Genomic DNA, 123,544 nt, shown 5'->3' on the forward strand with positions numbered 1-123,544 from the left:
AAGATCTTTCTCTCTATATCTCCTTCTCTGCGCAAATCTGCCTTTCTAGCAAAAATAAGTAAATCTTTTAAAATAATAATTTAAAAAAATAAATAAATAAATGGAATTTTTAAAAAGAGATACATTTTCACAATACTTTCATTTGCCTTTTAAGTAATTTCGTTGTCTGCTTATTTTTTTAAAAGGAAAGCTTGTCAGTTATTGGAGAAAGCTAGATTGATTGATTGATTGATGACCTTTTATAGGACATTTGAAGAAAAAGCATGTGGAGGACTATAGTTCAGCGCATTGCAAACCCCTTAGCAGGGAAAAGCCATCTTCTTGCAGAGGAGTCAGATAGCCAAAGGCAACAAGGGAAGAACAACCCTTGCAAACGCAGTACCAAGTTCAGCTCCTGCCACTTCCTTCGGACAGACCTGGGCGATTCAGAAGGATCCTGCCCGCAACTTCCTGGGGGACAGGAAACACAGAATTCATTCTGCTGTGGGCCCTAAGACCAGTGGAAGCAAGGCCTCCCGCAGGACACAAGGAGCCTGGTTCTCTGTCTTCTATCCAACCGTCCGTGTGTCGCCCTCTCGGTCTCCCTCTCCTCACCCTGTATCCTATCCATCTCTGAGTCTTGCAGTGTTTGCCTCTTAAACATTTCTCCTCCATCCCAGATTTCCTTGGCTATCCTGGTGCTCACCCATTGCTGCCTAAAAGTCCAACATCCCCCTAACTTGTCTCCAGCCTCCTGCTATGTCCTTCTCACATCCACCCCTCCTCCCTACTGGATTTCTGTCCTCACACTCCTGTCCCTTGGGACCACAGTGTCCCCTCAACTGCAACAGTTTTGCTTTCCATGGTTTCAGTTATCTGAGGTCAACTATGGCTCAGAAATATTACATGGAATGTTCCAGAAATAGATAATTCATTAAGCTTTTTAAAGACTTATTTATTTTTATTGGAAAGGCAGATATACAGAGAGAAGGAGGTGCAGAGAGAAAAATCTTCCATCCGTTGGCTCACTCCCCAAATGACTGCGACTGCCAGTGCTAAGCCAATCTGAAGCCACAAGCCAGTAACTTTTTCTGAGTTTCCTCTGCGGGTGCAGGGTCCAAGACTTTGGGCCATCCTCTTCTGCTTTCCCAGAACACAAGCAGGGAGCTGGACAGGAAGTGGAGAATCGCCCATATGAGATCCCAATGCATGCAAAGCAAGGATTTAGACACTAGGCCATTGCTTTGGGCCCAAGTTTTAAATCTTTTTTTTTTTTTTAAGATTTATTTATATTTGCAAAGTCAGATATACAGAGAGGAGGAGAGACAGAGAGGAAGATCTTTCGTCAGATGATTTACTCCCCAAGTGGCCGCAATAGCCGGAGCTGAGCCAATCTGAAGCCAGAAGCTTCTTCCAGGTCCCCCAGGCAGGTGCAGGGTCCCAAGACTTTGGGCCATCCTCGACTGCTTTCTCAGGCCACAAGCAGGGATCTGGATGGGAAGTGGAGCAGCCTGGATTAGAACCGGCACCCATATGGGATCCCGATGCTTCAAGGTGAGGACTAGGGCACTGCACCAGACTCCCAAGTTTTAAATCTTGTTCTATTCTGCTTAGCATAATGACATCTCTCAGCACCCCACTCCAACCTATCCAGGAAAGGACCCATCCTTTTGTCCACTGTTTCCACAGAGATTTGCACAAAGAAGGAGATATATAAAAGATCTTCTGCCTAATGATCAGTCACTTAGTGATCACCACACTTTTCCCACTGACTCTCACAGTATTTGTATTATGTAGGGTCATTCATAATCTACCATTACATTAGCAAACCTATAACATCATCTCACCTCACTGCATCTCATAAGTATCGCATCATTTCACAGCAGCGCAAGAGCACTTAGTAAGATAGCTTGGGGCAGGAGTTGTGGTGTAGCAAGTAAAGTAGCTGCTGCAATGCCGTCATCTTATACAGGTGCCAGTATGAATCCCAGCTTACTCCACTTCTGATCTAGCTCCTTGCTTATGTGCCTAGGAAAGCAGTGGTCAATGGCTCAAGTCCTTGGGCCTCTGTACCATTGTGGGAGACCCAAAAGAAGCTCTTGGCTCATTGTTTTGGACCAACCCAAATCTAACTATTACAACCATATGAGGAGTAAACCAACAAATGAAAAAATTCTGAGTATGTGTGTAAAATACTGCCTATCAAATACATAAATCTTTAAAACAAACAAGGCAGTTTGAATAACACATCTTGAGAGGGAGAGGCCACATTCTCATAATTTTTATTATGGTATATTCCTATGATTTTCTTTTTCATTTTAAAAGGTTTTTTTTAAGATTTGTTTTATTTTTATTGCAAAGTCATCTATACAGAGAGTAGGAGAGACAGACAGGAAGATCTTCCTTCTGCTGATTCACTCCCCAAGCAGTCACAACAGCCAGAACTAAACCAATCTGAAGCTAGGAGCCAGAGGCTTTCTCCGGTCTCCCACATGGGTGCAGGGTTCCCATCCTCTGCTGTTTTCCCAGGCCACAAGGAGGGAGCTGGATGGAAATCGGGGTTGCCGGGATTGGAACCAGTACCCATATGTGATTCCGGCGAATGCAAAGCAAGGACTTTAGCCATTAGGCTACTGCACCAGGCCCTGCTGTGTTACTCGTAGCATGCCTGAGTTTTAAATTTAACTTTGTCATAGATTGGATACATAGAGAAAGACAGAGAAGATTTGGGGTTTGCTAGCTTCTTCAGTTTCAGGCATCACTGGGCTCTTGGTATTAACCCCGCATGGACAATGGGGAGCAACTGTTTTCCATCGCTTTAAGCTCTTCTATGGACCCTGTCCCCTTAGATAAGGCCCAAGCTTTCAAACGAGACACACAGAGCATCAGACATCTCTCCCTCTGCCTGCCATCCCATCACCAGCTGTCCTCAAGCCCCGCCTCATCCACTGTTTTTGCCCTTCCCATCCTCTGTTCATGTTACCTGGTCTGCCCCCAGTGCCCACCCACACGCACTCTCACCACCATTTGCTAGATCTTTAAGACACAGCTCAGCACCAACCCTGGAAGCCTCCTCTGATGTGGTTAGCCTGGGTTTATTTCCAAGGGCATCCTAATAATTTCCCGCCCACACCTCTCCCTGAAGATGTTACATACCTTTAGGTGTAAGGCTCTCTCTCTCCCTCCTCCCTCCTACACCCTTAGGCTCTACAGGGCCAAGCGTTCCTCTTCCTGTTTCCCAAGTGGCTTTAAAAAGTGCCAAGAACTCAGCAAGGGTGGAATGTTTCTGTGTTTAGATAATGAATGAATGATATTCTATAATAAATTTCACTACCTGTCTTCAATCAATGCAACATGTGAAGACCTTCAGCCAAGCTTTCATGGAATCCAATTTTTATCAAAGCAGATGGTAAAAAGATCAAATCATTTCTCAAATTACTATCAACAGTGGAGTCCAGTTGAAAATGCTATGTCCCTGAAGGGATTTCATTTCTCAGGCTGCAGCCCGAATGGGAAGAAGGTGAACATTCCGTCCTTTTAAACTGCTGTCTGCTTCCTGAAATGAATGTCCTGTGGCTTAAAAGAAATCATGGGCTTGTTTTCTTTTTATTTCTATTGAATCATCTGAGAGAAGCAATAAATGTTTTGTGGTTCATGGGTCATGCTGCTAGGCAACAACTTGAAAACTCAATTCCACATACACTGAAAACGCACAAGTGCCAGGCATCAGGGATAAAGCAGTGAGAATACCTGCACCAGAGTTAGCCTTCGGAATGAAAAGGATGACTGTGTCAAGCAAAAATGGATAAACCAAGGCCTGGCGTGGTAGCCTAGCAGCTAGGGTCTCACCTTGAACAGGCCGGGATCCCATACGGGCACTACTTCTGGTCCCAATGGCCCTGTTTTCCCATCCAGCTCCATGCTTGTAGCCTGGGAAAGTGGTCGAGGACAGCCCAAAGCCTTGGGACCCTGCACCCATGTGGGAGACCCGGAAGAAGCTCCTGGCTCCTGGCTTCAGATCAGCTCAGCTCCAGCCATTGCAGCTGCTTGGCGAGTGAATCAACGGACGGAGGATCTTCTTCTCTGTCTCTCCTCCTCTCTATATATCTGACTTTGCAATAAAAATAAATAAATGTTTTTTTAAAAAAAATAGATAAACCACCCAGGAAATGCGGGTGGGGTGTGGGAGGGAGAAGAAAACAGTGGTTTTCAGTTTCCCAATAAGAACATGGTTGTTATTAATGAGCACTCATAATCAACGATATCAGAGACCCATACAACCATGTCTAATACCTATGTGTGTGGAAATGTGAAAAGCAGGATACTGACCAGGTTCAGCAACTTCTCCGGGACTGGACAAATCAGGAGCTGACTCACTCAGGGGAGGACGCATACCATGAGTCACAGAACGCTTCTGCAGCCGCTGGGGTCAACCAGTCAAAACACGCAGCAATGACAACAACTCATCCAGCAGCAACAAGCAGGACTGACGGGGCACCTGGTGGTTCAGATCTGCTGTTTTTCCAAGACCCTGATAGAATGTCAAGAGTCACTTCTGGAGGAGCCCCAGTCGTTGTTTTTGTTTCTCTTGCACTCTTTGGATCAAACTCGTTTGATGAGAAGTCCCGATAAAACCCAAGCACTGGAATGTGTAAATCAAATAATTTGACTTGCATTTCAAAATTTACATTTCTCAAGGACGCTGGTCAGGACAGGAAGAGTAATGGAATATTCTAGCCCTCTTCATTTTGTCCCCAGTGTCCAACAGGAGTGTCTGTGACTCACTGGCTCTGTGTTCAGGGCTACAACGAACCCAGCCTAAGTGCCTTCTCTGGGTCTTAGTCTTCTCATGGGTAAAGGAGGGAATTGGACCAGGCCACCTGTAAGGCCTGCTATGATTTTTAAGCAGAATTTTGAGTGGATGCTCAACATACTTGAGCCTCAGTCCCTTCATCTATGAAATGGAAATAAATATGCCAACTTACCAAGTTATCTAGGTAATATTGATAACACATAGATAAGCCATTGACACAGTATCTAAATGAATTTCAATCTCCGCTATTCTGGCAAATGAGAAATTTCAGAACTGATACTTGCCGAGCCTCTCCCTAAGAAATGCAGCCCAGACAATCCTGCAAAGCAGCAAAGTTTACTGAGGAAGCAGGTAAAGAGACCAACCGCCTGGGATCAGCTCTCCTTGCCTTCAGAGAGTGACCCAGAGACGAGTTAGATGGGTTTTTATAGAAAAAGTGAGTTATACAGCCATGGGAACCAGGGGAGTTGGACAGCCACAGGAGGCTGTCTGGGAGCAATGGGTGGACAGTGGGTGGGCCAAGGCATCCCACAGGAAGCTGCCACGGGGACAATGGGTGGGCTCGGGCAACCAAAGGAGGCAGTCAGGGGAACAATGAACGAATAAATCATACCATATTGATTCCTGGAGCTGAGAATTGTTAGTAGAGCATATCAACCTAGCGATGAGGCCCCAAAAGCGAGAAACTGGTCAAGCATTTTGTGCAGAAGCATAAAGAACAGGTTAGCAAATTTATGCAGGCCTGAACCAAAGTAATTCCATTTTGTGACCAAATTTTACAATTCAACCATTCTGGGCACCATCAAAGGACAGGCCTTTGGGCTCACAGTTAAAGACATGGGTCAGGATACTCGCTTTCCACATCGGAGTGGCTGGGTTCAACTCCCACCTCTGGCTCCTAATTCCCATTTCCTGGGAAGCAGAAGGTGAAGGCACAGGCAGGGGGGTCCCTGCCACCTGTGGGAAGTCCTGGCTGGAGTGCCCTCCCCGGCTTTGCCCCCACCCCTGGGCCACTGTGGGGATTTATGGAATGTACTGATACACGGTAGCTTGCTCACTCTCTAACAAATTAAGAATTTTTCAGTTTTAAGATATCATTTGAAGGATTATAGATGGCTAGTTTTAGGCAATTTCAGGCCCTAATATAAGGATACTCCAAAAAGTTCATAGAAGACGAAATTAAAAGATTAAGTTTATTTTGTTGCCCCTCCCCCCACCATACAAAAAAAAAAAAAAGCAAAGTTGAAATTCATGCACACCAAGGACCTTCAAACATTCATAGGGAGAATACATCCGGCCAAATGTATGGAAAGTTTATGGAGACGCGTAACTGGGCCTCAGAGCCCAGCTCCCAACTCCAGCTGCCTCCTAAAACAGCCCTGGGAGGGAGCCCAAACAGGGCCGCTGCCACCCACTGGGGAGACCTGCATTCAATCTCCTGCCCGGCTCCAGGCTCCAGGCTCCATCCTGGCCCAGCCCCAGCCGTTGCAGGCATTTGGAAAATGGACAGAAGCTCTTTCTCTCTCTTGAATAAATAAATATTTTTAATCTCATGGAGATTGTATATTATGAAAAACACTATGCACAAATTTCAATTATTTGCACTAAAATAAGCTTCTTTCGCATTTATGTTTCCAAGAGCTTCTTGAAGTATTCTCATATTATATTGAAAGTTTTGCATCCATCCCAATGATTTTAACACAAAAAACTGAGCTTAACCAATTCAACATCCTGCTTTAAAAAATCTATGCTTTTTTTTTTAAAGTCACACAAGTTTGGCCTGAAGTTTTGAATATTGCCCTTTCCATTCATTTCTTTGTGTTATGCAAAAGTTATTAGCCTTGTCTCCCCAATCCTTTTTGCTACTTACAAAAAAAAATAAATAAAACAAACACACACACAAAAAAAGAATTTCCATGAATGTTGAACAATTGGGCTATGAAAGGAGGCGGATTCTAGCAAAATGCCCTTGACTCTCTCTCAAAAAACCCAATCAGGCCCCCATTTGAAGAATACCAAATGATTCTCATTAAAGTAATGAGCATATTTTCAGTGACATGTCTGACCGGCTTTAATTTATTTGGCAGAACTTGTGGCAGCCAGAGTCCCAAAAATAACACACAGCTGGCAGTTCCTGCTCAAACACACCTCACAGACGCATTTCACACTGTTGCAAGGAGGCCCCACCCTAGGCAGATGGGGTGTAAGGTCATATGCAAATTGTTATGACATTAAGCATACATTCCTTAGCACACATTGTACGGGTTGAGCTTGCCACGCTGACTCTAGCTCCTCCTCTATAAAATTCACTCTAACTTCAACAAATCTGGGGGCTTCTACCTCCACCCCACTCAACAAGCTAGTTATTTTTAACTTAGAGCTAACACTGATAAGTATTTTTCACCAAAAAACTTTCAGAAACTATGAAAAAAACAAAATACCATTGCATTTCAGTGGGAAGTAGTCAGTCTCCCAGCCAAAGCCATAAATGAAGGTCATTTTGGTTAAGAAGCAACCAAGGACTTCGCATTCACCACAACGCCTTCTGCAATTGCTCCAGACAGTCTTACAACGTAGACAAGCTAAATCTGGGCTGTGTGCTCCTTTGAAAATAAAGCTGTCTATGTGTTATACACAATAAGGCCATGTCCATGGTTCAAATGCAATAAATAGTAACTGATAGTATGCAAGCCATCATTTCATTGCATGAGGGTACTTTTTTAAAGCTCATGGAAAAAAATGGAATTAAAAGATACTCTTCCTGGAAATGCACGCACCATTTTTTCATAATACATATTTTTCTGCAAACGTTTCAAAGATTCTTCCTAGGCATGATTTGAAAAAGTTTTTGCACTCCCCAACTCAGATCCTCCTGGCCACAGAGCAAAAATCACAGGATGTGTTGTCCGACCTTGAAGTGCAGGTATCAGGCAGGCCTGGGCTTCCTCAGTTGCTGATGCCTATCAGGGGACATGACAGACAGACAGCTCACTTAGGCCAGCAGGGGACATCAAGTGCCTGGTCAGAGGATGGAAAACAAAACAGGTTGGACAAGTCTCCTGGCCAAGCTTTGCAGCACGTTCCTGGATCTGCAGATGCACTAAGGTGGACTTTGTCAACCAGTGGACCTTGGAAAGATCCCAACCCTGGAGCAATGAAGCCAACAACTTCTCAGAACTATCAAAACCACTCAAATAACATCTTCAGAACACTCTTTCCCACATCAGGATCCCAAAGGCATCATCAAATAACCATCCCTATCCCTGCGGGCTAATGTAGTTTGACAACAAGGAGCAGCCCCCTTCCTTCCTTCCCTGTGGACAAAGGAGAAAAAACTTTGAAACATGTGTCTCACCCACCTTCCTCCATACCTGACCCTCCCCACCCTAATCAGAAGCCCATATGGGCACGCATCTCTCTCAATTATGTAAACAATATTAAAAAGAATTTTTTTTAATTTTTAAGTTTTTATGCAATATAAATTCACCTTCCAATCCCATTTTCCACGGTTGCTGAAGTGTTCTCAATCTGTTACTCCAACTGACATGATTTCCCACATCTGGAAATTAACTGAGTGAGCTATACACCTTGCTCTAATAATTTATAGTTCAATGAGAAAAAAAAAAATGGAGAAAGACTCAGCAGAGTAAAAGTGGGAAATGCAAACTTGGCTCCATGATAGCACTAACCATTGAGATTGACAGTGTTAGAAGTACTCCATCTGTGTCTCAGCCCCAATAAATCTCACAGCGACATTTGAGGTAGGAGCTGTCATTGAAGGGAGTGTGACACAGGCAGTTTAAGTAAGTTGCCCAGGATTCTTCAGCTTCCTAAGTGGGGAGCCACAAGTCAAACCAAATCAAACCAGTTCCAGTCAGAAGGTCTGAGAGGCTGTTGGAGTGTGCCCTATCACTCTGGTGGTCTCAAACAGGTGTCTTAAACCTTCCAAGCCAAAATTTCCTCATCTGTAAAATAAGAAGAAAAATCCCAAGCTTAGAGGTTATGAGACTGAAGAGGATTATTCTCGCCAAGTGCCTGGCAGTATCCTAGGCATGGCTGGCATCGGCCTTCAGAGGACCCAGACACCCACATGGTGTTTCTGAGATGCTTCCTCTGGTTACCTGCTTTTCTTCAACAGCTGCTAAGGCACTACCAATGAGAGGAGCGACCACACCAGGCGGGACTGGCAGCTGCCTGCCCACCCTCCTCTCCATCTTGCTAGATCCAAAGGACAATGAGATATCACTAGGTGATGACATGGGAAGAACAGCTTTCCCTGTCAACTCAAGAGCAACATTAATTGAATTATTTATGCATTGCTTTCCATGCACCATACTAGGTACTGGTTCTTATATTGGTCAAACACAGTCCTACAATCGGCGAGCTCTCAGCCCTACAGAGAGGAAATACATGTGCAAAATCTAACAGCCAGCCTGCAAGTGGGCAATCCATTTCAGGAAGCTATGCAGAAAGATAGTGGCTAGGCATCTCTGCCATGGAGCTCGCAGCCATGGTGCTCACACTGTGGGCAAGGCCAAACTATCAGGCCGTTCTAGCTCCTGACGAGCCTGTGCCTTGGGAAATTCCTACATCCATCTGCCTGTGTGTCTTCAGACTAAAACTATAATGCTGATAGTTTGCCTTTGGGAATTCTCAAATGCTCAGCTATGACATCAAGTCTTTTTTGTCAAGTCTGGCCAACATGTGATGTGAACATAATTATTCTGGACCTAGCCCAGCACATTCTTTATCTTGAAGGACCCAGTATTACAAGGCTTTCTAGTAAGGATCATGTGTTCAGAAACGTGTCAAGTTCAATTTTTCATGCTAGGCAAAGTCCAAGGCAGTCAATCACACTTCAGAGGCAACCTAGATTAAAATGCAATAACCATCTTTTTTTTTAATTTGACAGGGAGACAGAAGATCTTCCAGCTGCTGGTTGACTGCCCCCCAAAATGCCCAGAATCACCATCCTGCATCGGGCCAAAGCCAGAAGCGGGGAGTCATTCCCGGTCTCCCTAGTGGTGCCAAGGACTCAGCTACCTGAATTGCCATTTGCTGTCTCCCAGAGTCGGCAGTAGAAAAAAGTTAAAATCCGAAGTAGAGCTGGGAGGCCGGTACAGTAGCATATCTAGCTAATCTTTCACCAGCAACGTTGGCATCCTGTATCAGCATTGGTTCATATCTCAGCTGCTCCACTTCTCATCCAGTTCCCTACTTATCTGGGAAAGCAGAGAAGTTCAAATGCTTGGGCCCCTGAAACCTTGTGGGAGACCTAGAAGAAGCTCCTGGCTCTTAGATTCTTATCAGTCCAGCTCTAGCCACTGCAGCCATTTGAAAAGTGTGCCACCAGACAAGAGATATCTCTGCCTTTCTGTAAATCTGCCTTTCAAATAAAAAACTTTTTAAAATAAAAACCAAAAGAAATAGGGTCCGGTGCAGTAGTCTAGTGGCTAAAGCCTTCACCTTACAACCCTGGGATCCCATACTGATGCCAGTTCTAATCCCAGCTGCCCTGCTTCCCATTCAGCTCCCTGCTTGTGGCCTGGGAAAGCAGTCGAGGACAGCCCAAGGATTTGATACCCCACACCCACATGGGAGACCTGGAAGAAGCTCCTGGTTCCTGGCTTCAGATCAGCTCAGCTCTGGCCATTGCAGCTACTTGGAGAGTGAACCAACAGATGGAAGATCTTTTTCTCTGTCTCTTCTTTACTCTGTGAATCTGATGTTGCAATAAAAATAAATAAATATTTTAAAAATAAAAATATAAAAATGTATGAAGTTGGGACTTTCACCAAGCACTTAAATGTGGGTTGCAGCCACACGCCTGCCCATCCATCCCCTGTTCTTGAGGAATAGGAAGAGACAACCACAGTACCCTTCAAAAACTGAGGTTTCTTGATATCAGTTCTTAACAAAAAGACCGGAAGGAAACAAGGAAGGATGGAAAGAAAGAGGGCAGGAAAGAGAGGGAGGGAAGGAGAGAGAGAGAAAGAAAAGAAAAGAAAGAAAGAATGGAGGGAGGGAGGGAAGGAAGAAAATTTTGCTGTCAGGAAGAAAGAATGAGAGAGGGAAAAGGATTTTTACTATGAGCACCCAGCCCCTTACAGAAGTCACCTATTGAAATAGTGATGCTATGTAATAGAAGGACCATGCAGACTCCAATCGCCTTCAACCAGAAACATTCAGTTCTTGCTAACATATCCACAGAGCAACGTATCACATCTCAGGACACACCGTGTTACTCTGGACACTGGAGAAGCAGTGGTGCTGCTGGACTCACTAGAGGTCAAGTTCAGCCAGGCAAGTACACACATCATCCTCTGCCCACATCACATCCACTAGCATCCTGCTGGCCAAAGCAAGTCATGTGGCCAAGCCCCACATCAAGAACCAAGAAGTACAAACTGTCCCCCTGGAGGCCGCAACAGTGTTGTGAGCACCTAACACCGTTAAGGAGGAGGAGGAATCGGAGCCCTGAACGATGAGTGTCATTTGTTTCATTCTCTCTAGACAGCTAAGTAAACAGAGGCCCAGGAATTTGTCATTCATACAAGGGCAGTCTGTTATCCTAGCAGAATTAGAATTCAAATCTTCTGCCCTCTCTGGGCTCCATGGGAATGGATCCCTGGACACATAACTAACATTCATCTTATATAATCACATTCCATAACTCCACCTCCTCAAAGCTATCCATTCTCACCGGACAGACCCGTCACCCTGTCATCTAGCTTGAATGCTTGTTTGGGCCCTCCTACAGTGTCCAGAAAAACCACGTTACTCATAAATTATTTATGGTGAGAAATGAAAAGCAGAAAGCCCTAGCTACTTGGGACAGGCTTTATTGCCAATCTCTCCTCCCTGTAACCTGCACCCTAACACACAACCCACTCCCGCGACTGCTCTGAGCCTTAAACATGGCAGAGTGCAGGAGGAGATGGGGTGGCTGCAGAGAACAGAGCATGGGAGAAGCCACGGGGAAAGATAACGCTGGAACAAGGGGCTTTATTTCGCTGCCACCGCGCTGTGCAGTCGGCTCCCTAGGGTGCAGAGAAGGGCCAGAAGCCGCCTGGCTCAGCCTGTGGTACCCACACACTGGTCCTACAAAAGACACTCACAGAAGGCAGACTCTGGGCCTCGGATGTCTGAGAACCTGAGAACCGGATTGGCTCACGCAGTTCCATTCTGTAGAAAGACGCTTACCAAAAGCAAAACAAAAAGTAAAAGCAAAGCGCCTAGTGTGGCCCTGGCTGGGCCCTCCACGAGTTTCACTCCCTCTCGAGGGCATGAAGGGTGACTCCACGCGGGTGCACACACCCGGGTAGGTAGCTGGGGACAATCGGCTTGCTCCCTGAAATGCAGGCTTCGTGGTCCCGCAGTAGGTGTCTCGGCTCTCCGAAAGCAATGAAAGCAAAACTCCGGCCTGCAATTCCCCTGGGAGGACGCAACCACCCAGCCGAGGTCGAACAGCGGGGTGCTGGGAGAGGAGACAGCGGCTTTTTGGAACTGCAGGCCAGCCCCGCCGCCCTACTGCGGGACCCCACTGGCCACGCTGCGTAGGGGCTGGAGGTGGCATCGGGGACAGCTCCTGCCCTCCACTGCCAGCCGGCGCCGCCCAACACCCCCACCAGGATCAGGTCTGACAGCATTCATGCAAGCTCCTGGTGGTGGAGCGAGGACTGGCTAGTCCTGCCCCCACTCCGACCCTGGCGCCCTAGGGGCACGCAGCCAGTGAGACAGACCCCAGGCTGAGCCCCCAGCAGCGCTCCGTGGGCGCTCCCCCCGAAAGGCCGATCTGAGAGTGGAGTCCGTTCGTGACAGCCCGGGAGGCCCAAGGAAGCTGGCCCTGGTCCCCGCTCCTCGGCCCGAGAGCGGCGCGAGCTCCGGGCACGGGTTCCCGAACGCGGGCTTGGCTCTTTCGGGGCCGTGGCAGCTGCATCCCGGCTGGGAACGGAGAGGGGGGGCACTGCGGCGCTGCCAGGGCCTGGGGGCGGCGGGAGAGCTGGCCTGGCAGCTCCACCGCGAGTTTCCACGGGCGCGCGGTTGTGCAACCGCGAGGCGAGCGGAGCCGCGGGCGCCTCGGAAAACAAGCCGAGCCCATAAACAAAGCCACGTGGCCTCCGGGCCGGCGGGGGCCGGGCCAAGGGCAGGCGGCTCTTCCGGCAACAAAGAGCCGGGGCCAGAGGCCCGGGATAAATAGAGCGGCCCGGCCAGCCGCGCAACGCTCAGAGTCCGACGCCCAGCGATCCTTGCCGGTGCCGGCACTAGCCTCCAGCCCGCGGGCGCAGAGTCTCGGCTGCGCAGCCCCAGCCCTCAGCCCTCTGCGGGTCTCCGGCCCAGCACTCGGATCGTCCACCCGAGGCCGTCAGCCGGGTGCCGTCTTCCTGCCCGTCCCAGCTCGCGATCGCTCTTTTTTTGGTGCCATGCCATTCCTCGGGCAGGACTGGCGGTCCCCGGGGCAAAGCTGGGTGAAGACGGCCGACGGCTGGAAGCGCTTCCTGGATGAGAAAAGCAGCAGCCTGGTGAGCGACCTCAGCAGGTGAGGCGACCCGCCGCTGGCTTCCAGCTCCGCAAAGCAACCTGGCCCCAGCGGCGCAAGGGCCAGGCTTGGGGAGTAGATAAACTGGGGCTGGGCAGATCTGGGACTGGAAGAAAAGGGGGTCCTGCCCAGGGGAAATGAGTTGCCCAGATTTCTGCACAGGATACCAGAACACCGGAGACACGTTTCTCTTGGTGGTCAAGGTCAAGGTCTCTGAGCGGACATAACTGCTTACAGAACCCCATTCCCTTGGAGAATCTGACAACAGCCGCGGATCTTGTCCCCAGACGCCCTAACAGGCACACAACTTAAGGCCACCGCCACCATCCCACACAGCCCACCCCTGCTTGGCACCATTTGCACATTTGGGGGCGCAGGCGAGTGAGCCTAGTGCCTTTCACACACTGTGCAGCGTGCCCAGCACCAAGCGCCCCAGGCAGGGTGGGCACAAGTCGGGTGTCGGGTTTGGACGCGGGAGCGCCTCCGGGCTGTTCCCACGCTCGCGCGGGTGACCGCAGAATAGGCAGGGAGGGGGGAGTAGCCGGGGAAGGATGGCTGGCCGGCTGCTTCCTGGGGCAGCTGCGCATTCTTGCAGGAGTTAAGGACCCGTGGTGACGCCGAGGGGCGGAGGAGGGGAGGGAGGCGGAGGTGAAGCTTACTGCTTTCCCAGAGGGCCAGCGCTTGCACCTGTGTCCTCAGCAGAACCCGCCACCCCAATCCCATAGGCACCCGTGAGCGCCTGGACCGAGGGCCCACCTGAGAGCGGGTCTGAGATCCCTAAACTCGGTGCTCAGCTTCGCTGATGGTGCATGGTCTCCTAAGCTTCACAGCTACTCCCTGGCGGGCCATTTGTGAAAGGGGTTCCGGGTGGGATTGGGGACACAGCTGGAGTCACCCCAGGTTTCCTTTCCAGCTGCCTTTGCCAAGACGTCCCCTTGGGCTCTATGACTAAGCCAGGTTCCCACTTACTTGCCGATTCTGAGTTGGAGAAAGCTTTGGCAATCGATGTTAAGAAAACCATCAAGAAACTGGTTACTTTGGCAAGTTGTTTGTGATTTGTTAATATATCAAATTCCTTTTGTCTCCCAATAAAGAGAAGTAAATTATTTAACCCTGGATTTGGTCAGGAGAGACTGGAGAACTGATAAACCTTTAGAGACCAAGCTGGTTTGAGGCAGTCCAAGAGGAGTCAGGGGACTCCCGTGGAGATTTCTTGTAAAAAGCAGGTCCTTTATTTACAGCAAAACAAAATGACCCACTGTTGTCTCCAGACCATGCTGAGGCTACCATAGCTGCCAATTAGACCTCATTTGATCTACCTCAACAAAAAAAATGGAAAGGGACTAGAGCTGCCATCTGTCCTCCTTGCTCCAGAGCAGTGCTGCTGGCATATGCTGGCCCTTTGGTTCTGTGTGTGCACCGCCAGATCCCTTCCAGAAAGGTGCAGTGGTGGCCCACTGAGTCACCTCCGCATGGTCTCCAGGCTGCTCCTTCTCAGAGGGATGGGCACAAGTGAGAGGCTGCAAAGGGTGGGTCCTCTGTCTGACATGTGCTAACACTTACCCGCCTCCTGCTTCACAAGATAAGTTGGTGTCCATCTCCTTTCGACACAAGCAAGGCCTTGTGCCTCTCCATATTATGGAAGACCTGAGATGGCTTGAACTCTGCCTCCAAATTTAGATGAGACTGGGATCAGGTAGCCTCCTGCCCTCTTTGTCCTCCCTCCACCCCCCACTTTCTGGAGCCTCCTTTCTTCCTGTTTCACACCTTCCAAATTGGAGCTGTCACACTCATCAATCATCATTGCCAAAAATAGTGATCGATACCGTGACCACCTGCGGCCACTGGATGAGTCAGAGCTGAGGAACCACTTGATAGTCTCCCAGCAAAGAAGCCGGTTGTTTGTTTGCAGGGTCATTTTCCCGCCTCCCCCTTCTAACCCCCAGCAGCAATTGTAAACAATCCCTTCCCTGCTTAGCATGAGCAGCCTGCCAACTTCTTAAAAGCAGTTGGCCTTCTGAGGTCTGGGGTTGTCATCTCAGATATCCCTGCTGTTTTCCGTCTTGGTGACGTTTGCTCGGTGATGTCAGGTTTGGGCTGAGTGCCTGCCTGCATAGGTGAAGTTGAATGCTGCTCCTGTTAGAGGAAAACAAAAGGCAGGCCTCTGGAGAAGGGGAAGGGACTGTACAACTGAGGGCTACAGAGGCCTGGCCAACCTCTCTGGTCCCACCCCGCCGGGCCAGAGTGAGGAGCGGAGGACGCACTCGCTGCTTGTCAGTCTGCGCTCCCAGGTGGGGGTTGGCTGTGGCCTTGCCTTAGTGGCATACTTTTCTGGCCATTCTCTCTCTCTGTGTGGCCCAGCAACCTGTCCTCCTCCAGCAAATCTCAACACAGCTGGAGACCGTGAGAGGAGTTAAGATAAGCCTAAAGCAGGACTCCTTCTCTGAGATTGAAACAATATAAAAAGTGGATAAAATTAGGTGAGGCAATGAAGAATGCAAGGCAAGATGTCAGCATGCATTGGGATGCTCCAAGAATGCTTCCGAGAAGTAGTAGTTGAAGCCTAGCCCTCCTAACCAACCACCCCACTTCCCTTGGCTCCCCCAGGATGGGTAACCTTAGCCTCCGAGCCTTGGCAGCTCTTCTGCAGGCCTACACTTCTGCCATCAAAATCTCACCCTAATATTGGTTTATGTACGCTAGGGCTGGACCAGGAACCAGGAAGTCTGCCTTATTTCACTGGCCAAAAAAACAAGTCATAGTTAAGGTTTGATGAGTGCTTGCTGTGTCCCAGGCACTGTCCTAAGTGAGCCCTGTAGACTAGGTTGTTTGTTTCACTGTGCCAGCCAGATGCTAACCTTGTGAGTCTGAGGAAATCTGTTTATATACTTGAGAATTCAAAAGAAATCATGAAAAAGCACGAAACCTGCTAGTAAAAAAAAAAAAATTGGCACAAAAACATTTACCTGCATAACTTTTTACAATATGCACTTTCCATGAACTTCATGGAAACCCCTCACATGTATGGGTTCCAATTTTTTGGACTAAAATCATATCTGAATTCCACTTTCCCACAGGCTTTCTGAAGCACATTCCAAAAGTCTTTGCAGGAAAGACAATGCACTCTTAAATGGTTCTTACTGCATTTGAAATGAGAAAAATGAGAAACTGGCTTCATTGATTTTCATTCCCTCCTTTATCTGCTGCTAAAATGGTCTTCCTTATGGTCTTTTCTTGGAATCCTTCCACCTTTCCGAAAGTCATCTTAGTATCAGTCATGTGTTCCATGGTGGTGAAGGCTACGGAAAAGGAGCTCATTCCAGACCTAGACCTACAAAAACCAACGTTAGTAAGAACTGACTATAAAAGAACAGCTTGGTGGCATTGTTAAGTTTTAGCGACGAAAGCAGCCTCATTGAGATGACTTTGCTTCTTTGAAAGAAAATCAAGGAATTCTGCAACTCCTAAACAGTGGTGGTTTTCCTTTTTCCAAGTCTCAGTCTCAGTTTTCCCCTGGGGTTTCATTTCCTTGAACTGGACATGATTGAAATCTTACTGAATATAGGATTGTTAAAAAGAAAATATATACAGGCAGGCAACAGAAATAAACTCCAGAGCCCTTCTTTCCAGAACCTTCTCTGAAAACCAAAGCTTAATCCCAAACACAGAGCATGCCACTTCTCTCTGGTGACATTATTCTACCTTCTCCACGGAGTGATCAGCCTCTGTTACGTCAAGTTCTTCCATAGAAATGAATCCTTCAGGCTCCAGGCAGGTGGTTTGTCGCTTCTGTTGGAAAAGCAAGCAGTCAATTTCCTTGCAAGGAACCCTTTTAGTTAGTAAAGAACATGACTAAACTTAAATGCTCCAACTGCCTGAGAATGGCCACTGTCCATGACCCAAACTCTGTAAGTTTCTACAGAATCTTCCACTGGCAAAAGTTGAGATGGAAAGAAAGGCAGCTTATAAGTTATTATTATCTGGTAGTGCGGAGATTCTTCCCAATAAGTCCTCAGGTGGGATTTTTGCATCCAGAATATTCCTGCATTGGCTTTCAGATGCTTTAGTAGGTTGTGAACACGCAGTGGCCTTCATCCCATCCCCTTCTCTTTTCCTCAGTTTTGACATGTTCTTAGATCAGCCTCAAGGACTCCCAGTTCTGTTCTGTCTTTATTGTGCCCCTCCCCATGCCCTGCTGACCTTGGAGCAGATAACCAACCAGTCAGGCATTTTGCATCGCGACAATCACTCAAGTAGACAAACACAGGCTCACATGTTACACACAGACTGCCCCAAACATTCACCCTTGGCTTGTTTGAGAAAAATGCCTCCGCAGAGAGAGGACACATTCTATCTGAAACCTAAAAATATCCTCTTTCCCTGAATTAGAAGGAGAAGGTTAGTGATATTGGGAAGCTTAATAAATGGCAAGAAGCATATCCCCAGGAGGGAAGGCCAACAAGCGACGGACTTTCCATTGTGCTTGTCCCCATCACAGGCCCACAAGAGCAACCCTAAGAATGTGGTGCAGATGCTAAAGCACTTCATGTAAAATACTTACAAGCATTTTAGCAAGAGACTTGTTAAACCCACCAAAGTGCTACTTGAGAGATGCTGTTGCCACAGAAGCATCCTGAAAATGGTTTCAAACCCACGGTTTGCTTTTCGGCTACTCACACAATAGCAGTGGCTTAGAGGACCGCAGGTGCAGCTCATTTTACCCAACAAATGTTATGTCCAAAAAAGAGAGAGAGAAGTAAGATCACCTATTAAATTCAGTGGCAGTGCTCAGAAATTTAAAGGTGGCATAACAAAAAGCCCCCTCCAATTTACACTTTACCAATTGGCATCATAAATGCTGTCATAAGTACCCCATGGAGGTAACCTATCTTCCCTTCACACCTTGCTATTTTTTCTGTACCCTCTCTGGGAATCAGAGATGCACTTTGAAGCTACGTTGTGTAGTGCAGGGAACTCATCAACCACCCTCAAACCATAGCTCACCTGCTGAGAGGGATACACAGCTGGCCTTGAGCCTGGCCATCATCCTTCAGTGCCTTGTCAACAGGACAGGTACATGCACTCCATGTCTTTTCAGTCCTACAGCCTGATGAGGTCTGATCCTGCTTTGTGGGAGTGAGCACCCTGGGTCTGCACCTCACACAGCCCAATGCCGAATGCTAGCTAAGGAACATGGATTCCCTCAGCAGCTATCACTGTGCACAGTCAACAAGTGTTAGAAATGAAGCTTGAAAGTCTGTTTTTGGTAAAGACACGATCGATACCTACTAATTCAAGCAGCCTGGGCGCACTTTACACAGTACAGCAGGGAAGTTCTGCCTCAGTCAGGCTTTTCTTTACGATGCTCAGAGTGACACATTTGCAAAATGAAAGTACTGTGTGTTAAGTGACACCACCAGCGCTGTCACCCATTCCTCCCCCCCACACACACACAAGCCGCTCAGCACGCTGGCTTCAGTAATGTTTCGACCCCTGCCCTGTGCTTCTCCACAGTGCACAGAGCTGTGCGTCAAGCCACAATGGCAGGCACTGTTAGGGAATTCAAAAGAAGTCGTAGCCCCCATTCCTGCTTCCCACAAATATGACAACATCTCAGCCTGAAACAGGGAAGTCTGTTGCCTGTGTAGACTTCAGTGGAGTGATTCTTTTATTGTTTTGTTTTGGTTGAGACGCGCGCGCGTGTGTGTGTGTGTGTGTGTGTGTGTGTGTGTGTGTGTGTGTTTTAGAACCCAGGAAGCTATTTATAGGACAAGCTCCTCTCATAAGCCTTGCTGTTCCATCTCACCCTCTGATGTGCTGTTCACAGTTACTGCAGCAAGGAGGTGTACAACAAAGAGAACCTCTTCAACAGCCTCAACTACGATGTGGCAGCCAAGAAGAGAAAGAAGGACATACTGAACAGCAAAACCAAAACTCAATGTAAGCCGTGTGCTTGGAATGTCAACAGAGAGCTGTTTAAAGTGAGCTGTGCTTGGCCTCTGAGATCAAACCTCCCATTCCCTGGGGCAGGCACCGTGTGTACTCTGCAGAGGTTGCCCAGATCCCTGCACACAGAGACCTGGCTGTTTATTTTTAAGGTTTATTTTATTTTTAATTGGAAAGGCAGACTTAAGACAGAAATCTTCCATCTTCTGGTTCACTCCGCAAATAGCCACAATTGCCAGAGCTGAGCCAATCCAAAGCAAGGAACCAAGAACTTCTTTCAGGTCTCCCACAAAGGTGCAAGGTCCAAGAACTTGACCCATCCTCCGCTACTTTCCCAGGCCACAAGCAGGGAGCTGGATGGGAAGTGAAGCAGCTAGGACACGAAGTGGCACCCATCTAGAATGCCAGCACTTACAGGCAGAGGATTAGCTTATTAAGCCACCATGATAGCCCTCTGGCTGTGCACTATATGAACAAGATTACATGTTCTGTGCTGGATTCTTTGTAATGACTAGTCACAGCTAGTCATTTGCTAGCTGTGGTGGGTTTTTTTTCCCCCTGCTTATTCCTTGCGTTTGACAAAGATTGTATCGTTATTATATAATGATGTTCTCACTTGAAACAACTCTGGAGTGTGCTTTTATTCTGAACTGTGGTTTGGAAAGAGATGTTCTCCATCTTTCCTTACATAAGTATTACCAATATTTCTAGCTGATGTAATCAAGTATCAGCAGAGAATATAAAGTTCTATTAATAAGCAGGAATTGGGGCCCAGCATGGTAGTCCAGCAGCTAAAGTCCTCACCTTGAACGCACCAGGATCCCATGTGGGTGCCAGTTCTAATCCCAGGAGCTCCACTTCCCATCCAGCTCCCTGCTTGTGGCCTGGGAAAGCAGTAAAGGTGAATCACTGGATGGAAGATCCTCCTCTCTGTCTCTCCTCCTCCTCTCTGTATATCTGACTTTTTTTTTATTTATTTAAAAACAAATATATCTTTTTTTTAAAAAAAAGCAGGAATCATAGGCTGTATAAATTCAGTTATCTACTGCATGATGACTTCCTCATCTTGTTTCTGATTTCTTTTTTTATGGCCTCATGTAAGTTTTAGGTTTAGCATCTAAAACAAACTTGTGCCTCATTATTAGCTTTTTGGTTTGTTTTGTATTTTTACTTTGTTATAGTAAATCCAATCACCAAATGCTTAGGACGAAACAATTTATAGCCCCATCCATATCCTGCTGAAATTAGCATTTGTATCTTGGATTGTCAGTAGAGTCTTGGGTTTTTATCAAAATGTCTTCAGTCTAGAGTAAATAAAAGAAAAGTGTGTCCAAATTCTCACACATTACAAGTTCTAAAGCTCTCTCGTTGCTGTTTGGTCTCCACAGATTTCCACCAAGAGAAGTGGATTTATGTTCACAAAGGGAGCACTAAAGAGGTGAGCATCAACCCGCTCATTAAAGTTATGCTGCTCCTGAAGCCTCCCACACAGGAAGCCGGGCACTGGCATGGCCACCAGTCGGGACTGTCTTCTAAGTTGGTAGGGTGGGAGGGTGGAGGGCGGCTAGCAACAGCTTTCTGTCTCCCCAACCATCAGAATTTGAGGCCAGGGAGCAAGAAGGGTGCAGAAGTCAACAGATGCACTCATCCGGCCTGCAGGAAGGTCACATACATCCGAATGCTCTGTAAAGATAAATGTGCCTGATTCTGCATGTGGCTGCAAAGTCCTGGGTTTGGACTCTGGTCAGTGCTTTCCTTGTGTCCTGAGATCTCTTCAGCCCCCAACTTCACTAAGGTGCAGCCCCTCAGAAGGGCTGATCAAAGTACAGCCAAAGCCCATAGCACCTGCTCAGCATGGTATAGGAAGAGAGAAGGCATCCTCAGAGCCACGCTTAGGCTTTCAACAGGCAGACAAACTGCACATGTGTGCAGTACTTTACAGAGCTGTTTCACATGCATATGGTATTATTTGGGCGTTTAGTTGTAGAACCAGAGTACAAGGCAGTGGCATAAGTTTTTCCCTCACTGTAGGGACCTCAGAGAATACCCTGTTGCCTCTGGGATTAGGGGCCCAAAAGGGACCAGTGACACACACCAAGACCACCCAGATGTGCATAACATGGCTGGGACTGTGAGCCCTGGGACTAGTGCCCTGAAAACATCTTTTGCTTCTTCATGAAGCCTTTGTGATGATCTTGCTGATCACTCTGAGAGTGGTACTCTGTGCCAGGCAAGGCACAGGTGGGCTATGTGACAGGTGCCAGCCTTCAGGATCTCACCCAGCATAACATCCACCTCTCAGTCCCTCAGGGCTAAGCCACTGCTTTTGCAATTTTCCCAGATGAGTGTGTGCAGAGAACAAGGGCCCAAATACATGTCATGAAAAGGAGCAGTTAACACAGGAGTCACTGACTAAAGCTTCTGCCACCAGCATAGACATTTTGGGGGCTCACAAGGATTATGGGTGCAAAAGAAACCCAGCATCAGGGTGACCTTAGATGGGTCTTGGGCTTGCTCGGTGGCATCCAGCTGGATTGCTCTGGAGAAATGACCTCCTCGTGGTGAAAGTAACCTCTGTGCCTAATTTCGCACACAGCGCCATGGATACTGTACCTTGGGGGAAGCCTTCAATAGACTGGACTTTTCCACAGCCATTCTGGATTCCAGAAGGTTTAACTACGTGGTCCGGGTGAGTCTCAAGGCTGTCTAGCCGAATCATCTCTCTGGATTGTTCCAAAGACATATCTTCCCACCAAAACATACCTCTTTATGACTGCCTGAGAATTTTTGAGGCAAACAGAAAACAGACTCAACCTCCCTTTTTGTGACATAGTTCAAGGTCATAGGTAGTTGCCACAGGAATGTATGTGATATTGACCTTGACAGACTAGCGCTGCCATAATACCTCAGCAAGTCAGCACCCTTCAGTGAAACGTCCCTCCCAGCCCCTTTCCAGCTTGCACCCTCTCTCCATGCCCAGCGCATAGATAAATGGGCATGGAGAGTCAGCCATGCCCATTTATCTATGGGGCTCTGGGAGCAACATCACAAGACCTAAGCAGGAAGGGAGACCCAAGGTGAGTGGTGAGTGCCTCTGCTTGTTTGAGAAGTCTTCCACACCTGCATCTCTCATTATTCTTACTTCTTGTCCTGCTTCACCAGACTCTGGTAAGCCTCAAGGCATTCTTGGTTCAAGCCATAAGACTAGATGAGTTCAAAGCACCTTTGTGTTTCTTTCCCAGAACTCCCTCCAGCCCTCACCCCCTTGTGCTAAGAACAGTCAGTTTCCTGTCTACCTGAGGCCTCCAACTTGTTGGTAGAGGTCTGTCACTTTCCATTTGAAACATTCTTTTCAAAATAAATACATAAATAAATGAGTCATGAGCTTTAGAAAAATATGAACGATGGAAGAAGTGAAGCAAAGAAACTGAACTGTTTCTTACAAGTCATTGGTTGGTCGTTGCTTTTCCTCCAAAGCTCCCCTGTGCATTTGTCAATATTCAGCCTGGGAGGCAGCAGCTGACATTGGGGGTTTTAGGCTCCAAAAGCAGGAGGGAACGATTCCCCTTCTGGGTACTGGCGTGGTTTTGGTTTTCTTTATCCTTGCTGTACTGAGCTGGTCATTGCCATGTCATTGAGTCAGATGATTGTGAGCACTTGGCCAGAATGATGACCTTCAAACCCGCTTGGGGCATGCATCATTCACAAGTCCTCCAAGCGGATGCAGGCTCAGCCTGCCCAAGCAGCACAGCCTGCCGAAAGTCCCAGGCCTGCAGCACCAGGTTAGGAACTGTGAGCCAAGCCCAAGACACAGGAGCACATAGGTCTGTTCCAGCTAAGCCCTATTTCCAATCCAAAAGGAATAAAAATGGGAGCCCTCCCTGGGTGACAGGTCCATGTCGTTCAACATTCAACAGAACTGCCAGTTGAAGGAGGTCACCCAGCCCTCCTGGTGCCTGAAAACTAATCCACAGGGGTTGGAAGTGGGCCCAGGAAGACCTGGAAACTTCTGTTGCTAAGAATATGAATAGTTTCCATCTTCAACGTGTTGGAGGAAGGCACCTAGATGTAATGTCTTCCTGTGATCTTGTTATCCAAATGGCTGTCCCTGCTACCTCCTTTTTCTCGCACAAGAAAATCAGCAAAGGAACAAAAATCACAACAGTGAAAATTCTACTTCACACAGTTATAGACCTCAGCACCTTTCAGCCTTTCTCTAATCCTTCGAAATGCACAATCTTGTTTCCAACAAGACTGTAAAATGACGAGGTCAAGATATGAAACTTCAGGAGTGATGCTTACAACTACTACAGTGAAGTTTGTGCTAGGAGAGGCTGTAAAGTCAAATGGCCTGGGGTCAGGTCCCCAATTTGTCTGATTTCAAGTCATTTCCTCATTTCCTCTGAAGTCCTGGTTTTCTGCTCTGTGTAGGGGGCTTCAGCTCAGCTTCCTAGGGGTCCTCCTGAAACTCAGGATTTGTACCTGATAGTAGCTACTTGGGAACTACATCATGAGTGCTTTCCTTTGAATGAGATAAAGTTGGAGAAACTGCCAAAGACTTTTCAAGGTGTCAGGTTCAACAATAGTGGGTAAATAGCCAATGTGGGGAAGGACCCTTTGTTTCCCCTTCACCATTAGAGACCTCTGCCATTTGAGAAATGTTATATTTACAAATAACTCAAAGCATGCTAATGGAAGGCACTGTGTGTTTAGGTCTTCTTTCTTAGGAACATAGTATAGTTCTCTGATACTCTTCTTATCGTTAAACCAACCCTGCAAAGAAACCTGCCACTGAATTATCCCCCCAGCTTGCTACTTTGATCCAACGGTGATTTGATGCTGCAGTACTATCTTGGTTTCACTAAAGAGCTAAACCAATTTTGATGGCCATTTGGGGAAAGAAAAGAAAAAAGAAGATCTGAAACCTTTAAAGCCAAGACACATTTTTGAAACTAAAGGCAATTTTTTTTTAAATTGTGTCTTCCTGCTGGTTGATACTGTCCCACAGAGTCACACACAGATCATGAAAGACCTGACCTGCACTGCTGTCTCAAAGTTGTCTTTATCAGGTGGTGAGAAAATTCCATGGCCGCTTTGGGGACCTGAAATGTTTTTTTTGGAAGGTTTTCCTATAGTATTTTTGTATATCATTTTAATCAGCTTCAAGCTATGTACCTGTTCCTCCTTCCTTCCCCACCCTCTGTCAATGGCTTATCATGCACTATTAATTTAACTGTGTGTTAAAGCTTATCCTGTGCCTGGAGACCAGAAGTGGAGCCAGCTGTGGGGTAGGAGGAGGTGAGGGCACAGAGAGGCAACTGGACAAGGTGGGTCTCCAGCATCAAGTCAAGCAGAAGCAGGTTCAGGGACCCCCACCAGCTGTGGCCCAGCAGTTGTCAGTACTGGCTGCACTTGGAGCCCCCGGTAGAACACAGGAGCACACCTCTAGAGCTCCTCACTGAATCCACAGATAGTGGTGCCCAGGAACTGCTGTGTTTCTAGAATCTTCCAAATGATGCCAATGAGTCTTCACATTTGTGAACCAGCTCCAAAACTCCTTTGGGACCCAACTTTTCTATTTTAGATGGTAAAGACAGACAGAGGCAGGACATTCTAAATGCGGCCTCTTGGCTATATCCTGTGGTCCCTCAGGAATTAGTGATGGACAAGAGGGTAACCCCTCCCACATCCTGGCTCTAAGGTCCATATGTGTGGCTAGGATACTTTTGCAAATCCATCCCTTAGCCATTTAAACCAAGACACAAGGATAAACACAGTAGCAGAGAAGTTTGGTGAGGATGAAAAGTACAATGGGTAAATATAGGTGATGCATAGGGACATGTCATGTATGTTTGAAAATGTGCTGTCACTGATTTTCCAGAAAGTAGGACTTAAACATGCACACCTCTTTCCAGAGTGGTTAAATCTCCATCTGTAGACTACCTATGGTTGGGGCAAAGATATTAGACATTGTCTGTGCTCAGATTTGAGTGACAGAGAATTTATGGCCTGCACATCTGAAATATATGCTAGCTAGCCATTTGCAGGGGGGAAAAAACCAGGGTGAACCCTGCTGTCTAGGATAACTGGTGAGTTGAGAAATATGCTTCATGAGACAGACTTTGAAAAGTACAAGGATGTGGTAGAGCCAGAGGAGCTATGAAGTTTCAGCAGGTGGGACCATTGGAGGCAGCACATCCAAAGACTTCAGGGATGAAGTGGACTTGAGCTGGTCATGAACAAGGATGGAACCCAGGACGACGGGCTGGAGGCAGGTGGATCTTGGGTCTGTTTGACATGGATAGAGAGCAGTATAGTATGCTTAGAACTATGGATCAGCTAAGGATGCTGTTGTGTGCTGGTTCTACACAATCTTAGACAAGCTTCACTTACTCATCTGTCAAACAGGAGTGGTGAGACTGGCATCCCTCAGAGCTGTGGTGAGGACTAATTGAAAGAAACAGTTTCTAGTACATGGACCGTATACAGTAAGAAGTAAGTAAGCAGTAGTGACAGTTGTTCATTTTTAACTGTCCTGAAAAGGAAGTGGGACTGACTTGAGAAAAGACTTTGAATGCAAGGTTATCCAAGATGACATCATCTGATGAGCAGGAGGAAGCTGCTGGGTAGAGTGGCATTGCAGAAAGTCAGTCCCAGGTGTCATCAACTACGGGATTACAACACTGTTGCTGTGCATTTTTCTGAGTCCATCCCTGTCCTCTACTTTGGTGGACACAGGCAGGCTGGGCTATCAGCAGCATTTAGAAGCAGCATGTTAGTCCATATTAAAGCTGAAGAAGCAGAGGCCAAGGGTCTGAGGGGTTTATGCAAAATCACCCAGCCAGAGAGAGATGAGGGATAAAAGCAGAACCTAAGCAGGGTTCTTCCCCTCCTAGTCCAGTGTTCTCTCCCTCTACTATGTTGCCTGGCTGGTAAAAACAGGAGGGAACCTGCTGTTTTATAATCACATGTCTGCCTGCACATGCGCACACACACAGGCGCATACACCACACACACACACACACACACACACACACACACACACACACGAGTGCCAGCATGACCTTTGACCTGCCACTCCCCTCCTCCATGTAACCATACCTGCCATCTTCAGCCCTGGCAGGTCGTGGGGAACCTGACCCCAGTTGAGTAGTAAACTGACTCCTCTGCACAAGTGGATGAGGAAGGACAGATTAAAAGCTTGCAAGCCACCTGCAAGCAAAAAACATCTCACTCTGGAACCATACACGTTCTCACTTTCTCCCCCATCACCACTCTGCGTTCTCTCCAATGTTTCCAGCAAATTACCACATTCCTACTGCCCCTAAAAGCATTTTCCAAAAAAACATGTTTTAGCTTAAGTTGACTGGCGGTTTGGCAAAGGAAAAGCTGAAATATGGCACAATGGTTCAAGTTTAAACCCAATGCCTTAAATTAAGGGCGTGCTGTTGCCAAGCCACTGGTGAATCACAATGTGCAGGAGGGGCCTAGCCCTTCCCACAGGTTCCTCTGCCACAGTGACCTTCAACTCATTTGGAGCAGTACACACATTTGGTGGCCTTCAGGCACCCGGGAGTGGGGGTGGCCTAGCCACTGGGTCTTCACATCTGGGCATATCTGGGAGAGGGTAAGGAGGCCAACAGCCCCTATGGCAACAGCAGAGTCAGCAGAGTAGGGCCATGTCCCCACTTGAAAATGACTTCCAGGGATGATAGCAGATTGTGGGAATTGGCTGGGCCCTTAAACAAGGAGCTAGGTAGGAGTCTCGGGGCATGCCAACTAGGCTGCTGGTGGTTGAGAGGAGAAAGTCTGCCTCCCTCTGAATTCCAACATGTTGCGATTATTATTATGCACGCAGGCCAGCAGTCCTGCAAGGATTCCAGTGCTCCCAGAAGTGTGGAACACTTACAACTAGGAGGGCAGAATTAAGGGGTGCCCATGCAAAAGCAGAAACTGGTGAAGAAGTAGGGATCACCCAACCCAACAGAAGTATTGGGGTGCTTGCAGAGGTAGGAGGCACCTATACAAACAGGGACAGATTAGAGTAATAAATAATGATAATAATTTTAGCATGCATTGCTGATCTATGTGTATTGCTATGTCCACTGTAAAGTCACGCACCTACACAAGCTATCAACAATGGTATTCATACAATAGTGATGCTGTGAGCATTTCAGCTGAGTTCAAACACGTGGAAAGCTTTAGATGAACTCCTGGCACATACGGAGCACTCAGCAGGTGCAATAGTTGTTACTGTTCCTGCCATCACCATCTTTAGGAACATTATTCAGGGAGACCTTAAAAAGCACCCAGAAATAGAAATTTAAAAGGAAATAAAACCTCAAGGTTACTATTTTATTATTATGCCATCTGATTTTCTTTCTCATCCCGTTTTGGAAACAGCTATTTGACATCATTTTTTCCTTTTGTGGAATCAGATTCTACACATACATAACCACAGGCCCAGAAATATATATACTTTAAAATCCTACCTAGGTTTTTAGGCACCGTTGGGTGCTTAACATTCAGAGGAATGTGCCAAATTGGACAGGTAGGCTGGGTTTCAAGTGCCAGATCAGCAGACTTTTTCCATCCAGCATGGGGTGTCAGTGACAGGACTTGACACCACCCTCTAAGTGGATATGACCTAGAATCAGCAGGCCCTGCCTCTCAATGGTGCCAATGAAGAGACTGACAATGGCAAAGAATAGAAAATCAATAGCATCCCCCAGTCAGACCTGCATCTATGACAAGTTGCTGCAAGTGAGTGCTTTTTAAATCCCTAGAGAGGTATTTCTGCATTAAAAAGATACCCAGTGTTGCCACAGTCACTTGAGAATCATCTGAGGACTGCCCATTACTGTCAGGTGCATGGGGCTACCTTGGGTGACAAGGCCAGGCTACTTGAGTACTTGAATGTGGTCCTGTCCAGAGATGCTGGTGGTAACTTCTCAGAAGCGGCAGAACCTGACCTTAACTGTCCCTCTTTGGATCTGACCATAAATGGAGAGGCAAGGAGAAGGCTTTCAGGGACACATGACATGAATAGAGATCTGGAAATGAGAAATAACTGAAGTAAAGTGGAATGATGGCAGGTCACAGGCCAAGCACAAGGTAATCTTCAGCCATAGAATCATAGTCTAGAGGGGGGAGCTCAATATAAATAAAATCACTGTGGATTGGTGACTGTCAGGTGATCTAAAAGAGGGGTGCGGAGGGCAGGGCATCACTTGTAAGTTCAAAAGTAGCTGGGATAGATCCTGGCTCCTGCCTGCTGGCTTTGGCCGTGGCCCAGTCCACATTGGCCTTGTGGACATTCAGGGAGTGAAACGGTGAATGAGAGCACGCTCTCACAGATGTTTCTCTCTCCTTCTGTCACTCTCATTCTCCTTCTAATAATAACAAAGTAGCTGTGATAGATGAAAGATGGCAAAGGTTCTCCCAGCTGAGGATACAATGAAGTCATGCAAACCTGGCCCTTTATTATTATAATTCCATCAGTTAGAGAGATATTTTACTTGCAGATAATATTTATCCAATCTTGACATACCCAGAGACTGTTTCCCCTCCTAACTTGTTAGCATTCCAGTTCAAAGTCAAGATAGAACTTTCTGGGGTAGTCATCTATGTTATCTATTGGGTAAATAAGGGTCTCAGAAGTACACAGCCCCCAATGCAGGCAGAGGCACTGCCTGCTGTGACCAAGGGTCTCCTTCCCGGTACATGAGCTCATGATACACAGCAGGGGCTCCTGGAGGCTGGGATGCTTTCCTGCCTTTAGTAACCTAGTTAGATTTTTCCCATCAAGCTGAAGAGCCCCACAGCCACGGGAGATGGAGCAATCTGGGGCGAGAGAGTGTTGCACCGAGCAAGATGAGGGATGCTCTGACTGAGTTTCTTGGCTTGCCTCGGTATGGTCTTGCCCTCCTACTAACGGGCAGGAGGCTGTGCCATTTTGTTGATGCTTCCCAAGGCCCAATTGTTCAGTGTCACTCTAGCTCTCGGGCTGCTTGGCCCTTCTGGATAGTGAGATTCCTTCTCATTGTAAAGAATTTACTCTGAAGTCCGAGGCCTGCTTCTGGAGCATTGGTCTGATACCAGACTCCATATGAATAAAACCTGACAGTTCAGATGGTGTATGATTGACCTTGGTTATGCCATTTGACCATCAGAATCCACACCCAAAGCTGGGGGATGTCCCAGGTCTCTCCTAACTGTCACACTCTCTGATCCTTCAAGACAAATGCATTAAAACCTAAGCATTTATTGAGTCCTTCTCAAGTGCCAGGCTAGGGGTATAGTGACAAACAGGATAACAATTTGGAGTCTTATTTCCTAATTGGGCAATCAAGAACTAAGCAAAGATCCTCTAAGAGGTATGTGAGTGCAACGACAAAGAACAATGAAGTCACGGTAAGGTTACGATGGTGATGGGGGGGGCGGTTCGTGTAGGATAGTCGAGGAGGGTCTCCTAAGTTCCAGAAAGCCATCATTTCACCTGAGACTCAAGGGATGTGGAGAAGTGGCAGAAGCCTATGCTGGGATGTGGGAATGAACTTGAACCATTCAAGGAACTGAAGTTAGGCTGTTCTGCCAGAGCAGGGTGAGTCTAGGTGGACCCATTGGCACAGTGATGCTGGGAGAGAGCAGGGAAGAACTTGAAAACCATGGCAAGGGCCCAGGTTCTTCCCGAGTGCAAAAGGAAACCATCTAAAGATGGTAAGCAGAGAAGTAGCTTGAATATGAAAACTGCTAGAATGAACTGAGGGAAAGAGAAGGTAAGACACCTATTTTTTTTTTAATGCAAGTAAATTAACGTAGAATGGAACCTCTCTTCCACCCATTCATCTTCCACTCACCATTCCAAACTGTGGTATAGCTCTGAGAGTTGCTACCCAGCATTGCTCGCAACTCAATGTTTCTCCCAATTCATCGTCTCCAAAGCCAGCCTGAGCCAAGGCTGAATTCAGGGCAGGATGTGGCTTCAGCATGCATGGCCACCAGCCCTTCCTGCAGGAGCCAAGACCCATTGCTGCTACTGCATACCCAGGCACAGCCTGTCATGCCATAATGAGAGCGTGCAATCCAAGAGCGGCCAGCACCCTCCTCCCGCCTCCTCCTCCTTCGCTCATCCCTCATGCCTCGCTGCCCCGCCTAACACACAGCCACAAATTACCTGGGCTAAAATTTGCCCAGCAGAAAACAGCCACTTCCGAACAGGACATTTCCTCTCTTCTTTTGCCCTTGTGGCTGGTGGCAAAGAATCCCATTGGCTAAGCCATCTCAGTAAACAAACTGCTACACATAAATCCACTCTCCAGGACACCCAGCTCTCTCAACACAAAAATGCATTTAACAAAACTAGAAGTCCTCTTTACTTCCCTACAACACAACCTACCAGCCTGGGCCTGTAGAATCATATTGATATGGAAAGTCAACCTAATGGTTTACTCAAAATAACAGCCTCATCATAAACATGCTATTATAACTTTCTGGGTTCTAATGTTAAAAGCTAGTTATCAGCCACAATATAATAGTGCATAAAATTTCTAGATTTTGTTTCTATAGAACAGGTATTCTTATTGTTAGGGCAGACTTTGGCCTGAGGGGCAAGCCTAATTGGTCTTGACAAACTAAAATCCTTAAGCTTTCAAAAACACATGCTGTCTGTTAGATGTGTTTGGGCTCAAGCCTTGACCCCACCATCTGCTGTTGCTGGTCTACTTCTAGGTGAACTACTGGACTTCTCTGAGCATCAATATCCTTGTTTGTCAAACAGATTTGGGTTGTAGTTGACAATCAATCAAGGGAGGGAACTTTGGCAGTTAGAATGACTGCACCCCATGTGGGAGTGCCTGGGCTTTATTCCTGTCTCCAGTTCCTGGCTCCAAGTTCCTGCCATGGATGTGGGAGACCTGGATTACATTCTCAACTCAAAGTTTCAGCCATGGTCCAGCTTTACCTGTTGTGAGCATTTGAGAAGTGAGCCAGTGGATGGAAACTCACTCATATTAATTTTATAAAGAAAATTAAATTAGGCCTTACATATAAATTGCTTTGCATGGTCACTTGCCATAGTAAATGTTCTTTATTGATTACAAAATAAGACATCGTGGCAGATGCAATTATGCAGTTAAAAATGTGCCAGTATTAGCTTCAACCAAAAGATAGGAAGCTGTTAGATGTATCTCACACATAATGAAGATGACAGAGAGGCTTCAAAATCTGAAAGCATGAAAGCATTCAGTTGATAGCTCGCACAATCCCTATGACACAAGGATTTCAAAGACATTTCAATTGGTTATACTTTGTAAATTCACTATTTCCAGTCCAGTAATGCTCTCAGCATTATGATAAAAGCTAAGGGTAACTTACTGAGTCTATTCTTCACCCAGCCAATGTTGTGATTTCATAGCAGCTCCAAAGCAGTTATGATCATGATACATAATTTTCAGAGGGGAAAAGTGAGACAGGCAGCTGGCTTTGGAATCTCCACTCTTGAATTCTATATTATATACCCAAAGTTGGTGAATCATAACCTGGGGGCCAAATCTGGTCCTCCACTTGTTTATATAAATAAAACTTTATTGGAATACTCCTGCTCACTTGCACATTTTTCCATGGCTGGTGCACAAAACAGCTGCAGAGTCGGCTCACCAGACATCTCAATAACCCACAGACCTGAACTCACTTAACTGCCTAACCCTTTCCAGCAAAAATGGCCTACCCCAGATGTCAACATTAAACTTCACAAAAAGACCGGAGTGTAGGAAGGGAAAAATAATACCTCCTAATTATCATGCCTCATGTTTTGTATTTACAGTGGCTATTTACAGCTTTATCTCACTTGATCCCTCCAAATCCTGTGAAGTAGACTGTCTTCATTTCCATTTTAGAGCTAGAGAAACTGGGGCTGGGAGAGACTACGTGACTGGCACCACATACTGGACAGTGATGCCCTGAGTCTAGAGATCATGTGTGTCCAGTGTCACACCTCTGCCTCCTACCACAGTGTGAGAGAGTAGGCACCCGAAGGTACTTGACAGATGAAGGACAGTGGTAAGGGTCACCCCATCAGAAATACCAGGCCTCTTCCTATTCCAGGGTCCCTCCTCCTGACCCCATAGCCACATGGCAGTACAAAAACGGACCTTCTCCAGAGATAGGCTGGATCCCTGGGTAGGGGACACATAAACTGGAGGACAGCAGATGGATTTTCTGCTATATGCTTCCTCCTCCTCTGCCTCTTCTTCCTCCACCTCTTCCTCCTTCTCCTCCTCCTCCTCCTCATCTTCAGTTAGGGTAGACAATCACAGGCAAACCAAAGAGCATTTGGCTTCCAGACCCCTACAAGCACCGTTGTGGGCCCTGAGAGGTTTCTTAGTCCTGCAACTGGTGTTTTGGGATGAATTGAAACCAGCCACCCTCATGATACATGAGCCACATGGGTCTGGGGTTTGGGTGGATTTCAGACCAAGGGCCGCCCACACTCCCCACACCCCTGGACCCACCTCCTATGCAGTGATGAGTCACAGCCCCAGTGCCTGCCCTTCAAGTGCAGCCGCCTCGAGGCTTTTGTTTTCCTTCATCTGGCTTCATGCTGGTCATGTGAGGTTGAGGGTATTAATAGCCCAGCGGCCAGGGCCTTCTGCATCTTACTGTTGGTCAGGGAGACAGGGACAAGCTCTGGCTTGACCCTTTGGGCTGTTTGCATTTCTCTCTTGACTATCATGTGCTGGTTCATGACAGAGCCAAACCAGACAGCCAGGGAGCACTCGGTGTGGTCTCTGTGCATGGCTATGGCCCCTGCCAGCGCTTTTGATTTCCTGTTTCTTAGCATTACTCAGTCCATGCTGGATCTGGGTCTTAAGGCACCAGTGCTAACCAGAGTAAGCCAGTCGCACCTGCTCCTCCTGCCTGAGAGAATGGATAAGCCAGGCACAACAAAGGTTTGAGTCGTGGGCTTTTTTATTTTTCTTTTCAATGTAAAGTAAAATTATGTCCAGGAAGTTGAAAGTTCATCTGTAGTTTAACAAACTCCTAGAAAACTCCGTGAAGATGGTTTTTCAATTCCTGTCGTGCAATTAGAGAGCTGCTCTGACTTGCCTGGGGCGTTGATCCAAGAGTGTTGGTTCTTCCTCAGTTCAGTGTTCCAAGCTTGACTTTGCTTGTTCCTTCAGCCTTGAGAGCAGCACCCAACACCATGTCAAGCTCAGTGTTTGCTGACCTGATGTGAGGTTGGGCTGGAGCCTGGCCAAGTGATGAAACTCTCTTAGGAATTGTCACAGGGATGGAGGTTGAGTTTTGATGTAAAGGAGAAATCTGGGTTGTAGGAAGTTGCAGGAGATTTGATCTACTTTACTGAATCTAAGTCTTCAATCAGTTTCCTTAGGGACCCATGAAGGGGCAGGAGGTCTGACAAAACAAATTCTTTTCAGTTAGCAACTTGTTTGGTTTGATAAATCTATGAAAGGATGACGTGTGTGTCCTTGTTGCAGACTGTTGAGTCCTTTTGTTAGTTGTAAAGTAGTCCAGAAAGTTTAGTCTCTTGAGCCTCACTTTGTCCAGCTGAAAAGTGGGTTGAACCAGACAACCTAACTCCTCAGACAGTCTAAAGATTCACTTTATAAGAGTAGAATTTCTTTTTAATCATGCCACATCTGTTAAAAATGTGGCCCGGGGACAAGAGGGTGTAAACTTAAGACTGCAGTAACTCCTATTATTACCATTATTCTTTGTGGCTGTTGATCATGAGAATGGGCCAAGATCCTTTAAGAATTAGAGCTTTATTTGGCACCTGATTTGTGACAGGTCACAGTCAAAGGGCTGTGCATGCCTTCTCTCATCTCAAGCTCACAGCAACCTTGCAGGCTGTCAGAATTACACATAGAAATAAAGAAACCACAGCACCAAGAAAGTCAGAAAGTTGCCCATGGACACAGAGGAAATCAGGGATTGACTGGAGGCTTGAACTAAAAACACAAAGACCCTAGTTGTTAACCCTAGGGAATCCATGGCCTGTAAGCAGAAATAGGGAGATGGGACACACATGCCTACATTTCCCCCTGGTCCTAGCAGCAGGTGCAATGAGATGCTCTAAGTAACAGGCGTGTTTAGTGAATGCTGTGTAAGTAGGAGATGGCGGCCTGAGAGTCCTCACTTCCTTGGGGGGTAGTAGGAGGTTGTATAATAGGTACCCAAACACAGGCATACACAGCTGACAAGGTCTAGAGTTGCACAGCACAGTGGGGTAACTATACCTCATAATACTGCATTCTATTCTGTATAAAGAACTGGAAGAAAGCAGCTGGAAAGCTCTAAATACAAAGAGAAGATAACAAACAGAAAGGCTAGCTGCCTGGCCTCATCAGTTTACACTGTGTACATGTGTGCAAGTATTGCCATTCATCTAAACATTTAAAAAATCAAGTAAATCAGTAACATAGTGATGGGAGGAAGAAAGAGTCGCCCCGTCCTCGGCTCATGCATGTGGTCGCCCAGCGTGAGCTTTTAGGCACCTCGAGAGCAGACAGTGGCAGAGAGCAAGTTCAAGTACAGGCAGCAGGGTGATGGTGTGGAACCTGGGTGTTCACAGATCATGAGAGGTTTTATTCTCTTCAGAGGATGTCAGCATCACTCACTGAAGTGGGACACGTAGAATGGGTTAGCCAGAGCTGAAGCCACAGCTCTTTATATTGAGAAGAAAGAAAGAGAAAAAAAATCACTGACCATCCAGCCTGGTGCCTGGGTTTCACATTACCCCCATTTGTCTTTTCACTTTGAGCATCTGTTTCTGATTGCTCTTGGCCCCACCTGCCATTTACCTCTCCCTGAGCGTCCGTGACTACGTGTCATGTGATTCAAAAGTACAGATTAGTGGAGAAAGCTAACTCTGTCTTCTAAGCCTGGCGACTTCTATTTTTACCCACAGCTGTTGGAACTGATAGCAAAGTCACAGCTCACATCCCTGAGTGGCATCGCTCAAAAGAACTTCATGAACATTTTGGAAAAAGTGGTCCTAAAAGGTGAGCACTCCCTCTCACGCTCTTGCCCTTCTTACCGATGTGGGGACAGGATTTTCCAACTGAATGGACAAGGCACCAGATGTAAAGGACTGAGAGTGGATGGAAGTTAGCAGCTCCAGCAGCTATATATCCAGGGCATTGGCGGGGAGCAGATTCCAGTTCAGAAGAGGATGCAACTTGTGTCCATCACCTGCCAGTCCTTTCTTTAGTATCAGCCATCTGCCCTTCTATGACAGCTTTTCAGGTGTCTCAGGATAGACACCTGTCCTACCCCTTGGTGACTGAGCCTCCAAATTCCTAGAAAACTAAGAGGCATACCAGGCAGACTAGATTCTGAGAGTAATCAAACTAGCCAAGGAACCTTAAGTATCTGGTTCAATTGTCCATTGTGCACAGAGAAGCTGAGGCCCCTCAGAAGGAGTGATTTATCCTTAATTCCTTAGCCAGCCCATCAGAATTAGAACCAAGCTGATCTCCCAGAACTGTGTCTCTGCTGGGGAGAAAAAGAAGAAAAGGAAAACAGTGCTTTCTGATCAGGTGAGCCTTTGGTGTCGATGGAACAATGAGATGAAAGGGGGGCTTGATAGAAAACCAGAGAGAAGAGAACAAAAAGAACCCTAGATTTCAGAAACTCTACCCTTAGCCTCAACTGCAGATGCTTGACCAAATGTTGAATAACAGCCAGTGAGAAAGAAAACCAGCCCCCAGGGGCAGGGTCCAGGGATCTGAGCAGAATGAAGAAGAGAAGCCAGTTAATCAAAGATGGGGGTGCTTCTCCAATCATAATGTGGATTGTGTGGGTTTTTTTCTTCCTTCCCCATTCAAGTCCTTGAAGACCAGCAGAACATCAGGCTCATCAGGGAACTGCTGCAGACCCTGTACACTTCCCTGTGCACACTGGTGCAGAGAGTCGGCAAGTCTGTGCTGGTCGGGAACATTAACATGTGGGTGCACCGCATGGAGACCATCCTGCACTGGCAGCAGCAGCTCAACAGCATCCAGATCACCAGGGTAAGCAGGTGCCCTCTACCAGGCAGCCAGGCCTGTGCACAACCTGGCCACAGAGGGCATGCAGGGGTCTGCTTTGAGTGGATGTGAGGTTGCTTCATGCTGGTGCTGAGATGGGCTGGGGCCTTCCTGGTAGGGACAAGGTGGCAAGGACTTGGCCAACATGATCCATGTCAGAGACAAAGGCAGCCAACTGAAACACTATGGGAAAGCAGAAACTTGGCTTAGACAGATGAGCTGGCTAGCCTCCTGATTTTTTTTTATTATGTTCTTTATTCACTTACTTATGTTTACCTTAAATGCAGACAGATCAAGACAGAGACTTTTTATCCCTGTATGCCTGCAGCACCTAGAGCTGAGCCAGGCTTGATGCCAGGAGCCATGTCTCACAATGTGCATGCCTAGGACCCCAAACTCTTGCACCATCATTCACTGCCTCCCTGGGAGCACATTAGTAATATTAGGAGTAGAGCTAGAAGTTGATCCAAGATACTCTGACATGGGAAGTAGACAATCCACGAAGTATCTTTATTTTGTAATTTATTTGTTTCCTTTTTTAAAAGATTTATTTTTATTGGAAAGGTAGATTTACAGAGATGAGAGACAGAGGAAAAAGATCTTCCATCTACTGGTTCACTCCCCAAATGGCCACACAGCCAGAAGAGCTAGCCCAATCTGAACCCAAGAGCGTGGATCTTCTTCCCAGCTAGACACATGAGCAAGGAGCTGGATGAGAATTGGGGCAGCTAGGACTCAAACTGGCACCTCCATGGGATGCTAGCACTGCAGGCAGAAGCTTAATCTACTGCGCAGTAGGACCTGGCATTGTGGTATTGCATGTGAAATCACTTCCTGCAATGCCAGCATTCAGTATGGTTCAAGTCCCAGTTGCTCCACTTCTAATCCAGCTCCCTGCTAATGGCCTTGAAAAGCAGAGGAAGATTGCCCAAGTACTTGGACCTCTGTCCACTAAGGAGATCTGGAAGAAGGTCTAGATCTTGGCTTCAGCCTGGCCCAGCTCTGGCCATTGTGGCCATGTGGGCAATGAACTAGCAAATGGAAGATCTTTCTCTGTCCCTCTCCCTCTCTCCTTGTAGCTCTTCCAGATAGATAGATAGATAAATAGCCTCTTTTAGATAAATACCCAGCAGAGGGATGGCTGGATCATGCTGCAGTTTCTTTCTAGTTTTTTTTTTTTTTAATTTCCACAGTCTTTTCAATAAAAGGTATTGGAAAGCTTGGCATGCATAAAGGAGTAAAATTAGATCCCTGCCTCTTACCATATATAAAAATCACACAAGATGGATCAAAGAGCTAAAACAAAAAAGAAAGAAAACAAGTAAAGGCCTCAGGTTACCAGCAAAGCATAGTTCTTCCTATCAGTAGTTTCTTTGGGCTTTCAAAACAAAACTGAGCACTAGACCCTTATCATCCTAGTGAGCCGGGGGTCTGAGGCACACAGAAGTGTGCAAAACACGCTGATGTCTCCCCCAGGGCTCGAGAGGAGGGGCGGTGGGGAAGGACGGAGCACTCAGTTTCCTAATCTAATCACAGATTGTGACTACTTCAAGAGGTTTCCAGCACCCACACTGACAGCGTCTGAGGCTACAGAAGGTGGCAAATCAACAGAAGGTGGCCTTTGACCTCCTTGTAAATAACAGTTTTACCGTCAGAAGCCTTCCAAATGACCTGTCTGGGCTTTAGTTTCTTAAGCTCAGAAAAAGAATAATTGGAAGCCTGCACTCAGTGCTAGCTGGTTTTTATAAATCCGGGATTGCCCAGCAATGGAAATGAGCAAGTTTCATTTGTCTGAAGCACATCTTGCCCCCACCCACTTTGGGACATACGCATTAGGCTGGCTATCATGTGCCTTCATTCCCAGCCACCCCCTTCACCGCCAGAACCCACAGCTTACTCCCTCAGAGTTCCCACTATCTTTGACAATGGCATTGTGCTGTCTCCCCTCATGTGGATGGGACATGTACCAGAGACACGCAGTGACTGGCCCAGCATTGCACAGCCAGTGCGTGCAGACCCGAGGCCAAGAACCCTAGAGGGTCAATTCCTAAAATGGTAAAGCTTACTTGACAACAGTGGATTCCAAAACCTTTTTTTTTTTTTTTTCCATCCAGCTTTCTTCCAACTATTTATCCAATGATTCTGCATTTCTAAGCCTTGGTAAGCCAATGAAATCCCATGCAGAAGAGATCAAAACACTGAAGTTCCTCCCACTCTCGTCTGCTAGGAATGTGCCAGTCAAGTCCCAGCATGCTCTGCACACTCTGAACTTGGTCCAGCCTTAGGGCTTTTACTTTCACTCTTTCCCTGACCCCCGGTTCACTGAAGCCACTCCTCCTGGCACCTCCCTCAGCAATTACTAATCTGAAGTTATTTCTCTGCCTCACTGGCCCATGAGCCCCACAACAAAAGGACATTCACCCAAAGAATTCCCCCGTCTCAGTCCCTTTGCTCTCCCAGAGCAGAGGCTGTCAGGAAATTTTAGTTGAATGAATTCACGAACCAATGACTGAAGCCAGGGAGTCTCCACCCACTGCCTACAGAAGCACCTGTTCCATGTTCAGAGAACACAGCTGGAAACATTGTCCTCTACTGTGGAAAACAATAATCATGTGCCTAACACAGGACTGAGGCAACTTACTTGATCACTCATGCCTCATGTTCCTCATTTGGAAAGTGGGAGCAATAGTACAGTCCTGAAGATGGAAGAAGTTATTAGGGAGAGAACAATTGGATCAGAGATCTCATGTATACTGTCAGAAGGTGTCAGCCATTGTTACTGGCAGAGGGAGGAAGGGAGCAGGCAAGTGGAGTGACAAATGATGCTGAAATCATAGCATCCTCATCTTATCAAGTAGAAAATTAGGACTGTGGTTAAGAATCATTCAGCTGAAGAGGCCAGCTTTCTGGTATAGTGAACTAAGCAGTTGCCTCCAATGCTGGCATCCCCTTAGGGGCGCCAGTTCAAGTCCCAGCTGCTTCACATCCCATCCAGCTAGCTCTCTGCTGATGAGCCTGAGAGCAGTAGAGGATGTCTTCTGGCTTTGGTTTGCCTCAGCCCTGGCTGTTGTGGACATTTGGGGAGTGAGCCAGCAGATATATATATATATCCCTCCCACCCTCCCTCTCTCCATCCATTCCTCCCTCCCTCCATATAGCTGTCTTTCAAATAAATAAATAAATAGATACAGAATGGAAGAGAACAGAAATGGGGTGGGGATGAGTTGGGGAAGAAGTAGGAAGGAGAAAGATGAAAAATTCAGCTGAGGCCAAGATGCTGGTGGGATGTGGCCAAGGCACTGAACCCAGGACTGTGGGCAGAGGCTGTGCTTTTAGCCACTGTGCCCTGCTGCCTCATGTCACCTGTCGCAGCCCTTCTTGCCTGGGAACCATGTTCTGCTGAGAGCCAGGCTGGATCCTTGTGGAGTGCTGGCGAGCCTTTCACACAAATGCCTAACTCTCCAGAGGAGAGAAAGAGCAACAGTGAGGGAAGGAGGGCTTAATGACTGCAGTCTGGGCTATATTTTAAGTTTTACTCTTTAACAGTCTGGGCCAAAGACAAATAAGGTATCCCTTGAACTATTATAAGGTGACTTTCATCCCAAAATACCTTTAATTTTGCCCAAGTGCTGATGGCATCTTTCCAGCACATGATCTTGCCCCTTCAAAGTTTTCATATGTAATTCTATGGAGCCAATTTCTACTGGTTTAAAAAAAAATCATATAATAAGGGATGAAGAGGAAAAAACAAGAAAACTGCTTTAGGGGGAACAACTTTAATTGCAGTGTTCACGGAGCAAAGCAATGTTTTGAAGCAGAAGTGGGTGGAATAGGCATGCATGAATGGTTTTAGCCCAATACATGCTTTCAGGAGCAAGAGTGACAGATTTTTCTGTGTATATTCATATTCAACAAGGCAGCAAGCAAGCAGTTAACCATTTATCAGGGATAAGGGCCCAGCATGGGGTCTGGGCAGAGATTTCGGAAAAGCTCAGGTTTAAAAATCTGACAGTGAACAACTGCCAAGTGGACTTGCCTTTAATAGGAGTTAATGTAATAATTGGCCTGGGAGTTTTAACCAAAAAAAGTAGAGGCTTTGAACTGATGGAAACAAAAAAGAAAAATCTCCTGGCAGTTTTATTAGCTCATATGATCAGCAGCATATGATAAACGACGCGGCCTGGGGCCTTCTTTGCAAAGTCCTGGATTTTGCAAACAAGGAAAGGTTCGGTCCTGGGGTGAGGGGACGGGACTTGAGCAGTGTAAATTGTTGAGTCATGGACGCTGCTGCTGAACGTAGGAGGCTGAAGTCAGTCCAAGCCTGTGTTTGCTAGGACAGGAAGAGATCTTCAGAGTCTTCTAAACTCATTCCTTTCGGACATGGGAAAACTGACACCCAATATGTGTGATTTGGCCAATCTCACTTAGGAAACCAGAAAGGTGCCTGGCATGATTCAGCTTCAGCCACTCCAGGGCCCTGTTTCTGTTCCCAGGGTCCAAGAGGGACTGCCTATGAGCAAGACTAAGGGTAGAGGGTGGAAGTGGGAGCTGGGTGGGCAGGGGGAGCACATAGCGCGTCCTTGCCATTGTCACCTGCTGACTGCTGCGTGGTCTTGACCTGTGTGGTCATCCTTCACTCTGCAGCCTGCCTTCAAGGGCCTCACCTTCACTGACCTGCCCTTGTGCTTACAACTGAACATCATGCAGCGGTTGAGTGATGGCCGGGACCTGGTCAGCTTGGGCCAGGTGGCCCCTGACCTGCATGTGCTCAGCGAGGACCGACTGCTGTGGAAGAAACTCTGCCAGTACCACTTCTCCGAGCGGCAGGTGGGTGGGTCCCTGCTGGCCTTGCTCCATGCTCCTCCTTCCCTTCCCCTCATCTGAAGCTCCCCCAGGCCCGCATCCTTAATTCAAGCACTGTTTACACCCCACATCCACCAGAGCTCCCTCCTTTGACTAGATAAGGATACTCTAAAAAGGTCCTAAATAAATGTTATCCACCTAGTTTGATTTAAAAAAAAAAAAAAAGCTTACATTCTTAACCTATTCACATTTAGCAATGTGCTCCAAAAAAAATCTTAAGTTGGCACTATCCCCCTTCCATAACAAAACGCTTGCACTTTTATGGCGTTGTACAGGTTAAGTGCTTTTTGCAGATACTATTTTATTCTATAATGGATATCTGTCAAATCCCCACCTTACACCGGTGAAGAGAGGGAGGCCACCAATGGCTAACTGACACATCCACACAATCAAAGCAGCTCTCAGGGTGAGAGAGCTGGCCTTGAACTTGAATTGGGGCCTTCAGACATCAAGGCTGGGCTTGTTTCCCTGAGTCATTCTGCCTCAATTCTTTTTCTGATTTCTTTAAATAGATGTGTTGAGTTCAACACGTTCCATTCAGGAAGCCACGACTGTTTAAACATAAAACAGAGCCATGATGCAAAGTGGTTATTGCATTTCTCTGGAAGCCCATAGCAGAAAACAGGTTCGCAGTTGTTTTTCAAGATCAGCTGAACACTACAGTGCCATCCAAATGCAACTTTGTAAAGAAAGGTCACCAGCAATAGGTCACTATGCACCTGTTTCTCTAAAAGCTACTGTTTAACTGAGGGAGCAAAGAGAGGACTTCTTTATAATATGGCAGTTCTTCCCTACCCCAACCCCCAACCATAGGAGAGATTTTTTTTTTTAATGGCAAAGAAGATGAGGATAGAATTTTTCAGAACCACAAAGCCACAAAACATCCTCTTAATGGATTTACCCACAGCAACTACATTTATTCATTTGCCTTTCAGATTCGTAAGCGATTAATTTTGTCCGACAAGGGGCAGCTGGATTGGAAAAAGATGTACTTCAAGCTGGTGCGGTGTTACCCGAGGAGGGAACAGTACGGAGACACCCTCCAGCTCTGCAAGCACTGTCACATTCTGTCCTGGAAGGTAAGAGTCCCTGCTCCGCACACTGGGCAACTTGCAAACACCTGTGCTTCCCTCCCCGCTTGATTGACGTCTGAAATTGTTATTCCCTTTGTTCTAATCATCTATTTCTCTGATCCATGAAAAAGCCACACTGACTAAAACATCATGTTTTTATATAATTAATCACATAAAGGGCATGAATTTCACACATTTGTATATACAAATTTAAGAACATAATGACCCTTCCCACCGTACCCTCCCAGTCTCCCTTGCTTCCATTGTCCCTCTTTCTTCCTTTCTCATTTTTTTTTTTAATTTTCACAAGGACATACTTTCCATTCCCATTATAATCACAAGCTTTGCTCTCCACTAAACAAGATACTTAACAAGTAGGAGGAGGAAACACCATGGTTTCCCAGTTCATAGGCAAGGGTTATGAACAATCGCCAAATCTCAAAATGTCAGTTTCACTCAAACACTTTTTTTTTTTTTGGTACTCTGTATATTAATTGCCACCTGGCTTTTTTTTTTTTCAAACTACCCCATCCCTCAACACTAAAAAGTTCCCCTGTCTCTGTATGCACAGGCACACACACGTATGCAAACACAGTTTTTTAGATTCCTCCAGACAGGTGGGTTCTTGATTGGGAAATACTGCTTGGAAGTGGGAATATGCCTAATGGTACGAAAGCTAACAAGAGGCCTCTGATGGCATGACCCTGACCATGATGTTCCTTTCCAGGGCACCGATCACCCCTGCACAGCCAACAATCCAGAGAGCTGCTCCATCTCGCTCTCCCCCCAGGACTTCATCAACCTGTTCAAGTTCTGAATCTCAGTTCATGACTACACTGCCCAGCAGGGTCCCCTTCTGATGACTGGATGGCCTGTTGGCTGGCTGGGAGGACGGAGCTTGGGCACTCCATTTGTAAATAATGTACATTTTTATAAACGTTGGCTCGAGATTTCGGAAATGAGTCCTGCAGAGAAGAGAGTGCCGCAGCCAGCCTGGGGATGTGGGGACGTGAACCTGTCCCCTGCAGTAGTATGGAACGGCACAAATGCTATCAATAAACTTTGTCTAACAACCGGCCAGGGAGACTCCCACAAGCAAGACCTCTCTGTCAAGGGGGAAAACGGAATTCATCTTCATGTTCCTGGAAGCTCCTTCACAGCTCCCTAGGAAGAAAAAAGCAAAACTCACCTAGAAGATAGGACCCCTCTTTGTTAACAATGTGAAGAATCTGTTTAGGGAGAAAGAAAGAAAAGCAGCATAACCACAGTTGCGAAACCTTGGGCTCTATGGCTGGGGTTGGGGTTTGTTTGGGAAAGGCAAAGAAGCCCAGCCCATCTGTGACGTGCTTGTGCCTGGGACCTGATCCTTGGAAGCCTCCACACAGTGGTCTACCTCTCAAAGCACGGTGCGTGCCCTCATGGCATGCACTGCCCCCTAGACAGTGTCTGCCCGTCTCGTATTTTCAGAACTATAAAAAGTGATTTAAAGTGGAAAGCGATGCTGGAAGCAGCATTTTCATTTCAGTCTTCCTTTTTAGGCAAACATAGCCCTCTCTTCAAGTTTTCCTTCTAACAATCCCCAAATCAGTGGAGCCTTTTGTCCTTCCGTGTTGTGGATCATCTGGGGAGACGACAGACCCAATGAGAACAGCCGCCCGGACAAAGTCCTGCTGCATGACGACAGAATTTAGTCACCCCCTGGCGGTGAAGACTTTCGTCTTCCTGTTCAACTTCGCAGAGGGGGCCGGGCTTCCTTGGATATTGTCATGGAGGAGTCTCAAGCGTGGTGACTTCGCCAGCAGGTTTTACGGTTTGGCCAACGACGAGGACAAGTTTCCAGCTGCTGTTCCCCTTGGTAGAGGGAGGAACTGCAGAGTTTTTCTTTAGGCCCAACATTAAAAGGTAGTCACCCTGAGTCAGGGCTTCCTGCAAGGGTGTTGGAAATCAAAGCCTGGAGTTACAGATGAACGCGAGGGCAGAGGTACTGCGCATTCCCCCTGACCTTGTTTCAGCGGCTCCCGGAGGATTTTTCCAGGCAGATGACAGCAGAGCACTGTGGGAGAAAGGAAATTTCAGGACTTGAAGAGGGGGGTGGGGATGTTTGGGGTTTGTTGTTTTGATTTTTTTCTTTTTTCTTTTTTTTTTTTTTTACTTTTTATAGAAGGTTGCTTTTCTACAATAATGTACAGATTTGCAGTTGTACTTGCTTTTTGTTTGTTTGTTTCTCTTTCCAAATAAAGTTGCCACCTGCATGCTCTTGGCAAGTCAGTGGAGCCCACTAAGAGCTTGGTTGCCCTGCATGTGGAGTGAGAGCGTCTCCTTGGGAGGGGATGACCCTCGCTGGAGAAGGGTCTGGAAGGGGAAAGATGGCCGAGCCCTTGATTCAGATCCCACCCTTGGCAATGTGCCATTCACACGGCAGCCCTGGGAGGGGATGTCACTGCTACTCTGCGTACCTCACTTTGCAATGTCCGTGCCTACTCTCAGATTTTTTTCAGTTTCCATCCCTTTCAGATTAATAATAATCATAAGAATGACTTAAATCTTCCTTAATGAGAAAAAGGAAGTGTAAAAGAAGAAGACCTTGGAAAGGCTGAGTTTCAGAAGAGCCACAAACCCCTGAGACATCTGAGTGTGCTGCTTTCTTTGTTGTTGCTTGGCAAGCCCGTGCTGCTGCTGCTGCGGCTGCTGAAGTAGCTTCACATTGCCATGCAAGCCCTTGACTGTTAAATTCAAAAGCTGCTGCTCCTTGCATGTTCAGGTTCTCCCAGAGCTCTCACCATCTTTTCTGAAGTGTGAGGGTGAGCTGGGGATTTGGGTTTGCCCTGCTGTGAAGAGCTTTGCTAACTGTGACTCAGGGCACTTTCAGGGTGGCGGGGTTCATGGCTTTCCAAATCTTCCCACCAACCTGTGTTCATATCCATCATGGGGATGGAAAGTCCTTGGCATCTCGGGGCTTATTCTTCCCAAAACACTGGCCACGTTGTGTTGGCAGCAGACCACGGGTAAGCCCATCTTCTAGAGCAGTGCCAGGCAATAAGAAGCACTTGGGCGAAACAGCTTCTCCCATTCCTACCCTCCAGCCCCGGAACAGGGGTATGATTTTCTGAAACATTTACTGAGATGGTGCCCTTGGACTCTGCCCATTGTCCTTTGGTGTTATTACAGATGATATTGTAACAGAGTCAGGAAAATGTCTTAAGGGAAAAAAATGTGACATTGATGGTTGTCTTTGGTTGGAAGTGGAAAATGCAGAGGGAAACAGCAGGTGCAGAGGGAGAGGGACAGAAGTAGAAATGGCTCATCATGGACACTGTGGTTTGTTTGGGGGACAGCAGAAGCAGCCTTGCTGCCACAGAATGTGTGCCAGCACCATCTGTTGGGCACAAAGAGTCTTTCCGTTTTCTATTGGCAAATCTCAGGATGACCTGGGCTAAAAGCAAAAACCAAACCAAAGAATCCCCATCTTGGACCCACTAAGAGCCAGAAGAGACCTGACAGCAGAAAGTGCTAGGACCAAGGGTTCCACAGTCTTCATTGTACCTGCCCAGCCCCACTCTACGTCCCATCCAGTAATCAGACACAGATGTCAAAGATGAGGCCGTTCATGCTCCCAGAGAAGGACACGGTTCTGTCCACTGCAGGGAGAGCAGGGGTATTTGCTAGGGTTTGACCTAACCCAAAGGACATGATGTGTGGGCCATGAATCCAGAGTGTGTTGGGTATACGAGCCAGCATCCAGGGAAGTATAGAAGTCTCTCTCTTCATAGCAAGAGGCAGGGGGGAGGGGAGGGATAACTTGTTCATGCAGATTGTGTTATTACACCATACTGTTGGTTTGGGCATATGAATCACTTCAGTGGGAGGGCACAAGGCAGAAATGAACAAAAGTTCCAGGATGACCACACGCCCCTAGAGTGTCTCTTGTGAGATGATAAGCAATTGTATGTCAAAGGGAATTGGCGGAGATTTTGTAGAAAGGCTGGATTTGTACCAACACTGAGCGGGCTGGACTTGCTCATGGGAGGGAGGGCGGTGCGCATGTGTTTGGCCATTGCCGCAACTCTCACCCCGTGGGTTCATGGACCTTTTCCCACGAAAGGGATCTGCTGTGGACAAGGGCACTTGGTTTCTACCGTTCTGACAAGAGGACAAAGAGCTGGCGTTCCTTTTGCCTGGGAGCGAGAGGTGTCACTGACAAAGCACTCAAAGAGACATTCAGTGGTGTGTCATTCTTAGTGTTGAATATAATGTTTATTAGAATATGGCTCACCTGAGTTTATATTTTTCCTGCCAAGCTGTAAGGCAATAATGTTTGGCTATGCAAACACTGTTTTATGTGTTGATTTTTTTAACTGTAATTTTATGCGTGCTTTCTTTTTTCCTAAACTAAATTGTATCATCATTTTCTGTGTTGATATCTGTTGCTTTTTTCATCTCTTTCCAACTATCTGAGTCGCTGAGTCTGCGAACCATCTCTTCTGACTGGCTGCAGGCCTAAAATCCTATTAGTGCTTAAACAGACCTCAGAAGCCCCTGAACCACCAGGCAAAGGTAGAGATGTGACATTATGATATACCCTGGGCTTCCACAAACAAGGTCACAATTCCTTCAAATCTCATGTTTTCTCTAGATGTTTTCTTCTTTGTACTGTCATGGAGCATAAACCCTCTGTGGTTTCCCAAAGGGGGAAAAAAAAAATCACTGTCCCAGACATTAGGGACCCAACAGGGATGCGAGAGCCAGCGGAGTCTGACAGCCCTGCTGCCTTTCTGGATGCAGAAGTGGGTTCAGAAGACTTGGGAGTATGCCCCCTGCCACCCTCAGTCCTCAGTGATAGAGCTGAGTATAAACAAGGGGCTTCCCAAGACTGACTTTACACATCCAGTACTCTCAGCCTGAGCATCTGTTGTGTTCAGTGTTGGACACAGCTCTGCAGACGCTGGACGGTCAGTGGAATTCACTGGACCTTCCCAGGGAAGGTCCTGCAGACTGACTATCTGGACCTAGGGCTGTGAGCTTCCCCAGTATTTCCAGTCTCTGATTCTTCCTGGAGAGGTGAGGAAGCCCTGTCGGGTCTCTGCAGCCCTCTGACTCTACTGGGGACGCAGCATTCTGTGTGGATGGATGGCCAGCTTGCAAGAAAGCAAGCAGCATGTTATGACAAACTCACTTTCTTCTTTCAACGTCGGTACAAAGATGGCCCTCCTAAAAGTAAGCGAGGGCTGAGCAGCAGTGTGTTTTCCAGAAATTGGGATTCTAAAGGCAGCTATGCCAGCATTTCCTCCACCCTATTCATCTCCTCTTCCCCCCCGCCCCTCCAGCACCGATAGTGAGGTCCAGTGTGTTTATAGCCCAGCAGATATTCACTCTCTGCCAGACTTGGTCTTCACTAAGTGGGGGGGCAGGGGACACAGGGAGGTATCTAGCCCATCAGACATCCAGGAGCCAGGGCCATGATATGTGTGACTTTGCAAAGTGTTCTTGAATTCTCTCAACAAACAACTGTTCCTAAAGAAAACTCTCGAAACTTCAGCCCTGTGCCATTTGACCAAAGCTGGATGGCTGCTTCAACACTCTGAACTCCTTATAACTTGTACAAAGCTGCTTATAGTTTGATCATAGGCTTTTCGGTCTTTGAAGTTAGACATGTCTGTTGAATTAATGACAAAACGGAAAGCTCCAATCCCTGCTGTGCACTTGTAATCCTTGGCACCATCTTTATTCTACCAAGTGCCAATCACCCAGGCTAAAGGGGGTGTGTGTTACAGCTATGTCCTAAGCTTAGAAGCTTGAATGTACTTCTTTTTTAATGAAAAACACCATATGGGGTTTCGACATTGTAGCTAAAAGTATAAGGGTAGACCAATTACATGCAATAATGTTTATTTAATATGGTGTGAGCTGAATCTTTCTGTATAAATTATTTGCACACTTTTCCTGCATGTTGAACTGATTTTTTTATAGTTGTTTGTACCAGACAGTGGCATATTTTTGTAAAAATTTTTTGACACTGAATTGCAATAAATGTTTTTCCAACAACACACACTGTGTATCTGCTGTATGCCAATTCAAATAGGCTTTATATTGTACTTCATATGTTCATCTTTTGCCTATTGAAATTTATATTCCTTCTCCCAGAAACTTGTTAGCATTATTGTGAAATTCCTTAGAACACATAGAAAAGGGCCCAGTGCAGTAACCTAGTGGCTAAAGTCCTCGCCTTGAACATGCGAGGATCCCATATGGGCGCCGTTTCTAATACCGGCAGCCCCGCTTCCCATCCAGCTCCCTGCTTGTGACCTGGGAAAGCAGTTGAGGACGGCCCAAAGCCTTGGGACCCTGTACCCGTATGGGAGACCTGAAAGAGGTTCCTGGCTCCTGACTTCAGATTGGCTCAGCTCCAGCCTTTGCAGCCATCTGGGGAGTGAATCAATGGACAGAAGATCTTTGTCTCTCCTCCTCTGCATATCTGACTTTGCAATAAAAATAAATAAATCTTATTTTTAAAAATACATAAGGGGGAAAAAGTTTGTTGATTAATACTAACCTGGTTCCATAATATAGCACTATGCTTAAATTGAATATTCCAGAAACTACTTATATATTAAGAGGAGCAAAGAATAATAAGTTTTGAAGTCACCATCAACTTACCCATCCATATTTTTGGAACAGCTACTATACTAGACCTAGACAGAAGTACTGGAAAAGGGGACAAGCCGGAAAAGAAATTTAGATTCCATGTAAGAAAGACAAAAAGAATAGCAACTAGGGCAGAAATTGTAGTAAATATTGCTATGGTAACGTAGGCTAAACCAACATCTGTGGACCAGCATCCCATATGGGTGCCAGTTCAATTCCTGACTGCTCCACTTCCAATACAGCTCCCTGCTGCTAATGCTGCTGGGAAAGCAACAGAAGATGGCTCAAGTGCTTGGGTCCCTGCCCCCCATATGGCAGACCTGGATGAAGTTTCAGGTTCCTGGCTTTGGCCTGTACCAGCTCCAGCTGCTGTGGCCATTTGGGGAGTGAACCAGAGGATGGAAGATTTATATTCTCTGTCTTTCTGTGTCTCTCTCTCTCTGTCTCACTCTCTCTCCGTTTCTTTCCCCTCCCTATCCCTTCTCTTTCTCTGTAACTCTGCTTTTAAGATGAATAATCTTTTTTAAAAATAAATATTACAAAGGAAATAAACATGGGACTTGAGCTGTGAATAACAGGGGGACCTTCTATGGTGGACTTCACTCAGGGGTCTCTCTCAGAAGTCCTGTGCAAGTTGGAACCTGAAAAGTTGAGAAGCCAGTCTCAGAAGAATAAGAGCAAGAATGTTCCAGAAAGGAAACATTGTGTACAAGGTTCGAGCCATGGTCCTGCCGCTCACCTGCAACGTGACATTTATCATCGTACTTAATTTCTCCATCTCAATTTCTGGACTCTGAGATGATGATTATGCTCTCTCAGGCTAAGGAAGCAACACTGTTGTTACACTTAGGAGCTTGGCACCCAATGTGAGCTCCACAAATGTTAATGACTGTTATCGCTCCTATTAGCATGCTTCTAAGGGCTACTCTTTTCACTGGTTTAATCAGGTAATTTGCCTAGGGGTGCTCTCATTCTGGGCCACGCCCTGCCACTGCCCTAGTTCTCCAGCAGGTACTACCACAGTAGGTTCCTAACAATAATTAAGGTTGATTATTTCAATCCTTCCCCAAGATCACCAAATCTGACCATTCCCTCCATTCCCTGAACATGCATTGCTCAGGCTGTCTACCTCCTTAGCACCTGTGGCCTCTTAGGGTCACCTCTGCTCCATGCCTGAGTCAGTTGGGGGTAAATCTCACCTCCCTAACTCATGTTTGCTAGGGACTATATCACATTGCTGTCTTCTTAGTGCCCATTTTATCACACCTGGCACAAAAGCAGGATTGACTGAATTAATAAACCCAGCCAATGCATCTTTAAAATGCCTTCAAAATTCTCCCAGCCACATGCAGGTCCTTAACTAGATTAAGAGTTCATGTGCATGGGCATCTGGGCTGAAACTAATGGTGGTAGGTAAAGTAACTGTTACAGAGGCCCAGGTGTCATTAAAACTTCCTGAAAGTTCAACTAATGAATGAATCTTGATATTCTACTTAGAAGTCTAGTAAATTTTAATACAAAGTAAAAGGGCCTTTTATTATTGTTAATGAACTGATCAAAGTCTGTAAAAAAAAATCTCTTTCACAAACAATTTTTAAAAATTCTTTAAACACTTTAAAGCGATAGCTGTGAACCTGAAACATTGGATTGCTAAGCACTTCAGCTGTAAATCTAATGTGTTTTTTTTCTAAAGCACTTTGAATACCTTCTCAGATAAGCTTAATACAATCCCAAATAAATAATGTAATGAATTAAGCAAAACTCTATCTCAAACTCTCTTAAAAACTGTAAACACTGTTAAAACTAGTGAAGTCATGATACCTTTCAATTTAAAGTGGTATCTGACATTAGTTGTTTATTTTAGATGAAAATCTTAAGGCTGTGCTGGGAGGCAAAACAACAGCTCCCTTCGGAAGTCCCATGCTTAATCCCTGGAACCTATGAAAATACCATTACCCAGCAGGGCCCTTAGAAGTGGAAGAAAGAGCAGACCTTTAGCCTTATGGTTAAGAGATTGGCTGAGTTGCCCACAGGCCACATAGGAATGCCTAGGTGTAGGCTAGAGTTCTGGCTCCTGATTGCAGCTTCACACTAATGTAGACATTGTAGGTAGTGATGATGGCACCAGTAAGTGCATCTCTGCCACCCAAGGCAACCTGTGGGTTGAGTTCCTAGCTCCTGGCTTGGCTCTGGCCCAGCTCTGACCATTGCAGGCATTCAGTTTGTGAACCAGCATGTGGAAGATCTCCCAATCTCTGTCTCTCTCTCTCAATCTCTCTCTATCTCTGTCTTTTAAACAATTAATATGAATGAAGTTTTTTTTCTTTTTTTTAAATTTGATTATTTTATTGGAAAGGCAGATGTACGGAGAGAAGGAGATACAAAGAGAAAGATCTTCCATCTGCTGGTTCATTCCCCAAATGGCTGCAACAGCTGGAGCTGAGCAAATCTGAAGCCAGGAGCTAGGAACTTCTCCCAGGTTTCCCGTATAAGTGCCAGGGTCCCAAGGCTTTAGGCCATCCTCTACTGCCTTCCCAGGCCAGAAACAGGGAGCTGGAAGGGAAGTGGAGCAGCAGGACCAGAACTGGCACCCATACAGGATCCCAGCGCATGCAAGGCAAGGATTTAGCCACTAGGCTATCGCACCCTGGGTTTCAATTTTTTCAGATTTTTTTTAAATTTTTAAAGATTTTTTACATTTATTATTTTATTTATAATATTGTTTACATAGTTGGGAGGGATACATGCCGTGTGAACCTCCGATTTGGGTAAGAAGTATTGTGGTAAGAAGGAAGGTGAGTGGGACAAATATCTCTCTTTTTTTTTTCTCGTATCTGCAATCAAGGAAGAGGGAGCCACAATTTGCTGTCAAAACACATCAACACCCAGGGATGAGGGACAGTCACTTGATGACTCCATCTCTCTCTCTTTCTCTCTCTCTCATTCTCTCTCTCTTTCTCTCTCCCTCTCAAACAACTTTTTTTTTTTAATGTAGAGGAACAAAACCAAGGAGGTCACAATGATACAATATGAGAGCTCAAACTGCCATTGCTGGCTTCAGAGAGGGAGGAAGGGAGCCACAAGCCAAGGAATGAGAACAGCATCTATCACCAAAAGAAGGATAAGGAAAGGGATTCTTCCCTAGAGCCCAGAGCTCCCAGGAAGTTCTACAGCCCTGCTAACTGCCTGACACTAATCCCACAACACCTGTGTCAGCTCCAACCTGCAAGACCATAAAATTTTTAAATTTGAATTCTTTTAAGCCACGAGATGTGTGGTGACTTCTTATGACAACAGTAGAACACGATCAGGTTCCCCAGTACACACCCAGCAGCCCACCCCTGCACAACTTCTCCCTGCCTGTTTCTGCACCCTCAGGCAAGTTCCCATCACACCATGGCCCTCACCCCAAGCTGGGCCAGGCTTTCTGCAAAGACAGGTCTCAGCCCAATTCAGCAGTAAGACTTACTGAGACCCCCCAGCTGTGCAGAACTGCCAAGGCTCTATAAGCCGATCATTAGTGTTAACAGAATGCTGTCTGAAGCTTATCTTATTTTCCCAGAATTTTCAGAGAACACAGAGAACAAATGGCAAGGAGTATCCCACATTTTAAGTTCAATGGGGGAGAGGGGAAGCCACCTCCCTGAGGGGCCTCCCAGGAGGCTAGAATTGACTCCACCCCATCCCACCCCAACCCCCATTTCCTGCATAAAAGAAGTGGGGAGAGAGAGCAGATCCCAGCAGCTGAGAGAAGAGCAAAGTGTTCCCAGAAGGAGCCTCCCTCCCCCACCCCACCTCCATGAGTCACAGTGAGGACTCCAGGGAAATCACGCAGAAAGCCCAAGAGTGCCCAGGACCCACAAGGCTGGCACCTCATTCCCCTGGGCCTGGCTTCTTGAGCAACAGTCTCACAAATGTTTGCAGGCTAGGAGCAGAGACTGGGAAAGGACACAGGCCAGCGAGCTGCAGGGGGAAGTGAGAGAGCTCGCAGCATGCCCAAGAGAGGGCAAGGGTGGGAGAACTTTCCAGGAACTGACTGGATACCAAAAAAGTAGGTGGGGCTAGAACCCTGCATCTCATTAAGGGAGTGTTTCTCCCCAACCCCCACCCCAGGCCAACATGGGCTCCAGCTTCCAGGAAGGAGGTGGGGACTGAAGTAGGTTGGGAGGAAAAGGCTGTTGAGGCCAGAGGTCCTATAAGAAATGAGTGTGGGAAAAAAATAAATCCATAAAAATAGAGTCTTCCAATTTGAGGGGCCCATGAGTGCATGGGGGAAGCCAAGTATACAATCCAATAGTTCACATGTCCTACCACCAAGTACACAGGAGATGCAGCAGAGACTCCAGAATATTTAGCTTATGTGGAATCGACTTTCCTGTGTTCCAATAGCCTCATCTGTCAAAAAGTGGAGTGAAAATAGCATCTACTCATTGGATTCTATGTAGAAAAACCAACTGGCCCAAAGTGAACTACACACTAGCCAGCTTTCAGCGCTGTGAATGTTATTTTTATATTAAGTAGTGAGCCACTATTTCAATCATGCTGAGCACCTGTTTTCAGATCTGTTCTATTGATATCCTATCCTACCCTATTCTATTCTATTCTAGTTCATATTCCCTCTTGACAGAGCAGGGAATTGAGGCATAGGAAGGATAACTGGCTTGGTCCTGGGACATACCATGGAACTGGCATTCAAAATGCAACCATCTGGACTCCTTGTGCAGGGTTAGTGGTGTGAAGAGGGGGCCAGTTTGCTGGGTGTTTGCAGGAATACAAACTTATAATTGCTTTTTCTAAAACTACAACCAATAAAATATTGTCCTAAAATCATTTGCAACACAGAGGTCTGGTTCTGGACTTCAAAAAAAACATTCATGTGAATTTTTCAATCCAGCTGCGAATCTGAAAAGGCAAAGCTTCCCCTCCAGAGTCCTGGATGTGCCTTCATGATCTCGCTGGCCCAGGTGGCTGGGGCCCTTTTGGCCATGCAGGCATCCATCCCTGCAGCTGGGCTGCCAGGCCCTGACTTCTGTCCCTCTGTCAGGTCTCTGCTTTGATTTGAATGTCTCACCCTCCAAAGGGGAATTTCAGGTCGCCAACATGGGTCCCTGGAAACATGTTATGTTCACATAAAAATCCTGCTCCCGAACAAAGCATGCACTTGTACCCTGTCCTTCCAGGTTTCAAGGCCTTGTGGCGGGCAGAAAAAAAACATGGATAAGAGCTCCATCTGCTGTGGAATCCAAGTTTACTCTCTCCGGAAATCCAGGGAAGCCCCTGGAAGGAAAAGCAGCAGACCAGCTCCCCTAGTATTGCCTTGCAAAACATCTCCTTTTATTAAAGAAACAGTATCTGGCTGCCCCCAACCTGAACATGACCACAGCCTCATAAAGGACATGACCATGCTTGGGCAACACTTTGTGCTCCTGAGCACTTACATCTTGCAACACAAAGGAGCAGCAAGAGTGCATCTCAAGAAGCATAAAAAATGACAGCTCTGCAAGCCATGCTGAGCCCTGAGATTCCAGATAACCAAAATCCTGCTTCTCACTTCCACAGTAAAAAATACAAGCTCATGCCCAGTGTTCTCGGACGGGGTTGGCAGTCAGCTTTTAATTCCACTGAATGCTTTCAGTTCCAAGATGAACGTTCTTTTCATTTTTAATATGCTTTGAATTCTGATCATGTCATACTCCATAAAATTTTAGCCTCAGTGAAACACAGACTGATAGTTGAAACATACCAACTATGGTTAGTTCTACCTGAAGCCTCTCCCAGACCTGCCCCTTGCTTCCTTCTCCACTGCTTGCCCATGACAAGTCAGAGCACCCCACATGGCTTGCCAAAGAGCTTTCAAGAGACACAAACCCTGTCTCCCCACTTTGGCTGCTCCTCTAGCCTCTCAATTTGTGTCTCTAAAAGGCTGTTTAACATACCAGGCCTAATCTTATCATTCCCCTATTCATAGGCATTCAACACATCACTGTCGAATCTGTGTGACGGGTAAATGAATATGCTTACTATTTTCTCTAAATTTGGTCCAGTTGGAAATTATACCATAGGGCTGGCATTGAGGTGCAGGTATTTAAACTGCTGATCGCAATGCCTGAATCCTATATGAGCAGTAGTTTGAGACCTGGCTACTCCACTTCCAATCCAGATCTCTGATGATGCACCTGGAAAGGAAGAGGAAGATGGTCAAGATGCTTGGGCCACTGTCACCCATGTGGGAGACTCCACGGAGCCCCTGGCTTCTGGTTTCAGCCAGTCCAGCCATTTCGGGAGTAAACCCAAGTGTCCACCTCATTTGGGGCAAATGAGGGTTTGGACGCCAGCAAGAGAACAAAGGGAGTCTTTAATCTTTAACCATAAACAACTGTTATTTAAAAGTTTGGCAAGAGTTTTGTTTCGTCATTTTTTATAAAACATTGTAAAATCACTGGAGTCTTCCCACTAACTGTGACCTACCATCAGCCTCACTGGCACAGCAGCAGGACCGGTGGTAATCAAGCCCTTCGCTCTCCCAAGCCTCATCAAGGGCCGTTTGCATGTTCTGTTTCAGCTGCATAGAACCACATGTAGTTCCCTGAACAATCCACCTACTTGGCACCTCTGTGGTACATGCCAGGCACGCTATGTGGAACACCCTTCCCTGTCTGTCTGATGAACTCCCCTGCAAGGCCCATCAGCACCTGTTGGCAGACTTCTCCAACATCACCTGCCGAATCACCTCCCACCTCCACCCTCAACACACTCCATCCCTCTGCAGCCTCTTCACAGCCTGGCAGAGGGTGGCAGGGTCAACATGCAGAATGGCATGCGTGGCCCTTGCTGGAAGCTTGAAGTTCTGATGAGTAGGAGGGACACAGGCAGATCGGAGAGAAAGGCAGGGTGAGAGCAAATTTTTCCTGCTGACTCTTCTTTAGCATGCCACAGGGCCAACCCTCGGACCCATCAGGCATTTCCCAACATTCCCTGCCACACCTTTCTCCCTTCAAGCAGTAAAGCCTCTTGTACTCATTTCCTGCCCCTGTGACAAAAAGTTACACCAATGTGTTGCCTTAAAATGGCACAAATCCATCACTTCACAGTTTTGCAAATTGGAAGTCTAAAACGGGTTGGCAAGAGTTCCATGGGTCCTGCAGCCCCTTTGAAACAGTCCACTTGTGCCTTTTCCGGCTTCAAGTGCCCATTGTGTGTCTTGGCTCAGGGCCCCACTTCGCTCTGACCTCTGCTCCTCCTGCCTCCCTCTTACGTGGTTTCGTGAATACACCGAGACCTCCTGAACAGTCCAAGGCACCCTCTCCCTCTCCAGAGCCTTTTGTTGCTCTGTCCTATTATTGCCCAGCATAGCAAGGTGACTGAAGGTCACATGAACTGCTAGCTAATGAAGAACTCACAGAGTGGCAGGCAAAGGCTCTGGGCATAAAGAAATGGCAGATGGAAATACTGACGACCAGTGTGTCAAAATATCACACTACTCCGCAAGCATACTGAATGAAGGTTCATCACAGAATGTGTACAGGATGGGCACTTGGCACAGTGACTGAAGACATTGCTTGGGATGCTTGGGACACTGTATCCCATTTTGGAACACTTGGGTTCAAACCACAGATCCTTCTCCCCTTACGGATAGCTCTTTTCTCTCTAGCATCTCTAACAGTCGGTCACTCAAGTTAGGCTTTGATGTCAGCAGTACCCAATGTGATCCTGGCTGTACTGATTTCCAGTGTCAAGGAGCTCACTGCAACACAGCAGCCCCAAGAGGAAGCTCCCCTCCTATTCCAGCTGGAACCCCAGGAGCCCCATGACATGTATCTGGTTCCCCTGCCTGCCGCAGCTCTCCCACCATGGGAAAGCTGCTCCTGTGAGGGCCTATGCCACATCTAAACCTGTCCTGCTGCCTGCCTCTGAAAGCATTCTAGAACATTAAAACATGAGTCACAGATACAGCCCAAACGACACACACACGGACTCTTGCTCCATTCTCTCCAGATGCATCACACCTGTTAGCGTTGATACTGTATGAACTCTACTGTTAAGTGTTTCTCATGCATGCATATACTATAATACATTTATTAAGATGAATTAATTAAAGAGGGCAATTATAGCCTGAGGGCCTGTACCGTCTGCTACACTGGGAACCAAAAGGGGGCAGGGATTTGGAACAGTGGTCCCTGCTTGGGATGGCTACATCCACATCAGAGTGCCTGGATTTGAACTCTGGCTCAGCTTACAAACCACGCCTCCTGCTAACACACTCTCTGGGAGGCAGCAGGTGCTGCCCTACGTGCTTGGGTCCCTGCCACTCTGGGGGAGACCTAGGATTGAGTTCCAGGTTCCGAGATTCATTCTGGCCCATCCCTGGTTAGTACGGGCGTTTAGGACAGTGGACAAGCAGATGAAAGCCATCTCTTTATCACATACTCACAATCTATGCACATACACACACCTTTTAAATTAAAATAAATAAATCAGAAATCGAGGAACATCTCAATCAAGGCATCTGCCTCTCAAAGTACTCTCATAATACAATGAAAATAATAAATGAGTTTTCTTTACCATAAGTTCACTTTCTTATTAAAGATCTATTTTTTTTACTGGAAAGTCAGATTTACAGAGAGGAGAGACAGAGAAAAAGATATTCCATCTGCTCGTACACTACCCAGGTGGCTTCAATGGCTGGAGCTGAGCCACTCCAAAGCCAGGAGCCAGGAGCTTCTTCTGGGCCTGTCATGTGGGTGCAAGGTCCCAAGGCTCTGGGCCATCCTTGACTGCTTTCCCAGGCCTGAAACAGGGAGGTGGATGGGAAGTGGAGCAGCCAGGATATGAACCGGCACCCATATGGGATCCCAGTGCATTTAAGACTTTAGCCACCAGGCTATCACACTGGGCCCCATAAGAACTTTTGGGAGTTTGTTTGAGGATCACAGCTTCTCTACTTGGGAATACTTGGCGACATGAAGTGCTCCTTCCTCCTCTACGTGTCCTGCTGTATAGCTCCCATGACCCCTCTCGCCTTGTGTTACACACGGGAGGGAACTGGTGGACAGCAGCACAGAGACAGAAAGACCTTTCACTTGCATCCCCTTTTGTGACTTTTTTAGATCACAACCTCTTATAAATTGATAATTTTTAAAGCATATGTACATATTTTTTACTCAATTTGAGAAAAGTTATTCCCAAATTCTGTATACCATCTTTCAATCCTTAGATAAGGGCCCAAAAATAGCCTTGGCATATAATGCTGCTTCCTTTTTTTTTTTTTTTAGCATAATAAAATAGTAAGCCACCATCCTGGTGATGAATCCCATAACATGCCATCAGGCTTGGGGGTGACTCGCTCATTCCTCCCAGTGTAAGGCAAGCCCAGGAAGTGTGCACCACTCCAAGCAGGTGTTTGAAGGGCTGGTGAAGGGTTCCATCATGACTCCTCTCCATCAGTCATAGACTGGCATGTTCCAAGGAAGGACTGCCTGGAGGCCGATTGAAGAAGCCACAGCAGACCCACACGGACATACAGCAACACAAATTGAAGCTACAACTTTACTATATAAACCACAGAGAAATGGGGGCTGTTACTGCAGCAAAAACTAATAAAACCTAATGCGGTGGCATTCTTACATAGTGCTTCCTGTAAATACCAATGAGAATGTATTTGCCCAAATTGAAAGCCTAGAGTCACCGTTGGCTGTTCCCTTCATGCCGGCTGCATGGTCCAACCCACCAATATTTTATTGTGTAAGGACTCCTAATAGTGTTCTCATCCCATCCCACTCAGCAGCAAATCAGATCCAAGTATTCATCTAGTTAGGGCTCTCTTGAGGGTTTCCATTCATCTGAAGCTAAAACTCTCTTACCAAGAGTCAAGAAGGGCCTACGTCAGAGTATCATTGCCTAGCTTCCTAGCTTCATCTTGTTCTTTCAAGCTCCAGCCACACTCATTCTCTCTCAGGTCCTTGGACTTGCCAGGTCCTTTGCCACCTCTGAGCAATGTGTTTGCTGTTCCCTCTCCCGATTGTCTCAAACAATACCTGCTCGAGGAAGCTTTCCTTTCCTAACCTGTGCATTCTCCTCCCTATGGACCAACTCCATTCTGTTGTTCCTACTTTCTTGGAGGCACTTGGTCAGTTTGTAATGATTTCACTTGTTTGTTTTCTTAGCTCATCCCCTGCTGATTTGTAAGTTCCATAAACACAAAGATATGACTTAACTACTATTGTATCGGTAAAGCCTTTGAGAGAGTCTGACGAAGCAGCCTCTTGGCATAATATTTGCTGCACGCCATGGTTATGTTGTCCCTTCTCCAATTTCAAGAAGCAGTGGCTACAACAAGTCCGGAATTGTAGACCTCCTGTCACAGTCTCCACTCCGAGGAACTTCTTTACAAACCCTCTCACCGACCACCTGTCACCACCTGCATGTCTTCAGCCCCCATGTCATGCTGCTTGTAATAGCTGCACTGAGCTGAAGGCCAGTCTGCCACTGAAGAACAGGATTCTTTTTCCTATCCTGATCAATAAAAGCGCAGCTCTACTAGGATGCTTATTATGGACCAGAGACTGTGGTTCAGTTGGCCACACATATCATGGCATGAGCCCTACGCTGGTATAGAACACAGGTTCTAGGATCACATAGATTTGGGCTTCCATCCTTTCAAATACAAAATGAGAGAAATGGTGGTAACTACATGTTCAAGTTGTGGTGAGGATTAAATGAGATGGGGCTGGGTGGGAGGAAGCTTAGCTCAGGGGCTGTAAGGAAAGCGTCCCATCTGTGTCAGCAACCTCCTCACAGCTGGCTCTTCTGGGAGCTATTTCATGCGCTGCATCACCGAACTGTGACTACAGCCACACAGACAGTGAGTTAACTAGGAATGAGTCCCTTCCCCTGGACAAGCCCACTCTCTGAGGATGTACACCCTTAGATTCAAAAGACAAGCAGCAAATGTGTTCCTCAAGTGGCTGCATTTGCTTTGTGGTCCAAAGCACAATAAACTCATGTTCTCATGTCCCTTTCTACCTAAATAACTCCCTCGGCTCTGCTAAGAGGCCGGGAATGGTTATAGTTCCTTACATGCTCTGAAAACTCTCAGGAGACACGGAATGTTTGCTTAAAGCAGGCACAGCTTGGAGCTGGAAGACAGGAGGTTAAATTCCCTTAAGCTATGACAATGTAACTCATTTCCTGTTTTTCTCAACTGTCTAGACACAGATCTCATAGGCATTAGCCAGAATCCCACCGACAGGTTAAAAATAGAAGGTTTAAATGTGACATACTGCCATGGAGGCAAGACGGGTGGTTTCTACCTTTGTCCACAAAATGACTACTTTGTGAGAAAGGAGATTTTGTCTCTGCTGTTAGTTTTTTCCACTAAGTCTTGAGAAGCCGTATTTCAGTGGCAGGAATAAGGCATATTCTTTCCCTAAAGAATATATTTGTCTGTAACAATGTGAAGAAGTTCAGTGTGGGGGGAGGGTTTGGGGGAATCCCAGAGCCTATGAAACTGTGTCATAAAATGAAATAAATGCAATTTTAAAAAAAAGAATGTATTCGTCCCCTTTATTAAAGTTCATGCAAATCACACCCCACCCCAGGTTTAAAAAAGTCACTTGAAGACATGTGACTTTTGGCAATTTCTCTAATTATTTGTTTATTATCTTGTTTCTTTGTATTTAAGGGAGAATGGCAGAGGCAAAGACAGAGAGATAAAGAGCTCTTACACCTGCTGGTTCTCTCCCCAAATACTCGCAATTGCCAGGGCAAGGCCAGGACCAAATCCAGAGCCAGAAACTCCTTCAGAGTCTCTCCCATGGTGCCAGCCCATCATCTGCTGCTGCTCTGGTGCCTTAGCAGGAAGCTGGATCAGAAGCAGAGGCAGGAACTGATCCTAGCCACTCCAACAAGGAAGGCAAGGGCCCAAGATGCAGCTTGACCCGCTGCACCGCAACGGCAACCCCTGGCAGCTTCTCTCAACAAGAAAATGTGGCCACACTCACCTGACATATACCACACTGCTGTACAGCTTTTAGCTCTAAGCAGACCGTCCAACAGAAAAATGCTTTTCTCGTGTCTTCAGTCTCACAAAGTGATTGGAGAAATATTTTGTTTTCTGAAAAACATTTCTTCTAACAATCCATGGGTAGTATTACACAGGAGTGGGGATCCATAACATTGAGTCTCCCAAACTTGTTGAGTCATAGCTTCATTACCACCTCCCGGAGCAGCATTCCATGAAAGCTCAATTTAGAAAATGTGAGTTAAAGGACAGGGCTTTGGCACAATGGTTAAACTGCCACTCGGGATGCCCACTTTTCATATTGAAATGCCTAGGTTCATGTCCCAGCTCCTGCTTTTGATTCTAGCTTCCTGCTAAGGCTCATCCTGGGAGGCAAACAATGATGGCTCCAGTGGCTGGGTCCCTGACACTCACGTGGGAGATCCAGACTGAATTCCTGCCTCCTGCTTTGATCCAACCAAGCCCTGTCTGTTGTGAGCATTTGGGAAGTTAACTGTCAGATGGAAGAAATCTCTCCTTCTTCTCTCTCTCTCATTGTCTCTTCCTTTAAAATAATTTAAGAACAAGCGCTGGAGTTGTGTCATAAAAGATTAAGCCACCAGCTGTGGTGCTGGCCTCCTGTGCAGGTGCTGGCTTGTGTCCCAGGTGTTTCACTCTGATCCAGCTCCTTGCTTCTCTGCCTGGGAGGAGGAAGGCTTAAGTGCTGGGGTTCCTGCCCCCACAGGGGAGACCTGCAAGAAGCACCTGGCTCCTGGCTTTGGCCTGGCACAGCCCTTGCTGTTGCAGCCCTTTGGAGAATAAACCAGCAGATGGAAGATATCTCTCTCTCTCTCTCCATCTCTCCCTCCCTCTGTCCCTTCATGTGAATGTTTGCAAGTGTGTGTCACCTCTCTCTGTTAACTCTGTCTTTCAAATAGATAAATAAATCTTTGGGGGAAAATGAAAGAAATGTGAGTGACTACTACTATCATATTCTGTCTAGTTCCAGAATTATACGCGCTTAGGTCACTGACAACTTCAGCTATCTGAGTCACAAGATAAAATTTGAAAACAAACAAGTACTGTCAACTCTGCAGGAATGCAGTAGGACCTGTTCTCTTTGTTGTTGAGAAACAAATAGAAGTTTCCTTTACAGGCATTTATCTCAGACTGCATGTTTTCATTGTGGCTTTTAATATTTATAAGGATGCATATGAAAATAAACACAGATGCATATGTTGGTACTCACATTAACATTTCCCAATTCTGTCTACTGAAAGAATGTGGTAGCAATGATACCTCTGGAACAACGAGCATACTCAGTGCCATAATCTTGGCTTCCAAACCCATTCTCCAAAATAAGGAAGCAGAGATCTTTGGAGAAAAAGGGGTGAGCCTAGGGTTGAGGCAAAGAAAACACCGTACAAGTCTAGAATAAAAAGTATGCATCAAAAATGATAAGGCATGGGTCCAGCGTGGTGGTTTAGTGGGTAAAATCTTTGCCTTGCATGTGTCAGGATCCCATATGGGTGCCAGTTCATATCCCGGCTGCTCCACTTCCCACCCAGCTCCCTTCTTCTGGCCTGGGAAAGCAGTCAAGGATGGCCCAAAGCCTTGGGACCTTGCACCCACACGGGAGACCCAGAAGAAGCTCCTGGCTCCTGACTTCGGAATGGCTCAGCTCTGGCCATTGAAGCCACCTGGGTAGTGTACAAGCAGATGGAATATCTTTTTCTCTGTCTCTCCTTTCTGTAAATCTGACTTTCCAATAAAAATAAATAAATATATTTTCAACAAATGATAGGGCATGTTAATAAAACATAGGGGCCAATCTGTTTAAGCTCCTGAACACGAAATTCAAGCAACAAAATAAGTACAGTATTAGATATATAACCCAGAAAATAAATATCCATAAGCCTATATAGATAGAAATACATAAATGAGGGAGAAGGGATACTTCTTCCTTATGAAAGAATGTTAATTAATAGAAAAAGAATGAAATAAACACAATATCACAAACAGGCAAACATCATGCCCCCATAGACCTAAGAACTACCCATAGGCCCCACCTCCTGACCATTTCATCGCCTCCCAAGAGCGCCACCCTGAGGACTAAACTTTAACTAAACATGAGCCTCTAGGAGACATTCCACATCCAAACCTGAGCATTCCCAGACCTTGGTTAGACACAAAGGGAAGCTAGTAGAGGAATGGCAGGCATCATGCTAACATCAAGGCACCAAGGTTAACAAACACGGTGATAAAAGACGTTGGATTGACTCTGCTGTACCTCCAAGTATGATGCACACAGAAGGACATATTACCTCTGGGGTATTTTTTTACCACAATCACATCACTTCAATTTAGTCAGGGAAAACAGACAAACCCAAACTGGGAAGCATTCTACAAAGTAACTGACCAGTCTCTTCAGAAGTGTTAAGATGGTAAAAGACAAGATGAAAACTACATTAGAGAAAACTAAGTTATTCTGCTCATAATGAAGTTCAGGAAAAAAATGCCCATCAGTGATGGGGAAACTAGCAAATTCAAGTTAAGGTCTGTGAATCCTTTAGCAGTATGGGACAAAGTTAGTTTCCTGGGTTTGATCCTCACACTGTGGCTCTGTAAGATGTTAGCACTAGGGGAAGCTGTGTGGAATCTATGTTGGAATTCTCAGTACTATTATATACTATTTTTGAAATTCGCCATTCAGCCTAAAATTATCGAACCTTTTCAACAGCAAATATGCTCATAAGCCAGCTATTTCTAATTACGTTTCCAAATATCTTAATGATATCAATAACACAAGTAGCAATAATAATAATCTGATGTTTTTAGAAATTTTCTCTCCTTGACTACTAATAATGCACCAGGGACTAGGCTTGGAGTTTATATGTGTTTTTCCCATTAACCTCCATAATCTCAAGGTCACAGTTAAGCAACACAAACAAGGCAATGTTTCTAGAAAGTAGCAGAGCTATGATGTCAACTTTTATTATTATAACCTAGCAGAGAAGACACAAGTAAACTGCTGCTTGAACGAGACCAAACAGCAGCCTAAAATTATGGGTAGTTCAGACTATCTGTGCTACTTTACTTCTCTCTCCTCATCTGTTTATGCTTTTGAGGTCATAGAACAATAACATAGACATTGAAAACTAGACATTATACAATACCTTAGGTAAGTAATGTACCTCTTACCGCCTGAAGCATTTCCTTTCTTTAAAAATCCCTTTGGAGTATATCCCCAAGCATTTGCTCACGCAGTGATTTGATTTAATACACAGTTACCAAAGGAGGTTGGTTTCATTTTGCAAAAACCAGAAAATGTATTCAGGCATTCAGAGGCTTTCTCCCAGCACCTCTTGCCATCTCCCATTCCCAAGAGGAGATAGCTTTGGCTTCTATCTCTCTCTCTCTCTTTCTTTTTTAAGATTTTTTTTTATTGAAAAGTCAGGTTTACAAAGAAAAGGAGGGACAAAGAAAAAGATCTTCCATCCACTGGTTCACTCCCCAAATGGCTACAATGGCCAGAGCTGAGTTTATCTGAAGCCAGGAGCTAGGAGCTTCTTCCGGGTCTCCCACGTGATTGCAGGGTCCCAAGGCTTTGGGCTGTCCTCAACTGCTCTTCCAGGTCAAAGCCAGGGAGTTGGATGAGAAGTGGTACAGCCAGAACACGAACCGGTGCCCATATGGGATCCCTGTGCTTAAAGGGGTCGGTTTAGCCAGTTGAGCCATGGCACCATGCCCAGCTTTGACGATTTCTACCCATGGTAGTGGAAGTGCACTGACACCTGCCCAGTACATGTTACAGTAATAAGATTAATAATCAAAGGCAAGTGGTGATGGCCAGGCCTAGGCAGAGAGAAGAAGGAAGACCTCAGGCCTTGGCTAAGAGCACGCTGCAAGCCCAGCTCAGCTGCTCTCACTGTACTCTGGGGAAGGCATCTCTCTGCCTCTTGCCCCTCCACAGGAAAAAAAAAAAAAAAAAAAAACCTTCAGTAGGTACAGTGAGATGAATAGTGTTCCCCTAATGTATGTCCATCCAGAATCTCAGATCATGTCCTCACTGGAAAAGAGGATCTTTGCAGGTGCAATCAATTTCAGATGTGGGTAGACTGAATCCAGCAACAGGTGTCCTTACAGAGAGACCATGTACATGGAGCTAGATTACAAGATCCGGTTGCAAGGCAGGAACCTAATGACTCCTAGGAACTTTTGGAAGCTGAGAGAGGCAAGCAAGGGTTTGTCTCTGGAGACTTTGATGGGAGTACCTGGATTTCAGACCTGTGCCTTCCAGAACTTTGAGAACATTTGTCTATTGTTTTGCACCAGGAAGTCTCTGGTTATTTGCCATGGCAACCCTAGGAAACGGAGTGAGCCATACAGGAAGTAATGCATGTCAAGCACCTAGCAGAGGGTAATTATGATTCCATGAGCCACCTCGCCCACCTGGATTTACAAAGGAAGAAGACCGAGGGAGGCCACGATCAAGTGCATGTTGTTTAGCTATGGGTGGTCTTTTAGCACTAACTGGCACTTTCTCCCTGCCTTTTCCCCACGTGTCCTACCTTAAGTCACTACACAGTTACCACGAAACCTAAAATTCTGGAAAGTAGTTTTAACTACCATGAAGAGAGGGATGTGGTTAAAACTTCTATCAAACCACAGTGCAACACAATAGCTAGGGACTTGAACTTTCTTCTGCCTCATCACATGGCAAATGCTCTCCAGGAGTGATGGCTTCTGTTACAGCTTGCATCATGTCCCCCAACAATATGATCTGAAATGTGATGGTTACTGTTGTTTGTCAATGACTGGACCACAAGCCGCCCAGATTGGGGGAAGTAATGTTCTGGGGAGTCTGAGGGTGTTTCTGGATGAGGTTCATGTCTCAGTGACTCCGCGGAGGGAGGCAGGCAGTTCACCCTCCCAGATGTAGGTAAGCCCCATCCAATCAGTTGACAGCCTGAGGAGACCTCCGGCTGATTCCCCAGAGCACAGGAATTCTTCCCACCTGGCTACTTCAGGTGTGCGGCTGATTAGACTCCATCTCTGCCCTTCCTCCTGCATCCTTGGCCCTCTTCTCTGACCTGATGGGTTGACTCCCAAAGCCTGCGTCATCCAGGCACCCTCATCCCTGGCTTCCTGTTGGATCCGGCCAAGGGAATAAAGCAACTGGAAACTGGAGGACAGGAGACGTGACCCTGGGTGTTTCTCTCTTCCTGTGTCTGTTTCACCAGTTCTTCCTCTCTCTACCACTGTAGCTCACATTGGGCCCCATCCGTGCCTCCATGTGACATCTCCAGTTCTCTGTGAGCTCCGGGCTACAGTTTCTCTGCTGTGCTCCTTCATCACCCCCGTTGTTTGCTGCTATTGCTTGAACATGCTTTGGCTCCCACACTCCTGTATTTTAGGTCCCGACACCTTAAGTTCATTGTATTAGGGTAGAAACTTCTGAATAGAAACATTTGTGTTCCCCTAAAATTCTTAGGTTGAAGCCCTAAACCCCAACATGATTATTCTGTGGGAGGCAGTCTTTGGAAGTGATTAAGTCATGAGGGTGGCACCCCCATTCCTGTCATGAGAAGAGAAGATGTGGGCAGGCACTGCAGCACTTGGGGGCCTGGCATGTGGTACAGTGGTTAAGCCACTTTGGGGACACCCACATCCTGTATTGGAGTGCTAGTTCAAATCCAGGCTCTTCTGACTCCTGATTCAACTTCCTGCTATTGCACATCCCAGGAAAACAAGCAGGTGCTTTAGCATTTGGGTGCCTGACAGCCACACAGGAAACCCAGACTGAGTTCTACATTTGGGTTTCAGCCTAGCCCTCCCCAGTTATTGCACATTTTAGGGAAATACATCAATGCATGTTAAGCTTTTTCCCTATATATCTATCACCATCTGCTTTTCAAATAAAAAAAAAAACTTTAAAAAATAACAAAGAAGAGACTACAGAACGCAGTCTCTGCTGAGTCAGGAGTCAGGTGACCATCCACAAGCCAGCCAGGAGCCCTCAGCAGGAACCAAACAGGCAAGCACCTTGAGCTTGACCTTTTCAGCTTCCTAAACTGTGAGAAATAAATGCTAATCATTTAAGCCACCTGGTCTGTGATATCTTGTTTTAGCAACTCAAGATGACTAAGACACTGCCCCATCTGGATAAATAGTTCCTTCATTAAATCTTCTTCAAAATCCTAGCCACGTGTGCCTGAGGTTTCTTTCCAAGATTGACTAACACAGTAGTCATGTTAGAAAACCAAACAGATATAAAACTGGCCGAGGCTGAACTAGGTCGGAGTGACTTCTGCTGTAGAGGTTCTTTCTGGGAAACAGATGCTTAGCCGCAGTAGCCAGTCAGTTTGTGAGCTGCGGGTGGCTATTAGGATGGTCCACTAATCCAAAAAGCTCCCCTTCATATTATTTTATTTACCAAATACACTGAAGAAGTGCTTTAACACTGGGCTCTGGGAAAAACCACAAAAGAGTGCATTAAAAAAAGATTGGACTAGGGCAGGCATCTGGCCTCATAATTTTGAGGCCAGTGAAGATCCCTGCACCCCACATCACACGGGGGACTTGAGCAGAGTTCCCAGTTCTCTGTTTCAGCACAGCCATTGCAGGCATCTGGAGATTAAACCAAACAACTGGGAACTCGTGCTCGCTCATTCGCCCACTTGCGCACATGCTCGCTCACTCCACTCAAAAAAAGCAAAGAATGGATCCAATATTCTACAAATTACATGTCTAATTCTTCTCAAAACTGTCAAGGTGATGAAAAACAGAGATTAAAAAGCCAACACAGATAATGCAAGACTAAAGAAACACGGTAACTCAATGCAATGTGGTGTCCTCAGTGAGGTCATGGAACAGAGAAAGGACATTAGTGGGAAATCTGGTGAAATTCAAATAAAGTCTGGATTCTGGTTAATAGTAAAGTACCAGTGTGGGTTTCTCGGTTTTCTTAAAGTACACTCTGTAATGGTACTTAATAAAATGAGTATTATTATAATAATATAAGATGTTAACATTAAGGGAGACAGAAACTGGGTGAAGGGTATGTGAGAACTCTGCAACTTATCAGTAAATTCAAGGTTTTCCAGAGTCAAATTTTTACATATTTAAATAGACTGAATCTACCACTTATGGGGCAAGGACTCATACCAGTTAAGTTTCTTAACTTCACCATTAATGATTTGCTTGAAACAGCGAGGGTCACCAAGGTTGTATAAATCTAATATGCCTCTCCCGCAGTATTGAAAGCTCTTCACCACACGGTTGACTTGTGCATTCCATATCAGACACACATCCCTGCAGCAGCACGGAGAAATGCAACACCCAGCCCAGTAACTACAAGACAGGGCAGCGTGCGGGCCCACATGTGGCCACTGTGCAGCCCCAGCACGCGGGCCAGTGGACGCCTTCTCCAAATGCAAGGTGAGTATTTAGCCACTAGGCTATCACACCAGGCCCAGGTTTCTCTTCTTAGAGGACTATAATCCTCATCCATATCTAATTACCTCCCCAAAAGGCCCTAGCTTCAAATACTATCACAATAAGGGAGAAATGAACTTTGAACTCACAGCATGTCTCTCTGAACCAGAGGAAAGGGAAGGATAGGTAGTGCACTTTCAATGGATGCTGCTGACAGAAAACGAGACTTGACACAGAAATACATGTAGGGCCAGTGCAATGGCTCAACTGGCTAGTCCTCTGCTCGCATGCACTGACATTCCATATGGGCACCAGTTCATGTCTCAGATGCTCACTTCCATCCAGCTCCCTGCTTATGACCTTGGAAAGCAGTAGAGAATGACCCAAAGCCTTGGGACCCTGCATCTGCATGGGAAACCAGGAAAAAGCTTCTGGCTCCTGGCTTCAGATTGGCTCAGCTCTGGCAGTTGTGACCATTTGGGGAGTGAACCAGCAGATAGAAGATCTTTCTCTCTGCCTCTTCTTCTCTCTGTAAATCTGACTTTCCAACAAAAATAAATAAATCTTTTCTTAAAAATAAGACATACACAGAGCAGACAGTTGTCCTACGCCTGTATTCCCTTGACTTGCTAGTACCCAGAACAACAGAGATACTCAACCACTCGACTGATGGCCGAACCAATTTGTCCATCAACTGCTGCCTTCTCACGTGGACAGTAACTCAGCAAGAGATTTTACTAGTCCCCAGGAAACTGACTCAAAGTCTTATCACACTCTAGTGTTTTTGCTTTGACCTCTCCCCTCACTCACAAGGTCATTATATGCTCCCAAACCTATCCTTCAAAAACAAAAATTCAGTGACTTGGTGAAACTGTACCATCCACTTACAAAAAAAAAAAAAAACAGCATTAGAAGAAAGAAAACAATACAAAAGAACAAGTTCATACAATTATTGGATTCTCTGGCTGCAGGGTATGTGTGAACTATATGGAAATACGGAAATATTCTTTTATAGAATGAATAATCCAGCTTAGTCCATTTCTTTAAACTTGACCAAAATTGTTCCTTCTAGAGGCTAAAGATCATTTAAAAAAAAAAAAAAACATGTTTCCCACAATGATTTTTTTGATATGACACCAAAAGCACAGGAAGCAACAACAAAATAAACAAATGAAAATTTTAAAACTTGTGTGGGGCTGGCATTGCAGTATAGCCTATAACACCTGCATCCCATATGGCCACTAATTCTTTTGCCAACTGCTTCATTTCCCATCCAGCTCCATGCTAATACACTGGAAAGGCAGCAGAGAATGGCCCAAGTACTGGGAACCCTACTGCTCATGTGGGACACCCAGATGAAGTTCCTGGTTCCACCAAATAAATAAATCTTTTAAGAAAAAAAAAAGGAAGGAACTTTTTGGGCACCAAAGGACACAATTAACAGAGTCAAAAGGCTACTCATAGAGCAGGAGAAAATGTTTTCATACCATAATGTTCAGAATATGTAAAGTCCTTTGATTCAACAATAAAAAAAATCGAATCACCCAGTTTAAAAATGGGCAAATAACTTGAGTAGGTATTTCTCCAGGATGATATGCAAATAGTCAATAAGCTCATGAAAAAATACTTAACAGCAATCAGCAGAGAAATGCAAGTCAAAACTACAGTGAGATGTCAGCTCAGACTCATTAAGACAGCTCTTAGCAGAGGGAAGAAAGAAAAAAGGGAGGGAGAAGAAGGATGGACTACGAAACACTGTAACAAAAGGAAGACAAGAAAGCTGTGAGAATGTATCAGAAGCCTGCTGTGTGGGAACAGCAGCCTGAACAAACACAATGGGAGTTCCTTAAAGAAAGTTTAAAGTGGAACTACCATATGATTCAATAATTCCAGTCCTCAGTGTAAAACAATTTGAAGGCAAGCTCTTAAAGCAGTACCAGCATGCACACACTCCTTGCAGCATCACCCACAATGGCCAAAAGGCAGAAGCAGCCCTTATGTGCTTAGATGCAAATAGATAACAAAATGGCTGGATTTGCAGATGATGGAATACTACGCAGCCTCACAAAGGCAGGACATGCCTTCATTCACAGCAGCATGAACTCATCCAGCCACAGAGAGACAAGCGCTGTGGGCACCCACGTCTATGAGACAGCTTAAGGAGTGAGCAGAAACAGAGGCAGAATGGCAGAGGGCCAGGGGGAGGAAGGGAAATGGAGAGGCAACTGATGGGTACAAAGCTCCATTTTTGCAAGATGAAAAATTCCGGGGGTGTGTCTCACAGTAACATGGAATACAGAACGCTACTGAAGTGTACACTCACAAATGGCTAGCACGATAAATTCAGTATCGTATGTCTCTTACTACAATTAAATGAATAAATAAAATTTTAAATCCACTGATGAGGATTTAATAAGATAGTTCCAACTCCACTGCCCTCTTTGGGCCAGAGACAAAATTTCTATCTTCTTCTTGCTTTCTTAAGATGTATTTTACTTATCTGAAAGGCAGAATTACAGAGAGAAGAGAAAGGAAAGAGACATTCCATCTTCTGATTCAATCCCCAAATGCAGGCTGGGGCTGGGACTAGGGCTGGGCCAGGCCAAAGCCAGGATTCTCTTCTGGGTCTCCCACGTGGCTGCAGGGGCCCAAACACTCGGGCTATCTTTCCTAGTTACATTAGCTAGATCAGAAATGAAGCAACCAGAATAATAAATGATGCCCAGATGGGATAGCAGCACCACAGATGGCAGCTTTGTCCGCTATGCAACAACTCTGGTCCTACTTTCCTTCCCTGAAGACAAATCATACAGGATATGATACACTTATAACTGATCCAGGACAACTGGAGCTAACTCCAGGAGCTGGATACGAACGGCCAGTGACTGATTTATTACTTCACACGCTCAACATCATTCCATATTCTAGATAAAAATGCCAAGTGCAGAAGCCTAGTGGCTAAAGTCCTCGCATTGCACACGCTGGGATCCCATATGGGCACCGGTTCTAACCCCAGTTGCCCTGCTTCCCATCCAGCTCTCTGCCTGTGGCCTGGGAAATCAGTCAAGGACAGACCAAGACCTTGGGACCCTACACCTACATGGGAGAGCCAGAAGAGGCTCCTGGCTCCTGGCTTCAGATCAGCTCAGCTATGGCAGTTGTGGCCACTAGGGGAGTAAATAAATGGATAGAAGATCTTTCTCTCTGTATATGCTTCTAAACAAACAAAAAAAAATCTTTTAAAAAAATGTCAAGTTCTAAAATACTTAATGTAAAAATTACCATATTAATGAAAGCACTCTAAAACTGTTGCAAACATCAAAACAGCATGTAAACTTTAGTACATTAACAACGTGGTAATAGCATCATTTGCCATTAAAAAGAAGAAGAAATATTCATACGGTATTTGGTGAGAAAGGAACTTGGCACAAATCTTAAGAACAGCAATTCGGCAATATGTTTCTAGAGCCATTAAAAAGTCCATGTGCTTTGACCTATTAATCCAATTCCAAGAATCTGTTCTAAGGACATCCATAAAAGAAAAAAGTTTATGTATAGAAGATGTTTATTCCAAGTTATTTATGTAACTGCTATGTTGACATAATCAAAACACGACTTTATCATGCTGTTCCCACCATCCCATTAAAATTTATTCTGTTGGGGGAAGTCTGGGGGTCAGTGGGAGAAAAGAAAACAAGGCCTTGGCTCCAGATGAAAATGACTGCAAGTCCCTGCCTGTGTGGTCACTTCCAGCGAACAACAGTCTGGTGGTCACATCAAGTCACAATACATGGAGTGGCTCAAGGAGTCACTTGATGATGCTTTTCCCAGCAGATGCCAGCACTTCCCCAGGGAGAGAAGGGAGGGCGGGCTTGCACAGGCAGTATCCTCTCTTCTCCAGACCTGCCTGTTGCTCCCCCTCCACTCCCAGCTGCTGTTTGGATCCCATACAAAAGATAACCTGTCCTGTCCCAGGCTACTATAATTGACTTCCAAACAGCACCGTGATAGCTGCCTGCTCACTGGGCTTTGTGGCTCTGCGACACTGCCTCTTACGGAGCACAGGCCAGATTTTTGGTCATTTGCACCTCTGCACACCTCTCCAGCTTCCAACCTTAGGAAAGATTCTCACCAGCTTTTTCTATGCAGCCCCCTCCCTTCCCTGTCACTGCTGGGCTTCCTCCCACTCTGCCAGAGAGTCCTCTTGGACAGGGTTTCAAATACTCCTGCAAGTATGGGTATGCAATGAAATAGCATTCAAAGCTAAAGAAAAATGATGAATTAATGATGCAGCCATACAGGCATGGCAAGCTGAATAAAAAAACAAAAGCCAATCACTAAAGCTTACAATACTATGTGACTCCATTCCATTCATCTAGCAACAGACTCATGGTTCCAGCAGCTAAGCCAAGCAGAAAGGTCTTCCACAAATCCGAGGCAGAAGGGACTTTTTCTGTAGCGATGGAACCTGACGATGTATGTGATTTCACAGCACTGCACACACATCTTTACACGCACACAATGGAACATTTAAAAACCGATAAAACTCTGGGCCAGTGCAGCGGCTCAGTTCGTTAATCCTCTACCTGCAAGCACCAAAACCCCATATAGATGCCGGTACATGTCCCACTGCTCCACTTCCCATCCAGCTCCCTGCTTGTACCTGGGAAAGCAGTAAAGGACAGCCCAAAGCCTTGGGACCCTGCACTTTTTGGGAGGTCCAGAAGAAGCTCCTGGCTTTGGATCAGCTCAGCTCCGGCCATTGCAGCCACTTGGGGAGTGAACCAGCGGACAAAAGATCTTTGCCTCTCCTCTCTATAAAATGTGTCTTTCCAATAAAAAAAATAAATAAATCTTTTAAAAAAAAAAAAAAGAAAGAAAGAAAGAAAGGAAAAAGGGGCCCGGAGGTATGGCCTAGTGGCTAAAGTCCTCGCTTGAACACACCTGGGATCCCATATGGGCGCCGGTTCTAATCCCAACAGCTCCACTTCCCATCCAGTTCCCTGCTTGAGGCCTGGGAAAACAGTCGAGGACAGCCCAGTGCTTTGGGACCCTGCACCCGCGAAGGAGACCTGGAGGAGGTTCCTGGTTCCTGGCTTTGGATCGGGGCAGCACCGGCCATTGCACTCACTTGGGGAGTGAATCATCAGACGGAAGATCTTCCTCTCTGTCTCTTCTCCTCTCTGTATATCTGACTTTGTAATAAAAATTGAAATAAATCTTTAAAAAAAGAAGAAAAAGAAAAAGAAAATCCATTGTAGCTATATATTGTCATCACTGGAGAAATCCAGGCATACAGAAACTTTATTTCTGCAACTTCTGAGTCTTACCTTGTTTAAAAAGGAAAGCTTACATAAAGTAACCTGGCCATTACTGCCTCTCCCCAGGGAACCCCAGGAAACTCTTAAGGTTTATCCTGTGCCCCACCCCTGAAATCCTGGGAGCACAGCCTCTGTGTTCCGCTGTCCCTCCAGCCCCTGGCAGCATGTAGCTCTCTGGAGGCCCTTGTAGTAAACCTATGGAGGAGGGAGTGCTCCCGTCAGTCCCTGCCAGCAGTGCTCTCTCCAGGGACATCCTCCCCCCATCCCCCTCAGTGCGTTCAGCTTGACTGAGGAGATCTAAGCCTAGGTGACAGGCTTCTGGACGTGATGATCCTGGCACCGTGGGTCTCTCCTTGAGGCTGAGGCCCCCTCCCCACCCCAGTCTTTCTGAAAAGCATCTCAACATCATGTCCCCTGCCCCAGGGATGACAGCAAGCCAATGAATGATGTAGCTTTCTTGCCTGTGGCCACCCCAGATTTAGGGCTCCTGGGATCGGGGGCAGGGGATGGAGGTGCCAAGGCTTTCTAGTGATGGCACGACAGTCCAGTGTCTCCCACTGATTCCTGTATCCCCCAGCCAGCGCCAGCTGCTGATCCGAAAACACTGCTAAAACTTCCCTGCCCCAGTTTTCCCGAATGACACCTGATGAATTACAGATATGAGATTCCATGTTATTCTCACTTTGGTGCCTGCTGTCTACAGAGTTGGTACCTGAGCCATAACTGAGAGAGGAGGGTCTACTTAGCGCCATGTTGGACTTATAATGGAACACACAATAACAACCGAAGAGAAATTCATCAACAAACTTTGGCAAACCAGCTTCAAAGAGTTTTAAAAAAATAATGACTATTTTACAACAAAATATTATCCCCAAAAATGACCACAACCTTCAATATTAAAGAGCAAAATTTAAAAAAAAAAAATCAGCTACGGATTTTTTTAAAAAAAGAAAAAAAGTGACACATTAGAGATTTTGGAGGAATTCGAGTGCAGTGTGTATCAGGTGGAACGCACCGTTGCATCCACACTGAATCTCTCAGACGTGAAGTCATCATGACCCAAGAAGTACGTGTAAGTGGAGCATTGTTATGTCTGCGACCTGCTGACAGACTGATCAGTATAAAAATACATATTCACAATGAGAGAACGAGAGAGAGAATATGAATACTGGCCCTGCAAAAAGCAACTGTTCTCCCTCCCATGGGGCCTGCTTCCCATCCCTGTGCTGAACGCTCCCCCTGGTGTACCAAGAGAGCAGCATGCATTCCTGAGAGAGGATTTCAAACCCTGCCCTTCACTGCGGACAACCCAGGCCCCAAGACTTACAGAGAAGATGGTTGGAGGGCTTCACTTTTGTTTTTAATGATGTTTACATAGTTGATTAGGGTGGGAAGCGTCAAGGATTAGGGGAGAGTGGATGAGACCATTGTTTCCAAATTTTCTTTTTCTTTTTCCTGTATCTGGAGGAATGGGGGTGGGGGCAGAAGCCACACCCAGCCTCTCAACCACCTCAGTACCCAGGGATGGGAAACAGCCATCCAATATCAACCAGGGGCCCCGATGTGGAGCATGCTCCGAGGGGTCTGCTTAAGTGGTTTCAATAGTTCTGAAATGCTGTTGGTCTCACCAATCCAAGGATAAGGAAATCCTTCCAAGGTCCATTGGCTGACATAGTCCATCTTAGAGTCTCCATTCACCCAGATATTTCTTTCCTGTCAATGATTGGCCGAGGTAGCTGACCAGTTTGTTCTGCCCTCCATCCTCTGCTATCTATGGTACCAGATGTCCCCTGCAGGCTCCAACGGACTGCCATATCCTCCATGTGCACCCGGTATGCTGTCCACTGTTTGTCTAAGTCACACAGGGAGCCTAGTTCTGCAAGTACAGTGCCCTTGTTGATGCAACTTATTCCTCAACTCCAACATACTCCCTCTGTGTTCCTCCCTCTCACACATCCCCCTGCTCCATGCCCTGATTAACCCACAGTCCCTGCACCCAGGAGCACAGGAGCTTTCTAGCCCAGCCCCCTGGAGCCTAATCCTCCAGTGAGGCAGAGAGCTTGCCCAGAGCTCTGCCCACCCACCAAGCCCCAACCCCTGGCACATGTGCCAGCCTGGGACATGACGGAGTGCCTCACTTTAAGGTATCCTCTCTGCCCCCTTTCCAACAGCGTAGCTGCTGTCCCAACATTTTGCACTGCAATGGTGTAAGACTCTGGGCCTGCAGTCCAGCAATGCGGGAGTGTGGCTCAGGTAGGCATGGGGAGCAGGGTACCTGTAGCCCTGCCCGTGAAGGGCATCACTCTGCAGCCACATGGCCCTAGCCAGAATCCCTACAAGCAGGTCATCTCAGCAAACATCAGCTTCATCACTTGTGAAGGGGACACAGTAATACTAAAATCCATATCAGAGAGGACTGAATGAAGTAACAAAGACCAAAAGTTAGCCTGCGTCTTGGTGCAGTCTAACTCATGTGCATTAAGTATTCACCAATCATTACTACTTGTTACTATTCTTTGATAAGAATCCGTCAGATGCTCTTCCTACCAAGTTAAGATAATCAATCTCATATTAAAACCAAAAATGAGGGGCCCAGCACAATGGCCTAGTCCTCGCCTTGAACGTACCAGGATCCCATATGGGCATCAGTTCTAATCCTAGCAGCTCCGCTTCCCATTCAGCTCCCTGCTTGTGGCCTGGGAAAGCAGTCAGGAACGGTCCAAGGTCTTGGGACCCTACACCCATGTGGGAGACCTGGAGGAAGTTCCTGGCTCCTGGCTTCAGATCAGCGTAGCACCAACCATTGCAGTCACTTGGGGCGTGAATCATTAGACAGAAGATCTTCCTCTCTGTCTCTCATCCTTTCTGTATATCTAGCTTTGCAATAAAAATAAAACAAATCTTTTAAAAAAATTGAGAAATTTAACACTCACCCCCCTTTCAGGGATACATGCCCTAAAAGAACTTTTTTACCAGATTTTCTTTCTCACACAGGAAAACTGACTTTTCAAGCTTCCTCCTGCATATCTGCTCACCCTTGGCTGGCCTCCGTCTTTGGTACTCTGCCTTGGCCTCCTCCAAGGCAAGTTACTTTCATGTCTCATAACAAGACGCCTGGTGAGGAGCAAACCCTGCTGTAGAAGAGGGTAACACCACCTGCAGCACCAGAGCATCACATACAAGCAATGGTTCAAATTCCAGATGTTCTACTTCCTATCCAGCTCGTTACTAATACTCCTGGGAAAAGTAGCAGAAGACAGTCCAAGTCCTTGGGCCCCAGCACCCATATGGGAGACCCAGATAAAGCTTCTGGCTCCTGGCTTCAGTCTGGCCAATATGGCCATTGAGGAGTGAACTAGCAAACTAGCTAGCAGATAGAAAAAAAAAAAAAACCACCTCCTTTTTCTCTCTCTTCATAGTTCTACTTTCCCAATAAAAATAAAACAAATCTTAAATAATTAAATAAATCGTATTCATTTTCTTTTATTTTTATTGGATAGGTAGTGCTGCAGAGAGAAGGAGAGACAGAAAGATCTTGCATCTGCTGGTTCACTCCCCACGTGACCACAATGGCTGGAGCTGAGCCAATCCAAAGCCAGGATCTAGGAGTTTCTTCCATGTTCCCCACATAGGTGGCCACAATGGCTGGGGCTGCGCTGAGCCGATCCGAATCCAGGAGCTAGGAACTTCTTCCGGGTCTCCCACACGGGTGCAGGGTCCCAAGGCTTTGGGCCATCCTCAACTGCTTTCCCAGGCCACAAGCAGAGAGCTGGGTGGGAAGGGAAGTAGCTGGGATATGAGCTGGGACCCACATGGGATCCTGGGACTTATAAGGTGAAGATTAGGCCACAAAACCATCATACCGGGCCCTATAATGAGTCTTATAAATAAAAATATACCTGGTGAGTCTCTAGTCCACATCCAATTTCCAGCACCCGACCATCTCTCCTTCCTGCTTCCATACTCTTCCTCTACCTCCAACTCCCCTCCTTTCAACAAATTCTCTGGACCAACTTCTTTCTCAAAGGCACAACCTCCGCTGATTTGGGAGGCAAATCACCAAGGCCACTCTGGCCTGTTCTGGCAGCAATGAGAATGCAGATCATGACCTCTGCTTGTTGAGTTCAGTTACGAAAATGCCAGATAATCAGGAGAACAGCAGGTGGCAATGCAGCAGATAGTGAACTTAGCTGAGCAGAAAAGAACATGAGGGTTGCGTTAAGGAGCCCTGGGTTCAAAGCCTGGGTTTGCTGCCCACTACATGTATGAGCTTGAGCAAGGCAAACCAGCTCTCTGGACCTAGGGATCACCATTTGAAAATTGCCTTGGTTGGATTCCCTGCAAGTACACTTTGTGGTAGGTGTGAAAGTGGTTTACTCCAGAGGCTATGGAGTGGGGAACAAAGCCAGGAGGCCACCCAGGCCCAGTGGACATGCTGCCAGGGGCTGCAGGGGACCAGCCCACTGGGGGCCTCAGCGAACCAGTGCAGCAGAGCTGTATCCTGCAAGGAGCAAGAAGGCAGAGGTGTCTGTCCACCCATCAGCTGCTGACGGCTACCCTGAATCATTGATCTCCCCAGGCTTCTGCACTACCAGAGACAGGCCAAGTGGGCTGAGTCCAAGGAAAGCCTTTTACCAAGTCACAGGGAGACATTTAGCGGAGAAAGAGTGGGCAGGGCATGACCGGGAATTGCTTGGCAACATCACCTACAACAGTTTAGGGAACAAATGAGAGACTCTGAAAACCCTCAGCAGGGCGGCTGCCCAAAAGCTGACTGCACCTGAACTGCAAAGTACGAGGATGTGTCTCTGGGAGCCATCCCTTGGTCCCTTGCTAGCCTTGCTTCCTTTGTAGCCTTCAACTAGCACAAGATCTGTAGCTAGCAGCAAATCTACAAAACTGAATTTCCACACTCCAGCCTCCTTCCATGGCCAGCATAATCCCCATGTCTTTACATGCTGAGGCTAACCCAGATCACCAGCACAGTCCACTCTGCCTGTCCACCTTACCAACTACAGCCAACGGATGCTCTACAAATGCTAGTTCTCTCACAACCACAGTTTAAGAGCTCACCACATCACTTTTTTCCGACAAGCAGAGTAAGCAAGAGCAGCCAAAACAGACGAGGTGAAGCTAGGAGCCAGGCACTTCTTCCAGAAAGAGCTGGACTAGACTGCTGCACATGTTGGCACATGTAGGGACCAAGGCTGGGGGCAGGCCTGGTTGGGGTTATTGGGGAGTCACCACAACTAGGCTGTAGTACCCATTGGTGTGTGTTTGTGGCAAGCTGGATTGGGCTAGCCAATAGCATGGTTTGCATAGCAGATGGAGCTGAGGGTGGAACTGAGCAGCCAATGGCATTTACTGCTATGTGTGTTGGCTGACAGAGGCGTGGGATTGAATCAGACCCTGCACTAGCTGACCCACACTAGACTCCTGTCCGGGGCCACCCTGATGCCTGTGCAGTAGACAGCATGCCCAGATGCACATGAGGAACGTGACAGCCAGATCATCTATGCTAGCAGAGGACATCAAGTGGCTTCTTGGAGGACAGAATACAGGACACACTGGTTAACTTTCCTGACCAACCTTTGGCAGCAGGTGTCTGGGTGTGTGGAGGCACTGAGGTGGACTTTGTCAACCAATGGACCTTGGAAAGATTTTCCCAAACCCAAAAATATAAAAACAACAGTGTCTCAGAATTATCAAAACCACTCAAGCAACACCCTTAGAACATTCTCCACATGGAGGTCTCTCAGATGATATTGAGTGGCCATCCCCCATCCCCAAGTACTGATACAAGAAGCAGCTCCCTCCTCTTTCCCTCTCCTCCCCCCTATAGATACAAGAGAAAAAGAAGAAAACACTGAAAACATCTATCTCACCCTCCTTCCTCCACATCTCAACCCTCCTGACCCTAATCAGCGGCCCACGTGGGCATGCTGCATCCTTCTCAACTACATAAACAACAGTAAAAACAAAATTAGGGCCCAGTGCTGTAGCCTAGCAGCAAAAGTCCTCGCCTTGAATGACCCAGGATCCCATATGGGTACCGGTTCTAATCCTGGCAGCTCCACTTCCCATCCAGCTCCCTGCTTCTGGCCTGGGAAAGCAGTCGAGGACGGCCCAAAGCCTTAGGACCCTGCACCCGTGTGGGAGACCAGGAAGAGGCTCCTGGCTCCTGGCTTCGGATCAGCTCAGCTCCAGACATTCCAGCCACTTGGGGAGTGAATCAATGGGCAGAAGATCTTCTCTGTCTCTCCTTCTCTCTGTATATCTGACTTTCCAATAAAAATAAATAAGTCTTTTTTTAAATTTTTAATTTAGAAAGAACAGCTGTAATTTAAAAAAAAAAACTTTTGTCAGCTTTTCCTGCTTTTGTCAATGAAACTTTAAGCCCAGCCAGCCTCTGAAGCTGCACCTGCTACAACTTGTGCTTGTGTTTGATGGATGAGTGTAAACGGGAAGATGTGGTTTCTCTGGTTTTCTAAATCTTAATCCCGCTTTTGGTGAGTAACGTAACCACGGGGCTCACAACTCCTACAGACATCGAAGAATGCACAGTGAAGCTTGCCTTCTTCCCGACTTAACAACCCAGTTCCTTCCCAGAGGCTTTCAACATCGACTGCCTCCTTGGAGCACTGGGGATTCTTTAGCCATTCTGTACAAACACACACAAACACATCTGTATTTTTTCTACTATTCATCTTTCGCTTACTGTTTAGGTTTGACTTCATCAAATAAATCTGTGCAAAAGAATGTTTTTTCACAACTTCATAATATAAGCTTAAGATTCAAAAAAAAAAAAATGAACTATCATTCAGCTTCAGAAAAAAAATCTTGTCCACACTTAGGTTTCTACCACTGTTTTCCGCCACTATGCACGGGCCTACAGAGGACCACCTGTGATGGGAACCTTGCTTATCTGCTGTTACCGATGTGCAGCATCCACAAGATAAATTCCTGCAGAAGGAATCAAACACTCCAGTGAGAGAGGCTTACACTGTCCTCTAGGCAGTAAAGCTGCCGCCTGTGGCACCAGTTCCCCACGTGGATGCTGCTCCCTGTAAATGTGCCTGGAAAAGCAGCAGCAGATGAACCAAGTGCCTGCACCTCTGAAATCATGTGAGAGACCTGGAAAAAGTCCCAGGCTCCTGCTTTCAGAACAACTGGCCCAATTCTTGCCTTTATAGCCATTTTGGAGGGGTGCGGTGTAAACCAGTAAATGAGATATCTCTCTCTCTCTCTCTCTCTAACTCTGCCCTTCAAATGAATAGTAAAATATATATTTCAAAACCTTAGGAGTCTGAGCCATGGCATAGCACACTAAGCTTCCACTTGTGGTATTTGGGCATCAGAGTCCTGGCTGCTCCACTTACGAACCAGCTCCCTAATAATGGCTTGGAAAAGCAGCAGAGAATGGTCCGAATCCTTGGGCCGCTGCACCGATATGGGGGATTTGGAAGAAGTTTTTGGCACCTGGCTTCAGACCAGTCCAGCCTTGACTGCTGTGGCCATTCGCAGAGTGAACCAGCAGATGGAGGATCTTTCTCTCTGTCTCTCCTTCTCTCTCTGTAACTCTACCTTTCCAATAAAGTAGAAAAAGTAAATCTAAAAAAACCAGATAATATGATAGGATCATTTTTAGGCAAATTATTAAAACAACTTGTGATTCACTTATACATATATATATATATATCTTTTTTTTTTACTTTATTTTTATTTGAAAGGCAGACAGACAAAAACAGCGAGAGATCTTCCACTCACTGTCCACTCCCTAGATGCTCTCAGCAGCCACATCTGGGCCAGGCCAACTCAGCCCAGGTCCCCCACGTGGGTGGCAGGGCCCTGGGTTCTTGAGTTATCATCTGCGGCCTGTTGTAGTAGGCACCAGCAGAAAGCTGGAATCAGAGGCGGAGTCGGCACTCTGAGATAAAATGTAAGCGCTGCACGTGGGGTTCAAAACTGGATTTAATCTGTATCTGAAAGTGTCCAAGATGCCTGAAAGTTCAACAGGTGCCAAAGACATAGAGCGATAGACCTAAGACACCGGAAAAGCAAAAGGTACACTTGAAAATGACATGTTCTAGATTTAAAACAAAAACAAAACAAAAAAAACATTCACTGGTTTTTTTCTTCCCTGAGCCCATCAGGTAAAACCACTCTGGACTTTTCCTTCCATTCTTGGTGAAGCGCCCAAATTAAGGCCTCATCCTGTTTAATTCCTGTAAGGATTAACACTGCTCAGACGTGACAGAAGTAATTACTTCCTGCAATGAGCTAATTCTGGAATCAAGTTCAGCCAAACTTTTTGTAATTTTGTTTACTTGGTCATCCCTGGGTGCCTTGGACGTTTAAAATATGCATCCCAGGGGCCAAGCTTTGCAATAAAGACCCCTGCGATATGTTTTCCCAAGATTCAGAAGAATCAGAAACAAGCAGGATGAGTGTGAGCAAAGCACTTATCCCTAATCGTAACCACTGTCGGATTACAGGGAGCTTGGAAACAGAACAGCACAGAAACTTGCCAGCTTGAGTCCCACTTGTCACCAGGAAGCACAGTTAGAAAGCCACTCTCGGGCCCGGCGGCGTGGCCTAGCAGCTAAAGTCCTTGCCTTGAATCTGCCGGGATCCCATATGAGCACCGGTTCTAATCCCAGATGCGCCACTTCCCATCCAGCTCCCTGCTTGTGGCCTGTGAAAGCAGTTGAGGATGGCCCAAAGGGCTCCTGGCTTCGGATCGGCGCAGTACCGGCCATTGCACTCACTTGGGGAGTGAATCATCAGACAGAAGATCTTCCTCTCTCTCTGTCTCTTCTCCTCTCTGTATATCTGACTTTGTAATAAAAATAAATCTAGAAAGAAAGAAAGAAAGAAAGAAAGAAAGAAAGAAAGAAAGAAAGAAAGAAAGAAAGAAAGAAAGAAAGAAAGAAAGAAAGAAAGAGAGAGAGAGAGAAAGAAAGAAAAAGAAAGAAAGAAAGAAAGGCACTCTCAAAATCCAGAGATGAGGGAAAGGCAAAGACTTCACTCCTGTTGCCTCACCAGAATCCTCCCTTAAACACCAGGTATCTCGGGCAAGAATACTGCTGCACTTGGGAACAAAACGTTGCCTCATGCCCTCTGGTATGCACACGTGTTTCTGACCTCTCTGGCCACCTTGGAAACGAGCCTCACCAGATGCTAGGGCACCTTAAGGAACTTCTACCAGGGGAGCAAGCAACTTCTCTCCCCTTTAAATGAACCTCTTGTTCCACACACAGGATTTCCATGCTGCTGCCAACAACCCACTACCTAGCAGGTATCTTAACATTGCCATAACACCTGGCACCAACACTGCTTCTGATCTCACACCCACTTTCAACGAAAGCATAAGTGGGTACACTGCAGCCCCAGGATTCCCTGGTCTCTTCCCCAGACCATCATTGGCTGATCTGCTGGATGGCAGAATGGGGTGCAATGAATATCTCCCTGTTTAACAAACGCTCCAAGCAATTTACACTCACCAGGTTGGAAATGCAGAGATAAACATTCTTGTTTATTATATTTTTATTTGAAAGGCAGGGTTCCAGAAAGAGAGAGCTATCTTCCATCTGCCTGTTCACTCCCCAAATGACCGCATTAGCCGGAATTGTGCCTATCCACAGCCAGCATACAAGGCGCCTCCTCTGGGTCTCACACATGCGTGCAAGGGCCCAAGGAATTGGACCATCCTCTGCTGCTTTCCCAGGCCATAAGCAAGGAGCTGGATCAGAAGTGGAGCAGCTGAGACATAAACTGGAACCTATGTGGGATTTCAGCACTGCCAGCAGAGGCTTAGCTTTCTATGCCACAGCACCAGCCCCTGGGGCTAAAGAACCTTTTGCATCCTCTCCAATGTAAGCTACTTCGAGTGGGTGGCTCGGAAGGACACGTTTCCCAGGCTCTGATGATGAGGATCAACGGTCCCACTCCTGCCCAGAGAAGTCACCTTTCTGGTGACTAGAAAGTGACAACAAAATGGGAAAGGGGGAGACTGGAAATCAAGGGAGACCGGAAATTAGGTCAAAGAGGTGGCATTCAGGCTCTGGAGCGGGAGCGCCTATGTCTGCTCGCTCTGCCTGCGGTGAGTTACCGCCCCTGCCCTGACCGTGTGTGTTGATGGCTAAACGAGCTCAAACACAAAACCAGCTTAGAAGGGCCATCAAGTCCCAATGAGTCATGCAAAAAGCATTAGCTGTTAGCCTTCTATCTTAGAAAACACACACACATACCCACAGTCCCACAAAAGCCTCAAAATAATGTTTTCTTAAGTGAGGTAACTAGAGACTGGAGAAGTGAAGTGACTTCATGAAGGTCACACAACATGCAGCCGGCAAATGTGAGGTTGCCATGGGGACCAAGAAGTCTAACCTCTTATTTCCTGTATTCTGAGAGCCAAGACAGCCTGCGTCAAGGTCACCCCCGGCTCCACCTCTGAAGGTCTTAACTGGGGAGTGCTGCTTCCGATACCCATGGCTATGGACAAGGCCAGGGCCAGAACTCAGTCACAATATAGACACTTATCATTCTGACATTCTCCGCAGAAATTGTTCTAAAATGCCAGGTCCCCTTGGAAATCTCTGGAAAGGTTGCCTATTAATTCTAAGCAAAATTAGGCTGTCACTGCCCCATTGGTAACAAATGGATATTGGTCAAAGCCTGGTCCCCGACATTCACTGGAGCTCACAGCCAAAGCAAAGGCACTCCGTGGCCCGAGAGGGTGAGTGCGCACTCCCACTCTGGGGTGAGGCTGAGTGGTCAGCTCACAGGGGGGAGAATGTCACATGAGCCCCCATGGCAACCTCAGACACAGGATGAAGGGCCCTCTGTCCACACTGTGACAAGAGCCTGGAACAAGATGTCTGCCAAGAGGACAGTGAAACTAATTAAGCCGCAGTGTTCTCGGCCATCTACAAAGGTCACTTGTCATGTGCTTTCCAGGCCAAAGGGCTTGGAGCTCAGGCCTGAGAATCTTCAACAGAAACCTGCTTGGAAAAGGACAGGAGAACCTAAAAGAGGGGCCAGTGCCACAGCACAACAGGCTAAGCTTCTGCCTGCAGCACCATTATTCCACATAGGCACCGCATTGGATCCCAGCAATTCCACTGCTGGTCCTGCAGACAAGCCCATGTAAGATCTCCCAGTTTGTCCTCTCTGTGCCTCTGCCTTTCAAATGAAATCAATAAATGGGGGTGGGTGGGAAACACCTAACAGAGACAAGACATTTCATTGGAAGAAAGATTTCAGAGCAAGGACTCGGCAGTAGAGTGGATGGAGCTCTTGATACAGATTCCTTGAGTATCGAGAATTGTTTTGTCATTAAACACTGGATGGAGCCTGGCACGGTAGCCTAGCAGCTAAAGTCTTTGCCTTACACGTTCCAGAATCCCATATCGGTACCAGTTCTAATCCTAGCAGTCCCACTTCCCATCCAGCTCCCTGCTTGCAGCCTGGAAAAGCAGTCAAGCATTACCCAAAGCCTTGGAACCCTGAACCCACATGGGAGACCCAGAAGGGGCTCCAGGATCCTGGCTCCGGATCAATGCAGCTCTGGCCATTGTGGCCACATGGGGAGTAAATCAGTGGACAGAATATCTTCCTCTCTATCTTTTCTCCTCTCTGTATATCTGACTTTCCAATAAAAATAAAATAAATCTTAAAAAAAAAAAACACTGGAGGACAGGGACCAGCATTGTGCCACAGGGGTAGAGCTTCTGCCTACAGGCCAGCAATCCAGGTGGATGCTGGTTCAAGTCCTTACTCCTCCACTTCCGATGCAGCTCTCTGCTAATGTGCCTGTGAGAGCAAAAGAAGTGCCCGAACTCCTGCACCCACATGGGAGACCCAGGAGAAGCTCTTGGTACCTGGTTTCAAACTAGCCCAGCTCCAGCCATCATGGCCGCTTGGGGAACAGATCAGCAGACAAAGCTCTCTCTGTGTGTTTCACCTCTCTCTGTAACTCCGCCTTTCAAATAAAAAATATTTTTAAAAATAAATATTGGAGGATGATGAGTTGTGCGCCTGCTTCAGTGTGTCAAACACCTCGTTAAGCACTAATCTCAGAATAGTGAATATCCCAGAAAATTCACAGTCCAGTGGATAGAGAAAGAAACAGACTTTACACAAGTATGCAATAGTTTTCCAGTTGGTGACAACAGTTAGGAAGAAATTTTTAAAAGTCACATGACACGAACAGGGTGGTCAGCTACAGACAAATGATTGAGAAGAAATTAAGAGGACTCCAACTGAAGTCTAAACATCAGGCAATGCCAGCCAATAGAAGAGACAGGGGTGAATCCCGTCAGTGCAAACAGACCAAGAACTCCCGCAGACAGAATGAGCTCAGCTGCCCCTGGGCTGCGACCTTACTGCAGGGTGAGGCAGCAGGCTGGGAAGTGGGCCAGGAGGGGCAGGACTGGAATCCCACGGCCACAGACCCAGGCCACACAGGTCAGGCAGGCAGGCCACAGGGAGGACAGTGGGCCTGAAATACGGGTGAGTAGGTTTTGGTTTAAGATGCGATAATGCCACCGTGAAGCAGAAGTGGTGGCTTTGAAACACAGAACTGAAACAGTCTAATCTCTTTTTTTTTTTTTTTTTTGGAGTTATCTGAAAAAGTTGGGCCCTGTATGATGGCTCAATGGCTATATCCTCAGCTCATAAGCAGAGGGATCCCATATAAGCTGTTCCACTTCCCTTCCAGCTCCCTGCTTGTGGCCTGGGAAAGCAGTCGAGGACGGCCCAAAGCCTTGGGACCCTGTACCCATGTGGGAGACCCAGAAGAAGTTCCTTGCTTCAGATCTGCTCAGCTCAGTTCCAGCCACTGTGGCCACTTGGAGACTAATCAGTGGACAAAAAAACTATTTCTCCTTCTCTTTGCAGATGTACCTTTCCAGTAAACATAAATAAATCTTCATAACTTTTTTTTTTAATTTAAAAGGCAGGTTTACAGAAACAGGAATGACAGAGAAATTTTCCATCCAATGATTTATTCCCCACAGGATCATGACAGTTGGAGCTTAGCTGATCCAAACCCAGCAGCCAGGAGCTTCTTCCAGATTTCCCATGTAGGTGCAGAGGCCCAAGGACGTGGGCAGCAGAGTGACGAACTAGTGTCCCTGAGAGATGCCAGCGCTGCAGGCTGAGCCACAGCAGTGGCCCCGAAACCTTCCTAAGAGATCACTGGAGCTATCCTGCACAGATTGCCCTGGAGGGTGGGCTAGCGTCCCAGGTGCTCTGTAGGAGTGAGAGCTGTGCTGATTTGGACCACCCAGATCTGTCACACAGCCCTCAACAAGGAAAGAACCATAAATATGTTTAAGGTAACAAACAGCCATAAAGGCTTTGGGTCGTTTCTCCAGCAACATGTGCTCATGTATACACATGCCTCATGCACGAAGACTCAGGCCAGAACCCTTGCACAGCACGCAGTCATTCCTGGTCTCAATCAGACCAGAAAACAGGGATGTTCCCTTTCCTTCTGGGTTCTTCACAGGGGAGAAGATGCACTGACAACACGTGACAGTCACTGGGATACCTCTGAATGCTCTTCAATGAGGGGTGGGCCTTTGCATCCTCAAAAGCAGTACTAAGAGATGGAAATCTCCCAACCCCTAAATGCCCACAATAGTCTGACTGGGTCATGCTGAAGTCAGGTTTAGCCTCCACCTCCGATCCAGCTCTGCTAGCGGCCTTGAAAAGCAGAAGACAGTCCATGCGCATGGGCCCCTGCCACCCACATGGGGACACCTGCACTAAGCACCTGCTTTGACCTGGCTCAACTCTGGCCACTGCAGCCATGTGAAGAGGGAACCAGTACAGAGAAGATCTCTCCTCTCTGTCTGTCTCTCTCTCTCTGTCTCTCTCTGTAGCTCTGCCCTTTAGATAAATAATAATATCTTTTTTATTATTATTATTGCAAAGTCAGATATATACAGAGAGGAGGAAAGACAGAGAGGAAGAGCTTCCATCTGATGATTCACTTCCCACGTGGCCACAATGGCTGGAGCTGAGCCAATCCGAAGCCAGGAGCCAGAAGCTTCCTCCAGGTCTCCCATGTGGGTGCAAGACTTTGGGCAATCCTTGACTGCTTTCCCAGGCCACAAGCAGGGAGCTGGATGGGAAGCGGGGCTGCCAGGATTAGAACTGGCACCCGTATGGGATCCTGGGCATGCAATGAAAGGACTTTAACCATTACACTACCACGCCAGGCCCCGGGAACTTTTCTTTAAAATGAAAATTATTGGACTGGCGTGATGGCTTGATCTTCACCTTGCATGTGCCAGGATCCCATATGGGCACCAGTTCACGTCCCTGCTGCTCCTCTTCCCACCCAGCTCCCTGTTCGTGGCCTGGTGAAGGCAAGAGAGGATGACCCTATGCCTTGGGACCCTGTACCTACGTGCAGAACTTCCTGGCTCCTGGCTTCAGACGGGCTCAGCTCCAGCCATGACAGCCACTTGGGGAGTAAACCAGCAGATGAAATCTTTTCTGTCTCTGCTTCTCTGTTAAGTCTGCCTTTCCAATAAAAATAAGTCTCTTTTTAAAATGAAAATAATTAACACTATTTTAAAATTTACTTACCCTGCCACCCACATGAGAGACCTGAAAGAAGTTCCTGGTTTCTAACACCGACCTGGTCCAAACCTAGTATTGTGGCCACCTGGGCAGTGAACCAGCAGATGGAAGGTCTGTTTCTACACCCTTCTCTGTAACTCTGCCTTTCAAATAAATCATCATTTTTTTAAAAAGATTTATTCATTTCTATTGCAAAGTCAGACATACAGAGAGGAGGAGAGACAGAGAGGAAGATCCTCCGTCCAATGATTCACTCCTCAAGCAACCACAGCGGCCGATGCTACACCGATCCGAAGCCAGGAACCAGGAGCTCCTCCAGGTCTCCCACACGGGTGCAGGGTCCCAAGGCCTTGGGCCACTCCCCGACTGCTTTCCCAGGCCACAAGCAGGGAGCCAGATGGGAAACGGGGCTATCGGGATTAGAACCAGTGCCCATATGGGATCCCAGCACATTCAAAGCAAGGACTCTAGCTGCTAGGCTACCACACCAGGCCCTCAAATAAATCATCTTTAAGAAAAAAAAAAAAAGTAATAGTTTCCAATTCAGAGCCAGGTGGCTGAGGAGTTCAAACATTCACACAGATGTTGCCTGATTGTTCTGTACTAGAAATACTTCTGAATAGCAGACTGAAAATTTGCTCATAAATTATGTGGGAAAGAAAATTCCAAAATACAATTTACAAATGAGATTACAGTCCTTTGATCTCTCTGAAACTTGTCTGCTCAGGACAAAGTATTTTTGCAGACAGCCTGCCAAGATATATCCCTTTTACTTTGAGCATGACCTTCCTGAGCCAAATGAATCTCAGTGTGGCGTCCACATGCAGCTCTGAGCTATAAAAACAGTGTAGATTACTTCTGTGTCCGTCCCACTCAAAGCTCCCTGGCTTCTCCCAGGATCTGTCTGCTCATCTGAACCAGCTCACTAGCTCGCACTGCCTTGAGCATGCATGCCCACCTCACAAGGCCTCGAGCCTGGCAGATGTCTGCGTCCGTAACTGTAATAGCCTGCGACGCACGAGGTGGAAGACTCATACAGAACGCAAGGTTCTCAACAAGCCAAAGGGTCTAAGAACAAAGGGTTAGTCATCCTTGCCGTTAAGACGCTGTCCATTCTTACAATAACAAAACCACACAAACATGAAGGAGAGCTGATCGCATATGCCAGCTTAATGCCCATTACCTTTTATTTGGAACTACATGATTAAAGTAGATTTCCAAGACATTTTCCAAAAGGCAGATGAGATAAATGAATGACTCTTAAAGCAATGGTTCTCAGCTATGAGACACATTGTTAAGGTGTCTGTAAATGACCAAAACAAAATCATTCCAAAACAAAAATAAATTCTATTTTATTCAAACCATACACAAACAGATGAAATAGCACTCGTGCGTGAGGGGACTGCAATCTTCGCAACACCATGGCGGGGAAGGACCGACCCGGCCTTTTCAAGTAGCAGCACGGCCCCAGGAGAGGGTTTTAGGGACACAGGGGGAGTCACAGAGCAGCCAGCCTCAGCCCTGCTTCCAAGAAGCTTCCAGAGAAACCAGAGACCACACAGACATCCAGTGTAGACGTTGGACCTGGCTGTCCGTCTACACCTCTACCCCAACACGGGTGATCACGAGCCTAAGTCATCGCGTATCTTAATCAATGAGCCACAGGACTGTCTTAGCAAGTACACACTACGTCAAGTTTTGCCTTGACATATCAAAAAGAAGTCTTTGTTTATACTCGTGTTCCTTCATGGTTCTACTCATGTGAAGTCTAAGAGGAGGCCCACTGTCACTGCATCACGATGTTCACTGTCCCACTTGAGGGGATGGCGTGTTCGTGTCCTTCATTTCTCCACAATTCCATGTCTGGTGTCAAGTTCAGTAGTGTTTACTGCCAAACCGATGTGCAAATTCAGAGAGCGTGTAGACAACTCCCCATCCCACCTTAGGGTCCATGCTGATGAAATCATTCAGGTTCATTTTGGAATCTAGAAAAACATGGGAAAGAAATGTCCACTGAAAATACAGTTTGGGCTTAACCACAGTAAAACAACCCCAAAGACCAAAGCAGGGAAACTGTCCAAACGGGTGAAGGCTCAGGGTCACTTCTGTGGTCACATCTGGCCTGAACAGCAGAACCTCAACCTCATCACAATACAACACCATGCAGACCCAAAGCGAGGGGTAATCCACAAACGACCGGCTTCCAAGGCACACAGTAATGCTGGAAGAAAATAAACTGCCGCCGATCGGCAGAGACAGAGGAAGACCACAAAGCTGGCCATGCTATCCCGGGGTTAGAATCTGGACGAGAAACACCAATGAGAGGAAAACAAAGCCGAGAGAAATTCTAAGCTAACAGTGCTGTGCCGTAGCAATGACAGAGTCTAGTACCTTTGTGTCATTTTCCTGGTCCTGGTAAAGGCTATATATAAGACTATCCTGTGGGGCCTGGCGGCGTGGCCTAGCGGCTAAAGTCCTCGCCTTGAATGCTCTGGGATTCCATACAGGCGCCAGTTCTAATCCCGGCAGCCCCGCTTCCCATCCAGCTCCCTGCTTGTGGCCTGGGAAAGCAGTCAAGGATGGCCCAAAGTCTTGGGACCCTGCACCCGTGTGGGAGACTTGGAAGAGGCTCCTGGCTCCTGGTTTTGGAATGGCCCAGCTCCAGTCATTGTGACCACTTGGGGAGTGAACCATCGGCTACCCTAAGTGAACCTGAGTTTCCTTACATAAGAACTCTCACTGTTTCAGCAAATTACCTAGAACTCCAAACTCATTTCAAAGTAAAAGTAATCCAACTGCCTAATTTATCAGCTTCAATGGCCAATTTATAGGCAATTCATACGAGATGCCAGAGACATAAGCCAAAGCCAGGCTGTTTCTCCCAGACCCAATTTCTTCAACAAATACATTATAAGAAAAAATAAAGAGTGAATGAAAAAGACTCCTAAGAGCCATACTGGAGGAAGCATCACGGCATAGCAAGGCAACATCACTCGGGATACCAGCATCCATTACTGGGCTCAAGTTTTAGTCATAGCTGCTCCATTTCCAATGCAATTTCCTGTTCAGATGCCTGGAAAGGCAGTCGATGCTAGCCCAACTACTTGGGTTCCTGCCGTCCACACGGGAGGGAGGCCCACATGGCATTCCTGGCTCCTGACTCTGGCCTGGCCCAGCTTCATCTGATGTCGGTGTCTCAGGAGTCAAGCAGCAGATGCAAGATTTTTGACTCCTCAATCCATCAATCACTCTAGCTCTAATTCTCTTCTCCCTACCTCTCCTCCCTCTCATCATCTCTCTGCCTTTCAAATAAATAAATCTGGAAAAAAAAAAAAAAAAAAACCATGCACAAGCAAGGACAGCATGAGGCCCTTTGGATCCTGACCCAAGTCAACAACGGACCGGAAAATAGATCAGGGCTTCATGAAATCACCGTGAGTTTTAACACTGACTAGACAGATGATGGGTTTAAAGAACTACTATTATAGTATATGTAATAATGGTACTCCAAGCATGTACTTTTTCCTTGGTTTTTTTTCCCCCATTTTATAATTTTGCAGGCCTAGGGCTTCCTCCCTCTCCCCTCCCCCATTGGCCCCTGTGTTTTGTAGTAGAATAGCCTATCAGGTGTATTCTTAACTCCAGTTTTCTGCTCTTCACATGGGTCATGACACTGTTGGTATAGGCAACAGTACAAAGTTTAACATTCTGTTGCCTAGGCATATTTAGAAATTTCATTGAGATCCTACTTTTATTCATTAGTAGGGACGTAGTCTGTCAATTTTCTTTGATTCCTGGTACTCTGGCCTCCACTACACCCTTCGTTTGTGAGATTACAAGTTGTGTGTTTGTTTACCTTTATTTTTTGTTTTGTATTTTGCACAGATATTGTCTTATATCAGAGCAAACATGATATTTGTCCCTTTGGGATTGGCCCATTTCACCGAGCAACTGGAACCATTTGGTTATCAGGCATGTATTTTTAAAAAAGAAATCCTTGGTTATAGAGATACACACTAGAAGAAACTATCTGGCCTTTGCTTCAGAGTAACGCAGGAGGGGGAACAGGGGTGGGGTGGGACACAAATGAACCCACAAACCCTGAGCTGGTAAGTGGTGATGCTCTGAGACACTCCTTTGTTTGGATACAGAATTTACATCTTCCACAAAAGCACAAATTTCTACTGTTGCCTATCCAAAAACCATTACAGGAACTGCTCTTCAACCATATACTAGCAGCAAACCAGACCACCTACAAGGAACAACCAGTTTAGACAGCAGACAATGGGCAGAGGCAGGGCAACCCTGGGAGGCCCCGACTTACACTGCCTGGAGGCGTGTCTAGACCACAGCTTGGTGACAGGCACACAAACAGCCAGTTTTCCTGAGGTCAAGAGACAGAAATGGAAGTTCCAGAGGGGCTAGGAGTTGGGGGGTGGAGTTTCACAGAGGAGAGAGCTACACAAAGAAAGTTTCAGAAATCTACAGAGGGAACCTAGCCCCGCCCTGAGTATTCATATAAGCAACCACCTTTTCTTAAATGGGATAAAACTTCATGAGGCACCAGGATTTCAGTAGGTGACCTCCACTGTAAATCTGTTTCCCTAAGAAAACAAGGTGGCTTCCTTCAAAATACTTTAAACGTTAAATCAGAACAGCAGACACATGGCTGCTGCCAGTTACTAAATGTACGCCTTTCAACATGATATACAACACATACAAATTCTGAGAGCCAATCCCATAACTAAATGAAAAGAAACAAAATTGCTGCTGTTAACACTCGTATCCAAAGATGCATTAAAGTTTATTATCTTGAATTACTGTAGTCTTTCCTAAATATTGAACAAAAAAGAAAACTTGTTAGAGCGTTAAGAGCAATTCACACTTACCCCAATCCTTAACATATTCTTTTCGTAATAAAGACTTTGGTGGCTGGCACTGTGGCACAGTATTCACCCTAAACCTCCACCTGCACTGCTGGCATCCCAGCCGCTCCACTTCCCATCCAGCTCCCTGCCTCTGGCCTGGGAAAGCAGCAGAAGATGGCCCAAAGCCTTGGGACCCTGCACCCATGTGGGAGACCCAAAAGAAGCTCCTGGCTCCTGGCTTTGATTCCTCTCTGTCTCTCTTCCTCTCTTCTCTCTGTAACTCTGCCTTCCAAATAAAAATAAATCTTTATTTTAAAAATAATAATAAAAAAGGGTTTGTTGCCATGACTCTACCATAAGAGAATGTTAACAATTTAAATTAGCCAAATATTTACTCAAGACTTCAAAGTGGAATCATTTCAAGTTCAGTCTCAAGTTCAGGAGACCAGCTGATGAAAAACTACACATGAAGTTAAAATTGGTTCCTCTCTTTATGGGCCCAGTGCAATGAATCAATTGGCTAATCCTTCACCTCAAGCCAGAATCTTATTCTGGCACTGGTTCATGTCCCAGCTATTTCACTTTCCTTCCAGCTCCCTGCTTGTGGCCTGGGAAAGCAGCAGAGAATGGCCCAAAGGCCTTAGGACACTCCACCCACGTGAGAGACCCACAAGAAACTCCTGGCTCCTGGCTTTGGATTGGCTCAGCTCTGACTGCTGCAACTACTTGGGGAGGAAACTAGCACATGGAAGATCTTATTCTCTGTCTCTGCATCTCTTTGTAGATCTACCTTTCCAAGAAAAATAAACCTTTAAAAAAAAGATAACTGGCTCTTCTATAAAACCTTCCATCCAGCATGAGTATAATAACTATAATTTAGGCAAAGTACTTTCCTCACCTTCACACTGTTCATTTTGCCATTTATCAAGGAGGAAAATAAAATTTTTTTCACTTAAGCTAATATGCAAAACAGATGGAAAAAATCTGGCAAAAAATGGCATCCAGCAAGCAGCAGCCATCAGAACCTAAGGGATGGCCCAGGTATGGGGTATCTGTTTAATCAGTGTGTGCCATGTGCAAGGCTCCAACTCGGTGCCCACACCCAGAAGAAATGCAGGGAGTTAGTTCAGAAGGTACACTCGGCCTGTACAGACCTGTCCCTGCACAGAGGGCAGACCCAAGAGGCCCCTGCATGACCTGGAAGCTCTCCCAGTTACAATGCCATCAAAGCAGGGTGGTAAACTGGCAAACAATTCCAATGTACACTTTTCATTATGAGAGCCTTTTACAGTGAGCCTCAAACCATCAGGGCTCAAACCCTCTGTCAGCACTCTCTCCCTTCGGACACCATGGTTTTATTTTCTTCTTGAATGAACTATTCACATAACCTTGTCTACATGACAACGTCTGAGCCAGCAGACCCATATTCAAGGGGTCTCGTGTGATTCTGTCACCTCAGTGACATCACAGCGATCTCAGCCAGAATGAACACACTGTGATGTCTGCACACTTCTCAGAGCACGTCCCCAGCACTAAGCAACACGCCGCTGACCTGGCACCCTGCTTCTCTGGCGTTCAGCACGGGGCACTTGCACAGGCAGTATTATCCCTGTGCTGGAATGATCTCACCAACAGTGGGGAACACTGTGACTTACTTATGATCATAAATAGGGGCGTAAGCCCAGATGAATGCCAGACAGTGTGAACAGCGTGAAGAACTCTTTATCTCACACATCTTGGGGAGCGATCAGTTGGACTGTTGCCTAAAAGCACATCATTGCAGGGCATGGTGCCATACAACCTGCTCGCTCTCACCCACCTCGGAGGCAGCTTTCACCATGCAATCACTGAAATGCCAATTCACAGGCAATAAGGACATTTCTCTCAGCATCACAAGAAACCCTACCAGGGCAAGGTGCTACTATTCCCACTGTTAATGACACAGCACGCAGACAGCTGCCTAGGGTCCCAGCCCCAGGTTGCCAGCAGTGTGGCTCTGTGCACCTCCTCCCTGAGTTCCCACAGCCTTCCTGTCCCGTGCTCCATGCACCCATTCTGGAATCTAATCAACGCACTGAACAAGTGCTCTGTTAACTCCCTCACTGCCCAGGCAGTTTCAGCCAAAAAAAAAAAAAAACACTCTCAGTCTTGCCCCTGCTGAGCTAGGGCACCGAGCTGGGCAGTGCTGGTTCACTCTCCAGGCAGGCCTCCCCACTCACCTCGGGTCTCAATGCAGGGATAGGGCGGTGGCGGTTCTCTCCAGTTCCCACGGGAGTCCTTCATGTGCGATCGGTCAGAAGCAAAGTTCTTCAGATAGGTGTCTGCACGGATCACTCTAAACTTCCTGCACATAAATCAATCAACACCTCCATGAACAAGGCCTCACCTTGGAAAGTATAACTCCATTTACAGATGGACTCGTGTTCTATGATAAGCACAAACCACAGAAAAATTTTTGTACTACCGAGCAACATACAACTACATAAGCAGCCTTACTGTACAGTGACAAAGCCCTGGGGACTGACTGATTGAAGTCAACAACTACCATGGCTTGAAAATGACCTGGGCTGTCTCTGCCGACTCCGCTATATACAGAGCAAACAGCATAGTTTCCTAGTACTGCCACAATGGGGCGCTCACCCCTCCTGACCAAGCACTACAGAAAGCCCTGGAAGCTGAAGGAAAGCATCTGAGATCTCCTCACACACAATTTCAAAGACTGACAACCCTGCAGCGGATAAACCTTTCCAGCTATAAAGCATCTTCAATCTTGTGAGCAGCAAGCATGCCATTCTCAAACACCAACCCAGCGACAAAGCCAACACAAAGCAAATGCAAACAAAAAACTCAGAATCATCGCAAAGTCTTACTTTGGGTAAATCCAACCCAAATCTCCTCACCTCCTGAACTGTGGATGAATGTCGTCATCAGACTTGAAGGCATCTTCTACGTAAGTGTCAAAAGGACAGGGAAAGGGCAAGACGGTATCCAGATCGTAAATGAAGCTCTGTCCGCCACTGGCAACATGAAGCAGAACCACATGGTAGTCCTGGAAGGAAAACGCAGATTTCCATGACTCTAAGACCCCACAATGCACACAAATTAGCACAAAAACAGTTACAAGACTATATATCCCTCCTTTTGCAGCAAAATAAAATAAAACAAACCCAAACCTTAAAAACACATTAGAGAACCAGGACTGGGACAGGCGTGACTAGACAGAGTGGTACCCACTGGCACATGTGTGTGCTGGACTGGGGCATGGTTGGGTTGAACTAGGCTTCAATGCTCATTGACATGTATGAGAGCTGAATGGGATGTGGGACAGAATGGACCAGTCTGCTGTTTATACTGGCAAGCACAGGAACCAGGGCAGGGGACAGGCCTAGTAGGGATTATTGTGGGTCACTCCAACTAGGCTACAACTCCCACTGGTTTGCGTGGGGACCGAGTGTGCAGTGGGCAAGATCAGGCTGGACTACAACACCCATTAGTTTGCGTGGAAGACAGAGCTAGAGACAACTGACCCAGCAGTTGCAACTAACATTGTGCTCAAAGGCCGATTTGGGCGACAGTCTGTGTGGACCCTGTATTGCATGCACACACAAGGATCAGGTCTGGGATCACCTCAGATGAAATTTCTTTGGGAATTCCCCCCAACTGAACCACTGGACTCAGAATTCCAACCATTGAGAAAATTGCAGGTTCCACAGTCTGACCATGGAATGCATGTATCAGAGCTGGGTCTTCTCCGTGGCTTAGATGGAGCAGTGGACAGAATATCCAGATGCACATGGAGGATACGGCAGTACACTGGAGCCTGCAGAAGCTATCTGGTACCATAACAGGACAAAAGACAGAACAAATCGATCAACTACCCCAGCCAAGAGTTGACAGTGAATATCCAGGCAAATGGAAACTATAAGGTGGACTATGTCAGCCAGTGCATTCTGGAGAGATTTCACCATGATTGGAGTGGCAAGATCAGAAGCAATACAGCACTGTTGAATTATCAAAACCACTTGAGCAGGACCCTTGGAGCATACCCTACATCAGGGAACCTGGGATGGTTGGGAGGCTGGGTGGGGCTTCTCCCCTTATCTCTCCCCGCCCCCCAAATACAGGAAGGAAAAAAGAGAATATGAAAACAATGTACCCTAATCAAATATGTAAAAATTATCAAAAATAAAATTTATACAACTAAAAAAAAAAAAAAACACTGAATGCTCAGTGACTTGGAAAGTGCTTCAGCAATGGAAAAGGTTACATACATTAACGTACACCTGTGACCCCACAACTTCACCTCTAGAAAAGTATTCCATAGAAAAATGGCAGTGAGCTTGTGAAGTGTAAACAAGGAAATTCCCTGCAGCACTGTGCATGATGCTGAAAAGACCACAAGCACTTCCAGCTGGGAATGCTGAGTCAACTGCCACGGCCAACATCAATTTTGATCCAGATGGGAAAGATAGCAATAACTTTATGTTGCGACCCAGCACAGTGGCCCAGGGGCTAAATCCTCTCCTTGCAACCACCGGGATACCATACGGGTGTCAATTCACGTCCCAGCTGCTCCACTTCCCACCAAGCTCCCCGCTTGGGGCCTGGGAAAGCAGTCGAGGATGGCCCAAAGCCTTGGGACCCTGCACGTGCATGGGAGACCTGGAAGAAGCCCCTGACTCATGGCTTTGGATTGGTCCAGCTCTGGTCATCGCAGCCTCTTGCAGAGTAAACCAGTGGATGGAAGATCTTTTTCTCTGTCTTTCCTTCTCTCCAATAAAAATGAATAAATCTTTTTTAAAAATTATGTAAAAAGGGCCCGGCAAGGTAGCCTAGTGGCTAAAGTCCTCACCTTGCAAGCACAAGATCCCATACAGGATCCCATGCAGTTCATGTCCTGGCAGCCCTGCTTCCCATCCAGCTCCTACTTGTGGCCTGGGAAAGAGGCTTGGCTCAGCTCCAGCCATTGCAGCCACTTGAGGAATGAATCAGCAGACAAAAGATCTTCCTCACTGTCTCTCTTCCTCTCTGTATATCTGACTTTCCAATAAAAATAAATAAATCTTAAAAAAATGCAGAAAATGCAAAAATGTCCATGTTACATATAGCTAGACAGAAAAAGTAAATTGCAGAATGTGAACGTATTAATGGGTTTCTGAGAAGTCATGTGCATGTGAGGGCACGCACTGACACTCAGAAGCAAGTATGCGTGCACAAAGACGCGTGAGTGCAGAGAGAGTCTGCGAGGACCTCCCCTTAGCTACTCACAAAGTGGCCTCTTCCACCCACTTACTGATTAGTTGAGAGGCACAGACAGCACTCCTATCAACTGGCTCTCTCCAGACCAAAGGCAGGAGCTGTCACCTCCAGCCAGGTCTCCCACACGGGTGGCAGGTCCCCACCTACTTAAGCCATCACATTGCCACCAACAGCCTGCGTGAACAGGAAGCCAGAGTCAGAACTGGAGCCAGGCATCACAGCCCAGTGCTCCAACGTGGGACTCTGACGTGGGACTCCGAAGTGGGGCTCCGAAGTGGGGCTCCGACGTGGGGCTCCGACGTGGGACTCTGACATGGGGCTCCGAAGTGGGGCTCCGACGTGGGGCTCCGAAATGGATATAGTCATCTCACCTGGCAGCCTGACCACTATCTCCCAACAGCCACCCTCCCATGGCACTGCCTCCTGCAGGAACCTTCTCCACTTCTCTAGTACACAGGCTCAGGCCCAAAAGCTGTTTCTCTCCAAGGTATCCACTTGTAATCTTCTCCTACCCCTGCCAAAAGCCTGCCTGTCTTAGCTCTGCAAACACCACAGGGGGTTTTAAGCACACGCTCCCTATTACTAACGGGAGAGATCCCAGAGAAGAGAGCGAAACCACAAGTCAAGTGTTGCGGTAGAGAGAGAGGGAGAAAACAGTCAAGAGCCTGGTCCCCTCTCAGTCCCTCCACTTCCCACTGTTTCCGCCTTGACAGAATGGACACAAATGGAGTGTGGACCTGACTGCACAAACAGTCAACCCTTCCAAATGCCAGCCAAGAAGGGCCAGCTCTGCAGTATAGTGGGTTGAGGTGCCACCTGCAACACTGGTATCCCATACAGGGGTGCTGATTCAAATCCTGGCTGCTCTGCTTCCAGCTCCCTGCCAAAATGCCCCTGGAATGCAGCGCAGGACGGCCCTCGGCACTGGGTCCCTGGCACCCACTTGGGAGGCTCCTGGCTCCTGGTTTCAACCCAGCCCAGCCCTGACTACTGCAGCCAACTGGGAGTGAATCAGCAGATAGACAACCAAACTCTGTCACTCTGTAACATTACTTTTCTTTTCTTTTTTTTTTTTTTTAAGACTTACTTATTTTTATTACAAAGTCAGATATACAGAGAAGAGGAGAGACAGAGGAAAAGCTTCTGTCCAATGATTCACTCCCCAAGTGACTGCAATGGCCAATGCTATGCCGATCCGAAGCCAGGATCCAGGAACTTCTTCCGGGTCTCCCACATGAGTGCAGGGTCCCAAAGCTTTGGGCCATCCTCAACTGCTTTCCCAGGCCACAAGCAGGGAGCTAGATGGGAAGTGGAGCTGCCGGGACTAGAACCAGCACCATATGGGATCCCGGAGCGTTCAAGGCGAGGACTTTAGCCGCTAGGCCATGCTGCTGGGACCTGTAACATTACTTTACAAATAAATAATCTTTATTAAAGTAATAATAAATAAATACCACCTAAAAGACAGGGGGGCTGGGGCCCACCTGCCAGGAGGAGTTTCCCTGCTGGCCAGTGGACACCATCACTAACGGGGAGTGAACGACTTGTGAACTGGCCTCAACAGTGACGATCTGCAGCCTGCTCAATGGTTCAGGCCATTCCCAGATACAGGCAGTGGATGAGCTTGAGAAGGAAACCAGGCCTGTACTGGGAACTGTCAACTTAGAGCACAGGTGTACTCTAAAAGGAGCCATACTCCCTGAGCTGGCACAGTGTTGGCTCAGCTGCCAGGGAAAGGGCCCGGAGAGGCCAGGGGAAGGGCCCAGCAAGGCCAGGGGAAGGGCCCAGCAAGGCCAGGGGAAGGGCCTGGCGAGGCCAGATGAAGGGCCGCTGGAACAGAGGGGATCTGCTCCTTGTTGTTGTCTCCATCCACTCGGCAAGGCCTAAGCATCTCCTATCACAGATGGCATTGTGGCGGGGATGCACCTACCGCAGGGGATGGGGAATTTTGCTACAGGCTTCCCACCTAGGCGACCAGGAGAAACTATGGAGGAGGTACAGGACCACGAGCCTTTTCCTGCAAGCTTCCCTGGACAGGGAGCAAAAGCACCCTGGAAACCACAGAGCTGACTGACAATGGAGATGAGTCCAGCGTTGACACACAGCTGGCAACCGAGGGTAGAAATGGTCACAGGCCATGCTTCTAGAGGACCAGGCCTAGCGATGTCCCTGACACCAGCAGAGTGTTTCGCTACCTCCCTGAAGCCTTACAACCTCACCTGCCACAGAGGAAACAAGAGGCAAGTCACACAGCTGAAAACTCGGAGGACTAGGGTTTAAGCCTCATTTACCAGACTCCAACCCAGGCCCCAACCAAAGCCCTGCAGGGTGTGCACTTAAGGGTTAGAGTGGCTCATGTGCAGGCAGAGAAAGCAGGAACATGAGCTCAGGGCTGGCACTGTGGCACACCAAGCTAAGCCTCCATCTATAGCACCTAAACACATATGAGCACCAGTTCAAGCCCGGCTGTTCCACTTCCAATCCAGGTTCCTGCTAACGTGCCTGGGAAGGCAGAGGAAGATGGCTCAAGTGCTTGGGCCCATGTGCTCCTGTGGGAGACCCAGAAGAAGCTCCTGCCTCTAGCCTGGCCCAGCCCTGGATGTTATAACCATCTGGAGAGTGAATCATTCTTTCTGTCTCTGTTTTTCCTCCTCTCTAACTCTGACTCTCAAATAAATAAATAAACAAATGAGCTCTTTGAGGGCAAAGTGTTTAGTTGGTGGTGTGTCAGACTAAACACCTGACAGCCCATTTACCAAGGGTTCCAAGCCCTCCCCACCGTAGCTGTCACTTAAACTTCCGGAAGCCCACAGAGCACTGGCAGATGACAAGGAGGCCCCAGGGCACCTCTGTCTGACCAAGCTTACCCAGATCACAGGTCCGTCCCCAGGCCTCGCCTGTTGCTTCCAGATAGGGATCTACAAAAGACAGTAACCAGGAACTTTGATAAGCCACACCTTCAGCTACGCCACTACTACAATATGAAGAGCAATACATTTATGAGAAACGAAGGATTTCTAAGCAATCAACAGTTAAAGAATGAAAGAGAGACTGGAGTGCAAAAGCAGGCATTTGGCCTGGCAGGGAGGTCAGCCGAGACTTCTGTCGGAACCTCTGGGTTCAACACGTGGTCCCAGTCCTGTCTATGCAGAAGGAGGGTGGCAGTAGCGACAGCTCAGTGGGTGGGCCCCGTGGGCCCCTGTGGGAGACCCAGAGTGCCTAGCTCCCAGCTTCAGCTTGGCCCAGGTCTGCTCATTTTGGTCATCGAGGAATCAATTAGCAGATGGCAGCTCCACCTCTCTGCCTCTTACAGAAATAACCTTTAAAGATAAAATATTTTTTTAAGATTTATTTTTAACTGAAAGACCAATTTACAGAGGAGAGACACACAGAAAGAACTTCCATCCACTGGTTCACTTCCTAAGTGGCCGCAATGGCCAGAGCTGAACCCATCTGAAGCCAATAGGTTCTTCCAGGTCTCCTACATGGGTGCAGGGTCCAAGGTCTTGGGCCGTCCCAGACTACTTTCCCCAGGCCACAAGCAGGGAGCTGGACACAGCTGGCACTCCTAGGGGATCCCAGCACACACAGGGGGAGACTTAGCTAACTGAACCATGGCACCAGCCCCTAAAGATAAAAACATCTTATAAAGAAATACAGGCTCAGCCATGAAAAAGAATGAAATTATTCAATGTGAAGGCAAATGGTCCCAACTAGAGACCATTTTGCTCAGTGAAATAAGCCAATCCCAAAAGGACAATGACATATGCTCTCGCTGATAAAAAGCATCTTTCATGCAAACTGTAAGATCAATAGTCCTTTCAGGCCCAGTGCAATGGCCTAGCAGCTAAAGTCCTCGCCTTGCACGTCCGGGATCCGGGATCCCATATGGGCACTTGTTCTAATCCTGGCAGCTCTGCTTCCCATCCAGCTCCGTGCTTGTGGCCTAAGAAAGCAGTCAAGGATGGCCCAAAGCTTTGGGACCCTGCACCTGCCTGGGGGACCTGGAAGAAGTTTCTGGCTTCAGATTGGCTCAGCTCCAGCTATTGCGGCCACTTTGGGAGTGAATCATCTGACAGAAGATCTTCCTCTCTGTATATCTGACTTTGTAATGAAAATAAATAAATCTTAAAAAAATTTTTAACGAAAGATCAGTCGTCCTTTCAATACAGTTTTTGCTGGAACCCATGGGTTTTGATATTGTTTCTTTTCATTTCTTCAAAATAGTTTATTTTCTCTTATTAAATTCTTCACTGACACATAGATAACATCGTAGATCATTTTCTCCAAGAAGCGTTTTTGTTTTTTCATTTCTCCATCTACACATTGGTTATTCAGTAGCATGTTACTTAACTCCAAGGTGCTGTAAATCTTTTGTTTTATCTTCATTCCTGATGTTGACTTCGTTTCATGCATTCTTATTTAAGGGAATGTATAGTAACAGCGTAAGGGAGACTATCATTTCCAGATGTGAAGATACAATGCAGTATGTATCTCTATTTCCAAATCAAAGATGGACTCCCAATGAAACTGTAGAATATATTTATTTTTTTAAAGATTTATTTGTTTTTATTGCAAAGTCAGACATACAGAGAGGAGGAGAGACAGAGGAAGATCTTCCACCTAATGATTCACTCCCCAATTGACTGTAATGGCCAGTGCTGTGCCGATCTGAAGCCAGGAGCCAGAAGCTTCTCCCACATGGGTGCAGGGTCCCAAGGCTTTGGGCCGTCCTTGAATGCTTGCCCAGGCCACAAGCAGGGAGCTGGATGGGAAGTGGAGCTGCTGGGATTAGAACCGGCACCCATATGGGATCCCAGCGCATGCAAGGCAAGGATTTTAAATGCTAGGCCACCGGCCCGGGCCCCAAATATATCTTGACGATAGGATGCTGGACTGTCTGCCAGCTGTCTTTACCAGCAATGCCAGGACACAAATAACAGAACGATGTACTTATGAAGGACTATACTAGTGTAATAATACAGGAGAAGCAAGTTGGGGAGAGGGGATATGAGAAAGGGATAGGGGAAATCCCAGAGCCTATGGAACTGTACCATAAAATTAAAAAGAAAAGAAAAAAAAAGAAAAGAAACATAGGGGCTGTTGCTGTGGTACAGTACATTAAGCTGCTGCCTAGGAAGTCGACAACCATGCGAGACTTTCAGGTTCAAGTGTGGAGTACACCATACTTCCAAGCCATCTCTCTCCCTACTAATGTACCTGTAAGGCAGTGGACGATAGCCATGTGCTTGCTCCCTGCCGGGGAGGCCCAGACGGAGCTGCTGGCTCTTGCCTTGGGCCTGGCCTACCCCTGGTGGTCGTGGGCACTTGGCAAAGTGCAGCAGGGAAGAGTCTGCAACCAGTCCGTTCAACCAGACAACTCTTTAAACAGCAAACCAAAAACACCTTTTAACAATGGAAAGAGCCCAGCATGATGACTCACTGGCTGAATCACCTCAGCGGTGAAAAAGCTCTAAGTCCGCATCCAAAGTGTAAACATCATCACAACCGTCCTCACATACCGAACTCTCCTAACTCAACTATGCCCTGTAAGGAAAAAAATCTCATCTGAAACCAACTTTTAAACGCCCCTGTGTTTCAGAAAGCACAAATATCCAGCTTCCCGTGGGTTCTTTCCGCAGTCACTTATCCACTTACCATCTTTCTCTCATTAGAGATGAAGACAGCATAGCACTCTTCCAAAGGGTACTGGTCATGGTTCTTGATGTGCTCACAGAGCTTCCAAACATTTTCCTCACTGAAATCAAATAATTGTCTAATCAGTATCATTACACGAGATCACTGTCTGTGTCCTTCAAATGGGGACAAATGACTGGTGGCGTCGCCATTAAAAAATACGAGAAGAGACCTTAACCATCAGCTCGTCCAACCGCTGGCTGACCCCTGATTCTCCCCTGCGAGCAACATCCTGGACAAGCCACGAACCATTCTGGGTAGGGGCACGTCCCCTGCACACTGAGGAAATGCTGCAACTTTCTCAACTTTACACATGGGCACTTGAGATACAGCTGGAAACCCAACTCAGTCACTTACAAGGTTAAGAGGCTTTGAACAGCTCAACTTCTCTGAAAATCTGCTCATCTGTAACATAGACATAATTATACCACATTGTAAAGATTCCCTGCATGTGCGTGAACACCAGTGCTTACCTCCCTCCCTCCCATCCTGTTTCCTGGGAGAAGGCAAGAGGCAGGCCGGGCCAGCTGCGAGAGCGCCTGAGATGGCCATGGCAGTGGTCATCTGGAGGTCATCCCCTCGAAGTCCTGGAGGCCTGCCACCTGTGTATCCTGGCATCTCATGCCTTTCCCGGTCTGCTCTGGATGCCACTGAAGGAGTCTGGCATCAGCAGCCCAGGCTCTCCTGTCCAGCTGGTGTCAGCTGTTGGGCTCCCTGACTTCAGGGACCAGAGCCCGTGGGTGTGCGCCCTGGCCTCGGTGCACACAGCCATTCAGGGGCCACTGCCTTCGCAGACTCTTTTTTTTTTTTTGAGATGCATTTCTTTCTATTTGAAATGCAGATTTAGACAGTAATATAACAGAGAAAGATCTACCATTCACTGGTTCACTCCTCAAATGGCTGCAATAGCTGAAGCTGGGCTAATCTGAAGCCAGGAGCCAGGAACTTCTTCAGGAGGGCTTTCTTCCATGTGGGGACAGGAGTCCAATGACCTGAACCATCTTCTGCTGCATTCCAAGGCACCTTAGCAGAGAGCTAGACTGGAAACAGAGCAACCAGGACTCAAAGTGGCACCCATAATGGATGTTGGCATCACAAGTGGAGACTTAACCTTCCATGTTACGGCACTAGCCCCTTTTGCTCAACTCTTGTGCAAAGGAGAGACACATACCCAATAGCACAGCAAAGATAAGCCTGCCCATTCTAGTGAACCAGGCAAAGATCACAAATACATCTCCAAAAATCCAAATGAATCCAGCAACTTCCCAGAACAATGAGGACCATACATGTTGGCCTAACAGGCTGGTCAAATCAGTTCTCTTACAGATCCAGGCCCTTCCCTCCAGTCAACATCAAAGACCAGCCCAGCCTGCCACAGCTCAGCTCTGCAAGCCTTGGACAGGCTCCCTGCGCAAGCTTTGCAAAAAGCAGCAGACAATCCACATGCACGGGCTCCAGCCACCTAGAAGGGAGAGGCGCACGAGGCCCCAGGCTCCTGACTGCAGCCTGACCCATCTCTGGGCACTGCAGCCATCTGTGGAGTGAGCAGTGCATGCAAGATATCCACCAGAGCTCTCTCTGCAACTCTTTCAAGTAAAAAAAAAAAAGAAAGGGCTCAGCGATGTGGCCTAGTGGCTAAAGTCCTCACCTTGAATGCACCAGGATCCCATACGGGTGCTGGTTCTAATCCCGCCAGCCCAGCTTCCCATCCAGCTCCCTGCTTGTGGCCTGGGAAAGCATTGGAGGACAGCCCAAAGCCTTGGGACCCTGCACCTGCGTGGGAGACCCGGAAGAGCTCCTGGCTCCTGCCTCCGGATTGGCTCAGCACCAGCCATTGTTGTTACTTGGGGAGTGAATCATCAAACGGGAGATCTTCCTCTCTGTCTCTCCTCCTCTCTGTCTCTCCTCCTCTCTGTATATCTGACTTTGTAATAAAAATAAGTAAATCTTTTTTAAAAATACAAATAAAAAAGAAAGAAGAAAAAGTTCTCTGCTTCCTTTAGCAAAGGGACATGAGCACTCCTGACTGGAAAGAATTAGATGCAGAAATATGGTGGTGCATCCAAGAATTCCACAGAAAGCCCCGAGTAGGATTGTCCAATCTCCTGAAGTAAGGGGGCCTCATTTTACAGAAAGCTTTTTTTCAAGGCTGGCATTGTGGCATAGTAAGCAAAACAACACCAGCATCCCATATGGGTGCCAGTTCATGATCTGACTGCGCCATTTGCAATCCAGCTCCCTGCAAACGGCTCCCGAAAAGCAGCAAGTGAGGAGTCAGATAGAAGCCAGGAATGGAGAACTCAGTTCCCATGTTCCATGTTCTAACTGCATGGCCCATCAGCTACTTCCTCCCAGAGTACACCTCGGCGGGGGACTGGAGCTGGGAGTGCAGCCAGGACTGGCACCCAGGCAGTCTCATGAGCAAGGTGCACACCCGGGCCGCAGCCTAGCCCCACCAAGTTCCCAGCTTATACGTCCCACTGAAACAATGCTGGCTGTCCCACCTGCATGCCACATTGAAGCAGCCAGGAACAATCTCCTGTTAGCATTACCCTCCTTTTCTTTAAGGTTTCTTAGTTATTTTAGGGAAAAACAAGACCACAGGGGAAAGTTACAGTGTCTACATTTGATATTTTAAGCCCAGTCACATGCAGCATTGAGACAAGCAGACAAAGCCACAACTTGTTCACAGAAAGGTGTGTTTTCACAAAACGACGCCAACACTCAGTCTGCGATTTCCTTCATTTTTTCTTTCTCTTCTTTAAGATTTATTAATTTTTAAAAAGATTTTATTTTTATTGGATAGTAAGACACACATAAAGGAGGAAAGACAGAGAGGAAGATCTTCCATCTGATGATTCACTCCCCAAGCGGCTGCAACATCCAGAGCTGAGGCAATTTGAAGCCAGGATCCTGGAGCCTCCTGTAGGTCTCCCATGCAGGTGCAGGGTTCCAAGGCTTTGGGCCATCCTCGACTGCTTTCCCAGGCCACAAACAGGGAGCTGGATGAGAAGTGGTGCCTCCAGGATTAGAACAGGCGCCCACATGGGATCCCGGCGTGTGTAAGGTGAGGACTTTAGCCACTAAGCTACTGTGCTGGGCCCAATTTATTTGTTTTTATTGGAAAATCAGATATACAGATAGGAGAGACAAAGAAAAAGATATTTCCAAGTGCTGACTCATTCCCCAAGCGGCCACAACGGCCAGAGCTGTGCCAATCTAAAGCCAGGAGCTTCTTCCAGATCTCCAACACGGATGCAGGATTCCAAGGCTTTGGTCCATCCTCCATTGCTTTCCCCATTACAAGCAAGGAGCTGGATAGGAAGCAGGGTGGCCAGGATTAGAACCAGTGCCCATATGGGATCCCGGCATGTCAAGGCAAGGACTTTAGCCACCAGGCTATTGCACCAGGCCCCTTTCCTTTCTTTTTAGTGTGTGTGGTGTAGGTAACTACAGGGAGCTGGATGGGAAGCAGGACTGCCGGAATTAGAACCGGCACCCATATGGGATCCCTGCACATAAAGGCAAGGACTTTAACTACTATGCTATCACGCCGGGCCCATGTGTAGGCAACTACAAACTGGGCTTTGACAGTCTGTGTGGTGCTGTGAGTGGAGTGTCGATGTAGTCAATCTGAGTAGAGGTGCTCATTAGAAAAAATATGAGAAAAGAAAAAAGATGGGTGAGGCTGGCATTGTTGCCAGGCATATCAAGCCACCACTTGTAGCACTGGCAGCCCCTAAAAGTTTATCTAGTGATGGCTCAACAAGTTAATCCTCCCCTTCCAAGAGCCAGGATCCCATACGGCGCCAGTTCGTGTCCCATCTGCTCCACTTCCCATTCAGCTCCATGCTTGTGGCCTGGGAAAGCAGCGGAGGACGGCCCTATGCCTTGGGACCCTGGAAGCTTCTGGCTCCTGGCTTCAGATTGGCTTAGCTCTGGTCATTGTAGCCATTTGGGGAGTGAACCAGCAGATTGAAGATCTTTCTGTCCCTCTCTCTCTCCATAAAATCCAATAAAAAATAAATAAACCATTAAAAAAAACAGGAAGTGGAGCAGTACCAGCACGGCAGGAAGAGGCTCAACCCACTATGCCACAGCCAACTTCTCTACCCTTCAAATAAAGCAAAGAAATTCACAAAATTTAAGTATAACATAACATGCAATAGCTAAGTTTTGTTCTTCACCTGTTTTAGGACCAGCCTATAATATGACACGGTACATCTGCACTTATGAAAGTTCCAAAAATCTTCGCCACACATCTTCAGGAACCGAGGACACACATGACCCCGCACTAAGTACCCACCGTGGAGCCACAGAGAGGCAGACACAGCAGGCATCCCAGAAGGCCATGAAAGCTGCACACAGGGGAGGGAGGACTCAGAGGCTTATGGGAGGAAGGGCAGGGCAGTGGCTTCTCCCCGTCCGTCACCAACCCTCAGCCCACCCTAAGGATGTGCCCAGGGTCACGAGGAAGGGCCCGTGAATCCACAAACACCACAGCACCAACCGCGAGGCAGAATACACATGTCTTCCACACATGCCACCTATTGTTTTTCCAACACACTTGGGTGTCACAGAGAAAAAAACGAACAGGAGTCTCTGCCCCCTTAGACTGATTCAGTCAGTTCCCCAGTGTTGAGTTTTAGCTGTCTTTTTCCTTCGTTTTTTCAAAGGCAGAGCTACAGAGAGAGACAAAGTATCTTCCATCTGCTAGCTTACTGCCCAAATGGCCAACACAGCCCAGGATAGCCCAGGCTGAAGCCAGGTGCCTCTCCCAGGTCCCCGACACAATGACATTGTCCAAGGCTCTGGAGTCCCCGCTGCCATCCCCAAGGAGTGTATCAGATGCTCATAGGAGCCCATGTGCGATACCAGCAATGCAGGTGGGGGTTTAACCCTCTGTGCCACAGTAGTGGCACCAGTCCCAACTGTTTTTTCAAGAGTACAATTAACATGTGCAAGACTACCTCAAAACCTTTCACATTAAAAGGAGCAAGAGGCTTTATATTAGAAAATGCAGGGACTCATTGTTGGAATAAAAAAGCTGGGGATAGGGGCCTGGTGCGACGGCTCAATTAACGAATCCTCCCCTTGAACGTGCCAGGATCCCATATGCACGCCAGTTTGTGTCCTGGCTGCTTCACTTCCCTTCCAGCTCCCTGCTTGTGGCCTGGGAAAGCAGCAGAAGTGGGGGTAAGTGTCTGAGCTCCTGGAATCCCATAGGAGACCTGGGTGGCTTCAGTCTGCTTGTGGACATCTGGGCAAAGAACCAGCAGATGGAGGATCTCTCTGTTTCTTCCCTTCTCTCTAAAGATCACTTTCAAATAAATAAAGAAGTCTTAAAAAAAAAAAAAAAAAAAAGAGGGAGGGAGATGATGATACTGTCCCGCAACTATCACTAGATGATTCTGGTAGCGGAAAGGCTGACACTGCAGAGTCACAGGCTGGGGACAAAGGGGGCTCCCTGGCATACTGCGCGTTCACACATGCCTGCAAAAGATGGAACAATTAAAACACCACAAGGGTCCAGCGTGATAGCCCAGTAGCTAAAGTCCTCGCCTTGCACAGACACCGGGATCCCACGTGAGCGCCGGTTCGTATCCTGGCAGCCCTGCTTCCCAGCTAGCTCCCTGTTTGTGACTTAGGAATGCAGTTGAGGACGGCTCAAAGCCTTGGGACCCTGCACCCAAGTGGGAGACCTGGAGGAGATTCCTGGCTCCTGGCTTTGGATCAGCACAGTTCTGACCATTGCAGCTGCTTGGGGAATGAATCGGAAGACCTTCCTCTCTGTCTCTCCTCCTCTCTGTATAGCTGCCTTTCCAATAAAAAAATAAATAAATCTTAAAAAAAAAAAAAAAAGAAGAAGAAGAACCATGAGTTTTTCCCAAGGGGCTCTGTTAACTCTATTTACTGCTAGCCCCCCCACGCCACCCCCAGTGTCTGGATGCACGCATCACACACTCCATCCACTCAGTGAAGAAAACAATGAGCAGGCATTAGGGAGAACTATGACAGCTAGAAGAGGTGAGGATTGCAGCATCACGCAGCAGGTGCCCCACCACCACCTGCTAGAGGGACCACGCCATGCAAACCATCGCCCCCCCCCAAAGCCTTCTCAGCGTAAAGGGAGGACAGTGACAATTACAGAGCCTGTTTCCCCAGGATGGACAGCACCTCATGGAGCTGGGCCTGACACGCAGATCGGCCTGACGGCCAGCTGAAGGCAAGGGGCAGTTTCTAGACGGTGCTAGAAACCGTCAGGCAGGAACTGGAAGCTAGGGAGGATACGAGAGGGGAGGCATTCCTCAAGGAAAGCACAGGAAGATGGGAGAGAAAGGGTGGTGGTGTCGCAGCTGCGGAGGTGGCCTGGGACAAGGGGGCAGTGCCAGACTGTGCCACTGCACCTCCACTCCTCCTCAAGCGACCTGCAACCCCTCGCTGTCACCTGCAAACTGGGGCTAAGGCTTGTCTTCCTTCTGGAGCGACCTCTGAGGCTGGCATATGGCAAACACATGGCTTTGTTTAAATGTGACAGCAGGGTGGTTGGCAGAGCATACCTCCTGGCGCCAGCGTAGGAGCCTTGAGCCAGGATCCCCGGGATGTTATCAGCCAGCCAGGCTGACCTTAGCAAAAATACCTCAGACTCAATCTCCAATTCCCTTCCCTTGGTTCGGCTCCGGCTTCAGCACACTAACTTCTAAACGTTTGGGCGCTGCACCTCTCATCTCCAACCTTCGCCCCCAAGCACTGAGTTCCACCAAGCCCATCCAGCCCCGAAAGGCGCCAGACGGGGATGCGAACCCTGCCCTCAGGACGCCAAAGCTGCCGGGCACGCTCCCTCCTCCAGCAAAACAGTCGCACCCTCCCGAGGAGCCGGGGAGACTCGGGGCTCGCGCCCGCGCCTCCTCACCAGTAGCAGCTGCTGTAGACACAGGCGTCCCGTGGCGGGCCTGCCGGCTGGTAGCTCACACCGACGGCCGCGGCAGGGGCGTCCCCCTCCATGGCGGGCGGGCTCGCCGGCTCGGGAAGGGCCTGAGGAGAACCGAGCCGGCCAATCGCAGGAGCAAGCCGGCGGGCGGCCCTCTTGCTCCAGGAGCCGGGCGAGCAGGGTGGGCCGCTTCCGGGAGGCGGGCCGGAGCGGGGCGGGATCTGATGGGAGGCGGGCCGGGGCGGGGCGGGATCTGATGGGAGGCGGGGCGGGGCGGAGGCGAGGTCTGATTGGGCCCGGGGCGGAGGGCGGGGTCTGTTGGGGGCCGGGCGGGGCTGATGGGCGGGGTCTGGGCGGGGCACACGGCCGTGGTTCCCAGCGCGGGAAGGCCAGGACTGAGTGGGCGGGGCTATTTTTCAAAGTGGGTGGAGCCAGGGAGACGCCGAGGCTGGCGCGTTCCGGGAGGACGGAGTCAGGGCGGGCGTGAGGGCCGGGGAGGCGTTCCGAGGCGGCGCCACGTGCTCCGGAGGGCGGTTCTGGGGCGCGGGGGATCGCTGGAAGCTTGCGGGAAAGGTCACTGGCAGGCCGCCTGCGGGAGGAGCTGGGTAGGAGGCTCTGGAGTAGCTGAGCCAGTGGCCCTGAGGGGCTGGGCCTGTGTGTCCTAGAACACCAGAGGCTCGTGTGTGAAAATTGGAGCTGTAGGGCCCAGTAGAGCGCGGTGGCTAAAGTCCTTGCTTTGCACGCTCTGGGATCCTATATGGCGCCGGATTGTGTCCAGGCCCATCCAACTCCCTGCTTGTGGCCTGGGAAAGCAGTCAAGGACGGCCCAAAGCCTTGGGACCCTGCACCCTCATGGGGGACCTGGAAGAGTTCGTTGCTCCTGGCTTCAGATCAGCTCAGCTCCAGGCGTTGCGGCAGCTTTTGGAGTGAACCATCGGACGGAAGATCTTCCTCTCTGTCTCTCCTCCTCTCTGTATATCCGCTTTCCAATAAAAATAAATAAATCTTTAAAAAGAAAGGCGTCACACCCCAGATATGATCGGGAGAACTAGGAAAGAGATCCCTGGATACAGCAAGAAAATACCTTTCAGAGGGCACCAAGCAGGTGGATGTTGTCTGAGAGCCTGATTGATAAGAGGTCTTGGTAAACTTTGTAGCCTTCTGAATTGCTTGTGCTTGCAACAGGTCTAGGATGTTACAGCTGATCAGAACGCTACCATCACACACACTGAAGTTGTTATGCTGGCTTGTAGGCCACCCAGGTCAGACGCTAGCTTCCTGAGTCTCAGAGTCCATGAACACTACAGACTTGGAGCATACACTTGTGTGGAGGTTTGGATCTGTTAGCTCTTCGGACCGGGTACTGCGTACTTAACGTGACGAATATTCCCCTCAGGAGGGAGCTGGGGGGCTGGGCAGGGGTGAGAGGCTCCTGACAGCTGCTGGGATCCCATTACACTTACGGTGTGGCCCTAAGAACCTCCATAGACCTAGATGTGCTGGCTCCGTGTGCTCTCCAGCCTGACAGCCAAAGCCTCCATCCCCTGTGGCCCGCTGCATCCCACGCTGTGCGCTGAGGTTCTCTCAGCCAGCCTGCCCTCCTCCACATCCCCCTCAGGCACTCTGATGGCCCGCTGGGCTTCACACTGCCTCCTCACCCTGACCTATCTGGAGGGCGGCCTGGCCTGTTGCTGCCTCCACCCTCACGAGAGTGACACACTTTAAGTTGCATGCCTCCCTGCCTTGGTTAGGCACCGCAGAAAACTTCCTCATATCCGGTCACAGAATCTTATATCACAGAATAATCTTATCATCACCATGTGTTTTTCATAACTAATAGTTCTTTTTGATTTTGTATTTTATTTTCAGTTTATTTGAAAGACAGATACATCTTCCATCAGCGGGTTCCTTCCCCAAATGCCAGCAACAGCCAGAACTAGCCCATACTGAAGGCAGAGTCTGGCATTCAGTCTGGGGATCCCATGTGAGTATTTGAGCCAAGACTGACTGTCACCAAGCTGCTCATGAGCAAGAAGGTGGGATGTGAGCTGAGCTGGGATGTGAACCCAGGGCCTCCGGTATGAGATGTGGTTATAGAAGCGATGTGTTGACCACTTCACACAGCAGTTCTTGCTGTTAGACTCGGGGAGAGTCCAACCCCATGGAGGGGAGCCGCACCGTCATTGGCAAAACAAGTCAAACGCAGAGGCTGCAATAAGCATGAGGATTTTATTGAGCATTCGCGAATGGGCAACAGAGTCTCTGGAGGCACCCAGGACTCTGCGCGCCTCACAAACATTTTGGAACAGTTTTTATAGGGCAAAATCATAAACTCTGCATAACAGTCAGCATTTCTCACTTTCAGATTAGATAGCCCAGGGGTCCCTTAACTTTGTATATTTTCTCAATTGTTGACAGTCTGTATTCCTCGTCTTAGGACTAGGTGACCCGGTACTTTCTCACTTTCTTATCCATTACATTCTTGCGTTGGCCTTGCTTCTTTATCTTCTTTATTCCTGTAATTGTCTGACTCATTTCTGGGAAACTAAAACTTTACTTGTTTCATGAAATGACTTTTCTATACTTATTCTAACATGGCTCTACTCTTGCTCAGCAGAAAGCAATATACAGAAGCAAAATCAAGCAGTTATTCTAAGCTCTTACACTTGCTTGCATCACCTGCTGTGTAGTTTCTTGTCACATGGTTGGACTCAGGCTGCTATGGAACTTCAGGCTTCAAAGCCCATGGGTTTAAGGCTTCCTGGCTTAATTTAGGAACAAATTTACTCCAGCCCCTTGTACCTGATCTTCAATAATACAAGAGTGGCCCAGTGCGATAGCATAGTAGTTAAGTCCTCGCCTTGGATGTACCAGGATGCCATATGGGCACTGGTTCGTATCCTGGCAGCCCTGCTTCCCATCTAGCTCCCTGCTTGTGACTTAGGAATGCAGTTGAGGACGGCCCAAGGCTTTGGGACCCTGCACCCACATGGGACACCTGGAAGAGGATGCTGGCTCCTGGCTTCGAATTGGCTCAGCTCCAACCATTGCAGCCACTTGGGGAGTGAACTATTGGATGGAAAATCTTCCTCTGTCTCTCCTCTTCTCTGTATATCTGACTTTGCAATAAAAATACATAAATCTTTTTAAAAAATACATAGTACAATTGACCTCACAGGGTTATTAACAACAGTTGGTTAACTTCATGAATATGAAGCACTTAAAACAGTTGCTGTGCATAATAACAAGTGTTAGCAACCATGATTTTCAGCGGAATCTCACTTCCTGACTTCCTACAGACCAGGCCACCCATCACGGAGTCTTGCTCGTCCTTCGCTCCTCCAAGCCTGTGTGCCAGATGGCTGTTTACTCTCCTCCCCTTGCTTCTTCCCAGCCTTTTCCAGAAATCAATGCCTTCCATCTCTTCACACCTTTGTTCCCATTTTATCACAACTTTGAGCAGCAGTTTCATATTGAGTACTTTGATCTCGATGTCTGCCTTAAGCAGCTCAGGGCCTGCCTTTTGCCTCAGGAGGTAGAATCACAAAGACAGACTTGAACTCCGTGTGACCTTGGATAAGTCACCAACCTTTCAGTGCTTATCAGTTTCTTTGCCAGGAGAAACAACAGTGCCCTCACAAAGGCGGCTGGACTGAGCCAGATGGTCTGGTGCAACACGGTAACCCCCGCCTGGGACACCAACAGCACTTCTCACGCTGCCTGCCACGGGTTCTGACCCAGCTTCTTGCTCATACTGCTGGAAGGCAGCACCTGATGACCCAGCACCCACCCCTAGGGAGCTGCAGACGGCATGCCTGCTTCCAGACTTCAGCCTGGCCCAGCCCTGGCTGCTGGGGCACTTTGGGAGTAAGTCAGTGGGTGCAGAGCAAGAAGATCTCTCTCTCTCTCTTGCTCTCTCTCCATATGTTTCAAGCTTTCAAATATAAGTAACTTTTTTTAAAGTAAAGAAAAATTTTATCTAGTAACTGTTGGTGGTGAGGCAGTAGAGTTTCATTTTAATTTGTACATCCGCAAGAGTCGGGGATCTAAAAGGAAAAGCATGTGGGGGCTCAGGAGAGTCAGAAGTGAGTAAATTACCAAGCCTTGGGCAGTAGAGCTGTGATCAGCTCAGCTGTGTCTGCTGGCAAACAGATATCTAGGTTAGCAGTTTGGCCTCCTACACGGACGTGGAGACCAAGACCAGGCCTTATCTTTCCTTTCATTTCAAAGGAATGGCTCTCCCGAGTTCTTGAGACTTCTGAGTTGCCAAAGACCCATATTTATAATCCCGGGCACTTTAAGTAAATGCTTTAAGAACCAAACGGCAGGACCATCACTGTGTGGGTGGAAACAGATAGTAAATTTTCCCGGCAGGGCTATGCTTTCTCTGGTAGGCGTGTTAGTGGAGGGCTAAGGTCATCCTGCGGACACAGATTTGTACTGCTGGAAACCATGTTAGTTTTATCAACTCCTGGTACAGCATTGAGGGCCAAATTATTTGCTGGTGTTCTATGGTTCTCAGTTACCTGCGTGAGGAACAACTACTCTGTTTTACACTTAAAATTGTTGCCACTGTAGAGCACTGTGATCAGAGGGCAAGCATTACGGCTGGCAACGACCCCGGTGAATTCATGTATTTTTCTACTACTAGTTGGAAAGTAAATGAGATAGATGTAAAAGAAACCCTCAAATGCAGCACCATGAGGTCTGCGCCATGGGGTTTGGATTAAATCTCCAGCTATAGTACAGGCATGCCATAGGGGTGCCAGTTCAAGTCCTGACTGCTCACCTTCCAATCCAGCTCCCTGATAATGTGCCTGGCAAAACACAGAAGATGGCCCAAATACTTGGGCTCCTGCACCTGTGTGGGAGATCTGGAAGAAGTTCCAGGCCGTGACTTCAAAGCAACCCAACTCAGGTCATAGGTGTCATTGGAGAAGTGAACCAAGCTGGAAGACCTGTGTCTCCTCTCTGTAACTCTGTCTTTCAAATAAAAATAAATTTATCTTGAAAAATAAACAAAAGAATTCAAGCCCTGTGTGGTAGCATAGTGGCAAAAGTCCTCCCCTTGCATGCACCAGGATGCCATATGAGCACTGGTTCTAATCCTGGCTGCCCTGCTTCCCATCCAGCTCCCTGCTGGTGGCCTGAGAAAGCAGTCAAGGATAGCCCAAAGCCTTGGGACCCTGCACCCACATGGGAGACGTAGAAGAAACTCCTGGTTCCTGGTTCCTGGCTTAAAATCAGTGCAGCTCTGGCAAATGCACCCACTTGGGGAATGAACTAGTGGATGGATGATCTTTCTCTCTGTCAATCTGCCTTGCCAGTATAAATAACTAAATCTTTAAAAAAATGTTGTAGTGCCTTAAAGACAATATAGATACATTCCTCATGGAACAAGCTGAGTAAGTGCATTCCAAAGCTGCTGTGATATCTCCAAAGGCCACGCAAATGATATTTTGTAATTTGGCCATATCTATGATGCTGCCATGGACAGAACATTTGAAGATGGCTCACAATCATGTCTGCTCAATTGCTTTCTGGCCAGTTCAGCCAGCAAAGCAGCCAGGGCACGGTTTAAGGACAGAACCTACACATGATGCACAGCCCTTCTGCTCAAATTCCACTGACGAAACATCACCTGTGCTGCAAAGAAGTGAAAGCACAGAGCTTCTTCAGGGCAAAGAATCTCAAAAGAAAAGGAAGAATAGATATTAATGGGGGGGGGGGAGGAACAGCATTGGTGTTTTCTTTATGCTTCTAAACTTTCCATTTTTGTTTTCTTCTGTTCTTAAGCAGAGAGATAAACAGAGTTTCCATTTGCTAATTCACTCTCCAACTCCAGTGGCCAGGCTGGTAGAGGCTGGGAGCTGAGAACTGAATCCTGGTCTCCCACATGCACTGTCAGGACCCACCTCTTTGGAGCCATCACCTGTTACCTCCCTGAGTGTGCCTCAGCATCAAGCAGGCAAGTCTAGAACCTAAGCACTTCAACATGGGAGTCCAAAGCAGCATCTTAACAGTACACTAAACAACTGCCCTGGAAACATTTTTTTCAATTGAAAGAAAAAAAAAAATACAGGATTCCTTAGTATAGACTGTAAAAGGGGGTATGATTTCAGAAGTAAGGGGTGCTTGGGACCAGATTCTAACCCAGGAACTCCAGAGACCTGGAAAAGATACAAGAAATGCATCCACAGGAAGCCAATATCATGAATGAGGGTGTTAAATACAGGGTTTAGAGGGGGAACTTGAAACAAAGGAAAGTCTAAAAAATGCCACCATCACATAAGAGACCAGGAAGCCGACAACACAACATTTCCTGAAGTTTAACAACAAAGGAAGCTTTTCGTTTTTAATTGGGGGTGTATTGAAAAAACAACTGGAGAGCCAAGGGGGAAAAAAGAAAATCCCATTGTTTGAAACCTTAAGATGATGTGATTAGACAGCTGAAAGAAAACGGAAATACCCAATGAGTAGTTGGCTTGTGTTTTTTTCTCTATTAAAGAAAAATGATCTTCAAACTGTAGAAAAATAAAAGAGACCAGTGAAAGGAAATTAAAGTTCAAAATAGGTACAGTGAGAAAAAACACTAAGTTGTTTTAAGTGGGCCACAAATCTTCAGACCTGGAGTTATATCCCAGAATCCTGAAGTTTTCTGGATTATATCACCAAAGCTTCTTCTATGGATCTTTGAGAAAAAAAATATGTTGGAGGCTATGATGTAAGATTAAACAGGGATTGGGCCCGGCGCGGTGGCACAGTGGTTAAGGTCCTCGCCTTGCACACCCAGGATCCCATATGGGTGCGGGTTCTAATCCCAGTGGCCCGGCTTCCCTTCCAGCTCCCTGCCTGTGGCCTGGGAAAGCAGTGGAGGACGGCCCAAAGCTTTGGGACCCTGCACCCGCGTGGGAGACCCGGAAGAGGCTCCTGGCTTTGGATCAGCATAGCATCGGCCTTTGCGCTCACTTGGGGAGTGAATCATTGGACGGAAAATCTTCCTGTCTCTCCTCTCTATATATCCGCCTTTCCAATAAAAATAAAATAAAATAAATCTTAAAAAAAGATTAAATAGGGATACTTGCTGCATTGAGACACACATAAAAGGGAAAAAGAAATATACATTTCAAACATTGTAGCCTAGTAAGCACCATGTCTTCCTCGGATGGTTTGTGACTGTAAGAAACAAAACTTCACGGCAGAGATCCTTTCTGAATTGATTTTTTTTTTTCAAATAATTAATTGTGAGTCAAGTCAGAAAGGCTATGTCTCAACGTCTCTCACCGGAAGCACAGTTTAGTTGCTCTGAGAAGTGAAGGCGAAGTTGTGCAATTTCAAGGATCTGAAACTGAGGACTCACAGCCTTCCTCTCCCACCAGCTCTCTGTCTCCGTCTCCATGCCAGGGCACCTTCTGGGCGCTGGCCCTCATTTTGTGTGGGTGGAATGGCCACTGGCAGCCTCACTGTTGCATTTTTCCAGGTCCAACAACTCCAGTGGAATGAAAAAGCTTCCTGGCAGAGGGCTGCCGTTTTCTAATAATTGTATTCCAAGTGAAATTTTTTTTAATGCAAATAAGAAAAAAGTTGAGGTGAAAAAAAATTCCTTTTCCTCACTATAATCACATGGAACAAGTTGTACTTCCAGTTTTTGCACTTCTGTGTTGCCTGAAATTTTTTTTTACAAGTCGCTTTGTAATAATAGCAATGTTTTAAAACTTTTTCCTGGGACCAGCCTGCTGACATGACAAACTATACTTCTGCCTGTGGCCAGCTTCCCATATGGTCACCAGTTTTGGTCCCAGCTGTTCCACTTCCAATCCAGCTCCTTGCTAACGGCCTGGGAAAGCAGAAGAGGGCTCAACTGCTTAGACCCCAGTACCCACCAGGGAGATCCAGAAACTGCTTCAGGCCAGCCCAACTAGGCTTTTGCAGCCATCTGGGGAGTGAATGAGCAACAGAGGATCACTCTTTGTCCCTCTCTCCCTATAATTCTATAAAGTGAGTATAAATATATCCTTAAAAAAAAAAAAAAACTTTTCCAGGCCCAGCATGGTAGCCTAGTGGCTAAAATCTTTGCTTTGTATGCGCCGGAATCCTATATGGGCACCGGTTCTAATCCCAGCCTTCCTGCTTCCCATCCAGCTCCCTGCTTGTGGCCTGGGAAAGCAGGCAAGGATGACCCAAAGTCTTGGGACCCTGCACCCGCATGGGAGACCCAAAAGAGGCTCCTGGCTCCTGGCTTTGGATCAGCTCAGTGCAGCTCCAGCCATTGTGGCCACTTGGGGAGTGAATCAGCTGACAGTATTCTTCCTCTCTGTCTCTTCTCCTCTCTGTATATCTGACTCCTTTTGAAATACCTTTAAAAAAAAAAAAAAAGAATTAGATAAAACAAAACAAGTGAAATCCTGGTATCTCCATTTTTGTGTTGTAATAATCTGATCACTCGTTTCCCATGTTAAAGTAGTAACCTCAACAGAATAAATGCTGTGGCAGCAAAGTGCTGGGTGGGCAGCAGTCAAGCGCAGGACAGCATCTCACATAAGTTGTGGGTTGGAAAACAGGCCAATCTGACTAAGCCTGGGGTGAGGAGGGGGCAGTGGTCCCATGATCCTCTGCACGGGCTAGATCATGCCCATCAAAGGCATGACATTCATTGCCACATACCACAGCTGACAGGAGAACGTGAAGAAACTGAAGAATATTTAGGGGAGGCTGATAAAAAAAAAAAAAAAGCAAGGCCTGAAAACCACATCCTTAGAACGCATCTTCCTCTTTCACATCCTGCCGGCTCTTTCTCTGTCCTCCAACCTGCATGTCCCACACGGCCTCCCAACATTAGCTCTGTGAATCTACTGCTAACACTTCCCGTTCCAGCCTGAAGCCTCTCTAGCAGTCTGTGTTCTTGGCTGCAAACAACAGCAAGCATTTCAGGCTAACTTAAGCAGAAAAGAACTTTCCTGGCAGACCGGGAAGGGAGGAGGTTGGGCTTGGCTTATTAGGGCAGGAAGGACAGCTCGGGTTACACTGAGCTAGTCCTTGGAAAATCTGAGTAGAAGCTGGTGGAGCTACCTCATTCCCACCGCGTCTGCGCCCTCTCCTCTGCCACCACTGAAGAACCTAGGCGTTTTCTGCCTTTTGTGATTCTGCCTTAATGGCCTGGCTGGGGGCTGTGTGAACTCCAGCCCTGATAAGCAGACCCCTCCTCAGGAAGGAGGTACCTGCTGTTTGATAAGATTCATAGCTCAATAGCTCATTGATTTGTATTTTTTTTAAGATTTATTTATTTTTATTACAAAGTCAGATATACAGAGAGGAGGAGAGCTAGGGAGAAAGATCTTCCACCTGATGATTCACTCCCCAAGTGAGCGCAAAGGCCGATGCTATGCCGATCCGAAGCCAGGAGCCAGGAACCTCTTCCGGGTCTCCCACGCGGGTGCAGGGTCCCAAAGCTTTAGACTGTCCTCGACTGCTTTCCCAGGCCACAAGCAGGGAGCTGAATGGGAAGTGGAGCTGCTAGGATTAGAACCGGTGCCCATATGGGATCCTGGCGCGTTCAAGGCGAGGATTTTAGCTGCTAGGCCACACCGCCAGGCCTGATTTGTACTTTTTGAAAGTTGCTTGTTTCAAATCTGCGAATAGAAGCCTGCTAAATCATGACTGTATAATTAATAGCCTGAAATGTATAAGAGCTCAGCCTCTGCATCTTGGGGCATTCCCTCACAAGACAGTAAATGTCCTGAATAGAAGCAGTTCATTGCCTGGTTCAAGGCCACAGGCCTGCCAAGTTGCCAGAGTAATGGATTACAGTCATGCGGCAGGGGGATGGGGGCTTTCCAGGACCCCTCTTCGCAAAATCCACCCGTTTCCCAAGACACACAAAATGACGTACGTTGCTGTTCTGCAGCGATGGACTTGGTGCATGGAGCCAATAATAACACACGTGAACTCTGACTGATGGCTGAAAAGCTGGTTTATTAGTGGCATCAGACTTTACACACTGAGGGTCATATGGGATAAGGGAGGAGGTATTGAGCTTATCAGCAAAACCCATCAACTGCTTCTATACTTTTGTTTGGAACTCTTCGGTTTTGTATATTCCACCAAGTGTTCTCATACAAATGATATCCATGTAGCTATAAGAATGGTACCCATTCAGTTGTTTTCATACAACTGTTATCCTATCAATTGTAATCCTGTGCTCTCTGACCTTCTAGGGTTACAATGTCTTTCTCCAATGTACTGTTTTCATATGACCTATGCATACCATCCACATTCTTGAAATCATCTTTTGAATACTTATAATACTTAACATATGTATATATGCTTTTTTTTTTTTTAAAAAAAAGATTTATTTTATTTGTACTAGAAATCAGATATACAGAGAGGAGCAAAGACAGAGAAGATCCTCCATCCATTGACTCACTCCCCAAGTGGCCACAACAGCCAGAGCTGAGCCAATCTGAAGCCAGGATCCAGGAGCTTCTTCCAGGTCTCTCATGCGGGTGCAGGGTCCCAAGGCTTTGGGCCATCCTTGACTGCTTTCCTAGGGCACAAGCAGGGAGTTAGATGGGAAGTGGGGCTGCCAGGATATGAACTGGTGCCCATATGGGATCCCAGTGCTTTCAGGGCAAGGACTTTAACCACTAGACTACTGAGCCCTACAGTCCAATATGGTTTCTCTCTTTCTTTTTTTTTAAAGATCTAATTTGTTTTTCGAAGGTAAAGTTACAAGGAGAAGGAGATACAAAGAGAGAGGTCTTCCATCCCTTGGTTTACTCCCCAATTGTTCATAACAGTGGGAGCCCAGAGCTGAGCTGTTACATTGAGTTACATTGTAGTAACTAGAGCTATTTCCAAGTCTCCTACATGCAGATTCTCAAGGACTTGGGCCATCCTCCACTGCTTTCCCAGGCCTTTAACAGAAAGCTAGATGGAGTGGAGCAGTCAAGACCCAAACTGTTGCCCATAAAGGATGCCAATCCACAGCCGGAGGATTAGCCTACTATATCATGGCTCCATTATTAAATAGCTATTATACTATATTGCTTAGAGAAGAATGACAAGGTAAAAATAAAGCCTAAATGTGTTCAGTAAAGATACTATTTTTGGGTCTGGCGCAATAGCCTAGTGGTTAAAGTTCTCGCCTTGAACACACGGGATCCTATATGAGTGCCGGTTCTAATCCCGGCAGCCCCGCTTCCCATTAGGTCCTGGCTTGTGGCCTGGGAAAGCAGTGGATGGCCCAAAGCCTTGGGACCCTGCACCCATGTGGGAGACCCAGAAGAAGCTGCTGGCTCCTGGCTTCAGATTGGCTCAGCTCCTTCCGTTGTGGTCACTTGGGGACTGACATCAGTGGACGGTCCTCTCTGTGTATCTGACTTTCCAACAATAATAAATAAATCTTTAAAAAAAGATTTTGATCTGTGGTTGTTTTAATCACCAGATAGAGAACTCACAGGTCAAGGGAGCCGAGTGTGCCTGTCCCTGCAGGATTTCTGTGGGTAACGGCTGGCTCCCACCTCACCCCAACCAGCTGAAAGCGAACGTTCCCAGACAGGAAGGCTGCTAAAATGCAGAGCTGCTGAAACACGGCCAATGTCAAGTACAGTTCCTCCGCATCTCCTGCAGTCCGTGGGTTTTCCTCTTTTCTGAGAAACCAGCGAGATTATCAATCATATTTAAGGTAGGCAACGTTTCACAATGACATGAAAGCTAATTTCTGTCATTTTGATGTTTATTTTCTAACTTTGCTACCAAAGGACAGGAAGGGATCGGCATATGACCTCATCTAAAATGAAGTCATAGAACGATATTTAGCTCTTACTTCTATCTCTTTTCTGTCACAGGCGAAACAAAAACTCTTTGAGCCTTTCTAACGCAGCCAGATCTGTGGGCAAGACCTTATTGTCTATTGGTCTTTTCTATTGGACCTCTTTTTCTACATCAAGTCACCCCTGACTGAAGAGGGAAATTCCACCAGTTTCATACCAACCATACACATCTCTTCAGGCTGCCACAGGTAGCAAATACCCGCAAATGACACAATAAGTAACATATACAGCTGGATGGGAAGTGGAGTGAGATTAGAACCGGCACCTGTATGGGTTCCCAGCTGAGACAAGGCGAGGACTTTAACTGGTAGGCTACTGTGTCAGTTCCAGATGTATTTTTTATATAAAAGGGTAATTTATAGAGAAAAGATGAGACAGAGAGAAAGATTTTTCCATCCATTGGTTCACTCCCTAAGTGACCACAACAGCGTATTGGTGAGTTGAGCTGATCCAGATCCAGGAGCAGGAGGTCTTCCGGGTCTCCCATGTGGGTGCAGGGTCCCAAGGTTTTGGGCCATCCTCTACTGTTCTCCCAGGCTAGAAGCAGGGAGCTGGATGGGAAGTGGAGCAGCCAAGGACATGGACCGGACCTGTTTGGGATCCTAGCACATGCGAGGTGAGGAGTTAGGCACTGAGCCATGGCACAGGGCCCTCTGCTGTCGTTTTCATCTGTCGGTGCTCAGATCTGGCTGTCAAAACAG

The 123,544-nt window shown here is 47.1% G+C and overlaps 2 protein-coding genes across 7 annotated transcripts; one reads left to right on the forward strand and one right to left on the reverse strand.

Annotated features, from left to right (window-relative positions):
- The first annotated feature begins 12,821 nt into the window (after nt 1–12,821).
- On the forward strand, nt 12,822–48,308 carry FBXO32 (F-box protein 32). Of its 2 annotated transcripts, XM_040979333.1 has the most exons (9): nt 12,827–13,331; nt 19,159–19,271; nt 20,666–20,715; nt 21,874–21,966; nt 35,209–35,302; nt 36,129–36,313; nt 40,973–41,155; nt 42,127–42,270; nt 42,992–48,308. In XM_040979333.1, exons 1-9 carry the CDS (start codon nt 13,216–13,218, stop codon nt 43,079–43,081), a joined length of 1,068 nt encoding a protein of 355 aa, XP_040835267.1. In that variant the 5' UTR covers nt 12,827–13,215; the 3' UTR covers nt 43,082–48,308. The 2 variants fall into 2 exon arrangements, with proteins under 2 accessions (XP_040835268.1, XP_040835267.1); XM_040979334.1 differs by lacking the exons at nt 35,209–35,302; nt 36,129–36,313 and having other exon boundaries at nt 12,822–13,331.
- NTAQ1 (N-terminal glutamine amidase 1) lies at nt 16,505–111,143 on the reverse strand. 5 transcript variants are annotated; one of them, XM_040979339.1, is made up of 6 exons: nt 110,995–111,140; nt 104,043–104,142; nt 101,252–101,302; nt 96,026–96,174; nt 95,345–95,469; nt 16,505–17,120 (listed from the first exon to the last, which is right to left on the reverse strand). In XM_040979339.1, the coding sequence occupies exons 1-6, from the start codon at nt 111,084–111,086 to the stop codon at nt 17,092–17,094; spliced, it is 546 nt and encodes a 181-aa protein (XP_040835273.1). In that variant the 5' UTR covers nt 111,087–111,140; the 3' UTR covers nt 16,505–17,091. The 5 variants fall into 5 exon arrangements, with proteins under 5 accessions (XP_040835273.1, XP_040835270.1, XP_040835272.1 ...); XM_040979336.1 differs by lacking the exon at nt 16,505–17,120 and adding an exon at nt 88,867–90,242 and having other exon boundaries at nt 110,995–111,137; XM_040979335.1 differs by lacking the exon at nt 16,505–17,120 and adding an exon at nt 92,128–92,641 and having other exon boundaries at nt 110,995–111,142.
- Between the last annotated feature and the right edge of the window lie 12,401 nt (nt 111,144–123,544).

The sequence above is a fragment of the Ochotona curzoniae genome, unplaced genomic scaffold (assembly GCF_017591425.1).
Source record: "Ochotona curzoniae isolate NIBS_2020 unplaced genomic scaffold, NIBS_Ocur_1.0 contig_3190, whole genome shotgun sequence".
Classification (NCBI taxonomy): domain Eukaryota; kingdom Metazoa; phylum Chordata; class Mammalia; order Lagomorpha; family Ochotonidae; genus Ochotona; species Ochotona curzoniae.

Bases quoted from the DNA above. Each gene is read 5' to 3' on its own strand.
- FBXO32 (XM_040979333.1), top strand. From the start codon at position 13,216: ATGCCATTCCTCGGGCAGGACTGGCGGTCCCCGGGGCAAAGCTGGGTG. The intron at 21,967-35,208 runs GTGAGTCTCAAG...TTTTACCCACAG, and splicing joins GGTTTAACTACGTGGTCCGG to CTGTTGGAACTGATAGCAAA. The intron at 36,314-40,972 runs GTAAGCAGGTGC...TTCACTCTGCAG, and splicing joins ACAGCATCCAGATCACCAGG to CCTGCCTTCAAGGGCCTCAC.
- NTAQ1 (XM_040979335.1), bottom strand. From the start codon at position 111,086: ATGGAGGGGGACGCCCCTGCCGCGGCCGTCGGTGTGAGCTACCAGCCG. The intron at 101,303-104,042 runs GTAAGTGGATAA...TGTCTTTTGTAG, and splicing joins TCTCTAATGAGAGAAAGATG to ATCCCTATCTGGAAGCAACA. The intron at 92,642-95,344 runs GTGAGTGGGGAG...TCTTGACCTCAG, and splicing joins TCCCTGCATTGAGACCCGAG to GAAAACTGGCTGTTTGTGTG.